Below are 113,128 nucleotides of genomic sequence, written 5' to 3' on the forward strand. Positions count from 1 at the left end.
CACATGTAGAGGTCAGTACAGATAAAAAAAAAAAAAAAATGCATACTGTGCACCTGCAACTGTGACAAATCCACAGCCTGTCCCACCAGCCGGGCCACCCACAACAAAAAAATCAATCAGAGTGGTTCAGCTGTGCTTACAGAAACTCCAAATACCAAACACCACCACAAAACATACAGTCTGTGGTCGCCTCCCCATCTCATCTGTCTCTGTCCGTCTCAGGATCTGTCTCACGATTGGTCAGCGTGGTTCCCATGCTGGCAGCAGTAGGAGGAGCAGGGTCATCAGGGTCAAAGGTAAGGGTTCAACAGCGATTGAGTGGGCTGAGCCTCGGACAGCCACCTGACAGAGAATATGCAATAAGATGCAAAATTATAGTGGAAGAAAGTGAAGGCGAAGATTGGAGAAATAGAGTAAAGAAAGAAGAAGATGTGGTTCATGTAAATGATAAATTAGTTGTTAATTATTATTCTGCTGCTATCATGTATTGATACCAGCTACCATTCTGCGTGTGTGTATCAATGTCTGTGTGCAACCGTGTGTGCATGAGGGGGTGGACATGTGTATATGCATAACTATTGCAGGATTTGCTACAAACCAGAATGACTGAGAGCTTAAGAGAAGATCAACATGTGAAGTCATTTTTGTGCCTCGTGAATCTGCATGAATCACAAAAGTAATCGGTGGAAAATGTTCATTATCCTGAGCAGTAAACCTCTCGGTTAGCTCAGAGAGCAGAATTAGCTCCAGCGATTTTGTGAGAGCCCTGGATTTTATGAAGGCTGTGCATAGTTTTGTACTGAAACTGCAAAGGCCCATATTAATGTAGCTCACACTGTTAACTTGTGTTTATGTCTGCTAATTTAATATTGCAGAATTATCATACATGTCAAAATGAGTATTATACCATGCAGAACAGTGAAAAATAAAACTGGTAAAAGATAGAATTGGCTATGGTGATACACAACCACAGATCCATCCCAAATGTTGCACGAAAGTCAGAAAAAAACAAGGCTGTCAAAAACCTCTCTTTATCCACAGAAATATTATACTAATCCAAGTAGTCCAATACTGCCTGAATGCAGTTTTCAACACATGCAAAGAGCCATTACCACCCCCACTAACCAATTTCCTAGGGGAAACCTGTAGTGTTTACTTATTGTCTGGACTGTTGTTGATACATTTTCAAAATCTGGGGTTGTGGGAAACGTCATGCAATAAACTATGACTTCAGGCAAGACCTGTTCACCCTGAATGGTCAGTGAATCAAAATGTGAAAGGAAGAATGGTCATGACCTACCTGTGGAGGTGAGAGGTGATGAGGAGGGACAGGGCGACGAGGGGGAGCAGGAGCCACGTTCTTCATCTCCGGACTATGACCACTGGATGAATCAGCTGCATCATCATCTGAAGAGAAGGGAAAATATGATGATATCATATAGCATATGTATGTAAGATTATACAGTAACCACCACTATATATATTTTTTTAACTTAATTTCGCTAAAATAATCTTTTAATTCCTTACTGTTTTTATTTTATTATACTGTAGTTTACTGTTTTTTTTTTTGTTTTTTTTTTTACCTATAATATAGGTTTCTCTTGATTTTATAATTTTTTTTAAACTTGTGTGTAAAACCATTTTTGAAAAGTTCTCAAATAAAGACATCTGTGTAATAACCTTAAACACAGGGAATACAGTACTTGATTAATTAAAGTTTTACAAGCGATGAGCCCACATTTGAGGGGATGTATGTCTGGAAAGATCAAGTAAATGAACAAAACAAAACAAAACAAATTCAGACCTTTGCAATCATTAAAAAAATCTAGTCTGAAAGTATCTCTATAAATAAATAAGTCCATAAATTCATCAGAATCACATCACAATCAAGATTTGTGGAAGTCATTTCTGGTTCTGTTTTTAGTCTCATGATTGCACAAAATCTTGCATTATTTATGACTGTTTTGTTGTTGTTTAGAGCTGAAAGATTTATGGATTTCACCCCACCCACCCACAGCTTCACACAGTGTGAATACGGTTATCTTACACACATAAATACACACACACACGCGCACGCGCACACACACACACGCACACACAGATGTGTGAGACGCTTCATTTAACGGGCATACAGCTGGACTTCACTTCAGCTGCTTTAATGCGTTCATATGCAAGTGTGTGTGTGTGTGTGTGTGTGTGTGTGTGTGTGTGTGAATGTGTCTGTGTACGTGTGTGTTGGCAGTGCTCCAGACCCCTCATGGGAGGAACTCAGGTAAATGAGTGGATTAGGACAGGAGGGAGACAGACGGTGCTACCAGCTAAACTCACACATGCACACAAATGCGCACACACACACACACACACACACACACACACACACACACACACACACACACACACACACACACAGGCACACACACACAGACACACACACACTGACACACACACACAGGCACACACCCACAAGTATATCACCCAGAGACATTCTCATACTCACCTGCGCTGTCAGAGAAAAAAAAAACAAAAAATGCTCAGTCACAACATGTTCTGTCTTGGCACACACACACACACACACACACACACACACACACACACACACACACACACACACACACACACCTGCTTGGGCAGAAACCTGATTCTGTGTCTTACAATACACATTGTCCTGCAGTACAATAGACAAAGAGCCTCTTTCAGCCTCTGAGGAATGAGGTGAGTTTGTTAACGCTCACACAAATATTATATCTCATAATCATACACGCCTAAAGAGAGCAGGAAAACACCCATATAAAAATACACATAAACACAAGCATGCACACACAAAACAAAAACATTTTCAACATGCATACAATCTCCAGCAAAAAAAAAAGACTACCAGAAAAGCATGATGTGTTTTTGTTTTTGACTGTATTGATGATTCAGATGATTTACTCCCAGCAGAATGCTTACCAATTAGGCATCTGTCCTTTATTGTGTGCTCGTGTGACAAAGAGCAGCACGGAGCAATATGGGACACTGGATTCATAGCTGTGTAAATATGTGTGTTTGTCTGTCTGTGTGTGTATGTGTGGTCTGTTCCCATCTCTTTCCATCAGACCTGAAAACCTTGTGTCGCATCTGGTGTGAACCTGTTCAGGGAACAGAACTGGATCATATTATTCCTGCTCCACAATAACAAGTGTTGAGTAACATTTCACACATCCGTCTTATTATGGTGTCTGTTACCTCTGTTCTTGTTCTAATAAATTGGAATTATGCAAAAACTGACCTTCTTTTGCTTTGAGCTGGTTTAAATGAGATACAGCAAGGTGATTTGTTTTGTCCTTTTAATTAGACCAGAAGGAACATCTGACAATACCTAACACACTGAAGAGCATGAACATGCGGAGACAATTACTCATGATATTTGATGGTAAATTCAATAGTCAAATGATGATTTTAGAGAATTGAAATAAAATAAAAAATGTTGTTAGAAGCAGCTGCTTGATCCGTAAAGACAAACCACAGGTTTTAAAATGGGTTTAAAAAAAATTGTCATTAATCTTTTGTTACCAACTGTGTATTTTCTCAAGCAATTTGTATCTCCTCTCCACTAAACTAAAGAGGAATTATACTTTTTACTTCACTACATTTATCTGACAGTTATATAGTTGCTAGTTACTTTGTTTTACATACAAAGATCAACTGATTTCAACCTAAACATAAAATATGGTTTTAACAGATTAAACTATTGATATAAAGAAAAGAACAACTTTAAATGACCTCAACCAACCACAAAAGTAAAATGCTATTTACACATCAAAGTCTCAGTAATAATGATTAAATCATAAAATTCCCATTTAAAAAAGGTATTTTTTCTGCCTAATGGGTACTTTTACTTTAAATACATTTTGCTGATGATACATTTTCACTTCAAATTAGGTATCATTTTGAGAGCTGGAGTTTTACTTGTAATTCACACTGTTTTATTGCCCAAGAGAGCGATCTGAATCCTTCTTCTACAACTGACTTAATGGGAACACAGTCCAAGTGAAAATTAAAGGCTGAGTTGATGCACTGTAGAAAATGTTGCTGTTGGAGTCACACTTATCCAAAGTAGGGTACCGATTAATGTTTATTTCCATTATTGATTAGCCTGATAATTATTGTTGCAACTAAGCATTTAATCGTTTAGTCAATTAAAAAAAAAAAGAAAGAAAACTACTCATCACAACTTTAAAAGCTGGCTTTAATCATCTCATCTCATCTGTGTTTTGGACAATCAATTGCCCAAAACACAGATGAGAATGATATAAAACGGAGGAAAGAAAGCAGCGAATCCTTACACCTGAGCTGGAGGCAGCAAATATTTGGCATTTTCGCTTGATAAATAATTTACTGACTCTCAAAATTGTGATTCCAGCACTAACTGAATGTCATACTGTAAATCAGTGAGACTGCAACTTCTATTTGAAAAGCTGATTTGTACGTGCACATGCCTGTTTGTGTGTGTGTGTGTGTGTGTGTGTGTGTGTGTGTGTTTGTGTACTTGTAGATCTGTCTTTGTGACCAATTTTAGCATAGACCCTATGGGGTGAGGACATTTTGATAGGTCCTCACAGCTTTAAAGGGCCATTTGAGGGAGCAAGACTTGATCTTGGGTTTTGGTTAGGGTTAGGGTCAGGCATTCAGTTCAGATGGTTGAGGTTAGGGTTAGGGGATATGGAATGCATTATGTCAGTGAGTGTCCTCACAAAGATATAAGTACAAATGTGTGTGTGTGTGTGTGTGTTGTAAGCAGGTGGCAACACGCAGTCTCCTTCTACATGCCCTTCGGCATGTTTGTCTCTTAGCAACAATCCACATGTCACATGGCAGATTGGCTAGAAATGTGAATACACACACACACACACACAAAGTGCACATTCCTACCTAACCAAAAGAGGACCTTTGGACTATACCAACCAAGTGTGGACCACTATTTCTAGTTATTTAGAAAACAAAAAATAGAGATAGAATGTTTTATTTACTTTTTATTTATGGTCATCTTTCATAATACAATTGCTTGTGTAATTTGGTGACTTGCAACTATGAATGACATCTACCTATCAAGGATGGGGACACCCATGGCCTACAGTGGAACAGTCTGTGCACAGACTGGGACATGAATATATACAAAAGCACCTTGTCTTAGAGCACTTGAGTTTTTGGGTGTGGACAAAATTCACTGAGCCCAATAAGGATCAAATCCATGTCCTCAAAACTTCCAAACACTCCTCTAACACCCTGAGCTAGTAAAAACACATTTGACCAGCATTTTTTAGAGCTTGTGAATGTTTATTTTAGGTGTTGGACTTCAGAATCCAGTGCAGCACCTGAGAACTGAACCCAGGAATTCAAAATGTAAGAGTCAAAATCCCATGAGTTGCCTGATTATTGAACCCACAACCTCAAAACTTCAGCACTGCTCTTACATCCTTAGACTTCAAAATTAACTGAGCCTCATAAAAATCAAACCTGAGAACTTCCAACAGTTCTCTAACATGTTGAGAATTAGAGGGTTTGAGGTGCTTCCCACTGCTGCTGCCCAATGTCAGCCGTTCAAATATAGCATGATTTAAGGCATGACCAACAGTGCACCTCCAAAGTGTCCCCTTTTGGCTCAGGTCCACTGTTGGATAGGTACACAAGCTCACACATATACACAGAGTCAGAGATGAGTGATGAACAGTGTCGCTGTTCATACTCTTGGGGTAGTTTAACCTTTACTGCAATGAATGTGTGTATTTTTATTTATTTATTTGTGTGTGTGTGTGTGTGTTTATAAGAATGCAGGAGTGACATTTGAAGGATGCTGTCACTAAATTGCAGTGGTAGATTGCAGTATCCAGGTCAGTGCTATGGCAAATAAGCTAAAAGTCTCTTCCGTCTCATTGACGTAAAGCACATAAACAGTTCCATTCATGCACGGTGTGCATGCTCAGAGGAGCTGACCTGACAGTTTGACAGAGGGACACAAATAGTCACCACGTACTGCAATGGCTGAAGAGGAGAGCTAATGAAAACATTAAAACAGTGACCCATCATCCCATCTTTTCAAAGGAAATAAATGTATCCTCTTCCCAACCGAATTGTAATTTAGATACTTTTCAAAAATAATACAATAAAAATGGAATTGGATTCAGGTGAAGTGTTTGCTCTGAGGTGACAGGACGGTAAGGGTCCCAAGCAGGTGGAGCAGAGCTATAAATCAGAGCTGTGGTGACCCACCAGAAACGGACTAGCTGCTAAGGGGCTACGTACATCTCTCTCAATAACTCTCTCTTACACTCACATCAGCACACACATATACAGTTTTCTAAGACCATTGTTAGGGATCCTGTGAAAATATTTTTGTGACAATGATCGAAATTTATCAAAGAAAAATGTGGAAATGATTTGATTTGTAACTGCCCTTCTGAGGTCAGGACTTCAGGAGAGCTATGTGCAGAACTGAGGCTAAGCTCTGCTGGATAGCCAGTAATTTCCTCAAAACTGTACGGCTGCCTGGTAGTTAAACTTCAGTGTCTTGTTTTATATTTATACACGTGATTAAGAGAAAAGATTAAACATATGGGTGGGTGTGGCGAATTTAGAGATCTTTAAAGGAGTCTTTGACAGAGCAAACAGCTTCATCACAAAAGTACTGTAAGGAGTAATGTAACATATTATCTGTAATTTAAAAATAATGTAGTTTAAGTAACCAAAAAAGTGTAATTATTTTTTCAATGAGTAATGTGTAATGAGTAATCCATTTAAGTTTTCAAGTAACTTGAATAATATAATATTAATAATATAAATATAATCCCAAATAATCTGATGTTGGTTTTTCATTAACTAGAACTCATTAAGGTACAAAAATAAATGCTCATCTGCACGTCATATAAATAACAGTATATTTCAAAAAACATCAAGCTATTGCTGCAAAGAAGAAACGTGCCTATGGTGGCCACAATAAAAAAGAAAATAAAGGGACTGAGAAAATTCTTGATTTCTTCCGAACTGGGATAAGAACTGTTATTAACTAACCATTGCCATTGTTTTGTGCTGTTGAGACAAAACATTCCAGTTCCAAAAATCCCCGTTTGCACCTGTGGTTCTTTAATCCTTCATAATGTTCAGGCTTTTGCATTCCTGCCTGATCTGTAACAAGCAAAGTATCCATTCCATACATGCCGACACCCAAACCTCAGCATAACTGTATTAAATTCTCTTTCATGCATTCCTCTTGTCTGCCATCTGAAACAAAACCCTACTGACAACACAGCATCTTCCTAATAACAGCAGACAATACTGTATATGTGCTGTTTGTGTGTGTGTGTGTGTGTGTGTGTGTGTGTGTGTGTGTGTGTGTGTGTGTGTGTGTGTGTCACAGAAACATGTTAGTTATGCTTTGATCAGACAGACCTGGATGTAAAGTGGAACTGAATGAATGCATTTTAATGTCTTAAACAAGGAGCATTTACGCTGTCTTGTGCTGCTTCAGAGGGTAACCCCAGGTAGTTCAAATATCTGTGTGTGTTTCTGTTTGTGATATGTAGCTTTGTGTGTCTGCGTGGATGGAGTGATGAAAGGGTGTCAAGGATGCATGATCTGAAGTTTAAAAGTGAACTGACAGCAAAGGTGAATATATATATCTGTGTGTGTGTGTTAGAGTGTGTGAAATAGAGAGTGCTAAAGATGAAGTGAGTTAATGTTCGTGTCTGATATCAGATGCCTGTGGTGTACTGTACAGAACTGTCACTTTAGGCCCCAATTATGCCCAATCTTGTTGCTCCTCAATTTGTATTTACAACAGACAGTCAAACACACACACAAACACACACACACACACACATAAATGATGCAAGGTGACCTTGAAAAGCGTCTGGATATCTGGCGTGTGTGCGTGTAAATGTATCCCTAGCATTTCCAGCTGAATCAGTAATGAGCATTTCATTACTTCAGCCTCAGTTCCCCAGGGATGGAACGCGTGTGCGCACACACACACACACACACACACACACACACACACACACACACACACACACCACAGCACAGGACAGCACAGGACGAGCATGGTAAAAGGTAGCTGTAGATTATACAGTTGGCAATTACTTATCAGAATCAAATAAAAAATTCAAAGAAAGAAAGACAGAGCAGTTGACTATGTACCTCTGCAAATATATTGTGGTAGTATATCTCAATACCTGAACCCCCCTCCCCCCAAAAAAGCAGAGAAATGACAGTATGCTATGTACTGCGACCCTCACAGTAAATCGTGGTGATTTATCTCAACTCCAATGACAATAACTATTTTCTGAACACACTATATATGTTAAACTTTGCAATGGTGTGATTCTGATATCCTGGTGCAGTTTGCCACCACAGTGTACTGCATCTCTTATTCCTCACTGCTGTCATCTTATGGACTTAAAAAAAAACAGTATTACTACATTGGCTGCTGGTCAACTTACTCATTGAGACAACAAGGTATTGACACTAAAATCCTCAATATGTCCCTGATGGGTAATTTGCCATGATGTTTTCAAGCATTTTAGTAACCTTATCCTGATCTATACCAAGTGATAGTGAGGTTTCCTATGTCAGAAGGGGAACATGCAAACTTAGCTGTGAATCTACTAGACACAGCAAATCATTCTGAAGGTTCTACCCACAGACATAGCACAACCCAATTCATCTTCATTTTAAAATAGTGCAACAATTAGGTTTTAACAAAAAGCAAACATCAGAAACATGGATGTAATCAAACCAGAAAAGTGTAAACAGATATGGATAATTGGGATGTCTATGTTATCACTTCATACTAACGGGCTAATCTCCAAAATCTTAATTAAAAACTTGATTTTGGACAGTCGCCTGGACAGATTATCCAGTTGGCATCTCCATCATCTTCTCCACTGTCCCAAAATGGACTGTGGTAACATAGTCTAAAAAGTAATATCTAGGTTTATAGCTAGAGCTTGTTTTCAAACGACTGTAATAATAGTTAATGGTTTGACTTGCAATGAAGCATCTTCCCAAGGTCACACTCACCGAGGTTAAGCATAGCCTCCAGTGGAATCATAAAACCTTTGGAAGAAACACGTAGGAAAACAAAAAGAGCTGAAGACTGCAGGGACTGGGATTGGAGATGGATGAAAGGATGAACACAGCAGAGTGATTGGTTGAAGGTTGTTAATCAGCACAGGCCAGTAGGGGCTGTTGTCTGATATGCGTGTGGCATGTGAATGCTCATTTGAATACATGAGGAATGAAGCTGGGGCTGCAGCTAGAGAAAGCTAGACAAAGCAAGGGCAGAGGGTTTTGTTGAAAAGGTCAAGAACGAGAGTAACAGCATCAGCGCCGCAAACAGCACTAATAAACAGATGATGTCTAATCAGATTTGCATGAACAAACTCACTCAAGTGTAAAGACAAGCAGGGAGTCAGGGAGACAGACAGCCAAACAGCCAAACAGACAGGATGATAGACAGGCAGGCAGGTAATGAGCAGGACATGACAGCCAATATAGCAGATGCTTGATAGAGGTTGTTGGTATGTTGATAGCTTGAGTTCAGGCAGTCATCCATGCACATAGTTATTCAGTAGATATTGTGCAGCAGCACAATTTAATGTAAAGTTCAATTCTGTTATCTCTCTCTGGGTGTGTCAAACAAAACAGAGAACCCTTAACTCTACTGCTTATTAACCATTGCCACATGCTGAACACACACACACACACACACACACAAAGCATGTGAATCCTGTCATTTACGACTTTTCTCTGTGCACCCACTGTTACTCCCTGACATCCTCTCCTCTATCTGCTCTTCCTTATTTCCTTCTTCTCCCCCCTTGATTTTATCTGTTTGTGTGTATGTGTATGTGTGTCGTGCATGTGTATACCAGTTCTAGTCATTAAACCCCAAGCGGTGAGACCTTGGCAAGATAAACGAAACCAATGACAACTGAGTACACAAAGAAAAGGAGCAGGTTAAGGAGAAAAACAAGCCAGACAGAAATCACAACAATCATACAAATTTAATTTCTATGCTATTAATTAGATTTGTCAAATTCATTCTGGTTGAAACATAATTGCTTCCAGGATTGCCTTAACTGGCAAAGTTATTTTCAGTCCAGGAAATGTGACATTCGTACCAGACAAAAGCCAGCGGGAGAAGGTTTGAGACTTTGCTTCCATATTTATTATTATATTATTATATGTTATTGCTACCAAAGACCAAAACCAACACTGTGTTAGTCTGTTCCTCCGTCAGCTCCAATCCCATTCCTTACATGTCAAAACATGTCATGATAATATATATATTTTTTTTTCATTAAAGGTTATTTAAACTCTTAGGCACTGTAGACTTTAGCAAATATTACTCCAAGAGGAGTAAGTAGTGCATCAGTTGGGGGCTAAGTGTGATATATAAATATTTACAACAGCAGGGCAGTAAATGTGGGATAAAAGCAAAATAAACAAAATTAGCTGTGTATAGGTATAAATCTCAGGAGACAGGGTTGCCCAGTTTTTTAAGAGTCTATTGACTGTGAAAAAAGAATTCACATTTGCTTCAGTTTGGGCTTCCAGAGTAAAGCTGCTGTATCAGTAGCATACGGACTGCATTCATAGCATTTTTTTACATCCTAATGTTTTCCAGTGGAAGCATGTACAAAGAGAGTAGTTTCATTTTATAGTACTGATCAATCCGATCCAAAGAATCGCTCTGGGAACTTTTATAGTCACCAGTGCAGATTAGGAGGCTCACCAGACTTTTTATTGTTCTTTCTGGCTCCCTTTAGAGTGCAGTGGATGCTTACAAATGCAGATCAAACTGTCCTCAGGCAGAAGGGCAACATGTTCAAGCACTGGAAAACACTGGCCTTTCCCTTTAAGATGAAATAGCTTCTAAAGGCTTTGTGAATCTGGCCCCAGGGGAAAGGGGGAGAGGCCAGTGGAGCAAGGCAAAGATGATGGAGGGAAGATACATGGAAGCAGGGCAATAAATAGAAAAAATCCCTCAGCAATATATAATATCCTGTAGTATTTTTAGTATTTGGTGCAGGTGTATGATAAGAATCATATACGTACAGCATTTTTAGCGCAAATTAAACTATGCCTAACCAGATTTCAGCGTATTCATGTATGTAACAAAAAGGAGGTAATGAGATTACAGAAAACCCAGTGCAAAAATACGTCATGCTACTTGGCTAAGAGATATGGCACAAAATCTATCACACCTCCTCTCTTCCTCCTCTTCTTCCCATCGCTCCCTCTCTTTTTCCCCCACCCTCACTCTCTTTCTCTTTCTTCATTGTCATCAAATAGGTACCGATGGGAGGGCAGGCCACCTGGTATCCATGGTTACAGGAATTGAGTGGCCCTTGCAAGTACACATTCATACATTCTCCTCTATGCACATTCACACTTAACACATCTTGTACTTGGTAAAGACACAAGGAGTTCCTGAATATGTAACCAAGTACGTGGTGGAAGACAAACCAGCCCATTATCCTATGGTTTGGTGCTTTCCAGACTGGCATTAGTGGTTGTAATGTGACTCATGGATACCTGGAGGTCATAGCATTCCCGCCTCTGCATCCACCACCACATCACAGTTTATAACACAGCAATTATGGTGACACAGCGATCCATTTGTTACAGAGAAGAGAAGAGAAGCTGTGATTACATTTACATTATTGACGTTATAGGACCTGGATATGTCTGGGGAGACAGAGAGATCGGAGAGAGGGCAGTTGAAGAAGGAATTGTGCTGGTTTGAGAAGAGAAAATCAATCAGTTTAATCTTGGTGAATTCCAGAGAAAGGGAGGTCGAGAAATGACTAAATGTGCAAAGAGTGAAAGAGGAAAAAAAAAAAACACTCCCCTGCAAAATAACTCTAACAAACTGAGTTATGTATCTGTTCTCATAAAGTATTGTGAATAAAATACACTTCCTCTGCTTTTGCAAGTAGCTAACCTTCATTATAACACTGATTTCAAAACAACAAATGAGTACAATGTTAGATAAGCTTCTTCACTGCACATCTCCTTAAAAAAAACAGGACAAATAGCGCCAACTTGCGCTCCCCCCTCTTAACTGCTCATATATGAGGATGTTTGGCTTTTCCCTTTGTTTTTGAACTGTGAACGATGTTTGCCAGGTGAGTCTCCCTCTCTGGGTGGAGATCAACTCTCCTTGATGTGGATAATGGACTTAAATCAAATAATAATAGCTTGTGTACTGTCTCAGCATGACTAAATTATCTTCTTACTGTTAAATGGCCCAGATAAAAAAAATAAAATAAAATTGAAAAAACAGGCTTGGCATTGAGGCACTGAAGTTTTACGGTTTGATTTCAGTGCCTCACACCTCACTTCCACCTCTCATCCTGCACTTTTCTTGTCAATCTTCAGTATTCAATGAAGCCCAAATGTCATGAGAATTAATTACAAGACAGGAAGAATACTTTCATATCTGCAGCCCAGGGACAGAAAGAGAGAGCAAGAACTTAAGATCAATCATGTGTGTTTTAAAGATAGTGGGTTGATATCAAGAAAAACATTTTAAGTCAAGAAGCGGCATGCTACTGGATCCGCTTCAGTCAGTAAGACGGAGAACGGGGTCATACATAAAACATAGTGGATTACACGGAAAGACACTGCAGACACAGATGTGCTAACTGCAAAAACAAAAACATACTTAAACCTTACGTATGAAACACGTCAGGAATGCAAACACAAACAAAAGGCCATAAACATTTATTTGTGCGTGCACATCCACACACTCGCAAACCGTGTCTTTCTCACGTACACAGAGCTCTCTTTCTGTGCTCTTCCTTTCCTGTGAAATAATAAGCTCCACATTTCAGCGATTCGGATTTAGAGAAGTGGTTTGTAGGCAGAATTTTAAAGAGACAGAGTCAGAGAGCGTGGATAGGCAGATTTAGTGTCAGATCTATCAAAGAAAACAAAGTGGCCTTCATTTATTCATTTGATGGTGTTTTTTTTTTTATTTAACATTAACTCAAAATGATTTAATATACGGTGTAGGCATAAAGAATAGAAGTACTTAAAAAAATAAATGACTACTACTCTACTCTGTGATTTCTGTAGTCTGGTTCATACTGCATCACTCTTTCAGCCTCAGTGCATGTTCATAAGCATAAAGATGCTGACAAGCGGGGAAACATGAAGAAAATTCCCTTTTGTCATTCTTTATTGTGATTCTTATTCCAAGAATTCATTGCGGCTTGAGAAACACAGTCCCAAAGCGCAGCCACCAGCTTGGTACGTCATAACCAGCAATTTTCTCTGTAAATAGCCAATGTAGCAATTTCAGGTCCAACGGGAGGCATGATTTTCCACAGATCTGACACATCAAAGTTAGTGGAAAGGGTATGAGAAATGTACCTTACTTTTACAGCTGTTAAATTGGAGGGGGGGCGTCGTTAATGTCATGGATTGTGAAATAGAGACAGTTGTCCGTTCGCAACTCTGTCATCAGTGTTTGCATATTTTAAAAATAATCCTGATGTGAATATGAGAGAATGGTTTTGAAAATTAATTATGAGTATGAACCAAAACTGTCAGTTATTATCTCCTGTCATTTGCACTGAAATATTTATAATTCTGAAAATGAAATTGTAACAAGTAAACTGTAACTATGCTTTACGTCACTGTGGGGATATACACTCATGACTCCAGTCAATGAGGAGGACAGTGCGTAATTAATCCCAGAGAATGACCTTTGACCCTGTTACATCCTGCCCTCTGGGGCAGAGATCCCATCGCTCGATGACATCACCAGGGTGTTTTGATCATGTGGGTGACACGATCTCTGGCCATTGGTAATAAAGCAATGATGTGGGGGAAAAAAATGATGTGAAAATTATGACAATCAATCATGTGACGTAAGAACACTTCCTGTTCTCTTATATTTCAGCACATTTTCCATTTCCAAACTACAGAAAGCATCACCAACAAACACTTTTATGACGTTTATGAAGTTATTGATTTGACCTGGAAATAACTGTCGTCATTACTACTACCATAGGCATTCCAGTCACAATTCACTTGAGTGCCATGGAAAGTTCTGTCACCATAAAGGTGGTGGGGGGTCTTCTCATATGTTGACCGGTCAATCAACATATGTGTTTTTCCAGCTAAAGATAGACCATAAAGCTTTCCACAGCGTAGAGAGGAGGGTGCAGCTGCAGCATATGAGCAGCCTTTGAGGACTGTTTGTCCCTCAGGCCTCTGGTTGGAGATGACGCTGATATTCAACGAAATACTGGATCTATTGGCTCTTAATTTGTGGAAACGTGCATGAGTTTGAATGAAGGTCACTACAGTAGGTAAAACAATCAGCATCTTACTCAAAGTAACGGGCTCATGCATGAACACAGCATTATCTACTAACATTAGAAGAATGGTTAGTGAACACTGGTGAACACTGGGTTCTGAAATGTTCTTTAGGTCAAGAACACAAAATACTGTGTTTGGTCAATAATCTCTATGTAGACCAACGTTTTCTCATCAACAATTTTATTTTTAAGCCAAATTTTAACTATATTCACTCTGGAGGATTGCCTCAAGGTTCCTAAGGGTCCCCAGATCTCCCTGTGACACACATGTATTATGTATAAGCATGAGCACTATGAATAAGTCAAGGGATAAATGAATAATTATAGTTTATTTTTCCATTTCTGTTTTTGGAGCGACCTGGTTGTTAGCGCATCCTTTATCCTGGTCGAGGAGGAAAACAAACTGCTGAGACCAGCAGAGAGAGAGACAGAGAGAAAGAGAGAGAGAGAGAATGAAAAATGGAGAAGGGGAGAGAGAGAGGGGAAGAGGGAGAACAGTTGAATCCATCTCTTATTGCTATCTCTCCCTCTGGGCATTTCCCTACTGGCACAAGATATGTGGAGGCGGCAGGATTTTAAAACCTGCACTGTGCCAATGAACAGTGTGTGTGCGTGTGTGCTGTCTTTTATTTATTAGTGTGTGAGTGTACAGTGCAATCTAAACTCCTAACCCCTTCACTTTTTAACAGCCTTTTGCTAAAATCATTTAAATTATTTTTCCTCCTTATAAATCTACACTCAATACCCCATAATGACAAAGCAAAACAAAAGAATTTTAGACTTTTTTGCTAATTTAATTCAAAGAAAAAGCTGAAAAATCCCACTAACATAACTATTCAGAGCCTTTGCTATGACACTTGAAGTGTAGCTCAGGTGCCTCCCATTCCTCTTGATCATCTTTGAGATGGTCCTATACCTTGATTAGAGTCCACCTGTGGTAAATTCAACTGATTGCCCTTGATTTGGAGAGGCAAGCACCTGTCTATATAAGGTCTCACAGCTGATAAACTCAGAGCAAAAACCAAGCAATGAGGTAGAAGGAACTGCCTGAAGAGCTCAGAGACAGGACAGTGTCGAAGCAAAGATCTGGGGAAGGCTGCAAAAAAAATTGAGTTGAAAGTTCTCAGGAGCACAGTGCCCTCCATAATTCTTAAATGGAAGAAATTTGGAACAGCTAGGACTCTTCTTAGAGCTGGCTGCCAGGCTAAACTGAGCAATCAGGGGAAAAGGGCAAAAAAGCTCCTAAAGGACTCTCACACTGTGAGAAACAAGATTCTCTGCTCTGATGAAATCAAGTTTGAAACAATTTGGCCTCAATTCTAAGCGTCATGTCTGGAGAAAACCAGACATCACCTGCCCAATACCATCAGAACGGTGAAGCACGGTGGTGGCAGCGTCGTGCTGTGGGGGTGTTTTTCAGTGGCAGGGACAGGGAGACTGGGGAGGCTTGAGGGAAAACTGCACAGAGCAAAGTGCAGAGATATCCTTAATGAAAACCTGGTCCAGATCGCTCAGGACCTTAGACTGACTCAGACAAGTCAAAGCAGGGGCAGCTTAAGAACAACTCTGTGAATGTCCTTGAGTGGCCCAGCCAGAGCCCTGACTTGAACCCAATCACACATCTCTGGAGAGACCCAGAAAATGGCTGTCAACCTGGGGTATAGAGTGTAAGGGGAAAAAGCTGCAATATCAGAAAATATGCAATTGTGTGTGTGTGTGTGTGTACATGTGTGTATGTGTATGTTTATATATATATACATATATATATATATATGTCATATATCAGAGTCCCTATATTTGCACAAGCCAAAGACAAGCTTACAAGTCTGCATCAACTCATGCGTGTATGTGTGGGTGTATGTTTGCTAATGTTTGTTCCTATTTTTGTATGCTTGTTTGTGTACGTGTGCATGTGTGACTCACCGTTCTCCTCACCAGACGCTTCACAGCCATCTTCATCATCACAGTCGCTTCCACTGCCTCTGTCTGTCTGTGCGCTCCCTCCCTCCTCTTCTTCCCCTCTTCCTCTGGCTCTGCTCACCCACCCAAGCTCCACTAACAGCTCCTAAATAAAACACACACACACACGTAGAAATGTGCATGCACATTACACACACACTTCTAAAACAAAAGTTTACATGTTGTTTAATATTAAGGAATTTTTCTGATCTCAGAATGAGCCATATGAGTGCCAGAGGAGAACACGCTTCAACCCAGAGATCAAAAACATTACAACAACAGCTAATCATAAGGAGGACATGGGTCAAGTAGTAGGCTTACTTGCCTTCTTGCAAGAATTAGATGAGACAGATGACACCACCATGTCTCTGCATTAAATATGAAGCTACAGTCATCAGGTGATTAGTTTAGCTTGGCATAATAACTGGAAACCAGGTGAACAGTTAGCCTTGCTCTGTCCAAAGGTGAAAAATTTCCACCTATTAGCAACTCTAAATCTAATGAACACATTATGTCTGTATGGGCCAAAGCAGTGACTTCCAGGAGTCTTATTGTCATCAGTTTTTCTTGTTTCTTTATGCTCCATAAGAAAGCACAGACACAGTATGAGAGCAGAGTCAGTTTTCTCATCTAACCCACAGCAAAAAAAGCCGATACGTTTATTTCCTAAAATGTCAAACTATTCCTTTAATGATCATGATACCAGAGTTTTCCATCTGTAGGCACCAACGGGTCAAAAGCATGTATGCATGAACAAAAACATACAAAACACTAAAGAACAACCAAAAATTCACAGACACACACAGGTCACAGGGCAGACTAAAGAGTAATTGAGGTCATACTGTCTCCATACTCTCTACTGCTCAATTAAGTCACAGCTTAGATGTTGTGGCATGTTACATAATAGCCATGCTGGATGAACACCTCGTATCTTATACAGCTAAACTATTCAAGGATTGAAAAAACATCCACAACATTCACCTAATTTTTCAAGTTAATCCAGGGTTGTGGAATTTAACAAAAAAGGACAAGATAAACTTTTTGTCCAAGTTTGAAACAGAAAAAAAAAAAAAAAAAAAAACGCCCCAAAATTGGAGTTATTAGGTTTTCACATATACACAACGACAGCAACATATAATTGGTTCATAGCATGATGAATGTGTATTGTAGGGAGTTGAGGTGGGTAATATATAAAATCCAGCTGAGGACAGAGATAAGGCAAACAACCACCAGTTTTATAAAGGAAAAAGATGTATTGTACTGACATTTTATGTTATTTTATTTTACTCTAAGATAACAATTTTATATATACAGAGAGGACGATGCAACAAAGATTGTAAAATCCATATTAATGATTTATATGACCTTAGAAAAAGAAATCTGTCCAGCAAATTACAAACATTGCAAAGGCCAAAGTGAGAGACAATTGTTTTGGATTTTATAATTACAGCCATGTTTTTTAGAACTTAATTGTCCTGCAGGGTAAGAGTAGTTATAACAACACTCCTCCACCTCAGCTGCTTGTTGCTAGACATCCAAAATCCTGTCTGCTTTTCAGTATTTAAACACGGCTTAGCTCTGCCTTGAAAATATAATCTCTTTAAAACATAAACATGTGGTGTAAGCTATTGCAAAATGTGATGCAGTAGGCAAATATGCAAACATGTTTCTTCAGTGTTACTGAGAATGAGCAACAGTAGACAAATGTGTACATATTTATATTGCACTACATGTGTTTGACAGGATCAAGGATTAACAGTGCTATATGGAGGAGAATATGTCATCTAAGCAGTCACCATTATAACACACGTGTGTTAAACAAGTAGAGTTATTTACAGATAATTCAGCTGAACATTACTTTCTTTTATTTAGGCCACGTTATCCAAACCTAAGCATCTGTTGTTCTGCTGCTTCACTATTGAGGAATTTGGGGGAAAAAACAGAACGTGGACCTGAAAGTACAAAGTATTTCACTGACTGCTGTTTTAACTGTCTTAAAAAACCAATCAGAGACACACAGTACCTATTTTTTAAGGTGTAAGTCCCTGAAAAATAGATGCAGGGTGGATGCATAAGGAGGGACATCTGGCGTCCACCGTACAGTAGGTGTGGGGCAGCCGTGGAAACAAGGTTATTATATGACAGCATGTCCGAGGGGACACAGAGACGGACTAGACTCTTTGTGGTGATTCACCATCATATCATCGGACTGCAAATGAGGGCTGAGGGAGGACAAAAATACATTACAGCAATGTTTCCACCAGGGCTGTGTTTTCTTAATCGTGTGGAAAGGCTAGAATTTAAACAGTACTTGGGCCATGTGGCATTGAAGCTCTCCAGTGAAACCGATAGGCCCACAAATGAAATTATTCAAGGGTGGCAGCTCCAGACCGGTCTGTCCTATCTGATTAATAGCAGGAGAGAAACTTGCAGTTTATGGCTGGAGTGGGGACTTAAGGTCTTATCTTTGTTTGCATTTTACAAAAATACAAAACCTGTGCAACTGAGAACTTAAACACCTTAGTCAAAATAACGAGTGATGGAATGACAGCCATAGCAATCACTTCTCTTTGGAGCAACACAACAACTAACACTTGGAAAGTTACCATTGTTTGTTTAAGGTATTTTCTGATGAATGATGGGTAATACCTTTGCCACTTGAATGGAACGTATCAGCCAACACTGATGTAATTTGTTGTTAGTAAAAAGTCAAATATTAACAGTAACTTATTGTTCTACTACTTGGTGTGGTGGACCTCTGTAGCAGGTCTCTGTAGGCTTGGCCACATCATTACATATATACAAACGTATTAACTTATAGCATCTCATTGATCTGTGCTGGGACACAAACTGTGGTCTCCACAATGAAATTAAGCTGTGCTAAACCCCCTGCTTCCTGTAATGGCACTGTATGTTGTCATTAGAAATAAACTGTGTGCTGCATAATCAGTCAATACAAACGTCACTCCTGGGAGTACGGGGCGAGACCAAGATAAACAACAGGAAGAGCAGAATTCTTCTTCTAACGAAGCCATCCTTGGCCATGTTGTAATTTGCTGTCACTTCAGAAAAAAGGTAGATGAGGAGTGTTGAGACCATGACCCTTTCAATACAGGGGCAGCTCTCACTGGGTTGATTAGGCCCTTCCTGATTGGTTGAGAATGTACATACAAAATTTAATTGCGAGGATAAGCGAGTGGCTACAATAATAGAATCCCATTAGAGGGCAAAGCATGTGTGAAACACAACCCACCGCTGCAAAGGTCTAATTAACATGTAATACAAATTGGGACAGTGAAAGATTAGAAGAGACGGAGGGAAAGACAGAGAGAAAAACAGACCGACGAAACAAAATAATTAAAATTCCAAGGATGTTTCATCGTCCATATTTTCTCCCTCCTCTCATCCAAGCAGTGCGAGTGTGCAAATGGCACACATGACAGTCATGAATAATAATTAATAAATATAATATATAATATAATAAATGGCGAGCATTAATGTGTGTGACTCAGATGAACGGCTTCCCCCAGAGAGAGAGCACTGGAGCAGCCAGCATGAAAGAAGCACAGCCCAGGCCTTGGGTTTCCAAAGGTGACTCAAAACTTGTTTAAAGGACACAGGGATTGTTTGTGTGCACAGACTTGCATTCTCTCAGTTTGTCAAATAGATGGAGAGACAGTGCAACCCCAGAACTGAAAATAGTTTGCAATGCAGATGAGCTGTGTTGTATCTGACTTTCTCCTCTGGCTCATGTTGTTGCCTGTTAGCATTACCATAATCAATCCAACAAGTCCAAAAAACACTGATTTAACTTTTCCTATCCTCATAGTGTCACGTTAGAAGATTCACAGACCATTCAATGTTCTTTAAATCCTAAACTAACAGGGCACGTACAGGTTACATTGAATTAATGGGCCAGAGAAAGCAGATCTCATAAATAAATGATTACATGGCGCATGTGTGGTGTGCATTTGTGTATGTGGCAGGAGGGGATGCTGACTTGGCACTTCCTCCATGCAAATGTAACATGATTAATGGACTCACCACCAAAATTAGACAAAGCACAGAAAGAGCTTTAACAGCAAAAAGAGAAAAATAAACCTTAGCATGACCCATCCCATGATTTGGTATGAATATTCCATTAACACCAACAACACTTTATCAACACTTTATCAACAGAATTTATCAGGTTTTCTTGACAGATTATGATTCTTGACCTTACAACTGAGCACTCAATGACTCAATATTGAAAAAAAACTTGCTGCTCCATCAAAACATGTCTTTAGTATCCATTATTTATGTTTTATTGATTTCTTGATTCTCTGTCTTCGTCAATTTAATAATGATAGCTAAAATAAATGTTACTAGAAAAAGTATGAAGATATTCTGTTTTATTTATTCTAACAAATCCCATGAAAAGACCAAAACGAACACTGACTTGATCCCACACTCTGTGTCCAAAGCCTTAAAGCCATAATGTATCCCTCTGTGCCATAGTCATCCATTGTCGTCCAAAAAAAACACATGAAAAAACACATGAATGAGCCACATGAATGAGTGAAATATGAGCACTGTAGTTCATTTTGAAATGATTGCACATGCAGTGCCCTTCTGCAGTAAGTTCTTCCAAGCACAACAGAAAATAAAATAGCCAAACTGGATAAATTGGGAAATACTGGGAGACAGTCTAATGCTTTGTTGGTTTCGGTCTTCCATTAAATTTGCTGATAATAACAAAAATTAAGAACATTACCAGCCTTAACCTTTAATGGCCTGCTGTCATTTTTTTTTTTTTTTTGCTTTTTGTTTGGTCCCTCTCAGAGGACAGTTTTTATTTACCCTTCCTGTTTGTCTGTCTATCAACCTCTCTGACTATCTCTGAACATAGCCACATGGTCTTTAGCACAAATGATGAATCATCGCTGTGAATGACCTTGATGTATAATTTTTATGGATTATATTCATATGATTTTATGAATCATCCATGCAAATCATATCACCATATTACCACGCTGTCCAGAGCTTTGAAAGTGCTGCATAAATCCGGTTTAATTGCTGAATTAATTAATGTATCATTGCATGTTATTATCTACATCTGTTTAGAGTGCTGACATTTAAGTTTATTGGATTAAGCAGTGCTCCACATACAAGGTGATAACAGATGATTGAGAGGCAGATGAAGATGAGGAGACACACACATACACACACACACAATACCCAGACCCCCTGCAGCTAGCTCTAACAAATGTGTATCACACCTACAAATCACACTTTAGAGCAACACCAAGAGGGTGATCTTAATATTTCAGCATAATAATAACAGCAAAAGATCAAACTAACAATAGCATATCATTATTTTAAGCACATATATGAATAATTCCAACCATTAAGGGAAAGTGGAATCATTTCTGCAGAATGCTAACCACCTTCATACGTCATGGTGTCATGGCCAAACTGAGCACAGGAAATATTAATGCTCTTGCTTATTCTGACTATCCAACGCAGTAACCGATCTGCATCTCCAGATCCAAAATACAGGTTTACAGTAGAGGCTACTGAATAGCCTGCATACTGGGATAGATAAATAACCAACTCCGCAACAGATGATTACTTTCATTTTTGATTTATTTGTGCATTTTTTTTTCTCCATTAACTGTTTAGTCTATAAATTATTAGTAAAAAGTAAAAATTTCTTCTATAATTTTCCACAGCTCAGGGTGAATTTATTCAAATGTTTTTGTTTCACACTCCTAAAATCTAAATATATTGAGTTTACCATCTATATAACAAAGAGTTACACATGTCAATGCTCAAACAGGCCTTATTATTTTGAAATAGGTTATTTGGTCATTTTTTTCAATTAGGCTAATAAAAATACAGCTATTTGCAGCTGTTTAAAGATGCTTCCTTTCAAAGACTGACTTCATCATGAGAGCTACCGGGAAGATATGTTAGTTAATACATATGTCAGATATGCAATATAAGATTATGAGATATGTGAAAAGTTCGTGCTGATGCAAAGTTGACATTTGGCCTGATGGTAAAACTACAAAAAAGAAAGAAAGCGCTTGTGTCCGAATCTCAAAATATCTCTGGGGGTAACAAATTAATTCAGTAAATTTCATGACAATCTGCCCATTAGATTTCCTCTGTGTGTGTGTGTGTGTGTTTGTGTGTGTAGTGAGAAGGTGAAATTCTGAACAGATGGTGGCACCAGATGAAAGGTCAGTGGGCCACTAAATTAATCAAAAATCATCATCTGGGGACCATGAATGCATATATAAAATTAAAACAAATTAAATGAACAGTGAAAATCAGGAGTAACGTCAGTTTACCTCACTCACTAGTCATAATTTGAAGTGAGCATGTGTCTTTACCTGTGTTAGCTGCTCCAGTCTCTGTTTAGCCCCCTTCAGGGCAGGATCTGTATTGCGGACAGTCATCTCTGGGTTCTCCCTCTGGGCTTTTAAAGAGCTGCCAACCACACGACCTGCATAACTACAGGAAGACAGAACAAGAGAGAGACATACAGTACTTTCTGCCCCAGTTCTGTGTGTGTGTGTGTGTGCTGCTCTCCTGCCCCAGTTTTCCCACAGTCACTATACTAGTGTGTTCACACTGTGTTCAGACTGGATTTCATGATTGAATTCAACACACACAGACAGACAGACAGACACACACACACACACACAGTAAAATTAGTTTATTTCTGGCAAAAAAACAAAGAAGCACAGACTTAACTATGGTGACATGAGCTCATCTGCTGGCAGCTGATCACAATCTTAATCATCCTGTTTAAGTCACAGAGATTTTATTAAGGACTGATTCACGGTTATTAGTGGTTTTCAACACGGTTGCAAAAAGCTCATTGAATGTAAACTTCCCAGATGTGAAAGCAGATACCAAATGGTAATTTGTTTACATTTATGAGATTTCACTCCAGTGGATTTAAAAGTAAAATGATGTATTATTTACTCCACTGCAGTTACTGATGATCTTTCTAAATTAAAATTCTTCATACAATAGGATTCTAAAATACACAGCTGTAGCTGTAAACCACCCATGGGTATGTGGAGCATTTCCATCTGGCTTCACCTGGAAGATCTGCTGTAAAACATGTACACTGACGAACCAATAACTAAAGTCTCTGAAAGGGAGTATTTTTACTTTACTTTTATTGAGTAACATTAGTTTAAATGCATTTATATTTGTTTTAGTGCTGCATTTCAGTTGTTACTTTTTTCTGCAGTTACTTGAATATCAGGAGTTCATACTAAACCTTTTTTTTTAATGACTGAAGTGGAAAATAAAAGTCATCCCTGAGTGGGATTCTTGATCATCTCACATTTTGATGTTCCTTTCTGTAGTGGGCTTTCAGCAAGTATCACATCATTTTATCTGTGTGGGGGGTTGGAGTGGGTGGATCAAAAGGAAGATGAAGTGAGAGAAAAGCAAAAGAGAAGAAACAGCGATTCATGAGTCATATTTTTCCAAGTTTCCAAGTTACAAACCAGCTTTGCTAGCTAATACAATCAGCCACCGACTCACTAACCACTGTGTCCACACCCTCGAAAACACAAACACACTCTGGCTATGGCAACAAGGGAGAAGGACTGTGGGAACCAGAGAGCAGAGACATGGTGGGTGACTCTATAATGACTTGACTAATCTGAAGAGATGGTGAGGTGGTGAAGATCCCAGCCTCTGGAGCCATGCTTACCCAGCTGGTCTGGAATCAGAGCCCATCAGAAACTTTTGTGCAATGAATTAAGTCTCTAATTAAGTTTCACAAATGTGTGTTTTATTCTCACACGGATCGTGTTTTCATGCATACATTTCTCCTCATAAAAGGTCTTATTCGTTTCAAAGTGTTCAAGTTGGGCTTAGTCTGGTTCTTTCATGTGTTTTTGGCTTCATTAGCCTGACACTGACAATTTATGATAACTGCTCTCACAGAAGTTCTTATGAACTGTCAGAGATATGTTTTCAAATCCAGCTTTGAGCAAATTCATATTATATATGCAGCCAATCACATACAACATCAACAGATGAAGAGCTGCATGTTAAATTTAAGAGATGATGAGACTACAGATCCCCTTGAGGAAAATTAGGTCACTAGAGAAGCAAAAAATAATATGATGCAGTGGGGAAAAGAATATGGCACACAACTATAATAAAAATAATCAACAGAAAGAGAACTGAATAAAAAAATTAAACATTATACTGCTGACACGTTCAACATATTCAGTAGCCTAGAGTGGGTATGGGAAAAAATAATTACTACCAGTTTTGCTCTACTGTTTTATGATGAGATGCATTATTACTGTAATGGTGTTTCTGCTGCCAATGCAGAGAGGATTACTGGAAAAAAAACTGCCTTGTAAATGCAAAACATAATGGCTACAGGAAAAGAACAACTGATGAGGGTCTGTGTTATGTAGTGAGGATGCCCACTCCTCCTTCTGTTGAATTTCACTAAGAGATAACATGGTGGTTTGAATCAGAAGTTCCCAGGATCAGCCAAATGGCCTTGCTACTGCTCACAATAAAAGTGTCAGAATCAGCATTGGCCTGAAACACATCTCTCAAACTCAGATAGGCCAATGTGCTGACACGATAACAAGATGAACAGCAGGACATAAACTTACTTTATGACCTTTTGTGATCATAATTATTGGATCTAAAGAGAAGGGCAAGATGTCCTTTTTGCCGTCCAGCCAAGAAATTACTTTCAATACCATTTAACGAGTTTAGCTCTCTGGTTGTCGAATCTAGGAAAGCAAATGTAGCGGGAAAAAAACTGAAAAAACAAACTTTCCTCTGCTGTCCACAATGAGAGTTGATATTGGAAAGTGCCACTTGGCACACACATGCATACACTATAGTTCAACTTTGGATACTGATTAATTGATATCACCAACACAACAATAAATGGATGCACCACACATGATCAGGCAGTATTGTGCTTTTTTTCCAAATCGCTTCACATTATCTTTGTCCTCAACAAATTCTCCTGGCATCAGAAAACTCACAAAACACAAACAGCCCAAGTAACCTTTATCACACTGTAGCGCAACTATAAATGCACCTTATGGCTTCTCGCTGGAAATGTTGGCACAGTGGGCAAATTTTACACTTGCAGTTTTGACAAGTCTCTTAATAGGCTACACTGAACCAATCACTCATGGAAATGGTCAACTTGCCTCACTGTTCCTGCACAAACATTGTGTCTAAGTTGGTGCAGTGAGTTGATTTGTAAGTGGGTAAGCGGTTTACACATTTTTCTCTAATTCTTTGATCCTAACATGCTCCAGAGGAAGTTAGCCATGCTGCACAAAACAAAGTGAGAAAGCCTGGGTTAAGCCTCAAGTTAGCTGTCTAACCCACTAATCTTACTTCATGGGACAGACCATATCTCATGGATCTCTTTTGTATTGCCTCATAAACAAAAGGAACATTTCAAATACTATTACCATGGAAACAGCTTATATTGGTTATAAAGGTGCACCAGTGAACAGCAAAAGATCATAAGGTGCAGGCTGATCTATGTGTATACAAGGAATGCACCACTGCTCTTACTCTATGTCTGGGATTATAGAGTATGGCTGATAAAAAATGATATGATATTGCATGCACTGACATGCCCAAAACATAATGATTGAGTATTACATATAATAACAGGATACTGGTGCACATGTAGATGCATTAACCTATGTGATAAAAGGCTCAGCAGAACCTCCTGAACTGATTTATAAAATCCAAGCCAATAGAAAGAGGAAAATGTGAGGGCAAAAGAGGAGGTAGAGAAGGACATGACACGAGGAGGGTGAGGGTGGAAGATGAAAAAAAAAAAAGAAATAAAAGCTCAATTGTAAACCACAGTCTGTGCCCCAGGGGGAAATCCCAAGATTCCTCAGACTCCAGCAAAGATTTCAGAGATCAGTCTCACCACCACACATCTAATGAATTTGCTACAGACACAAGATTGTCAACATCTAACAAATATTCTGGCAAATATCATGTTTTCCTTTATCATCATTAAAGCTGGGAATGTGCTCTGCTTCACTGGTAACAATGCAGCCAAGACTGACAGGCAATTGATATGACCTTTATTTATGCAAGGTTGGCTGGACATTCTTGCTCTTTTACCGCAGCACCCTGTTTACAGTCAGACACAAACAAAACAAAATCATCAGAAGGATTAGTCAAATAATTACAGGAAGGTATGAGGCAGTTATTAAGAATTGCTTTGAAGTAACACACAGGAATGAAATGTTTGGATTCTTATGTGGTTTTGCACATTTTAAGACCAGTGTACTAACTCTAAAGCAGAGTCTTCTTCAAGAGCATTAAAATATATATACAAGATAGTAATTTTCCAAGAAGACATTTGTAGTTAAATAAACACCAATAGTTATTATATCTCTCAGTAAAGGAACATCAACTGACCTAATTGTGAAAAATGCAGTGGTGAGAATTGTAATTATCTCCAGTAATGAATCCAAGAGCTTACTGGTAAATGGAATCTAGGGACCTAAAGGTGAATGCAGGAGAATGTACATAAACTACAAGAATATTTTTCTCAGATATTTCTGCAAGTCAGGCTCTTCTTGCAGTTTACAAACAAGTGTTTTCTATATTTAAATGTAAATTTCTCCGAGAGATATTTATTATTCAGATTTATATTCTATGACCTTCTCAATATTAAAACCCAGTTGCAGTGGAGACATGGAAATTACTGTAATATACATCTCTGGATCTTGAGAACAGCAAGAATTTTGTTGTATTTGCATTAAATGTTTTTATGGGTAAAAAATGTATTGCTTGCATATATTGCATTTGACAGTTAAGCATGGAACAACAACATTTATTCATAAATGGTGAACAGATAAGGGCTGGAATTGTCTAAAACAGTAATTAAATAATATAAACTAAGGTAACTGCTGAGATGGGCTTACGATTGGCTGTTAAAAACAAGACTGACATGCGGTTCTCTAAGGGGGTTACCATCAGCTTTTATTGATCAACAATTCAAGGATAGATGACAGGCAGGACAACTCTTGAGGTCACTGCAATTTCCACTGCAAATGCAGAGGGACCATATGAGCCAATTTCCATAACTATGACTTTGCAAGATGTAGTGAAAGATCAATTATTTATGAACCAATCTCTGTAATGATTGATGCGATAGAAGGATGAAGACATGATTTGTTTCACCCTCTAACATCTACAGCCTGGAGGGTTTTAAACAGTTTAAAGCTGAAAAAGGGACACAGACCCAGGGTGGCTGTTTCCAACTCATAGCTGTTTGCAGGATGAGAGATTCTTAAAATACCCTGCCAGCAGCAGCAAAACATCTGTTCAATGTGTAATGTTTAACAGGCATCAGTTTTACTGAGGCTGGAGGTGATGGGGTGGTGGCTTTACTTATTTTCATTTGCTGGCAGTTTTTGATATTGTTAAGTTCAAAATAAAGGAGTAAATTCAAGAAGAATGAGCAAATAAATTCAAGTTCCACAGAAATGTAATAAATGGACATCAGATACTTTGCCTCTTTCATCAAAGTGGTACCAAAAAATACGACACATGGCAGGAATGATAAAGAGAGAATATTCTTTGCAAAGGATACCGAAGCCTGTAATTATCATTTGGCAGATGCACAAATCTTCTTCTTCTTCAGTTTGAGTAATAAATCTCACCTTGTGGATTCTGCTTTATATTCAAGTGGAGAAGAAGGAATCAACAGCATCTGCACATCTAAAGCATTTTCTCATGTCCAGTGCCTGCTGTCCTGCTGAAAGTATTGGAAGCTGTCAGTGATGTGAATGAGCTATTGGCCAGACTACAGAGTGTCGGGCTGCTCTGTCTGTTTGACACCAGATGATAACATTGCAGAATGTGTGCTGCAGATGACACAAAGAGGTGTGACTGTGAGTGACACTTAATAAGATCTGGAGGACGACAGACATAAATCACTGGTACCAATGCTGCTCTGTTGTTGCCCTCGGTTACTGCAGGGTTGCTAACGGTAACACACAAAGAGGTCCTTCTGTCTCATTCCTGCACCAAACCTTTAAAGCATCCGTGGCATGCACGAAAACACACATGCACGCTCGTACGAAGACAGTGAAAATGAAATTACCTGATAGAGATCTGAAGGGAAAGAGGTGTGTAATTTTCACCACCTCAGTTGTAAATCTACATACATTCCTGTGGAGACATTAATATAGCTCTGTCACTATTACACACCCACGCTGTCACTATTAAATTTCATATATATAATATTTTTACTTGAACCTGAAAATAATAAAAAAGTTTGAGGATTCATAAAAAAATTAAAAACAAAAGAAGTTATGTTGTTTAAAATGAAGAGGAAATATTTATGATTCTGCTCTATTCTGCAATCAAGTTTAAGCAAATTCGGAGCTTTGACTTAACTCCTCTGTAGAACAGATCAAATTTCCTTGAGTTGGATCCTCTCCATTGAAGCATGGCTTCAGATGACACTCTGATGACACTCAGATGGATTTGATCTGCTCATCAGAGGCTCGTTCAAGTTACTCAACTTGCAGCCAGTTTTCACCTGTTATAAACAAGGCTGTGCCTCAAGTTTCCAGCAGATCATTGCTCACTACGTAGCTCTGTGATTGTAGGAAAATGGCATTAGAACTAAGTGAAAGTGTCAAAAGATGCTGTTGTACAAAGAGGGGCTTTCTCAGTGTCAAGTCATGGCTAGACTTAAGGTTTCCAAGGAGGCAGTGCACAGAACTCTAAAACGCTTTACAGAAACTGGATCAGTTGTATCCAAAGCACGATCAAACAGAACAAACGTGACCACACCATCAGAAGATCAATACATCAAGCTCAGTTCCCTGAGAGATAGAAAAACTTCATCACAGATACAGAACTTGCTAAATAAAGATCGCAAGACTCCAATTAGGGTAAGTACTGTCAAAAGAAGGCTGTCTTGTACTGGTCTCAGAGGATGAATAGCAGTTTCTAGACCACTTCTCAGGAGGCGAGACAAGGCCAAACACTTCAGGTGGGCTAAGAAATACCAGCATTTCACAGTGGATGACTAGAAAAAAGGTTTGATATGATTCTGCAGTGCATCAAATCAATGAACCGATGAAACATGGTGGTGGGAATATTCAGGTCTGGGGGTTTTATGCCTTCTCTGCAGTTGGACACCTGCACTGAACTGACTACACCCTGACCAAGAAGAACTACCACTCCGTTCTTCAGAGACATGATTTACCCTCCAGTTTATATCTTTGTTGAGAAGGATTCAGACTGCAGCAGGATAATGACCCCAAACACACTTCAAAGCTTTGTAAGAACATCTACACACACACACACACTGGCTTATACCCGTACCACTGGAACCAGATGTGAAAGTGATATACTGTCTGTTGAACAAACTGCACTGCACAGTCTCACTTTCTCAATCCTCCCTATATTCCTCTACATCCAATCTGAACAATTCTTTCTCTTTCTTTTACCAGCACTTCCTGACTCATTGCGTTGGTCATGGCCGATGTACAAGATATTCATGCAAAAAATACACAAAACACAATAAAAAAAATTGGGTGTGGCAGGCCTTCAGTGGTGGAAGCCGACTTACAGTCTGGCTACTTAGGATGGTGATAAGATGCTTCCCTCTTTTGGAGAAACTCTGCTATTACAGCAGTTACCTTAGTTTATATTATTTAATTACTGTTCAATTCAAGCACTGCTATACCAGATAACTCTGTCTAAATAGCTGCATAACACACATCTTAAAAAACACTTAACTATAACTGTTATAAATATACCAGCACTGTTACGCTATATCAATATATTCTCATGCTGTACTATTATCTTGTTCAGAGGCCAGTCAATCAAGAGGTCAAATACATAATCAGAGCTCTACTGCTAATTGTGCACACACACACACACACACACACACACACACACACACACACACACACACACACACACACACACACACAGGAATCATTTCATTTCTACCATTTGCCTCCGTTCTTGATTTCAATCTGACACATTCATAGAGGGAAAAATTGCTGCTGTAAATTAAATGTGGACTGTGACATTGAGCAATAAAGGATGAATAGGAAACTGCTCAGGACAACTGTTACTTTAAATGTCATGATCTGAATTCCTTTTCATATTAGGTAGAACTGTAAGTACTGAGTTTGAATTATGGTTTTTGGGAGAGCTATTGTCTCTATAATATGATGACTCTGGATCATATGTACCAATATGAGACTATTTCTCAAAATAAAATTATTATACATGCCACACGATGTAATTTAAAAGATTATTCTGAAAAATAAAAAAACTTTATCTGAATATTATATATGTGTATATGTGTAATGAACTACTGTCATCTTACTTTGTGCTCTGCTCTGTGAGCTTGAGAGCCCTGCCTGTGTGAGTCTGTGTGTAAGTGGATAGGGTAGAACGGCCTGGAGTGACTGGAGGATAGTCTGCTGCCAGTTGGGTCCTGCGATCACCTTAGTTTATACATGGCTTTGGGCTGTCAGTTTGAGTTGGCAGCTAATAGCAGGATTTACTCACTGGTCTCCAAATTGTTAGGTTGTTCAAGGCTGCTTGTTGGTAGATGTCTTCCAAGAGTCATCAAGTTGTTAAATATTATAAATATGGCAACCACAGATTGTATTTGTAAATTGTATAAGACTGTCTGGAGTTAGTTTAGATAAAATTCCTGCAAGAAGATGTTTAGGATGCCCTTAGGAATAAATGTTTCTACTACATAATTCCAGGCTGTCAAGGCTTGACTTAGAGATGACGGAGGAAATTAGATCTCTGTTGCACTCTTATTTCCCTCGACAGAGGTGTGACCATCTTCATCATCATGCTAGTTCGTAACCCAGAAGAAAGAGGACCTTATAATCTGCTCTCCTCTCCTTTAACATCCACTCTTAAGACTTCCTCGTCATGCTGTGTGTTTTGCCGCCTCTTTCTCTATCACACACACACACACACACTCTCACCAACACAGACATTTGTAAGTGAAGTGGGTCAGAGGGCGGAGGAGATGAATGGCGGTCTGAATAGAAGGATGGAGAGATGAATGGATGGCTGAATTAATGAATGAATGGGTGGATGGATAGATAGAAGAGAGAAGAAGATGTAAAGAGGTCAGAGAGGCACAGACTGGCTGCTCTCCAACACAGGCCAAGTGCAACATCTCTTCTAACCTCAACCACACACTTCACAGTCGATAGTCTGAGCATGTCTGAATATTTTACCTCAAGTCTTGTTCATGTTTAGAAACATCACCTTACTGACATACAAAATTAAAAATAAAGAGGGGATTTCTGATTTGGTGTGGACTGAATGCAAATAGGGAAGGAAACCGACACTGACATTATAAGACCAGTGATGATTCTTGGGGTTTAAGATGCAACATGCACAAAACTGCAAAATGTATAACGGGCAGTTAATTAAATGATACCAGTGACACATGGGAAGTTCACCAACTAGACACTTTTTAACCTGGATTCAGACTTAATAGCTAAGAACAGACCTCAAAAGAAATAAATCAAATAAAAAAATAAAACGGACCTACTTTTCATAAGAAACTGCTTTAGAGCACCAGGCCACCTGATAGATAGATTCTAGATAAACCACAGCTCCTCTCTCAGAGACAACGCTTTGTTTAATACAACTTTTCAGGCAGAAACAGCAGGTCATTAACAATTTAATCACACCTCATTTCTCAATAACTACTCTACTGTGTGGCAGTGTTTTGGCTGAATACGATAAACTGCTTCTTTGGGGTACAAATGCTTCAGCAGCTCACTTCTTTGACTTAAGCCAAAGTGAGCTGAGATAACTTAAGAGACTAAGATACCAACTGAAGCTGTTTGCATTCAACTACAACACTGAAGGTTTAATCATGTGCATTTCCTCATCTATAACAATAATCTAATAATAATAATCTATAATTATATTATATTATAATATATATACATTAAGTATACAGTATATTACAATGTATATAAGTAATTTATTTTATACATGTCTACGATGTTTATTATGGAATGTGTTACTGAGTGTAGAATGTGGGTCCTTCTGAGTTAAGCCATATATTTAAAGGGGGTCCTGCTCCACTTCTCTTACAATATCAACCGACACAAAATGACAAACAAAATGGCAGAAACCATTAAATACAAGGTTTACTGGCCTTCACTGTAGCACTGATAGTGACAAAGCAAAGTGTGTGTGTGTGTGTGTGTGTGTGTGTGTTTGTGTAGGATGTCCTTGCAAGGCTACATGGCCTGTTTCATATGGTCGATAGACCATTAATGGAAAACCTTCTCCATCACAACAAGCAATTCCCTACTGAGATGGATAGAACTTAATGTGTGTGTCTGTGTGTGCGTATGTGTGAGTGTGTGTGTTGGATAAGGCTGTGAGATGTCAGACGAGCACAATCATCCCATATTATGTGTGTATTGCAGAGTCTGTGTTGGTACGTGTTAGTGTGTTAGTTGGTGTGTGTGTGTCTGTGTGTCTGTGTGTAGGGGTGTGTGTGAGTGTGAGTGTGAGTGTGTGTGTGTGTGTGTGAGTGCTCATTTGTCTTGTTACCAGTTTAAGCTGCCAATGTAATCACCATGAGAAAGACTCTGGAAACAAACTCTCTAACCTTCACAAGCCTGTCACCCCCCTGCCCTGGCAACTATTAGGGGCCACACACACACATGCACACACAGACAAACACGCACATACGTGCATGCACACACACACATTCTCATGTGCTGCACTTTTGTACCTTTTTAATCTAAAAATTATTCTATTCATTTCTAGCTCTTAATGCTCAAACAGTTCTGTTTCACATAAATGTAGAAAACAAAAACACACTGGATGGAAGTTGAACTTCTCAACAAAAAATCTGGAGATTTCACATTGATATCAGCTTTAAAGTAACAAAAATATAACTTACACCAGTAAAATGCAGTTGAGTAGATGTAAAATCCCAAGTGGCACTTTATGTCTTTCTCACACAACTACTAGATTGTCATTTGACCACAAATTGTAACTGGATGCTACAGTATATTGGAATAAAGACATCCCCTACTGTACATAAATACTGCTATAATATGCTACAGGGTCTGAGCAACTGGAAGCACAGCGAGACAAGGCTAAATACTGTAGCATCGCTATATTCTGTGACAAATTAACTAAGCACCACCTTGGATTTTACAGGGCCCCCACTGTACTGCACAGGCCTTAAATTTCAGCCCAAGCCTGATCCAGGCCCAACAGCTGAAGAAGTCTTCATGCCCACACCTGGCCCAGCATCCAAAGCTATTATTTTTACAGCTCTTCATTAGAGTTTTCATCGTTTGGAACTTTATGAGCATTAAATGCCAGAAAGTCCTTGTCACTACTCGAGTAGTGGTCTAGGACCACATACTGTGTCTGAGCAACTGTTCTACATGTCTGGAGTACGGTAGGCCCTTCCTGGGAAAATTATTTTGCTACAAAGTAATGAATGCTATTCAACACACATACCTCTCTGCAACGTCTTGGCCACTCCAGCATGTGTGCTGCTCAACCTCCATCTCACTCTCACAAAGCATCTCTGGCAGCTCAGAGAAAAACCACTGGTACCGCTGGATAGAGCCCTCAAACTCCCTGAAAGAGAGAGAAAGAGGGAGAGAGATTAGCACAGCTGAATGCTTGGATTGTTGTAAGGAAGAATAAGACCAATGTATATGTTTTTATTTGTTCCAATTCCACTGCTAGAATTTATGAATTTCCCTTGGGGATGACTAAAGTATCTATCTATCTATCTATCTATATCTATCTCAGGTTTTATTTTCTCAGAGTGACACTTGGAAAATGGCAATATGGCAATATATAAATTCAACATAAAATTTATAAAGAGGTTGTATTACTCAAATTGCAGTTAAAGCAATTAAAAGTTCACTGACTGTTTAGCCGTGACTACCATTACTAATAAATGGACAGGATGGAGTAAATGACTGCTGAAAAACACAGGAACGGGCATTAACAAGTGATTAGTCATTTTGCTTCTTGATTATGGACGAGGGCATGGGATGGTGCTTCTGACAATAATAATTAAAAGTGCAGCTGATGGAGATTAATTTACCTAGACAGTTTCTTCAGGCTTTGACTCTTGTCACCTCTGGAACCTTTAAGAGGAAACAGCCTAGTGGAATACAAATACACACACACACATAAACACACGCACACACACACACACAAAAAAAATCTGAATTGATTTTCTTCTGCTGTGACTCAAGGTTCAAACTAAAAAGAGTCTCTATGCTATCTCCCTGCTCACCGATTTAATTCACCTACAGTGACACATTTCTAACCGTAAATTGCCCCAGATACATTTCATCAGAAGTAACTCACCTCCGGGATTTCCGCTGCAGACGCTGATGAGCAGCAGGGCCCGCCGAGGGAGGTGAAGTCACAGATGACTTCTCTGAGGTTAGTGATGTAGCAGGAGTCACCGTGGTTGTAATATGGGAGGCGGTGGGGTTTGCACTCGACATCAAGGGACCAGCTGCCTGGGGACCGCAGACCTTCTCTACCTGAGGAGGAGACAGTTTGCATGGTGGTATTTTGAAAAGACTCATGATGGGGCTGCCCCTCAAAGAAAAGAAAAGTGATGCACATGGAATATCTCAAACAGCGGTTTAGGTTTGTTTAGACTGACTTGGTTTTTCTTTTTAAGTAGATTCACTGAAATTTGCACTTGGAGAAGCAGAGACTTGATGTTTCAACATCTATTAGTAGCTTTTTAGAACTCTCTGCTCACTTGATAACTATTTTTTCTAACTCTTGATCACAGAATGTGGTGTTTCACTTTTCTAACTGATCCCAGTTGTGCATTTTGTGACATAAATTTCATTTAAGACACAAAAAGTATCATAAGGTCCCAAAATGACATCATGCATGCAACTGCAATCAGAACAGCAAAACTAGACTTGTCTTGTGCATCTACGAAGTAAAATGTGTTTTGTGCTGAAAAGTGTCTTATTGTGCCACAAAATCAAGCAAATATTTCTAAAAAACCCAACATAGTGGGTCTCTATAACACATAATGTTTTATAGAGGGCAGTTAAGACTATCACTTTCAGTGTACAATTATCTATTGACCCTAAATGCTGCATGTAAATCCTGCAAACTGTTAAAGGGTTAGGGGTTAGCCTTTGGTGATGTGTCTAATGAATAAGAAGCTTGATCAAATATTTAATGAAGTGGTATTTTCTTATTAGCCACAATTAGCAGTGTGATTATGCTTGTGTGTGTTTGTTTACCTCTCAGGAATCTACTCTACTAAGTCCACAGTGTTCTCTCAAAGTTGGACAGCTGCTCTATTTCTTCCTCCAACAGTGTGTGCATGCATGCATGTGTTTGTGTGTCGTCTGTTTGTCCAGAGATTAGCCACAGAAACTTTCTCATCACTCAGAACCAAGCTGCATTCTGGGTATGGGTTGTCCCGCCAACCACAGTCTTTGTCTGGCACTGGATCTGTATTCACACACACTCGCACACACACACAGACTGAGGGGAACCCCAGATTCTCTGAAGAATGAGGCTGTTTTTAGCTCATCTAGGTACAAGGCTTTTGTGAGGAAATTCAGCTGCCAAGCTGAAAGAAACCCATGGCCTTCTTCACTCTTTGTCCAAAATTCAAATGACTTTATTATTGGGGCATATGAGTAAGTATGTTTCACTAATCTTTTCCTGGTCCTTGATTCAGTTTTGAGCTCCTTGATGATTGCATTTTACAGGGGTACAATTACTTTGGTATTCAAAACTTTTTTTCAGTAGACTGGCATCAATATCCAGAATCAATTTTATTTTTTTATTTTTTACAGTAACAATTTAAAATGTAGAGGGTGCAAAGCAAGCCACTTGGATATTTCCCCTCCATCCCATCATCCCCTCTGCTTACTGTGGCTGTAATGCGTGGCCCGTGCAGCTGAGCGTGCAGTATGGCATCATTCACATGGTTTCGGACCGCTAGCAGTGCCAACTCCATGCTGTTGTGGTTGCTGCTTGTTGCTAAAGTGGCGGCTAACCGTTGGAGCAATACCACCAAACTCCCCCAGGGGGCACCAAGCTCTGATACACCCACCTAGAATAGATGAGAATGAACAGGAAAAGAAGAGAAATGAGAAAAGAGAATACGGAGTGGGGGAGAAGAAATACAAAGGTGACAGAAGTGAAGAAACTGAGATGTGAACTGTGAGATGTGCATGTACATTTCTGTAATACCCACTTGGTAATATGCAAAACCTTAAAATCAGTCAATCAAAAACAATTGTGCTTGAGAAGACTGGCAGTTTTTTCATGACAGGATAGCCAAGACAATATTTCCCATAAACCAAACTGTTCCTTTCACAGTAAGAATGTATTGCACACTGTGTTTTTTCTTTCTTTTCCTCTACTGAAGAGGATAAACATGTTTTTCCATCACACTTTCTTTGCATCCAAGAAACTTTCAAGCAGGATGAACAGTGCCATCTTCCAGTTTTGTGCTATAAAGAAGCCTCTCTGTTGTGGGCACTGTTAAAGCTGTCCAGCAAATTTCGAAGCAGCCCAGTAAAATGCGTGGAAGACACTGCCAGTTCTCTTGGCAATACTCTTGTTATTTGTCGCTCTGAAACTTAATGTGGGAATGATTTATTGATGATAAAATGCTGTGAATTACTGACTCAGTAATGTGAGAGGTGGCAGCATTACAACAATTTTTCACTTGCCCCTCCAGAGGCAGAGGGAAACACAGACTCCCTGAAGCCTCATATGCATCTAAAACAGTACCGGCTGCAACACACACACTTGACCTGAATAGAATAACATCAGATGAATGTTTAATATATAAAAAACTATTTAATTTAGACGTGGCAGGAGGTTTAAGAACAAGTTAATTTAAAGGGACAGTTCAATATTTTGGGAAATATGCTTATGTTTTCTTGCAGCTCATAATTCTCAGTAAAACCACAAATCGTCCTTTTTTCATTTGTGCATATGGGCACTGGTAGCTGTATCTTTGAGCTTCCAGTTTTTATTCTAAGCTAAGCTAATCAACCCCCAGCTCCATATTTAGCACACAGTCTTTCAAGACAACAAATGAGTGAATTTCCCCAAATCTTTAAATGTAGATTCTAATGGGGTGAAGAGGCTGAGACTTGTACAACACTTTCTAACAACAAGTTCACAGAATTTAATTCTGGATTTTATCACTCTCAGTCTGTACAATATCATTATAATGGGAACTTACTGTAAACAAACATTAAAACAGAAACACATATCCAAACAGTAAATTCAACCACTTACCAGACATCCTCTCATAATGTTAACACACAGTCCCGTGCAGGGCCGTATCAGTGTTAGCCCTCTGCAGTGGGAACAGTACTGCATCCTCACTAACCCTCGGCCACACTCTCTTGATAACGTAGCCTTCTCGGTCACATTCACAACCTCTCCAGCCAGTCTGAGCAGTCGGCTCAATGCCCGACCTGCCCGGAGCGCACGGGACAGGCTGCTGACCAGGAGGCGAGGATGGGGTCCAAACGGGCTGACATCTTGCCGCGTCAACCTTAGGCAATCATCATGAGTGGTGGAGGTGGAGGAATAGGACTGGAATGACATGTGGCCAATCCCAGGGTTGAGCAGACGGCGGTAAACCAAAGGGAAGAGATCATTGTAGAATCGACGCACAGTGTTGTCCAGTGAGGAATCGGAGTCTCCGGAGAGTTGGCGTTTGATGTCGCTGAACAGCTGCAACACAAGGGGGCGACAGTCGGATGCCAGAGCGGAGTAGGCGCTGTCGAACAGAGAGCTGGTCAGGTTAGATGTGAAGGACACGAGCGACTCAAAGGTCTCTGGAGAAAGAGAGAGGACAGAGCGACAAGGATTATATTCTTAGCAGACCATGAGAAATCATGAATATTAAGGAAGGAATATGTAAGTGTTTGCACAGTTATCTACTGTTAGCAGGGATATCCAGTTTCTTCAATGTTTGTCTAATGACCCATCATCATACTGGACTGGGAAATGTCTGAGTACCAAGTATCCCTGAAAGCTAGCTTGCTTGGCCAATCCAAATTAATCCAGTAGAAAAATTAGGGCCTTGCATTGTGAATTAGCAATTGAATGAGCAGCAACTGTCTTCTATGAAACACATGAAGGAAGGCTGCCACTGTTTTATCAGTGAGACATAACAACTCACAACTCACTTATCTAAGCCAAAATTATCACACATGGAATAGCTTTATTTGCAACCATATATTACATTATTATTATTTTACACAAGTACAATTATGAGGTACTTTTACTTGAGTATTCCTGCTGCCTGCATCTTTATACATCTACCACACTACAATAAATACATTTTAAAAAATATATAAAACAACAGTAGTTTACAACCATTTTAGCTTGTCTTATAAAAACAGTGTGCAGTTACGGCTTCTTGTCATGTTTGAGATGTCTGTGAGCTGTTAGCAGTTCCACAGAGACCTCCTCTCTAATCTTGTCACATGGTTTAATTTAATTAAATGTTCAAATGATCCAATATTTCACAAGAAGCAAACCTTAGACAAAAATTCAAAATATGAAAACAGATTTGTGTGTCAGAATTTTGTATTCCCTCTTCCCTCTCCCATTAATCATCTCATGACTCCTAATATTTCTCTTGTGACCCTTTGGAACGGCCCAACCACTAGGATTGGGAACCAATGAAGTAATTACCCACCAATTACCCACCTGTATAAGATGTCGTTAAAACTACTAACTCACCCAACTACAACAGTAAAATTCTGCTTACACAGTGATGCATTAGTATTGACAATACAACAATTTATCAACTACATGGTACAAGTTGCTGCAGAACCAGTACTTTTGAAAAACATTTTTCTAGTAATACCTCTATACTTTGATTTGAATACAGGACTTGAAATGGAGTACTTTTACATTGTTGTATTGTAATTTTTAAAGGATACGAGTACTTCTTCTGCCACTGCTGCAGCATGTAGGACTTAGTGGCATCTTGCGGAGAGGTTACAGATTGCAACCAACTGAATACCCCTCCCCCCTACCTGTGTATGTAGGAGAACCTATGGTGGTCATCAGATAACGTCTCTAAACCCAGTGTTTGACTTGTCCATTCTGGGCTACTGTGGAATCATCACAGTGCAACTGGTCCTTTATAATCGGTCCTTTTAGCAAACATAAAATCTCTGGATATATGGTACATATAACACATATACAGTGTGTTATGTAACTCATAAACAGTAATTCTGCATAAACGTGTTGTGATTTCAAATAGTTGCACAACTGACATAGATCCACGTCATTCCCACGTTACATGTAGCATTTCCATATCTGTGTGTATATTAGCTTTTCTTGTTACACACTCTGTGTCTAACCGACCTTGGACTGACTTTATCCTGCCACATATGGGCCAAAATAGCTCACAACTTAATTCAACACTGAGCTCATTTTCACTAGCCTGTTATCTATAGTCAGGTGATAATGAGAGGCCCAATCTCATGATCCACTGTGTTTCCTATGTCCAACAGGGTCTAATAAAGTGGACAGCACCCTCCCCTTAACAGAGGCTGTGTGCCCGTTTGTGTGAGCATGTGTGTGTGTGGCTATGTTTGAAACTTGCCAAGTAAAAAGGGTGATGTCAATCTGCTGGCATCTTGACACACACAGACCACTGGGAGTAAAAGAGAGAGCGAGAGCGAGAGAAACCAATCTATCTGTGACTTTCACCAAGTCTCTCAGTGAGTCAGCGGGCATGTTTGTGAGTGTGTGTGTTCATGTCATCTTCGTATTTCACTATCACAGCTGCAGCCACCTGACTCTCCAAGTGACAGCATTTTATTAGGGGATTAATTAGATAACTCACAAATGTACTAAACAAGGAAATCATTACATAAACCAACCGCAGCATTTCAGCTGACTGGGTATTAAAAAGCATGCATGTTTTTCCTTATTTAAGGCCTCCAGTGCAGTTTACACAGCAGTGACAGTGTTTTACTTTAATAAATGAAAGAAAGCAAGTGAGCAAGTGGAGAAAGAAAAGTGGCTGGGGAATGAAATTTTCAAGCAGCAGTGATGGGGCTCCTTAGACTAATGCACCGAGTGAGAATGTCTCACTTTTATGTGTTTGCATACCCATGTCCTGGCAATAGCAACTCAAATACAGACGGCATCGAGTGACAAGGCAAAGACCGCTCTGGGGTCATGTGATTGGCTATTTGCCTTATGTGATTGGACAACAGCTGCGACATGGAGAAGAGGGCACAAGGGTCTTACAGTGCCAGGAGAAACACACGCAAGCATGCAGACACATATTCACACACACACACACATACACACACTCACAGACAAAAGTAATCCACAGGGTGTAAATGGAGCCTGAGTACAACCGCTCTGGGCATGTCTCAGTTTCTCTAGTGGGTTATAATCACTGTGCTTTGGAGAGAAGATCCTTTGAGATTTAGCTCAGCTGTTGAGGAACACTGCTGTTGTGCAAATTTCGTTTCATTTCCCAAATCACAAAAAAAGCACACTTTCCACAACAATTGCTTTAGCAGTTCGGGTAGCTTTTGTTGTATTTGTCCATGTTTTGTGATATCTGACACACCTACCACAAAAAAAGCTCCCATGAAAAGTGCGAACAGAAAGGTCTACAGCACATGGTTTCTGATTTATCAATTTATCGATTTATCAATGGCTAGATGTTAATTAGAAAATGTGTATTTTATCAGGGTGAACTGACTCCTTAAATGTTTAAATTGTATTGTTTAAGCCTGGTAAATTTCAAGTAAATGCAGCAAATTCCAGACTTGTTTCCTCTTTCTTGCCGTAGTTTTGGCCATGGCCATGGACCCTCTTTGTGTATGGGAGTTTTGCATTAATTTTACCCATGGATGGTTTGGACATCCATTGGGCATAAATAGCAGCTGAAACTGAGCCTGAGTGCATTCAGATGAGGCAGGGGAGAAGAGAGTGAGAGACAGAGAGACAGAAAAAAGAAAGCATGAGAGGTAAATGTTTGCAGTGTCTGTCTGCTAGGTTTCATCAGCTCTATCCATCTCATAATCTCCACACTACATGGGCATGCACACACACACACACACACACACACACACACACACACACACACACACACACACACACACACACACACACACACACACACACACACACACACACACACGTACACACACACACATTCATGCATGTAAACACATACACACTAGGTCTCTCTCTCTCTCTCTCTCTCTCTCTCTCTCTCTCTCTCTCTCTCACACACACACACATGCTCACAGAGACTGGTGAATAGCGTTGAGAGACAAGTGGACAAGCAGAGTATTCTTCCTCCCATTCAGAGCAGCCGTTAGAGACCGGCTGTTGCCCAGGGCAACAACACTTTGCTGCGGATACGTACTGAATGTAAACATTCTCCGTCCCTCGCTCTCTCATTGGTCAAGAACAAAACCTGATTATTGCAGCGACAGAGACAGACAGACGGAGAAAGAGAGCGGAGAGTTGTAACAAAGTTTTCCGCTGCTCCCTCTGAGAGTTTGCTCTCACAAAGACTCAATCGAACATCAGTTGTTTGTTTGGCTAGCCACTGTGGCGCCTCACAAAATAAACTGGCCTCGCACCACCACCCTGACACAAACTAGCCATTTCATGATGAACACACAAAGTGAGAATGACAGGGGGGCTACAGGCACTTGACAGAGCTGTTAAAACACCAAAATCGTCACTGTTATTAAAGTCACTTTGATTTGGGTCCTTGAATCACCCACAGACATTTCTCTCCAATCATTCAGTCAGAAAAGTCACAAAATAGCGAGAAACAGCCATCACAGTTTTACAGAGTCCAGGATAAATGATAATGACATACTTGTTTCGTCCAATCAACAACCCAGTATCTAAAGATATTAAATTAATGAAGGAAAATGTATATATTTGAGAAAGAGGAACCAAAGAATGCTTGCTTAAAAGATTACGTAAATAGGTAATAAGCTACCAAATTTGCTGATTAACTGATCGACTGTTGTGACAAATGGTTTCAGCACCTGTTAAAAGAGAATACATTCAACTGAGGAACAAAAACACATATCAGTCTTTGTGTACACTGTATACATTGCCCTCCCTCGACACCTTCCCGCTACAATCTTTTTTTGATTTGCTGGGCAAATAGAAAACTTTTTTTTGTCATGTCATCATCTGCCGCTTATCTGGGTCCAGGCCCAGGTTGCGGGGGCGACTGCTGTCCAGTCCCCAATGCACCGAAGTCCTTCGACACCTCCCACAGGTGGTGGGCCCATGGGAGGTGGTGCCATCCGGAGTGGGGCTCAAATGCACAACCCTGATAGATTGAGTCCCATGCTCTACCAACTGAGCTAACCGGGCAGCAACATTTTTTTCAATTCTTATGTTTTTCTCTTCAATAATGTATGGGAGAAACAGCACCACTTCCTTCCTCTATAACTCCCTCTCCTGTACCTTGGTAGGCCTTGGTGTGTCCAGCGATCAGGTACTTGAGTTCGAAGCTGTAAGACTGCATCTTTTGCTGCGTCTCACTGCGAACAGCTGCCATGTAGCTGTCCTCCATCTTACTCGTACAGCAAGTGGGCCCAGGGTTGATACACACTCGGAGCGACTCATCTGAAAGACACAGATGTGGGAGATTGGTTCAGTCTGAGTAATTTCACCTTAGATCTGCAGATATTTCCAGTGACAGAGAGGCTCAAACTCACCCAACACAATGCAAACCTTTTCTTTGATCTTGGTTAAAAATTTTCAAATGTATTCATGTTTCTCAGGATTAATAGAGACAATAACATATCTAATAATTATTTAAGACTTCTCTAGAATAAATGTTCAGAATGAGTTCCAAAATTACATTTGTGTACTTGGGCTTCTCAAAAGACACTCAGAGTTTGAGATTTGTTGTTTTGAGCTTTATGCAAATACTTTTTCCTGTGTATTACGAATAAGTAACTCAGCAAAAATAAACATCTTTTTAATCAGTTCAGTTTGTTAATCCATTTAGGGACCTGCAGTCTAAAAGCATTTAGTGCACAAGGCTTTATGACTTATTAAAAATAATTTTACAATGAGTCTGTTGGGACATGACATGATGACATGCACAGTGGGTGACACTACACCGCTCACACCAGAATATGTGTGTGTGTGTGTGTGTGTCCGTGTGTGTGTGTGTGTGTGTGTGTGCGTGTGCGTGTGTGTGTGTGCATGATGTGCAGGAGTCTGACTTTGGTGACTGCTGTAAGCCAAGCTGTCAAGCAGCTGACTGAGATCAAGGGAGAGAGACAGACAGATGAGAGAAATGGGCCGTCCACCTATGTCTGACCTGACATGCACACACACACACACACACACACACACGCAAACTCACACACACCTGTGTCAGATTTGAGCTATTCATATTAGCACTGGCTGACCATGGGATACATAACTGAGATAGTTGCTATTTATTGGTAATTGTATGTATTGCATTCCTCATTTGCAGTTAGGACAGCAGGTTGGTTGGAAGCCTGACTGCAGCCTGACAACAAGTCGTTTGTGGATCTTGTGCCAAGAATCTTTAGTGTAACTGGTATTTTCAAGCCCAATGATGAAACCTCAGGCTCAACTATCCATCAAGAATTTTCAGTGGATAGTTTAGTAGAAATTCAACAACATTTCCAAAACCACGTTTTTTTTTTTTGTTTGTTTGTTTTTTTTTTGTTTTTTTTTTCCAGTTTAAATCATGAAACAAAAGACGACTGACAGCACAGGGAGTGGTTCATGTGTTCAATCAGGTGCAGGACGTGTTCATGCAGATGTCTTCATCAACAAGAAAACGGTCCATCACCTGTGGAAAACCTAATTATAACGACATTTTTCTGAAGCTGATTCATCCATGGCCCACAGCAGATCAATGAATGCCAGACCAAAAGACCCAGAGACGCTCAAAGCTGGTGAAAAAATGCTACTCGCAACCATCTATAATTAGCCGACAACTCTGCCAAAGATTGCTAAGGTCACCACAGTATATTGCTAACTAGCTGTCAACAATCACAAAGACAAGGCACACTGCCAGTCAGCGCAGTAATAACACTAACATCATAGAAATATAACAACACTTTATTCGGTTACTTTGTCTTACTGCGGTTTTAGGAACAGTTAAATTAATTTAACACTGACCTTTCTCTCTCTTGCAGCTGATTGCATGAATATTTTGCATTATCACTTACTGTAATTATCACAAGGATAGCTTTTAAGTTATGTTGAGGCTGCAAGGACCACCTTCCTCGTTTTTGTTTTTTGGGTGCAGTTTTGTAGAAAAGAAAGATCTCCCACTCAGCAATTAAGAAATGGTTGCACACTTGCAAACAGACTGCAGGTCAGTAATAATGTACAAAGAGACTCACTTAAACTGGAAAAAAAATCCAAAATGGGCATTCATATTTAGAAAACAGAATCATTAACACCGCCACTTATAACTTGGCATGCTTTCAATAGATCTATATGAGCGTTCCATACTATTTAGATTAGTTTTCAACAGAAATAGCCTCTCTCCACTAGGTGCTGGCCTATGCGGCACAGTGATGATCTCTAATATCTGGAATTTGGCCCTGCATTTATAAAGCTATGGGGGTAAACCCTTTGAGGGCTACATGGCACAATCACATCAGTGTTTTTTTTTTCCTATCATACATCTCAGGAGAGATGCTAACTTTAATTTAACACTACTGAGGTTAGTAGTGATCTTATGTATTTCCAGTGGTGAATGAAGTATTTGGATACTTTACTTAGTAAAAATACTCAATTAAAAGTCCTACATTCAAAATCTCTTGCATAAGTAAAAGCACATAGGTATTATCAGTAAAAAATGTACTAGAATTAATGTAAAAGCAGTCACTATGCAGAAGAATGCTCCTACTAGTGTTATGACATTATTTTTTCCGATGCATTAGTATGCATGCACCATTTGATGTAGTGAGATGGGTCAAAATGGAGCAAGTAGCCTTTATTTAATAAAGTGTTCAGTTATTTTATTTATAACATTATGTTGCAGTTAATAAACTCATTATGTGTTTTATATTTAAAATCTTGAACTGCAAATTAATAAAATAGTTATGTAAATAAATGTAGTGGAGTAAAAAGTCAATGTATTTCCCTTAGAAAAGTTTGGAGTCTAAATTAAAAGTAGAAAAAGTAGTTTGGCTACTTCAAAATGTACTTACTGAAGTACGTGCTTCAGTAAGTGTACTTAGTTGTAACCCACCTCCGGTTATTTCATGTTTCTTTTTAAAACTTATATAAAATTTCTAAGATAATACTTCCAAAGGGACTGACTGACCTGTTCCCGGTTTGTCTGGCACCAACTCCACGGGGCCTATTTGGCGCATCATGTAGGCTGTCTTCACCTCATGACAGCTGTCTGCATCGGCTGATCTACAGCCGGTCTCCGGTAGGAAAACAAAATAAAGCAAAATCACCCAAAACAAGTCCACGTTTTGAAAGGCTGCACGGAACATCGCAACATCTCAGTCTGAAGATAGAGACTCTGGATGTTCAGTATGAATTCCTAAGTGTCCCGCACGGTGCAGTGTGGCTGAAAACTTCATCTGCAGCCAAGTGAGTCTGTCTGGAGCCCACTATCAGGCTCAGCGCCCTCCTCCTCTCTCTGACTCTCTCCCTCACTTCAGCTCAATTACTTAATTGACATGTGCACCCACAGTACTTTCTAAATACAGCTCCGTTTGACAACGCGTGGCTGTTATTAAAGAAGTTATTGCAATGTTCACAATAACTTACTGCAGTTAAGAAGCCGATAACACAATGGGAGTTTGTCAGAGCAATCATAAGGAATTAAAGCAATGTACTTACACCCCCCGTTCACACAGGCTATGGGGCTGTACGTTTATTTATTGATTTTTTAATTGCAGTTATATGTCTCATTTTTTTTAAACAGCTGCTGCATCAAATTGGGTCCATTAAACTAAACCATGGGTGAAGTGTTAGAGGAAAACACGGCTTAAAATGGAACATGGGTGCCACCTGCTGGTCACTCTGGGCCATAGCAGCCATTTTGACATTCGTGATAAAATGATTGTGGTCCATGTTGACATGATTGCATTGCATCATTTCTGCAGATTTGTCAGCTGCACATTCAGGCTGCCAATATTCTGATCTACCACTTGCCAAAGATTTTCAACTGGTTTGAAATCTATATAGTGATTGGGGAGGCCACTGAACCTCACTGAACTCATCATGTCATGTTCATGAAACTAGTTTGAGACAACTTTTGCATCCTGGCATCAAATCAAATCAAATCAAATCAAATCAAATGCAGCACGTGAGCATTTTACACAGTTAACACAATAATAGCATAGAATAAAATAGCATAGGAATACAATGAAAATGATCGTGCTGGAAGTAACCATTAGAAGATGGTAAATTGTTACCATAAAGGGATGGACATGGTCAGCAACAATACTCTGAGAGGAGGTGGCATAAAACCATAAAGAGCCCAAAATGAGTCAAGAAACTTTTTGCACACCACTACAGCAGCCAGGACTGTTGATACAAGACAGGATGGGTCCATGGATTAATGCTGTTGATGCCAAATTCTGACCCTTCTATCCTGATTCTGAAGCACTTCAGTATTTTCTTTTCGTGCCAGTTTATAGTCCCATTGGCAACTGAGTGCTACTCTGATAACGCCATATACTAGTGTGTTCCGTTTGAATGACATTGTATTTTCTTTCCCATGGGCAGTGAACGCATCATGATGCGTGTTGCGGCCCCTTTAAATTCAATCTCCCGCGTTCCAAGTTAGGCGGAAATAGAAAGCCTTCTTTTCTCTATTTAAGCGCGCCAACAAAGACTCACACAGGAGGTCTTTCTGTACTTTATTCACTGCACACCAGACCGCCTGTTTAACTCTATCCATCGGTTTTTACCGCCGTCCCGAAAAGATGCCAGAGGAAACGTCCGCCGCGTCCAGCTCTGGGAGGTAAGAGTCGCTCGTCATTTCTCTCTGTAGCCACTAAAGCGTACGCTGGGAAAACACGGCTAGCTAGCTGTTAGCCCCTTAGCTAACGTAGACGACCTAGCGTGTTTAGTATCGGCTGCAAGATATCTAAGATTAGACAAACGTGCAGCCACTGAGTGTCACTGTTAAAGAAGCAGCATGGTTAACAGCACCTGATGGTGGCTGCTGACGCTGCTAACGAACAGCAGTCACCTCAGCTAGTTGGCTAACAATCACACGGCGCTAACAACAATAAGCCGTAGCTAACATCTCCGGACGTAAACTCAGTGAGTCAACAGTCAAACTTTGGGAGTGTCGACCGTGGTTGTACTTCAGGAAACTTGTTATTGACGTTCACTCAACTGAGGTTTGAACTTTTGCAGTGTGGAGGAGAAGCCGTGCTCATCATCGTCAGCTGCAGCAGACAGGTGAGTGTCCGCACGGCAAACAGCGCTGCATCTGCTCACAGTGTTAAACACATAATATGCATGCGTCTTTTTCTTTTCCCCCAAAAAAGTTTTTATTAGTCAAAATAAATTCCATTTCTTCACAGCACAAACTGGTTATTACGATTGACTTTTATATAAGGAAGAAGAAAAAGGAAAAGTAAATAATCCCAAAAAGAGAAACTAGATAAAAACAGCAGATTGAATTCTGTTTTCAAAAGTTTTTGGTTATTTTGCAAATACTCCTGATTTTGATGAAATATGGTTAATGAAAATATGTAAAATCATGAAGGAAAAGAATATTAGTAATCTTTTACTAAGTAAGTGAAATGTTCCCAGTAGTTAAAAATACAGTCTTGGTTTCTATCTAATCTTGGTTTTTACATTCACTCCTGTGTCACAGGTACTGTGAAGTTATTCTGATTTACAATGGAAGAAGCGATGAGTGATTTAGTTTCATAGAAGCACAGTTAACATCAATGTGTGTGTGTGCGTGCCTTTCTTTTTCTGCAGCTCTGTCGACGTCATGGAGGAGGCAAAGAAACTGATTGGCACAGGGAACAGACATCTAGTGATGGGAGATGTCGTCTCTGCTGTCAGCGTTTTCCAGGATGCCTGCAGCATGCTGTGAGTACTTGAGGCTAAAGAGCTATCACTGATTCGTATAAAGTAGCTGGTATCTCTGCAGTATTTACCCATTTTCTGGCTGTTTTCAGAGGCTGTATCAGTCTGGATGTGTGTCTGTGAAATTGAAAGTTTCTTTACCAGCTTGTGTTGTATTGAGCCTGAAGAGCTTATTGAAATGAGTTCAGATCATAACCTCAGCTAGTAATTGCATTCCAGTAGCATGGTTTTGATTAGGTAATATTAAGCTGTACTTTGACCCTCTCAACAAAACATGCTCCAATCAATGCTTGTGTGTTGTCTTTCTGCTAGGGCTGCAAAGTATGGAGACACTGCAGATGAGTGTGGTGAGGCCTTTTTCCTATGTGGGAAGTCCCTACTGGAGCTTGCCAGGTTGGTTAAATTGCTCCCCATAAAAGTAAAATTGTTATACTTGTTATACTAATGTTATACTTTATGCAAAGTGATGTTACTCAAAGACTAATTTAAATTTGATAAAAGTTGATGATACATTGCTTTATGATAATTTTATTTTATTTTATTTTATTATGTTTTATTTTATTTGTGTGGTATTTTCCTGAGCCAGGATTCAGACTAAAGTTCAAGGGTTGAATGTAGAAAGGCAAAGTTCTGACTAGAAAACTGTTAAAGTGGGTTCTGAGTGAAAAGTTTTGCACTTGATACTTTTCACTTCATTTGTAAGCAGTACCTCTCTTCACTTCGTTCTAACTTGATGGTCTTCATTTTTGTGTTTTGTTTTTGTTTAGGATGGAGAACAGTGTCCTTGGTAATGCCCTGGAGGGAGTCCCAGAAGAATCAGAGGAAGAGGAGCAGCCTAGCAACTCAAATATTGAGAGTGCAAACAACCTTGATGGTCAGTATCTTAAACGGTTTTTGAATATCATTCAGGGTTGCCTGTTTAAGGGAACAGGATATGATTTTTATATAGGCTCTGCTTGGCTAAACTTTGTTCAGCTTTTATAATGATTGTCTTTGATTACATTCCCCTACTGAGAAAATAGGTAGCCTAAGTTTCAAGCACCAGCTCACAGAATATGATCTGAAGGACCTCGCTGCCTACATGGTTTACAGTTTAGTGTTTCTAGATCTCATGCACTTAAAACCAGAGTAAAGGGTCAGTGTGGCTGACTTCTATTAGATGACACATCAATAGAGTATCAAACAGCAACACGGCATTGGAATACACACTTCACACAGTGAACATGACCTATCAGGCTAATGTCAGTGTTAGGGAAAAAAAAACAGTTTGGGATGTATATATTCTGACATCTATTAAGAAATCATTTCTCATATGATACTGTGGTGCAGAAAAAACTAGAGATGAGCTACGAATGCAGGTCTATGATGCAATGGCCGCGCAGGAAGAGACTGAAGCAGCCAACATCAAGCTGAAGTCTGAAGATGCAAAGAGTACTGCTGAGATGAAAACAGAAAATGGTGTGTCCCCGGTCAAACGTGTGAATGGGTCAGAGAAAGCCTCAGAATGCCCCGTGAATGGGGAAGAGAAGAGTTCAGTCCAGGAAGCTACAGTGAGTGGAGCTGAGAAGACCCCAGGTGCTCCTGTGAACGGTGTGGGGGAAAGTCCGGCTGGGTCTCCTAGGAAGGAAACTGTAACAGAAAAGGTACAAATTGTTAAAGAGCAGAATGGGCAGGCGAGCGAGGCAAAGCCAGAAGATGGGAAATCCAATCCAGAGGCTGAACATAACAAGGAGGAACCACAGGGCAGTAGGTGTCAGAATACAGAGCACTCTTGGTGTGGATGGGTTGAGCACAAGCTGGGTGTTTCTTGATACAGAATGTTAACAGGTGACGGAGAAAGCACTGGAGCTTACATTCAGTTTCTGCTTAAGTCACTCTACAGAAATGCGAGTATCCAGCTCTGTGTAGTTATACTCATGTTGCTTCCACAGATGATGACGACGACGATGATGATGAGGATGATGACGACGACGATGAGGATGGGGAGAGAAACGGTCAGGATAAGGTGAGGTCCCATGTGAATATATTCCTTTTTATTTTCTTTTTTCGTTTGTTTGTGTGTGTGTTTTTTTTTTTTTTTTTTTTTTTTTAAATGTATGCCTTTCTTTTTAGGAAGAAGAGGAAGTTGGGAATTTGCAGTTGGCCTGGGAGATGCTGGAGGTGGCTAAAGTCATCTATAAAAGGTAAGAACAACACTGCAGGCTGAAGTTAATGGCAAATTAAGAACAAAAACACAGAGTCTAGTACATCGACATTAAAAAAAAAAAAAAAAAAAGATAATGATAAACTGGTTACCTGCATACAAATCCAGATTTCATCTTATTATGTATATATCTTATTAGTATGTATCTTATTTGTATATATTATCATTCGTTCCCACAGAATGGAAGGCAAAGATGAACAGCTGATGGCAGCCCAGGCATATCTGAAACTCGGAGAAGTCAGTGCTGAGTCAGGTACGTTTCAAGCACTTCTTGTGGAGTCTTAGATTGGGCCCCTCACAAAATGTAAACGCTCAGAGATTCTGTTCATCACCTCTCTAATAGTTTGTATGTATCGGTCTATTGAATCATCATTTGATATTTGTTGCCACGCATTCACCACTAGTGTGGCAACTAGTTCCGCTGTTTCTTTGTTTTAAAATGCCACAGTCTAGAAGAACTAAATGTGTTCCCTTTCCCAGGTAACTACCCCCAGGCACTAGAAGACTTCCAGGAGTGTCTTGCCCTGCAGCTGAAGCACTTGCCTCCCCACAGTCGTCTGCTGGCTGAGACCCACTACCACGTCGCCACCACCCTGTGCTACATGGACCAGTACAGCCAGGCCATCCAGCACTACAACAGCTCCATAAAAGTCATCGAGACCCGTCTGGGTAAGGGTTTGTTTGTCTGGAGAACAGTGTTTTCAGAGCTGTGGTCTTGTTGTGCACATAACCTTCAGTGCTAACTCATTTGTAGATAAGAATGAAGGGTTGGCTGGCAGGTGGTTGGAAGAGTGTGGGCATCTCTTTGGAAAATATGTCTGAGCATAAGTTGAACACAATGGCAACAGATTGCGTTGATCCACGTTGCTCTGTTTACTCTTCTGTGTCATGCTTTTGTGTTGATCCCATTGTGTGTGTGCACAGCCATGTTGCAGGAGGTGATAGATGCAGCAGAGGGAGCAGATGGGGCAGCAGAAGAGAAGAATGAGATGGAGGAGCTGAAGCAGCTTCTTCCTGACATCAGGGAAAAGGTGGAGGATGCCAAAGAGAGCCAGAGAACAGCCAGCACCGCCTCCCAGGCCATCCAGCAGACACTAGTGAGTATACAGGATAACAAGGACTGATACAGTGTGCTGGGATTTAAACCAGCACTGTTGTATATTTTGGTGTGCCAGGCTTTGTACTGATGGTGGAATTTACCAGTATACCAACTGTGCATTTATACTACACTGAAATACTCTTCCTTGTCAAATGACACAAAAATCGCCATCTTGGCTCTGGGTAACTGACTGACTTCTTGCAGGGCGGTGCCTCAACCTCATCAGCATTCCTATGTGAAAATGGGGGGCCCTCCTCTTCAGCAGCATTTGCAACAGCCAGCCAGGTAAGGACATTGTATTGGTTCATATGATCTACCCTCACCCCACACCCCCAAACAAAAAACAGTCAAACCAAACTTTTCTGTTTCAGATTCCAGTTAAATCATCTGCCAGCACCTCGTCCTCCAAAGCAGTCTCAGACATCTCCCACCTCGTCAGGAAAAAGGTGAGGCCGACCATCTCTTCTTGCCAGCTTCCATCAATCATCTTGATCACTGTCAATTTTATGACGCATCAGATGTCGAAGTCCAGCCAAAATTTGAATGATTCTACAGCTTTTCTTTGTGTGTGGGTTTGTTTGTTTTTGTTTTTGTTTTTTTTTCCCGCTGGGCAGAATCAAAACTCACATTGATCATGTAATAACTGCTGAAGGAATCAAAACCTTCACGAATGAATCCATACTGGAACTGTAATCTGCACATAAAAACTGACAGTGTACCACTGCCTGTATGTTGTGAGGTCCATGTGCTTGCCTGCTTTGGTTGTAGGGCTGTGGTTAAGCTAATGTGTTGTGGCCTTTGTGTGACCTGTGCAGTGACTGAAGTGTGACTTGTGTTGGTTTCTGTAGTGTAGTTGTGGCATGTGTGTGTGTGTGGGTGACTGCATAGCGGTAGAGCTTTAAACCCAGAAATCGAGCTTTGATTTATGGGCTGGCTTGTGTGCATGATTCATGAAATTATGTTTGTGTTCTTGACATAACTGTAATTGGTGATGGCTGCTCATGTCAGATACGGTTTCCGTTGCGCTGCTGTAAATGTCAACCTGAGAGGCTGTTTGCATTGAATGCAGTTGTGTACAGAAGCCTTCAGTCTTCTCTTCCTCCCCCTTGTCCTGGTCTTATGTTTCTACACAGAGGAAACCAGAGGAGGACAGCCCAGTAAAGGACACTGATGCTAAACAAGCGAAACAGGAAGCCACAGTTAATGGCAGCGGTGACTCTAGTGCCAGCAACGGCAATGGAGTCCAGGAGGGAAAATCACAGGAGGCGAGTGATAGGCTTATGTCTTGTGCACTGATATGTTTGAACAACAGCACTCGAAAGACTGCGTTGTGACAATGCTGCCCGGCCTAAGTGGAAGGGACAGCCTAACAAACAGTCGTTACTGTTTGCCTATGGTTTCTGGTGGCGATCCAGTCATATCTAATGTAATACGGGTTCAGGTTGTCAGTAGTTTTAATGTCTGATGTTAAATTCTGCATGTATGGAGGAAATCTGCCTCTTAAAGCCGCATCAGAACTGCATGAATGCAAACTTGGACGTTGGGAGGAGTTGTTAAACATGATGAAACTGCATGGGATAAAATTTGTCTCTTGGATCTTTTTCTTTTTTTTTTTTTTTTTTTTGGTGCAGCACAAGCCATACTTGATATAAAAAAGACTAGAATTTACAGCTAAACTCACTTCTCCAAACCCCTGGTGAGTGGCTTTCATCTGTATAGAACGAAACAATACTGTTCATTCACAGAGCACCTCTAACTAGTGGCATAGCATCAGCTGTTACTGTTGTTCTAATACAGTCCTTTAATTGTCAGAATGGTCTCCAAACAAATCATCTATTTGCATTACTTGAGGCTCACAACTCTCTGTATAAATTGTCTGTGTGCAGTTTGCAAAAAGGAACAAGTTATTTTTGTAACAAGTTCTGATTGTAGAGAAAACCGCAGTGGTGAGAGCTCTTACAAGAGCCATACACAACCAGCCGGCAATCTGAAAACATGCTGATGAGACCATAGAGATGATTGGCAGGAAGAAAACCGAATCCCTAATATGTGAGTTGCTTTCTGCTGTTATGTTAAGTGTGCATTTTTTTTATATATTTGTTTTCCTTTGTGTCCTGCAGCCTGCCAACCAGTCAGCCTCTGTTGAGTCTTCAGCGTGACGGTCCACGTCTCTTTCCTGATCTTCAATACCAGCACAGCATGCCTGTCCAGCCCCTCTCCACCTTCAACAATTTTGTTTCTGTAAATAAGATCCATTTTCATAGATTTGTCTGTCCAGTTTTGTATACTTGTAGTAAAAAAAAAAATACAAAAAAACAAAAGAATAAAGAATTTGCAGATGTAACTTTGTATCACTGCAATTTTTTCTTTCTTTTTCTTTCTGGGAACTTTCAACTTGATACTGTTGTGACTTGGCCAAAAAAAAAAAAAAAAAACAGCTGTTCCTGTTACAAGAAATGAAACATGCTGATAGTTCAGTGGCCACGCTGCTTTGCCAATTTGAACGCTTTGTCACTTGTATTAAGTTAAACTTGGGTTAATGTGTTTGGTGTATTCCTACATCAAACATAAGTACTTAACATAAATTGAGAATGTCTAGAATTGGGTTTTGCCACAAGAATTAATTTATATTTAGGTTTAGTGTACAATGCTTCAATCCTATTTTTCTGGTTTTCTTAGGATCTTATACTTAAGTGAGCATCTTTGAGGTTTTGACTGTAGGTCCCAGAAAATGACATTTGCAAACATCACCAGGTGCTGGAGGAGCTTGTGGTGGGCATTTGTTACCATTCTCTGACATTTTACAATAATTTGATGCAGGAAATCATTATTTTAATTGATCGGTATTTAGCTGCTGCTGTAAAATATACCATTTTGACACAAATGGGCCCTTTTGGCAAAATGTACAATTAAAATTTAAAATGACATTGTTAAAATCCCTGTGCTCTTTTCCATCAATGTCCTGCTTCACATTCATCTAAGACATGTCTTGCATATTCTATTCTTGAACCTGCATGTTTCAGCTACAACAAAAGGAAAGTAAATGCCTTCACTGTCTTAAAACAATAATTGGAGAGAGGAACCTTCCACTTCCACACAATAATCAAAGTTTGTAAGGGTAGCATTTTAGGTATCTGCTACATCCTCATCGTAGAGATGATGATTTCCACACGGCTTGTCTCTTTCAACTCGGACTGGCTCCATCTGTGGGCGGAGGGTTTCTGTGATTAGTCAGGGTCAGCAGGGAAGAGAGCTCATCCACTCCTGTGGGCTGTGGAGCTGAAACTGGCAGAGCTGCATTTCTGTGGACAGTCACAGGAAGAGAGGACACCTGTGTGGAGATGTGAGATACACCAACATCACATCAAAAAAAAAAAAAAAAAAAAAAAATGTATCCTGTGTATGACTATAAAATCCATTAGCTAGAAATGCTTCGAGTAAATAATAGTTAAATTCACTTTTTTTGTTTGTTTTGTTTAACTGGACTCTAACAAGTCCCATCTTAACTTACCACACCTGGATATTTATAGTGCCTGGTGCTGGTGTGGTTGGGTTTTGCAAGGGTCTGCACCTCTTCATCTCGGCCATTGACCAAACGTACACACAGCTCCATGTTGCCCACCTGAAATTCACAGGAACACTTACAGTCAACCACACAGTGTAATTGACTACCTTGCGTTACCATCTACCTAAACCAAAAAGGCCATATAACATCCACTCAGATTTGTGCCTGAATATAACATCTAATGAATGACTTACATTGTAACTGCACAGTGCTGTGTATAGAGTAACTGCTGCATACAGGGGACCTTAATAACTCTTGGGGGTCTTCATACCTGGGGTATGGAGTTGAGCTGAGCAATGCTTAGTGAAGGTTTAATAGGCAGGCTACGCACTGGCACCCTCCAGTGGCCACTACGGAGCTGCTGGTGTTCAGAAAATAAAAAGTTTTAACATATAATCCAGTATTCATTTAATGGGTCAATTATACATATGTATACACTGTTCATATGAACAAAAATAGCAGATGGTTTTAAGATCATTTTAGACATAGACTTTAGTATGATTATCTCTGATAGATTAAGAGTAAACTCTGCCAGATGGTGCAATCAGTTTCCTAAGTACCCCTGCAGGTGCAGAGGTTTAAACATTTTGTCTTGAATTTCTAAATGTTATTCAAATGCCAGTGGACTGGTTTGAGGTTATTTCACCTCTCATTCAAAAGGCCTCCTCAGTTCTAGCTGACTGGTGGGGACTCCAGGTATTTTCCTTCTCGTGGGGTCGTTATCACCTTGAGAGTCACATGTGAGTCGTTGAGATCACATGTGAGTCGTTAGGGTCACACAAGTCCTGGTGTGAATTGATGTTGAGCTGACTGGGAAGAGATCCCAAAACTCCTCTGTTGAGTTAAAGTCGTTCCAGTTTGACCTAGATGGTTTCTTTATTTTAAACAAGAAACAAACAGAATGACCACTTCATGAGTGCATGGTACAACACAGAAGAACCAGCCACTCAGGTCAGGACTCAGTAGTCCACATACACCTGAAAGACAAAGGACACTCAATCGAGGGCAGCGATGTTCACATTTTGGCCAGAGAAGTGAAGAAATTCCTCAGATAAGTGGTGAAGCTTCAAACCAGAAGTCCATATGCCTTCAAATCAATCCATAGGATATTTGGCCAGAGAAGACGGATGATTTGACTCTCAAGGCCTTAATGACCAAACAAGAAGGTAAATACCTGAACTACCTTACCAGTCAGTTAGTTAGAACTTAAGAAGCCTTTTGGGTGAGAGGTGAAATGTATTCAAGAACCTCAAGCAAGTCCAGCTGCCTTGGTATAATGTTTAGAAATGCTAAGACTTGGATTGAGAATCTTCACATTTTGACTGAAAAAAAAAAAAAATACGATTTAGACCCACAGCCATTATATTGTTTAACTGTACAGTCAAAATAAAACATCCTTAACACCAGGGTATTACAAATTCCAATTAGTGTAGAATCAGTTTCAATATATAATATGCCAATTGAATGTGCAGGTGGACCTGGTTGTATTGATCAAAGAGTTCCAGTTGTGTCCAGCCACAGGACGCCAGTTTGAAGACCTCCTGGTTATAAACATCCAGATCTCTTGCTGCTTGCACCTCCACCACCAGACAGAGGGAGGGAGATGGCTGGATCCTACAGACCAGAAGGTTATTTTAAATGTATGCAAGTAGAAACTACAACATGCAGCTGCATGCTATGGTTTTGTGATAATGAGACCTGACCTCCGCTCAGGAACATTCATACTGAAGTGTTTATACCCCCTTGAAATAATGAATAATAATGTACTGGTTTATGTTATGGGTCAAGGTTGTCTCAATACTTAGATGTGACAGCCAGATAAAAAAGATTTTTGCTGATTTCAGAAGTGTATTCCCTTCTGACCAAAGCAAATTCTTGTGCCATTTTCTGTTAATCAGCAAAGCTCTTCCTCTCTAGGTTGAGCCCCTACCTTGGTACAGGCTGTTTGATTGACAGGAGGGCACAGTTTCCAGGTGGGAGGCTGTGGATGTGAGGCAGGGACTCTCCCGGAAAGCACTGGACAGGGGGCAGCGGAGTCGGTGGTCCCACTTCCAGACCTTCTGAGTAGAGAGCTGCTACCAGACTCAACGCCTTCTGAGAGGCATCAATTCCCAGAACCAGGTCAAAGAAAACCACAAAACCAGCTCTGAAAAGCCAGAGGATGTTAAATTTAAAGATAGGTAAGCAGGATAAAACAGGATAAGACATTTAAATGGCCTGTTGGATATACAGTGTGTGTGTGTGTGTGTGTGTGTACAGTATATATATATAAATATGAGTAAACTGACGCAGGGTCATAGGGGGCTGGACCGAGCAAGTCCAGTGGGTCCATCATGCATCTTCCTGGTGGAGAGGTGAAGGACCTCTCCTGGAGCTGATGGAAAGATAAAGGTTTTTATTCAATCATGACAAACACTGTAAATAAATGATTAAATTCACCTAGAGACTCAAAATGGCCAGACTTCACATACACGTTCGACTGAAATGACAAAGTATGTACCAGTGAAAGAGGTGCATGAATGTGAGTCTTGCTCTGGCGTGGGAGTAGATGGGGAGGTGGAGGAGGAGGCTGTCTGCAGGGCCTGGGAGCTTCTTTGCTTCTCTCCATCTCTGCCTGTAAACTGGCAATCTGCTGGAGATTCTCCCTCTGACTCAGCTCCATCTCAGTCATCACTGCTGCCGCAGAACACACAAGCACAAGATAACTTTCAGCAAACATGTATGACTACTACTGACCCTTATATATTCTTAGCGTACAATGGTATTTGCTCAGGTAAGAGGGCTTTCATGCATTTAATCAACTGAAACATGAAACCCACTGACTTTTCCCCCGGTGTCACCCAGAGGCTGATGTTTGTGGATTTGAGTTAAATGCCTCAACAACTATTGGACGGATTGCCATGAAATTTGGTATAGAAGTTCATGCCCCCATCAGAGTGAATCATAAAAACTTTGGTGATCTATTAGCATTTCATTCAGCATCATTTTCATGTCAAAATATCTGCACAGTGCTGTCCAATGCTTTGGTACATGACCATTTGTTATGTAACAAAACTAAAAACTGCATATAGTCTTGTTAGAAACAGTAAAAATAAGAGCTTTATTATGAAAACTGTCCAACCTTCACAGTCACGGTTTTTCTTTCTGGCCAGCTGGATCCTGAGGATCTCCTCCTCCAGTCTCTGGTTCTCCTGCTCCAAAACCAGCAGTTCCCACCTCGGACCCCACTGAGGAGGCTTCGCTTCTGGATACGAGGATAACAATGATGGGGCTCAGGCCAAAAAGGTAGTTCACCCCAAATTTTATGCCATAAGTCCGCAGTGTGTACCTGTTACATCCTGCCCACCTTTATCCTGCTTTAATCTTGTCAGTGTTTTCCATTTTTCCTGTTATTTTGAAATCACCTGTCTTTTTGTTTCTATAGTAGTTTTACTTCCTGCTCTTGTGTGTGTTTCCCACCTTTGTGATCGCCTGCCCTGCTCCAATTAGTTTCACTTGTTCCTTGTTACCCGTTGCCTTCTTTGTGTATTTAGCCTTTATGCTCCCCTCACTTTGTGAGTTCGCCTGCTTTTGTTTCCTAGTATTCCTTGTATTGAAGACTCCTGTTGACTGTTCTGTTTGCTTGCTTGCCTGCCTGCCTTTCAACTCATCTGTCTGGTTATCCACCCATCTGCCTCTAAGCCTCGTTTTCTCCATTAAAATATCTGTCTTTGTGCGTTGGCATTTGGGTCCTTTCCCTTGTTGTGCCACTGGCAACCCTGACAGTGCCGAGTTTCGGAATAATCATCATTTGTTGCCTCTGGACACAATTCTCCAATTCAGTGTTTATGTTTTTATTCTGTTTTGGGTTCTATCACTGATTGTGTGCAGCTGTGTTGACAGAGACATACAGTGACAAGCACTACGTATTTTCTCTTCGTCATCTTTCTCGTCATTCTTACTCTTCCTCCTGTTCTTTGCTGATGCTGCTGGTTGGTTCTTCTCCAGACTTTGGGCTTCTGCGTGCAGGTCAATCATCTGTGCCATAATGGCTGGATCTGACCCACCTGACTCCATGTATGCTTTTTGCAGGGCTCTGCAACAAAGAGACCTGATTTACCCTCATATAACCAGGCAGCTCAGTCAAACTAATTCATATTCACATGCAAACAACCCTATTTTCTTAGTGACAGCCATACAAAGAAGACATTTGGTTTTGTTTGATCCTTCCAGTTGTTTTTAAACAAACTAAATGCAGGTATGTACGTTATCTGGGTAGAGAGAGGGCCATCTACAGAAGAAATGAGCCCGTAGTTGTCATGATGGATCATTTCTTTCTTGCCTGGATCAGCAGGTACTGAGACCTTTTGTGCACTGAAAAGAACAGAAGAAAACAAAAACACAGTAGATCATCCAAATTAGATCATATTGTGACGTCTATGGTAAGTCTCTCATCCAGAAACCACCCTACAATACAAAATTCAATTTATTCTACCACAAATGTTGCTCTAAGGAACTACCCAGGCATAATAAAATACATAATTGATGCTCTGAGTCATACAGCAGCCAGGAAATGACAGATTTTACGGAACATTCCTCTTGTTGGCAGAGCGCTGCAGAATCAGAACTTTTTCTTTAAATACTACACAGGCATCCAACCTTTAACTAACCCTAATTCTAACCTGAATAATAAAACCAAGTCTTAACCCTTAGCAGTCGTCTCTGCCCGTGGGGACATCCACACACACACACATGCACTTACTGTAATGCACTAAGATGTTCAGCAAGTTGTTGTAGTGTTTCTTCATTCCTCTCCTCCTGCTCTCTGAGCTCGATCAGCAGACTCTCCAGGTGGGCTGCGTTGCTTTGCTCAGACAGGACACTTACCTGATGGGCCAGCTCTGACACAGACACACGCACAGTCTAAGTGCAATCTCTGACACTGAATGAACTGAATGATGAATCCTCAACATAGAATTTCACTCAAAGGCAGAAGGAGATATTTGGCTTCTATAGTCTCTAGTGGTTTATTGCATTTGTTCCTCACCATCTCTTTGCTGCTCCAGCCGCTGGTTGTGAGCATGTATCAGGGCCAGTTGGCGTTCATGGAGCATCGCCATTTCCCTCATCTCCCTCAGCCTCTCACTGTGACCCAGATGACGCCCACTCGCCTAAAGACCATGTTTATAAATGGATAGAGTTTATGCAAAGCATTGCTCCTTAAATTTGTTACACTCTGGAGCAAAGAGATTCATTTCTTCTATCACTTGGAGACCCAGCATCATGAAAATGTGCTCTTTTCATGCCCCCGTCTTCAGCCAGAGTGACCTGTGACTCATTCTGACACCACTGGCTAATGATTTAGTCAGTTATTAAAAAGCTTTCACAATTCAGGGGAAATGTGAGCACTCCTAGTACCTTGATATGCAACAAAGTGTTAATCACATGCCATACATGCTGAATTGTACTGTAAGGGCAAAAATGAAAAAGCTGTATATGGGCCCACCTCAGTATCTGTGGTCCTTTTTGACCAGGTTGGCAGATTTTCTGCAATGGACATCCTTAACTTGTGAAACTGAAAGTCAGAGGAAAGAAATCATGTTGTGTATCTTAATGTATTAAAAATCAATACAAATATTACATAAAATACTTGCATATGTATATTTGTATTTCTATACCCTGCATGCTTCCTTCTTGAAAATTGCTCTTTCAGTGCGTCTTGACTGACATAATCATATTCATACATGAATTTTTAATCAAAGAACATGAAATGCCTGCAGTCCTTATTAAAATGACAGCAAAAATGCTCTTATATACACAAAACTGCTGCACTGAAACCTCTACCCCTCTTGGGTTCTCATGAGTCAGGTTGATTTTCTTGACAACACAACATATACCATTGGACTGTATCTGAAAATGTCTCTTACATAATAAAACAGTACTGGCTCACTGGGAACAGCGCATGGATGGACATGCTTAGTGTGTTTTATGTGTCGACATTGCTGTCGTGCAGAATGAGTTAAGTCTGGTCGGTGCAGTGGTTCAGTTTTACCTCGTCAGTCAGATTTTGTAGAGCAGCACTGTCTGTCTGACTGGTCGCCAGTTTGTCTTCTGCTCTTCCTGACTTTGGCTCAGCGTCGACACTCCTCCACCTGATAGTGCTCCTTCGCTGACCTCTCATCTACACGCACAAACACAAAGAAATGTGAAACGTTTCCATCTTTATCTGGCTCTTGATCGCAAGAACGGAGATGCTGCATAAAATCAGCTCTAGTCACTGCTTCTGTCATCTCTATTTTCTGACTGTATAAATCAAATTCAGCTGTCACGTCGGTTTATGACGCACACTTCGTTTTGTTAAAGATTGAGAGAGAGAGTGTAGTGTATAGAGTTTTACAGAAGTGTACACTATATTTGGGGCTCTGTGAATTAGATTTAGAATTAAAAACAAAAATCCAGGAATTTATGGACAGTTGTTGTGGTCATCCAAAAAAACATGAGAATTTAAGTTGAAAATTGGATTGTCACTGCATATTTATATATTTAATTTACCTTACCTTACTTTATAGTATAGAGACACTTTGGTGCATATCTCATTTCATTTTTATCTAAATTTTCCCTCACCAGAAGCATTTTCTGACCTGTTGGAGAGGCAAGAAGACCCCCTCACAACAATCCCTATCATATTTATGCTAAGTTCACATATTTTCAAGCTACCAACAAATAAAGGTTCGTGTGCATCTACTGTAAGAATCATGAGAACTTTAATTTACTTACATGAATCAAAATCTTTTTTTTTCTTTTTCTAATTCTGTGTAGATACAACTAATTTAACTCTTCTGCTCCGATCATTTACATTGTTCGCATGGTCAGTTCGGTCACTTACCAAAAACCTTTTACCCTGTTGACTTGCTTACCTGAACAAGATCAGGGGTTCTCGTCTGTATAGGGTCCACACCACCACCACCATTGTTTCTCATAACAATTTCAGAGCTGTGTGTTTGCACTGGAAGGCTCCCGACCTCACTCCCGATGCAGAGCAGTGTTTTATGTTTCTCAAGCAGCTCAGTGGAGCGAAACACCATGTTACAGGCTCCACAGGTCAGCTCCTTCTCCATCTGGTATCAAAGCTGGTGTTTTGCAAAGAGCCCAGCTGGGTTGTAGATTGGGAAAAAAAATTACCAGAAGACAATCTGAAATAAAATTAAGATTATCTGTTACTATTACGATTACCTATTAATAACCCTACCTATAAACTGAAATAACACTTTAAAGTTGTCCACAAAAAATATTAGGTCCCAAAAAACTGTTGCAAAGATGATTCTCAGAACAAACACAAACTCCTCTTATTATTTTAGATAACATAAGAGTCAGTTCCTTTGAAGCTTGTCAAACATGTTTGGTTTGTTCCTTAACAACTAGGTTTATGGCTTTTATGTTTCTTGGTAACTGTCACCATGCCAGTGACTTTGTTGTAAGGGTGTGGTGACTTCCTCTGAACATACTGGCTTTTTACCTGTGCTTATTTAATAAAAATGACATTTTATTACAAGTGGTATTTTAACATTTTTAACCCAAACCTTTTCAACCAACACAGCCTAAAGGTGTTTTCAAATATCTGAAAAACAGCTTGGGTATAAACAGAAAATCATAACCCCAAGACACTCTTTGCGGTTTGGGGATTTAGGCTTGGCAAGGATCCTCAAAAAAATAACAAGACTCAGACTTTCTGGGTTTGAAATGCAATCTTGTGTGAAGTGTATGATTTGTATTACCTGCTACTTACTGTATTACTCATCTGGTAATTATTTTATTAAATAGACCTTATACATCAAACCTATATGCAACAGAAGGCCATGTTTTTAGGCTTCACCCAAGGAATGCAGTTGAATAGATTTAAACACGTCTGTTTGTGATGTGTGTTTTTTGTTTTTATGCATATGTTATTAACCCATTATGTTCCTGTCAGACACAGACCGTTGGTGCACACATGGTGCTTCTTTTTTAAGCTGTACATGAAATAAAAAGCAGAACCGTTATGGAAGAGGTTTCCTTACATCAGAGGGAATTTAAGTAGAAAAGAGAAACAACAGTCCCACGGCATACATAAAAATGCTTTTGCATTAGTTTTGGTTTATAGTAAATGGTGAATGCTGTCAAGTGCTGATAATATGGAGTTTTGGAGCTGCAATACCAGTCTTTAGACACACAGCAGCTTTCAGTCAGTCCAGTCAGTATTTGTGAGCATGTTCTATCCATCCTAAACCTAAAATCTCTGTCAGACCTCAGACCTTATGATTATTAACAATAATCATATTTGCTATCAGCTGAGTACAGTACATTTCCAGCTGAACACTATTGCTACTATATTGTATTATTCATAATGGCCAAGTAATTCTTGCAGCTCTGGATTCCAGTGATAGAGTTCCCTTGGTTACTCCGCTCCAACCACATTAAGCTGACACTGCCCATATGTTTTCTTCTGTCCATTTGAATATTTATGACATGCCTTTTTTTTCTCTCTCTTTCTTAAATGCAGAGACTGCCTGATGTTTCTCGAGTGAGCACTCTGAGAGGCTGACTGCAGCTGTGCAGTGGACATCTGACTTCACCAGAAAAGGCCTGGAGACGCGGTGAGTACATTCAGACAACTCGATATGAGACACAAACAATCTCCCATTAATGACAGAAAAAAAAAACAATAAACCCGGATGATGAAACTCACCAGACAATAGAAACAATCAGTGTTACTGTGTTTTAAATGTACAGCTTTTAGATAACAGAAATAGGTCATGGAAAATGTACAGGTTTTTAGTTCAGGACTCCACAAGGACAGTTTCTATCAGGTCAGTTCCTTTGAGAGGAGCTCCTCACGTCCACTTGCCTTGTAGAGACTCTAAAGGTAAACTTGTGTCGACCCTAGTCCTGACACATGCCATTTGCATACCAATTTTTTATCTGTCTCTACTTCAGCCAAGCTTAGTTCAGTTTTAAATGCACGCCCACCTTCTGTTTCTTTCTTTTTTCTCCTGACCTTTTACTTCTTTCTCTTCCTCTGTTCAGTGGAAATAGTGCCCCCTGCTGGCAGCTGTGTGTACAATCAGCTTTGTTGTCATTCTGTCGGTTGTGGCAACATCAGCACTGCAGTAATGACATATTTGTCTCTTATGAAACTATAGAGATGCACTTTGTTCATAAAATTTCAGTGCAATTATTGAGTAAGGAGAGAGCAGGACTGCTATGAGTGAATGTGCAGTAGGACAGCGCTTTAGCCTGTGCTAACCAATCTGTGTGTCTGCACAGGAGCTTGGCAGAACTGTGGATAAGGTGCGAGCATATGGACCTCATGGACAGACAGATGTGGATTTTGATCTAGGACTGGTTTGAGAACTTTCAGTGAACGTTTTGGTGCTTTTTTCCTGATGAAAACATTTTCATACCTTTGTAACTGCTGTGAATCCAAAGAACAAACACAGCACATTTCAAGTCTGCACAGGAGATGCGTTTCAGAGTTTGGTTGGATTAACACCTTAAACTGTAGACTTCCAGGAGTATTTAGTCTTGACAGTGCTCAGGCTTTGGTGCCATAAACTCTTCTATCCTGAATAAAACTAAAGGAGTTTATGCTCTACAGTTACAGATTAAATGGAGGGACTTTTCCTTTTCATCTGAAACAGACACTCCCACCTTCATCAGTGAGTCAGATGCTGCTTTGAACGAGTGTTGAATCACCTGCATTAACATCTCTGAGTGACTGTCACATCAAAGAAATTCAGTCGTTATCTCATCAGCAAAATGTGATTTTAGGTGATGTTTGTATTTCAGTAAGATGAAATTTATTGTTTGTATGTTTTGGATTATACAGTCAGTGAACCAGTGTTCTGAGAGGATAATGTGTAGGAAGAATATAGAGGTTTAGCAAATTCTGTGTAGCTTTAAGTTCCATTATATTAATGTGATATGACAACCAGGGCTGCAGCTATCACTGAGGTCGTGTCATTGCTATCTTCTGTGGGTATTCAGGGTATTTGTTTTTCAAAAGATATGGCGAATTTACACTAAAACCTATAAGGATGAGTAATGTATAGGCTGATTCCACTATTTTAGAGCTAATATGTTTACATTTGAGTACTTTTAATCCTAAAAAGTTAAATTTAATTCTAAATAATTTGACATCCATTTGATGTTTTGTACTGTAACAAATCAAGTGGAGCGCTACCTAAGTAACAATTTTAGGGCAACATATCGCTGTGTTTCCATTTGATCAGTAGTGGAAGTGGAGGGGTATTAACACACAGAGGGAAACCCCTTTATTCACTTGACTCAGACTGCTGAAGCCTCATGTTAGCTTCAGATAAAGTTTGTAATACATGTGCTGGACGAGAACTCTGCATTTGGTCCCCCATCACTCACGCTGGAAGCGCATTAAAGGTGGGAACTGTAGATATCCAGTTTGAACAGGAGGAATGCAATGAGCAAAACCTGTTTCGGTGTGCATATGGACACCTGACTGTTTTAAGAAAACTCTCAACATGTCCTCTAACCAGCTCCCGATGCTGTATATGCAGAAGCTGTTCAGGCTGTTCAGAAGCAACAAAAGCCTCCATAATAATGAGACAGACTGCTGCTGCTGCTGCTGAGAGCTGAAATATTCAACATCCATCCACATCTCTGACAGAGAGAGAGAGAGAGAGAGAGAGAGAGAGAGAGAGAGAGCGAGAGAGTTGAGGACTTGAACTCCTTTTTCTCTCCCACATCTCTCCTCCCGCTCTGCAACATGCACTCACACTCACACATGCCAGTCTGTTGCTAAGCAACTGTAAAATAAAGCAGCAGGCTCTGGAGTCAGATAGAGAGAGAGAGAGGAGAGAGAGAGGAGAGAGAGAGAGAGAGAGAGAGAGAGTTCACAAGTACTGCAATCCAGCACTGTTTGTTTGGCTCTGTGCATGATCCCACCACAGCTCTCGGTACCCATCTGTGGATCTGCGAGGACTTGTGACTTCTGGTTCTCCGTCGGCCGGCCAATCAGCGTCGGCTAGGGGACGGGCCCCAGCGGTTCCCTAGGTTACCTGTGTGATTGACGTCCAGCCTCCTGCAGCGGAGCGCGCGGCGGTGTATCACTGATGCTCCTGCTTCCCCCCCGGAGACTGTGGAGAAATCTGGAAGAGAGGAGAGAAAACACAAGAGCAAGAGGGATGCTAATTGTTTAAAGTCCTTCGCTCTCTTCCTGCTCGCTTTACTGGAAAGATGAAAGCTGGAGCGCTGGAAGAAGCCGGCTGAAGGGAGAGGAAAGGAAGGATTCCTGAAGAAGGGGGATTTGTTGGTAAGAGAGCCCCGCACCACTTTTCTCTGTCTGTCTGGGCTTTACTAGTCACCTGTCCCTGCCAGCACTGAATTATATGCTAACAGGCTGGTTTCTCTAGGCTGTATGTTCTGTTTGTGTGTGTGTGTGTGTGTGTGTGTGTGGTGAGACAGAGAGGAGAGAGAGAGAGAGAGAGAGAGAGAGAGAGAGAGAGAGAGAGAGAGAGAGACAGATTCTCTGCATGCTGCGTGGCTGTAGAGGGGGTTTGATGTTACTGTATGAAACCTACATTACACCAGATGCCTGTTTTACAGTATCAGTTATGCAAAAGCTTTAGCTGAGTCAAGAGCTGCTGCTCTTTATTGGAATATAGGAGCCGGAATGAATTAAAATGACTCTGTATGTATGAGCTGTATCAATCATTTCATGGCTACAGTCACAGCTGAGGCCAGGATTTCTAGGCTTGTCTCTACTGTATCTGCATAGGAGGAGGAGTATTAATTACATAACGCTCCATCTATACTCCTGTATCAGGGCTGTGCAGTGTCCCACTAGTCCAGAAAAATGACTACGGCCTGTCTGTTTTCTACTGTAACCTAGAAAGACACAGAGTCTGTTTCTAGTGGGATAGTCTCAACTTCAAGGGACTCTTCATGTGGAGGAATCCATCTGTTTGATTCTGTATATGTCTGTGTAACACCCTGATCTTAATTGGAGGATCTACAGCACTTCATTGGTGGTTAACAAGTAGGCAGATGAAAAAAAAAAAAATCATAACTTTTGATCCCTTCTGTAAAGTGACACAGGTCATGCATTAGGTTCAAATAACTCTGAGTGCTTGGCAGGCGTGCTGGCCCTCTGTGTCACCAGGATTCCCTAAAACCTCCATTAGTGACCTCAGGTCAGGCGACAGCCGGCTCTTTGAGCCCTCAGGACTCTGCTCTGCACCATCCGGGTCTTGGCTTTCTGCTCGGCTGCTTCTCCCTTTAAGAGTCCTCTGCCCCACCACCTGCGGACACCTCAAACACTTGAGGCTGTCTTAGATAAGGTGTGAAAACTTTCATCTGTATGACATTTTTCTTCTTTCTGTAGCTCGCTTTTTTTTCTTCCTGTTGGATTTTGTAAGATTGGGCTGGACTACAGAGAGCATGTTATAGTGACTTTTCTGTTCCAGTATCCAAAAAATTGATTCAATGACTACAATATTTTGACACTCGGGGAACTCTGTAGTGAACAAAATGTATTAAATGGAGTTTGGCTCATGAGTTAAGATCTCCCTGCTGTCAGATAAAAGCTACAAAAGCTACAGATGCGTAATGGAAGGGTCTTTTCATTTCATACATTTGTGAATTCATAAATGCAAAAAGATTTTTTCTGCCTCCTGAATAAGATCACAGATTTAGAAAGTCATTGACATTTAATCCAAGATATAATTCATTTTAGATTATTCTTGCGCCACTTGATTGTCAGTGCACCCATTGTACATAAATACAATCAACAAAGACATGTAGAGTGGAAACAGTCAATTAATCTAATAGTCAATTGACAGAAAATTAACTGTAAACTATTGTGATTGTTCTTTGTCAGATTTTTAACTAAATATCTTTGGGTTTGGGGTTGTTTCAAACAAGCAATCCAAACACATCATATTGAGCTCTTGAAAATTATAATGGGTGTTTGTTAGTATTTTATAGAGCAAACAATTGATTTATTGCAAAAACAATAAATGATAATTATTATAATCGTTGGTTGCAAGCCTACGGACATAAAACAGCTCTGTATCTTTACAGTCAAGATACAAGATGTTTGCCCTAGTTTGGGTTCTTTGTATTTATGACAACAACCTCTTTAAATACTAAATTATATATAACCTGTTAAACAAAATCAACTTTAACAAGTCATACAGTCATTATTAATGAATGAAGCATGTGGTTTACCCATTAAGTTGATCCTGCTCACATTTTTTGACAGAAATAATCTAACCAGTGCTTGTAAAAAAAACAAAACAATAAAAAAACAAAAAAAAAAAAAAGAAATGCTCCAAGTAGTCCATCAACAGCTTAAGTAAAGTTGAGGGAACTAGTCATTTGTGTTACAATACAACCACCTACAACAAAAACTACAGCTGAACTAGAAGTCATTTTTGCACTGTACTGTCATTGACAACACACAAATGACATAATCTGGGTTTTTTCAAGGCTGATAATTTTTTAGACTAGGTTTGACAAAACTAAACAAATAATAAAAGAGAAGGCTTTTGAATCAGCACTTGGACATAATGTAGGGAGATACAATTTACAGAAAATCTAAAAGAACAGTTAAATGTATAAATAAAATGTGAAATGTTATTTTTCAAAAACCGTTTGGTTGGAATTTAAAATCAAGACCTCTAGTGTTTCTGTATCAAGGATACAGTCCTGACTGGGCTAAAACATAAAATACTTTTAAACAATTGAGTTTATCAGGAGCCTAAGTTATAATTGATTTAAATGTTTATATATAATTTTAAAAAATGTGTTATATACAGTAGATAGTCAACATCTGGAACTGACGTGTATAATGTATTGATGAAGAGAAGGTTTTGCTTCTTCTACTCATTATCGCATCCTCCTCCTGAATGGAGACATTTTTATTCCAACCATCTTGATGTTAACTGACTCACTCTGCTCCTGCTTACTAACATGGGAGCCTTATGGGTTTTTCAAATTCATCACAGGCTACCTATAGCAATGGTGTGAACGCGGTATATCTTATGAAGCTGTTATCTTTGTGACTACAGGTCTGATATCAGTCCGCACGGTGAACTCAGATCCTCACTGCAGATATAAATCAACAGTACAAATCTATCAGCTAACAGCTCAGATGGAGGCTGCAGGTTTCCTGTTTGCTATCAGAGAGATTCCATAGCTTTACATTACAGTAGCTACAGTTTGAGGTGTTTAGGTCTCTAGAGCTACTGCCTGTCTGCCTGCCTGCGTAGGAGGAAACATCTCTTCTTCACAGCTCTGTCTACTGCAGATATAAAGCTTTGGGATTCGTTCCTGCTCCATTAGATTGTATGCAGACCAGTGGCAGGGAGGATGACTGAGAGAGAAAGTGGGGATGAAGCAGGCCAGGAACCAGATGTTTTATCCTGCAGCATCACAAGTAAATGGCATTCACCTTTAGCCCACGGTGTGACCGGGATGCCCCACAATTTCTTCTTCTAGTCAAGTCGACAGCAACATCAGTAGTCCTGTTATTACAGTCTGAGCCCTGGTAAGCCTCAAATCTTGCTGACTGGTAAAGGTTTGACTGAAATCAATCATGTTTTAGCAAATTTGGTTGGATCACGGAATGACAGTGTATCAGTGACAGCTTGTAAGTGGCAATGTGTCAGAAGGAGGTGCAAAACTGTAATTTAAGCCAACGATTGGTAACTCTTTACTTTACGGGTCCTGCATTTTCCAGCTGATTTCCTGAAAACGTTCCTCATGAGTTCCTACAAATTAGCTGGTATTTTGCCGCTAATTGCAAGGGTATTTCCAGGAAAGGCATATGCAGTTGTTACCACCAACTCCTGAAGGAAATATCTGGCTCTTTAGCTCTTAAATGCTCCATCATGGTCACCAGCTAGTCTCTAACTGTGTGTCTGATGTTTGAGGATGAGCAGGTAGTGTACAGAGGGTTTATTTGGAGGGCTTTGCTGAAAACAGCTCCCCACTATAACAAAAAATGATGCCATGAAAGCAGTGAGAGTGAACAAAAAAAAAGAAAAAAAAAAAAAAAACAACAACCCCAAAGTTGTGGTCCAGACAGCTAAACAACGAGCTGAAAGCTGAGGTGAGCTACTGATTCAGGTGATCATTCTCTGTAGCTTCTTCACTATGAGTGACACCTTTCACATTGTCAGGATACATTGTTAATTCAACAAATATTGATTATAGACATGCAAAGGGTATCAAAGGGAATAAGCACAATTCCCAAAATGTTGAACTATTCCTTTAATCTAAATCAAACCACAAACTTAAAAATCCCACCACTCCCAGTCTAACCACTCAAATAGGTCCTGACAAAGATAATACAAACACACACACACACACACACACACACACACACACACACACACACACACACACACACACACACACACACACACACACACACATACACACAGCCATACTGTAGGCCTACATACTTTTTGAATCTGCTCCAAGTGGCTGCTCCCAAGTGTGGTGACTTTCATTTGTGACCCTGCCTCTATGACCCAGTCCAAGTTCATGATCAGACCACAGTACACACATTTAGCCAGTAGAACTCTATCCTTCGTTAGTGCAGCAGTATTCTCCAATTACAACTGCATTCCTGGTGGGATGTATTATAGATACAGAAAGCCCGTAAAGAGACAGATCTCTTAATTGGCCAAAAATGTGTTAGACACAGCGGGTGAGCCCCTGAATATGGCTGAGCTTTTCTATCCTAGGGCAAGAAAAGGGTTTGTGGATGACAAAATCCTCGGTGGAGCCAAATATCTCTGAGGAGAGACCTTGGTTTTTGTTAAGTCAAAGGCATCTTGACTTGCTGTTATGGTCTTGCCACTCACCTAAAGTTATTTGGCCAGTGTGGAGTCCTTAGTGTAAAACATTTGTACATTGATGTCATATACAAATAGTTTTCAAGGTATTTTTTTAACTTTGCTGGATTCACCGGTGGTTCCTGGTTTATGAACTTGAGTTGTGTTGCTGAGTGCAGTTCCAGCTCCCAAAACTTTATCTGGGACATCCCAAACTTTCCATGTGGATCTGATTTTACAGGGTTAAAAAAAAAAACTGATTTACTGTGAAAACCACAGATTTTGTCCCTAATCTGGGTCAACAATCAATACAGTCAATAAATCTTAAACCGGAAATATGAAAAGATGAACAAATCACATCTTAAAGCACCAGCCAGTGCATTTAAATGTAAAATATGTGTCCATGAATGAGTAGTGTATGTGTTAATGTGGTTTTAGACCAGTGAAACTCTAGAGCACACTCAGATGAGTCAGATGAGGGGTTTTTACTGGTGTTGGATGACGCTGACACAGTGATCAGGAGAGGTGCATCATGGGGAGTTGCTTATGCATCATTTTATACACCTACATGTGTATAAAATGATGCACAAGACGCTGAGGATATTTATGTGAGGGGAAAACAAGCCGTTGTAGCTTTAATATTGGAATAAGTAGAAACAGAAAATACTGTATGTGACATTGTCAAATTGTGTTTTATTTCAAGAAATTTAGCTCAAAAATCAGTAGTTTGAGAAGATAAACTGATGTGGTGTGGATTCTCTGTCAACAGGCAGATTTCTGTACCTTTGGTGTGAATGGTTTTGATTCTGTGTCCAGCTGGTGTTACTGTGTGTATATATTTATATCCATATGATTATCCTGACTGGTTTCAAGGTTATGCTCTCTTTCTGAGAGCTCGACACCCTCTCTTTCTGGCCTCGATGACACCCCTGTGGCCCAAACTCTATTACACTCATACAACACTGTGAGGCTCAATTTTAACATCCTACAAACAAATGTAGTTGCTAAGCAATATCATCCAAGACTCTACGTGGAGGCTGCAACTGTATCTGTTGCCTGGTAACATTTCCTTATTGAATGTCCTTATGCTTCAGCCGTTTAATTGCTAATGAGATATCCTTGTGTCATGCTGACCTGTGTCAATAGAGTACGAAGCAGTTTCTAGTATTTGGACTTACTAAGCTGAGGGGAGTTTGATTTTGGTCCTTTATTTCTATTGACGTCCTTGGTGGTCGAAGTTGTGCGTACATTTTGATTCAGTTTAATTACATCTGTGCATCAAATACACAAGGTCCCAACATCACCTGATTTGAGAAAACTTTATACTGAGATCACTGCAGCAGCAAGATGAGAAAGACAAACAAGAATATGAGCAGCGTTTTTACAGGTTATGAAACAGGCAACAGGCCGGGTTTAAATATTATCAGCAGCTCACCTTGGTGCTTGCTACCTTGATACTTCATATTGTGTATCCAGTATTACAAATCTTACATGACTGCAACTGACAGCTGACATCCTCCCACAGATCTATAAATAAAAGTCATCACTCCAGCAACCAAGCAGCACCGTTAATTATATTGTGCAACATGTCTAAAATCCTCATTAGTCACAGGGAGGAATCATAATGTCCTCCCTTCTTTCTAAGAAAACAGTTTTCCTAGAAAGAAGAACCTCTTTTACTCTGACTGACAGGTAGGATCAGGGACTATTTCTTCCAAAGGTGGAGGAATATGATGCATGTCTCTACACAGCCATGGCACACAGGTGTTTTCACTTCTGACGACTCACAACTGATTGTACCTTTTCACTGGGCTGTATGGGTGTGTGCAAATCAAACAAGCCACATTTGGTACGTCTCATGCATGAGACGTACAAAGTGATCTTTCAAAAATCAAGACACTAGTTTAACAACACTTATGATGCCAGTAAAAATAGAAATGTATTATCATATATAATTAAAAGAAATGGAATGGAAAATTATCTCAATTTATCTCAAGATTAATCTCAATTTTGTGTTCAATAGGCCTTTTTACATTTCGACATGTCACAGGTGGAAAAGCGCCAGTGTAAATAATGAACTTAATGACGGCTGATTTCTATTTAGCAGCTTTGGTTTCAGGGTCACGGTCCCATTGTCATGGGTAAGTGGGACATATATAAATAGAAAGGAGCCATCATTACTGTTATTTGTGACACCTGTGTTTTTCCTACTCTGACAAATCAGAATGTCTGATGCATCAGTATTAACAATCTAATAATGTAAGAATCATACATTTTACTTCACAAAGACTACTTTTACTTTTGATACTTGAAGTACATTTTTCTGATAACACTTTTGTACTTTTACCTGTAGTAGAGCATTGATAGAATGCTGTGTTGGCACTTTTAGCAAGGTAAAGGATCTGAGTACTTCTTCCATCTCTGCTCACACTTAGTTTCAGCAGTAGGAGTTGGTAAACAACCTTCTTGGCTTTGCTGTGCTGAATATAATAATGATAATACATGAGAGGCATAAACTGAGGTCAGAGCTTCATCTGACATCTCACTGACTCTGCTCTTGTACCTGTAAAGGTGGGACAGTTTACACGTGTATGGCTGTTTTAGGTTTATGGAGATTGATGACACCTGTTAATGTCCAGTGTCAGGTACATCCTGAAGAATAAAAGAAAACATCTGTAAGCCCATCAAATTAAAGCAGGTCCTGTTACGACTGGGACACCCTGACCTATACAGACAGACGGACAACTTAAAAAAAACAGAAATTTAAGACAGACAGAGAGAAAAACTGCTAGAAAGTTGATGTTTTTTGTTTGTGAATGAACTCAGACTAAGTGCAGATGAAATATTTCCTAAGTGGTGTGGTTTGTGTGTGTGTGTGTCACTGCATGTGTATGTGTGTTTGCTTGTCTTGTCTGTATAGTTACTGTATGGTTGCATCATTCTCAGTAGGATTATGAAACAGTGTGAAATGTGCAGTGAGAGGAAAGAAAGAGAGTGAGACAAAAGAGGAAAAAAGACTGAGAGAGACAGATGAGAGACACAAACCTTGGCAGGTTTCCTCTAAATTTTGTGACATATTAATGGCAACAATAAAAGGCATTTGATTCATCTGTCACAAATCAAGATAACAGAATGAATAAATGATAACACAGCTAAAGAGACTGCACTGAAGTAGAGAGAGACTCACTCAGATGATGAGCTTTGAACTGTTTCCATTATTGACCAAGCATGTTAACCTGTGATCAACTAACAATAGCCTATAATCGATGTCTCTGATTGTCCTGCAGCTTTACATAACCGTGTGTCAGACTCAACAATTTTGTCTAGAATAATGAATCACTTTATTCAAAGGGCTGAGAATCCATGTTTTTAATGTTATAACTTCTTTGATATTCAGAGACAAAAGTCACATTTTTTTTTATACTATTTATTTATTCAAAAGCACTGAATCAGCCTACAGTCTTTCCTTTGGCTCTCTGACTTTTTTTTCCCCTCAGTCTCTTGTGAGCAAATTTCTACTTGGTTGTTCTCCACTACAGGACCATTCTGGGACCAATTGCCACCATTATCCCTGCACCTGTTCCCACCAGAAAAATGCTTTATGCTTATATTTCAAACTGTTTTTTTTGTGCCAGTGTAGGCCAGTGTAGGTATGGGCAAATTACCTGGACTGAGTATAACCGATGTTTGCAGCTGCAGGCAGACTTTTCCTTCATTCTCCTTCCTTATGAGAGCAAGGGAGGGTGGCCACGGGTGGTACGACCCCTCAAAACCTGACTGAGAAGATGACATGTATTTGATTTATTAGTGTCACAGATGGATAACTGAATGAGCTGACTGTATGAAGTGACAGTTAACTAAATGACCACAGAGAGAACTACTACAAAGACATGTAAAATGACTAGAAAAAAATGCCAAACATGGGGGGCGCATTTATATATCTGTTTTCAGGGTCTGTTGTCTCATACTCCATCCATGGCTATGGGCTATTTGGTGTCATAAATGTCAGCTATTTGTTCATATAATTTTAATTCAGAATATTTGACATTTTCAATTTGGCATTCATTTATTACCCTGAATAAACATGTCACTATTAATAATGTAGAGTTTATTATGGCTAAAAACCAGGGCTGTAAATTTTAGTCTCAACACATTTTTATTAATTTTAACCCCCCTCCCCTCAGCTCAAAGGTTTCTGAATCTGTCCCTGCTCTCTATGCCAGCTTTGGCTTTTGTAGATGGCTGACAAGGTGCTCACCTCATTTCATTAGCCTGACTCATGTTATGATTAATTTGCTGCATTGCGCTGTAGGGCATATATAGTAAAAACAGACTATGGAACAAAGGCTGTCATGTTTGCAGCCTTGCAGTTTCTTTGTTTCTATCATCACCTGTCACAGCAACAAACAAAACAGAAGTCCACCCACAAACATAAACTGAAATGTCTTCTTTGCTTTTGTGATCAAATCTGAGTAAATGGAAAGCTAAACGCAGGAGGTTGCTCCTCTTTAAACTCTGCAGATAAATAAATTCTTTTTTTTATGTTGTGGACACTACAGGTTTTGATTCCACAGGCTTGTTGCCCTTATTGCTTATCATTTTAAAGAGTACAAAATTGAATTATAAAAGAAAATGACAGAACAAAACATAATTCATATTGGAGATTAGAGAAACAAAAAGCTTAATATATGAACTCTAAAATATTGTTTGTTTTATATGACTGATGAAAATAGTTTCCTCTACCTCGCAGCAAAAATCAAGGAAAGTAAACTATACCAACAGATACCCACATCCTGTTCAGTTGCTTTCATAGCACAGCAACAAAAAAGAAAAAAGCTTGCAGATCTACACTTTTATTTGGCTGTGATTTTGATCAGTTAACTCCTCGTTCCTTCTGTTGACACTCAAACGCTGTCTGTTAAGAATCAATACACTTTAGATCAGGACAAGCCATCAAAACACTTCACTGAAGATCTAAAAATATATCTGCAGGGGTGGAAGTCCACCTGACGAGTGTGCCTCTGCATCAAATATCATCTGCCAACTAAAAACACAAAACCCACTTATAATGACTGCAGTTTACAGACAAAACGGAGCAATTGTAAATGACTGATCAGCATGATCATGATCATGGTCAAAATCTCTTTAGAGCAGACTGGTCCTTGTGTATCGTTCCATGTGTCCCATGATTAATTTTTCCATTATCACTGTAACAAATATAGTATCAGACAATGTATCAGGGTGAAAAAGAATAAGAGTCCACAGACATGCTAACAGGTCTAGGATGCTGCACAGGGCACAGTGGGTCTTTGGGCTAAATGCTAACACACTGATATCAATCAGGTATAATGTTCATAATATTAGTTCAGCCTTTTAGCATCCTAACCACTAACCACAAAACACAAAATACCAAAGTAAAGCCAAAGTATTGATCAAAACAAAAAAAAAAAAAAAAAAGATCTGATGATGGCACTACAGGAATGACAGTCGATCCAACAGCTGTTGAGACATTTCACTCAAAACTACAAATCTGAACCTCAATGTAACACCTTAGGAAAAGTCAGGATGTCACCAAAATCAGTAGGATTCAAATATTTATTTGAATATTTGTACAACATTTCACAGCAGTCCATCATAAAGTTGTTGAGATATTTCAGTCAAGACCAAAGCTGTGGACCCACTGACAGGCCAATGTTAGCATCCCTAAAGTGACACCACTAACACAGCAAAAACCTGGTGTGTTTTTCCTTTACTTTAATGCTTAGTTTGAATTTGAGTTTTAGTTGAAGCAGTTGGGACATTAGGAACTCTATACAAGTTATGTCTTTAAATCCAAAGCTTTTAAGACTATTTTAGGTTTCAGCTTCTTGTAAGCTTTATTTCAGATACAGTTGTATTAAATAATTTGTGAAACCTGGAGAAATTCTGACTCCTCTCCTCTCTGTTCCTATCTCCTCTTTCCTTTCCTCACTTCCCATCTCATTTCCTTTCCTTTTGCATCCTCTGGCTTCTCTCCTCTCCTCTCCTCTCCTCTCCTCTCCTCTCCTCTCCTCTCTCCTCCTCTATGATTAGCTGCAGATCTGTAGGTTACCATAGCACCCGGGAGAGAAAAAGTCAACCCACACAGAGTCTCCTGCCTACCACTCATTCTCTTCCTCTCTTTCGTTCTAGTCTGCCATTGTGTCTTCCCTCCTCTTTACTCTCCCTGTCTACCTCGTCTCTCTTGCTGTCCTTCCTGTTTCCTGCTGTTCTCCTCAGAATGATACCGTTATCGTTTTTTAACGTTCTTTACATCTTTTTTTCTTTTGTACATCTGTGTTCACCTGAGTGTGTGTATGTGTGTGCGTGTGCAGGTTTGTCCACATAGATGCTTAGTTATGAATATGCAGATATGTTCTGCCCAACATGACAACTCAGCTTCACTGTCCACCCACACACACAGGATGCCCATGGACACACACACACAGATCCACAGGAGAGAGTGGGCTCTGATTGAGGCCCTTCAGACTCTCCAGAGTTGCTGATGGCAGTCAGCTAGCATAGGCCACTAATGTGTGTGATGTCTTCTGTCTTCTTTATTTGTTTGTTTGTTTTCTTTCTATCTCTTTGAATGGCCTAACGCTTTTCAAAGTGTCTGTAACTGCTTCTGTTTAAATGCTAACAGAGCATTCATTGGAAATTTGTTTGTGAGTGTGTGTATTTGAGAGAGAGAGGTAGAGAGGTAGAGAGGTACAGAGAGAGAGAGAGAGAGTGAGTCATCAGAGAGCCTCCCCAACCATTAGCCAATTAGATGGGGTGGTTTGGGGTTGCCAGTAAACGACAGCCTGCGGTTATTACATGCAAAGACCGGTTTATGTGGACAACATTATATATGCCTGTAAATGTGAGTGTGCATGCATGAAACACATACTGTACATAGAAATTCAAGTTAAGTTGATTTTATTCACAGTGTATAGCTCAAAACCACAAATTTGTCTCAGATGGTTTTGCAGCCTGAACAACATAGAACAGCCCTCTGTTCGTATAGCCTTGGTCTGAATAAATGAAAAGTCCACAAAATTGGAAGAAAAGGAAGAAACCTTAGGATGGAACAGAGGAGGTATCTCTCTTTTTGGATGGGCATAAAGTCACTGCCCTCCAAAACAACAGCTTTGAGTATTTTTTCATCTGATGCCCCTTTAGACAGGACAGGAATGTTCATCAGCCTCTAAGCTCTAAGAAAAGCTTAGTGGCACTGACAGCCATTAAAAAACCTGATTTCTGTCAAGGATATGGTTGGAGATTTGTTTAGACACAAATATTACTGGGGTTATGGCTGAGAGATTGTTGACAAGGTTAAAACAAAACAATGTTGGGTCCAGTACCAATATCCCCCTTGCTGTACTCACAGATTTTGTTGCATGCTCCTGTCCGGTCCGCGAGGGTTCAGCGTTGTCCCACTGTGAAAGCAAAGCATTTGGGGGCTGTGCTGCTGACTTTTTGAGCCCTTTCTGCTCTCTGCAGATTTTGCTTAGGGAAATAACCCACAATGCTCAGCGCTGTGACATTAAAATGGCAGTGACAGCAGAACTGCTTATCTTACAAAAGAAAATTAGACCAGCCTTACACTTTACCGTCCACAGAAATGCCTCTGTCTGGCTTAGATGATTTAACAAAGTGCGGTCCCATTTCTCGTACAGTGTTTTCAGCCCTCGCGTCCTTGTGCAGTCAGACACTGTGAAGGCTGTGTGCTTAGGGACATTAGACCCGGGCCTTGATGTTAAGCAGGGTGTAACAATGTGTTTCCAAGTCTCCAAAGTTTTGCTGTGTCATAATAACATCATGCCTCTGAAAAGCAATAGTAAGAATTCACATTGTTACATGAGGTGTTAGTCAGGTAAACCTCAAGAGACTGCAGGTTGTTTGAGGAATTTGAATGTTCTGTAGTCAACAAATACTGTCATTTTTTCTGAAGGGGACAGTAAAGTAAATAAAGTTTAAAGCACAATATTAGGAAGATATTAAGTGTAATAAAGGGGATACTTGTCTCCACGAAATTCCACACCACAAAACATGGAGTGATTGGATCTAGGGGGCAAAAAAGTGGGTGGAGGGGGGGATAAAGAGGATTAGAGGAAGGACATGAGGTAAAACAGAGGAGAACAGTCTGCTCTGGCAGTCCGTCCATTGCAGTTTCCAGTGATCTTTCAGAATACCATCTGCTGTCTGCTCCATTCACTGTTTACTGTATAAATAATCAATGTGGTCTGATGATCAGCAGCATGGTTCACCATGCTGTTCGAATTCTGAATTTGGCAAACTCTGTCAACCCCAAAATTTAAATAAAAGTCATTATGCACATAGCACAGATTTCATAGTTAAAGCAGCTATGACTGATATTTTACAACAACATTTCAAATGACAGTGGAAAACAATGTGAAAGGGGTCACTCATAGTAATGAACCTACACTGAGTGTTTAGCTGTAAAATTACTATTTTGGTTCACTCTCACTGCTCTCATGGCATTGTTTTCAGCCTGCTTATCACCACAGTTAGTTGCATTAGGAAGGTTAGACCTGACGGATTCACATTTCACATTTGATGAGAAACACAAAATATAAATATTACAGTGACTTTATTTCTCACAGAAAACTCCACAAGATACTTTTCATTTGTTTATTTTTCTTTATCATATTTTCTTTCTTTCTTTATTCTTTTCATTTTGAAACCTAATTAAATGCAGCGACACATCCTGCACAGAGGCATTTTTATGGGCTTCTATAAATGCTTAATAAAATTACACAAAGTAACTGCCAAAAAGACCCTTAGCAGTGGTTTATGTTGTTGGCGTTTTCACAGCAAACATAAAACTGGTAGTGAGGTGGCGTGGGCTGTCCTCGGTCAGAAAAGTTAATGGAGTTTTGCTCAGCTGCTCAGCACAAACAAGGCAACAGGTGTGGGCATGCAGAGAGAAAATAATGTGCAGTCAAATTGAGCAACTGAGTTGAGAGCACAGTCACTTCCTTAATGATGTGGTTAAAGTCCTGTGCACATATGGAATTTGTGTGGTAGGAGTAAGGTGTCAATGGTCACAGATTGCAGCAGGTTACAAAAGCATCTTGTGAACAAGCAGCTGAAAAGAACCGTGAGTTGTTTGTTTGTACAGCCATGAGTCATGTTGAGAGAACTTTATTCAAATCAAACACAGTTGTGAATTTATATGTTAATGAGCTGTTAGGAACTGATCGTGGAGAAGCATAAAAGATTTGATCATTATGATGGATTAAAGGCTTTAAACACTCTCTGAATGTGTGTGACTGTGCGTGCTTTGTCCTCCGCTGTGGGGGTTTGCACACAATCAGGCTGCCCTGGCCTCCCGTCAGAAAACTGACTTCCTATTCTGTGAAAAAGCAGGAGGAGAGCCTTGACAGCTGTATGCGTGCTTGTGTGTGTGTTTGTGTGCGTGTGTGTGCAGCAGGTGGAGCCCTGGTTCCAGTGTTGGATGTCACATTGACACTGATGCATCCGTGTGCCTCCACTTGTAGTGGTAGTAGAGACACAAACCTGTTCATTGCGGGGACTTTACCCATTTGGGAACAGAAATCTGGTCCTGACAAAGTTAGCCATTTGTTTTACGGTTAAAACCTGTCTTTTGGATAGGGTCAGATAAACATGTAGGAACAAAGTTGGAATCAGGCTTGTATTGGTTAAGATTAAAACAGGGTTAGGTTTAGGGAGTGAATGTAAAGCAATACGATGTCCTTACAGGTTGCTGTGTTTGTGTTTGAAGTTGTCAGGAGGATTGCAGAGAAAGAAAGAGACTGGGGAAGTGTTTTCATATTTTTGACTTGCTGACAGTTTGGGCAATCTCTCGGCCATATAGAACTCAGTGATTCATAATGTTATCTGTGAAATTACAAATAAAATGGCAAAAGATGTTAAAAAAAATCAAAAACTCTGTTGGTTTCATCCGATCAGTAAATGAAAACGAGGGGTTTGTCAGACATATTTTTATTTATTGTGTCTTTTTTTGTCTGTTTTCTATGCATTGATCCTTTAATCTAAGACCGTTTTCTTTTTCAGGAGACAAAAGCAACTCTAACTCTTGAACATTTCTCGTATAGTCTGTGTGAATTCTGATGTGTTCATTTATTGTTGACGTATGAAACAAGTGAGCGTGTAGTCACTGACTACAGATCTGTGAACTGAACTGAACAAAGTGATTCATGATTTCCACGTCCATTTTCGCTCCACCTTTAAGTGCAGCTGTTTAGATCAGATATAAACACTTACGATTTCCGACATGGTCGGACAGGGTATGTGACGCACTACTTCTGTGAGACCATAACACTGAAGGACTCACTATACACAGACTTAAAAACACTTGCTAGCCAAGCGACTACAAATAAACCATAATTCAGCACTCAGCAACCTAATTTTCATTAAAAATATTCTAAAGATTTGGGCTAATGTCCAATAAATGGGTCAATTTTGTCAGTAAATAAACAAATAAAAAATTAAATAACTATTTAAGTCACAAAATAATAATACTGTTTTGATATTGGATAGATAGATCGATAGATAGATAGATAGATAGATCTCCATCCTCTCCTCCACGCTCAGCTCATTAGTTTCCATGGTAACAGCGTATTGCTGAGCTGGTTGTCAGGCTGCCCACTCAGCCTGCACAGCTCTCAAACACACACATGTACATGCAAGCTGAAGACACACTATATACACACTTATACACATGCTCTCATTCTTTCATAGATACTCTCATACACACACATTTGCAGTACAGCTGCACTGACTCAAACACAAACAATACAACTCACATGACACAGTTACATATAGAGAAATGCGCATGCACACTATATATATATACACACACACACACACACACACAGAGCTCAGCACTCAAACAAGTGCTTTGATTTTTTGAGGCTTTTATACCATGAGTAGAATCTCCTCATCATCACTCCATCTGCTTCAGCTCTGAGCATTGTGAAGGTGTATGTCTCGGTATTGCCCCAAAGCAGAGATAAAAGGCCTCTTTTTACGTCTTTAGGAATAGTTAAATCAGTGATCAGATGCTTGCAGACATTTCCCCAGCCCAGACAGATAGAGGTGCAAACACATGTACATATTCCTGTTAATTTGTTTCTTGTAAGGATAGAGGCACAAGAACACACACATGCACAAAACTCCTTCAGATGTGGTGTGTATGGGGTAGCTTGCCCACTCAGAGCGCTGCAGCGACAAAGACAGAAACAGAAATACCAAAGTAGGTTAGAGCAGAGCATTCTGGGATAGCAGGATACCCCCTGGGCTTCTGCAAGAGGCTCTCTTTCTTTCTTCCTCTCGCTGCTTCTAGCTCTGACTCTTTTCTTTCTTCTCACTTTTTTCCTGCACGTTTTTCCTTCCTGCTCTATTTCTTTCTTTTGCCTTCTTTCTCTTCATTGAGTGTTCAGCTTTAATCGGTCCAAAATCTTATGATCTGTTAAGTGCTTCTTACCTTGTAGCTTGAGCCTTCATGAGTCCCCTGCTGTATCTCATTCCAATGGGTGTGCTAAGACTCATTAGAGTTTCTTGTTCCTCCTTCCGCCACTATGTGGCGTCAAGACAAACAATCATCAAAGCCTTGCCCAGTTTTTTATGCTCCTTTTTTTATGCAGCTTTCTGTTGTTATTTATTACTATTTATTATCCAAACTACCTCTGCAATAACATGCAAATATATAATCCCTCTAAGTCCAGTTTACACTTACCCTGTCTGCACTTTATCCACTTTGCATAACTTTTGTATATATTGTGTATTACTCCATTTTTTTAAAGTTTTTTTTTTTTTTCCACCTCATGCTGCTCATTTTGTATTTGCCCCTGGGGGCAAATAAAGTTTTCTGATTCTGAATCTGAATTGATGTTGAATCAGTATGTAATCCCTTATGTTTTATGATCAGGTACTTTTTATCAGTTCAAATCAACTTATTTAGTTTTGTTTTCCTCCCTCAGAAAAAAGAGCATGAATGTTGAAATTGAACTACCAGCCTCAAAACAGTCCCAGGTGGTTAAACCTAACCGCCTCTAAATTTGAACTAATTTTGACCTAACTTTTTTCAACACTACACCGAAACTTAGGAATTTAAGGGCTCAAATTAAACCAATTTTAATCAAATGCCTAAATGCATGTCCATAAATGTGGCTTACACATTTAACTGAAGGAGCTTTATTCTTTGCAACGTATTGTTTTTTGGGTACAATAGCTTTCAATATACAGTCCACAGTTTCATCCATTCCTCTGTAAAACACATGGGGTAGGAAAGAACCCGTTTTTTAGCTCAATACCCAGCGTTCTTTCATCCTGGCAAAATTCACCCCAGAGCCACTGGTACTTCCTGTTCACCCAGTCCTCTCCGCTCACCTGCCCACCCACCAATTCCCTCCCACCACCTCTCATTTCTCAAAATAAACATATATCAATCATTTTCATGTTGCAGATTACTCTCGTGGAACAAATCACATTAGTGATAAGTACTGAGACTGTATAATTACTACAATGTCCATAACTTCTCCACCCACCACTGTAACTGTCTCTCAGGTAAGCCAATCTTGAGCCAATCTTCTTTGACTGCATTCAACTAAACTGACCAACTCTCTGTAAACTGTACATTCTGTGATCTCAACATAAAACTGCAGAGTAGACTGTAGTGTAGATTCCTGTAATTATTGATTGCCACCTGTCATGAGATGGAGGTTCCTTCTTGAACCAGTTTAGCGTTATTGCTTTTTTGTCAGCTGCCAGCAGTTTATGGCATCAATATTTATATTTCTTATCTCTAATTTCTTCAGGCAGTACCTCCAGTATGACAGTAACTGCTCTCCTGGGAGAAGGAAATCAAATAGTTTGTTGAGTAATTAAAATATTCCACTTTAAAATTTTACCTAGGACAGGGAGTATTCAGAATCAAGGAGCTTTATTTTAACAATATTCACCAGCAGTTGGTAGGTGCTTTATCTCTAGTAACAGAAATGTGTTTTGGGCAAACCCTTTAAACCAGTAATCAATCAGATGACAAAACACTGTTAACACAAGGTCCATTTATTTGCTTGTTCTGGAGCTTTTGGCTGTATCACGCTGCCTTCAACAGTGGATGGGAATTGTCACAGACGTGTAGCTGTTAAGACTTTAAAGATGGTGGCTGATCAAGTGAAACTCTTGATTCAGGATGAAATATCTCCACAACTATAGAATGAATTGGCATGATGCTTGGTACATTAGGACATTGAAGTGTCACCATTATGTTGAAATTTGTTAGCGTGCTGAACAGTTAGAATATTGTTCTAAGGAGTAGCATGGCATCTGCGTTCATAGTATGCTGTACATATGTAGCTGAACATAAAGATTACAGACAGTCTTGAGTTCAGTGTACAGTTCAAAAGGAAACACTCCTTTGTCCTATGACCTTCTTCTGATGACCTTGATTGTTTAAATATTCCCCATATTGATCAGGCTTGTTGATTTGTTGTGTTTATTTGTTATTTCAGAAAGTGGTTATTGTGAGGTCCTGTTTGACACTGGCTTTTTGTAATGGTAAAAGGTAGATGGTCAGGGCTGCTCTGTCTAATTAGAGCAGTCTGTTTTTCTTCTCTTTAATCTTTTTCTCTGCCATCATTAGCATGCATCAACACATCAACATTTCACAGCAGTTTATTAAAGAAAAAATCCACCTGCCATTTCTTGGTGACACACGCTTCAAAAAGAGGAGTTAATTAACTCTGGTAGAGTTTGTAACCCGGCCATAAACATTTAATCATCCATTGATTCATACATTCACTTAGTTGGGTTCACTCGCTGATTCATCAAGTTAATTTCATTCATCTGCTTCTTTCTTCCTCTTTTTCTGTCTTTGTTTTGGTCAGCATATTGTAGGGAAGAGGAGATGAAAACAAAGTGACAGAGAGAAAGGAAAGATGGATGGAGTAGAGGGATGAGAAGCTTGCTGGCTGGCAGATCTGTTAGAAAATCTACTGTGTAGTTGAAGAGTTGCTGGCTTGATCCCCAGTGCCTGACTGTGCCCACTACAATGCTTTGAATTACAATGAAACTCCTGAGGGATATTTTCTTTCTAATCACTGAAGCAGGCTTAATTATTAACAGGTTTGTTATTTGTGTAAGCCATTAATAAATAAAACACTTCCGTTTCTGAATGTAAAGCAACCTGTCAATATAAGTCTTTAATGGTTCAGGTTTTTGCCTCAGTTTGGTGCACAAAGAACACTGCCATTTTTTTCACCTTTCACTGTTTTTTTTAAGTTTTTTAAGTTTAGGTCACAAATCCCATAGAAAACAGGTCTTTTTCAGAGACTGAGAAATTGGTTAACTTACAGCTTTCCTGCAGCAATGGAAATAAATTAAGCCTTGAAAATTAAAGCTAAAATAAAAACAATTCCTACAGGTGACCCAACTACAAACCCTCTGCGCTCTTACACTCCGATGCATTATTAGGATAATATTGCACTGCAGGAAGCAGTGCCCTGTATTGCCATCAGAATAGTGAGAAAAAGGCAAATAATTAAGGAAGATTTTCCGACAGCAAGATAATGACCCAAAACATTAGAAGAAAACCTAGACTTGGCTTTGCATGATTAAAGACCAGCACAGTCTTCAGACTTAAACCCTATGGAGCTGGTTTGGGATGAAAGGGACAGAACACAAAAGCAAAGCAAATAAACTACAAGTGTAACATGTTGGTGGGAACTTCTGCAACGGTGTTGGAACAAACTTTCTGAACAATGTTTGATTTCCATTGCAGAAAGGACACCACAAGTGTGTCTGGCTGCTGAATGACTCATTTTTAATGACTCAAAATTTAGATTAATTCTTCTGAACAACAGGAATCTGTGATTCCTTGTTTTTAAAATCTCATGTTGGTTCTGTTTTATTTTCAGAAACTCTGAGATGTTATATAACGGTTTTAAAAATGGTGGTGTTCTAAAACCTTTGATTGGTAGTGTGTGTGTGTGTGTGTGTGTGTGTGTGTTCTTAGAAAGGCAAGAAGAAGAGATCTGAGGAAAGGAGGGAGAAAAGGAAAGGGAAGTGAAGAGTAGAGGAGACAGAAGAGGAAAGGAGGAGTGGAAAGGAAAGCAAAGAAAATGACACAAGGAAAGGAAACAAAAAGAGAGAATAGAAAAGAAAAGGGCAGGCAAGTAAAGAAAGGAGAGGAGAGGAGGAATCACAGGGAGTATGGGACCATTGTGAGTTTCACCGCCTTGGGCGACACTCTCCATGCATCCCTCCTCACGTGGCTTTTGCCCTCCCTCCTCCTCCTCTTCCTCCCTTTCTACCACCACCCAGTCTCCTCCTCTCTTCACTCCCCCTCTCCTCCTTCCTCAAGTCCCTCCCATTCTAAGGCAGGAGCATGCAGATGATGGGACGTATGGATTGCTTTCCCTCGGTGTTCCCTCCTCTTCCCATCTCATCTCTCCAGTAATACATGGGCAGAATGCATGTGGCTTTTTGCACATGTAGGCCTTACATTTGTGTGTGTGTGTGTGTGTGTGTGTGTGTGTGTCAGGGTCTTAATGTAGATCGTGTTGTCATTTTGTGTGTGTGCTCTTTCTCTGTGTGAGCGTCCCAGAAAAGGCAGACCTCAGGGAGTTGTGCTCCACTTTCACTCCTTTATTAATTCACCCTTAGCTCCCACTCTGTTTGCCAGGATGGACGGGCTGGAGAAAGGGAGGACAAACAGATGGAGGTGAATGAATTCAAGGGAGGGTCGAGACAGACAGGTTTCTCTAGCTCTTGCACTCAAAAATTACAGTATATTAAGTAGAAATTTCATTTGCTCTGAACATTTTATTTATTTTAAAAGGAATCCATTTTTACCACTCCACAAATCCTTGAGAAATTGCAGCTATTCATCCAACAGGAGGCACTGGCTTTGTTTTTTTGTTTTTTTTTCACAGATAAGAACAGGGTGAAGCAGCCAATAGACTGTGGGTGGGCAGGGGAGTCAGCATTCAGTATTTAGAGAGAAAAAAGACTTTGTCTGTGTGAGCTTTTTGAAACTGAGGGGAGGACCACGGAGCAATTTCCTTCCGTTCTGTTGTCTGTTCATCCATTTGTTTTGTGTAAAATCTCAGACACAGCTTCAGAAATTTCAATGACACCTGAAAATAAAAGCTGTAGCTCATTTCAGTTTTATAGAGTTTTACAGCAAATTTCAACTCATTGTTACGTCGTCCGTCCCACAGCTTTGCTGTTTTTGTTCACTCTCACTGTTCTCGTAGCGTTGTTTTCAGTAGCGGCAGGCAGCTGTTGTCTGAGAATAAAAAAGCTTTTAAAATCCACTGTACACTGTCTGTTCAGTCCCAAATGGCAGAGAGATACAGGCAGCAATTAGATAGTGAACATAGTGAAGCATTTATCTGCTAAAGAGCCAGAAATGTCACTCAGTTGGAGTTGGTAGAGACCGAGAAAAAAGATAGTGAACATTGGATGTACAGGTAAGTAACTGTTAGCAGGTTCCCCACATTCACTTAAAAGCTGATGATACCTACAGTAACATGCATGTGAGAGACTCCAGGGATTGTAAAATAATGCTAAAAATCACAAGTGATACCTGCATGAATTATTAGAAAAGTTTTAGTTGGAATCTGAAGCCCACAGACCACAAGCTGAGAGCCGTAGCTTGACAAATAGTGACAACAAAAGGACATGGATGGTAACAGAGATACCAAAAAAAGAGTGAGCATATATATGATGCAATTCAATAATAGAAAGCTGCTTTTGTTTTGAAGTAGGAAGAATGACAAGCTTGGAATTGTATAGTGGAAAGGAGAAGCTATGTAGTCCACAGATAAAGCAGAGAATATAGTGTCTCTATACAATACAGTATATTTATATACACACTATTTGCATTTGTGTGTGCTGGTGTCCAAACTAACTCTCTCCCTCTCTCTCTAATCATAATCATACATTCGACACAGGCCTTTGTCTCCATAACGAACCTCACAATGACTCACACAGCGTTGCCATGGTGACGAGCATCCCCACATTATTGGATGTCATTTGGATTACTTGGACAGACAAACTGACACACATGCAGGCTGCTGCTACTGTTATCTCATTGTTGGTTCAGCTTACTGTTCATTTTGCCACCAACAAAAAAATGAACTCTGCATTGCTGCTGCAATGATTATATTTACTTTGTTGTTCTGTAGATATTTACTCTGGGGGTGATGGATGAGGGATGGATGAGGAAGGATGATGTACAAGTTTGTGTTGAAGGTATAATCTGTCATGGAGGTCTTCTCACCATGTGTGAAGGGAAATAAACAGTCCAGTTTTAATTTATTTGAACTCGTAAAGAGATACAGAAGACTCAGTTATTCAAACCATCCTTGGAAGTGGTCATAGATTAGTTACATTGACTTAAAGTGCAGAAACAACAGATGAAGCTTTTATTTGCAGTGATCAGTGTCAGAGATACAAATAAAAGAAAAAATGTATGGCCTAATGTTCTAGTGTTAAGACAGAGTGTCGATTAAAGAAATCACATGATGCAGAGGCAGAGAGTCATCAGCATTTATAACCCTTCATTTCACTCTTTACTGAAGACTGCTATTGTTTTCCATCAGTGCCAAAACAGTCACTTTGTTATTACACAGATGTGACAAAACATCAACCCAACATTGTCATGCAGAGATTTTATGCCTGTTTTAGCTGAACTGATTGTGTAAATGGAGAAGAGAGACAAGTATGTTTTTTTTTTTTATGTTAAGTGACAAGGGATAAAGGGTTTGGAGTCAGCACAAAGCTTTTATTGTTAGGAGATTACTAAATTATAATATGCTCAGTTTTTAACAGTTAATATTGTGACAGATCCTAGGGTTTCTTTTCTTGTTTCTGTTTGCTGCAATCAATCAATAGTTTTTTTTTATATTCTTGTTAAAAATACATACGTCACAATATGTCATCAGGTTGTTTATACATGTTCTTTGACAAGCAAATGCTGCCTCCGGGTAGTGAAAATGGTGATGGTGGTACAGGCTTGGAAATGGCTTGGAAGTGACTTCTGGTTAACATGTAGTCTTTAATGGGCCAAGTTTCACTCACTGTTTCATACTCAATGTGTTGTCTGACAACAGAAAAATGAGTAAATGACAGCTTTGTTATCCATGCAGATCTAATTTTTTCTGCCGCTATTTTTTTTTTTTCTCATCAGCGGGTATTTAAGTCACTTGCGAGTTTCCATTGCACTTTGTTGTATTTTGTTTTTATCTCTCTTTGACAGTTACAGGGACAGTAACTGAGGAAGGCAGGGCTTAGCAAACAGTTGACTCAGAAACATAATTTTCCTTTTTTTTGTCCACACAGGAAACCTATATGAAGACGACACAAAAAGTTTCAACAAGACGAGTGCTACTGACTGCTTAACGAACGACAGACAGGAACATGTTCAGCAGAGCGTGGAACCCATAAGGCCTTGCAAGGGGCCCAGTGGGCAAGCTTACAAGGAGGCAGAGATGAAGCTGACTAACCACAGGCCGTCCCCCGGGGATATTAGCTCCACCCACCACTGATCTCCAGGGTGACTGACAGCTGGACCACCGCCTCATACACCCGCATCTGAACCATCATTGGCCCACAGTACAGGTAGGAGACAAGGAGAGAAGATGTGCTTTTGCATTTCAAGTTCTCAGAGTTGTTTGTCAGTATGAACAGCTTTTCTAATTATCACCCTGACTGTCAAGCTGGAGGGAGGGAGACAAACAGGTGAGCTAAGGGGTGAGGAGGATGAAGTGTGAGAGGTAGGAATTGGGATGGAGGGGTTAAAAAGAATCAGGTTAGCAAGGCCAGAATGACAGTGACATTAGAGTTATAAAGGAAAGAAGAGGAGATATAATGAAAAGTGAGAAGCAGTTATCTGAAGAATAAAAAAAGGAGTTTAAGACAGAAATTAAAATACTGCTACTTTCTCACCTTAGCACCTAACCAATCACTGCTTGAACTAGGTGTAATTGTCGCACTGCCTGTTTTGGAAAGTTAAAAAAAAATTTCAATTGTGATGTTTAAAAGGTCTGAGGGGAGGGGGATTTAGATGCTCCAACAAGCACTTAATCTGAGACATAATGAGGCTCCTCTGCACTCATTATGCATTTGGATGCAAAGCTATATGGCGAGCTAAACACACTTTCAATAAAAACTGAGCTGGGGCCTAGATTAACTGTCAGACTAATAATAACCTTTATTTGTTTGGCACTTTTCAAAATAATGTCACAAAGTGTCACAAACACAAACCAAAAGAAAATATAACAATAATGACTGTTATTGTACAAAGGAAAAGCGGAAGTTAACAGTGACATGACAGGGAAAAATCAAAGAAATGCTAATGTATAAAAAATGATAGAAATGAGTTAGTTAGTAGAGATTTAAGGGAATTGAATAAATTAATTATTGTTACGTACACAGAGTTCACAAAGGTAAAGGTTTTTACACGTCAGGTACACCGGAAATAAATGAGAAGACACAGCTCATTTTCGGAGGAGAATTTAATGCTCATAAAAAGCTCATAAAAAGCTTTGTGGCCTAATTTAAGATGTCCGTGGGACAGTTTGAGGAGCTGTTGGTACAGATGGCAGTGCACTTGAGAAGACAGAGAAGCAATTTCAGGGAGTCGATTGACCCTGAACTGTGTTGTGCCTGAGGTAAAATATGTGTTGACCACTGCTTTGGTAAATAAATCCATATGTTTAGCTCACCGGTGAGCATTTGCAAACAGCGGGACATCTTGAATTGCCTTTAAAATCATTGTCATTGTAGTTTTTGGCTGTGTGCAAATCACCTCTTTATTCACTGCTGTCTATGTAATGCTTAAAAATGGTTATTTTTGGATCTTAAAAAATGCAGAAGCATTGCACTGTGGGATTGTTACCTGGACTGTATATACAGTTCAGTGCACTGTTAGATAAAATGCCATGGACGCTACTATTTTTGTTCCTCAGGTGGTATAAGTATGTTCTTTTTTAAAGAGTTGTCAATCTGCCAATTAGATTTTCTTGTGATTTTTCTTTTTGCGTGCAGTGTAAATTGTTGGCCTGATAAGGGCACTGGATTTTAATAGTTCATTCATCATATGCAAACTACAAATTTCCAGGACAAAGTTCATTTAAATCTGTTACTTCTCAATAGCTCGTCTATAAAGTAGTTTATGTGACCAGAGGGTGGCATTACCATAAAGGGAGTGTCCAAAACTGAAAAGGTTCATTCTCTTGGAAGCATGAAGGTCACTTGCAAATTTCAAGTCAATGTGACAGTTAGATTTAAATATAACTTGTGTACAAGTGGAGATTATGGAGGTGCATGAGAAAACGTCAGCAGGGCAGACCAAAATAATTTGGATTCATCCACTGGGGACTTCCACATCCTTCAGAGCAGTTTGCTGTCATAGCTAAACAGAAGGCAAGAATCTTTCTCAAAGTTTTTTGTACTGCTGAACTACAGAGTCTTATTTAGCTTTAAAGTACGGTGTGCTTTCATGAATTTTTTGGTTTTCGACAAGGAGTTCAACTCACTAAAACACCCCTGTGTGTGTGTGTGTGTGTGTGTGTGTGTGCGTGTGTGTGTGTGTGCGTGTGCGTGTGTGTGTGTTCTGAGTGGGTGTTTGTGTGGGTGTACATGGGCCATGTTAAGTGTAGCAGCCTCATTGTGTTTTTTTTCCCTCTGTCCTTCCTTTCTCCTCCTCTCTCTCTCTTTCTCTCTCTTTCTATCTGCTGTTGCCATGGAAACCAGTCCTACTCATCCCCATATCCCCGTTCGCTGAGTCAGGAAAAGGAGGGTGTAGTTTGACTGGGGTGGTCCTATCAGAATCAGTAGATGGCATCTCAGACACATCTACCGATCAGCATCGAGCTGCTCAGAGCAGTTCGGAGAGGCTGAGTCACATTTGGTTTTCGGGATCGACCCAGTGAAATCACTCTGAAAGATTTCTTTAAGGGAAAGACCTCTCCTCACTGATATCTCATTTGGCCATGTTCTGTAGCTCCTGTGTGCTTTCGTTTAATGCAGTTATCATGTAGGCTATGCCAGGATGCAGTGGAGTTTATTTTGACCTCTTTTTCTTTTTTAAAGAGTCTAAGATGAAAGACGAAGCGGGCACTTGAACTTCCAGGAAAGCTGCTGCTTTCTTGGGAAAAGTGCGTCTTTAGCGGTGATCTCATACTACACCTGGGGCCATCGCTGAAAAGTCCAACCAACAAAATCATTACAAATGTTATAACAATCGTGCTTTTCTTCTCATCGTACATCACTCTTCTTTTTATCCGGATTAACATCAAATTAAAGGAATAGTTCATAGAGTGTATTTTGATATCAAAACGACATTTGGATCAAAGTCGAGATTGTGCAAATGCTGCAGAGAGGAGTGAGAATAAAGGTGTCCAGATAAACTTTATGCTCACCGATCTTTATGCTCAATGTATTCCGACCAGCCAGGCAGAATCAGCTGTATCTGCAGGCTATGATATAATTGGCTCCAGTGCTGGTTTTTGTTTATCTTGCCACAAAAATATACACACACATACAACCACCTCATCTCATGGGAACTATGTTTTTCTCACACCCCACAGACTCAGTGGGGGACTCACCGACATGACTGAGCTGTAATTAATGAAATACAAAGGGTGGAGTGTGCTCTGAATGGCATGATTCACATGCACACATTTAAAAAAATATATGAAATGAGACTTTTATTTGATATGTGCAAGGTTATAATTGCAACATTTCAGATTTGTGCAATTGGGTTGCAATGCACCTTTAAAGAGTTCTTTTGTGAGTGGAATTTGCCATAACGACTCCTCTGTGATTGCATTTTGTTCTCCACAGAAGAGGACGGTAGAGCAGCAGTGAACAGTTGGGCAAGTCCATAGTAATTGAGGCATTTGCAAATGAATCCCATGGGACTGAATCTCCAGTCTGAGCTGAACTGAATACAGTTAATGGCTTTTGTGAACAACTCCTGTGTGACTCACTCCTGGGGCCACATGATAGGAACATCCGAATGAGAAAAATCTTATCTTAATCCCACTTAAGAAAGCAATTTAGAGTTTTTCCAGTTCAGGAGTGTTGTTGAATGCACTATGTCTGTTGCCAATCAATCATATTTTTTTTTTTTGAGAATCTGAAAATCACCCTCAATCTGCAGCAGAGATGTGAAATAATTTGATCTAATAGCATGATTCATGAATGACACTGGGTTTTAGATGGATGGAACCGATGAAATGGTCATTTTAAGGCTGGAACATGCTTTTCTTGGCTTTACATACTCTGGGCAGACAGGCACAGAGGCCATTCTAAGCTGTGTGAATGGGCCTTAATGACAGACATACTTTGTTTGTGTAATATTGTTTTCCATAGGTGTTGTTTCACCTATGAACTTCCAAGCTTATTATTTTTGTATGTTGTAATCTCATGAAACACTTAATACAGTAGGTGTTGATGTGTTGATGTGATGAATGGCCATGTTTGATGTGGCTCACACATATGGTTGTAATTTGATTAGGGTGAGAACATGGGTAAGGCGTAGCCTTTATTCTTAAACTCTGATTAAGATAATGTGATTATGTGCTTAGTCAAAGCATAATCACAGTAACATGTTGTTGTTGAGTGACAGTGACATGAAAAAACACTTGCAGGGAGAGGAGCAAAAGCCAAAAATAGATAAATAAATAAATTTAAAAAAGCATCTCCTGGGACTACAAAAGCACAGACCAGAGCTCATGCATGGAAATAGAAAAACAGGTGCAGAGAAGTGCATTAACATGGAAGAGAGGGTGTGAAAGTAGCTATGGCCAGGGCTAGGACACAGGGCTGCCTCCTCTTCTTGGCTGTACTGGAATCATTTTAGGGAGTTCCCTCTTTGGCCAGATTACAGGCAACATGTTCCAGTTGGAATTATGAGCTTCTCCAGTGATAAAGTAGAGTCTTCCAACCAAATTTAAATGTGGAAACCACCCAAACAGGGAAGCTATCTTTCAGTTCAGCTGACTTTATTTTGCCAGGATAATTCACTCAGCTAAAACTGTGAGTATATTCAAACTGTAAGTACAGTCTGTTGATTGTCAGTTGCCTTCAGTCTCCTCTTTAGCAGGTAAAATGCATGCTCAGTAGGGTTTGTCTGGAGATTAACTTGGCCAGTCTAAAACCTTCCACTTCCTTCCCCTGATGAACTCCTTGGTTGTTTTGGCAGTGTCTTTTGCTGCATGATGAGGGATCTCAGCCATGCAAGCCCAGACATTACCCCCACCGTGTTTCCCAGATGAGCTTGTGTGTTTGGGATCATGAGCTGATCGTTTTTTTCTCCACACTTTAGCCTTTCCATCACTTTGGTAACGGTTAATCTTTGTCTCATCTGTCCATAAAACTTTGTCTCTGTACTTTTTTTTGGCAAATTCCAATCTGGCCTTCCTATCCTTATTGTTAATGAGTGGTTTGCATCTTCTGGTGTAGCCTCTGTACTTCAGTTTCTGAAGCCTTCTGCGAACAGTGGATTGTGATGCCTTCACTGCTGCCCTCTGGAGGTTGTTTTTTTCAGGGGTTTTCTTTACAGCTCTCACAATGTCTCTGTCATCAGCTGCTGCTGTTTTCCTTGGTCTACCGGTTCAGTGTCTGTTGTTCAATACACCAGTGGTTTCTTTCTTCTTCAGGACATTCCAAATGGTTGTTCTGGCTTTAATCAATGTTCTGAGTGATTTTCCATCTTCTCTCAGCTTCAAGATTGCTTGCTTTTCTCCCATAGACAGCTCTCCGGTCTTCACGTTGGTAACACCTTTTAAACAGACTTTAATGAAGTTTAATAAAGTCTGCACAGGCAAAACCCAAAGCCGAAACTGAGATCAGACATTCAGTGGTATGTATTGTTTGAATAATTGATGTAACAGGACTCAGCTGGGCAACAAAACACACCACACAAACAAACAAACATTAACATTAAATGTTTTTTAATTGAATTGAACTGAATATGTAACATGGTCTAGAATCTAGAAAGAAGTCTATTCATCTTTCTTCTCCATCCATCTTCATCTCCATTTGCTCCCTGGCTGTCCTCTCTTCCTCTTTTCAGGTATGCTTTCTTCCTCGGTGATGGCAGGAACAGTCGCCATAGCAACAGAGAGCGAGAAAAAGAGTGAGAAGGAAAAGAAAAGAAAGGAAAAGAGAGAGAGATTGCAAAAGGAGAGAGAGGAAGGAGACGGGAGGGGAAACTTTAAGGCACTTCATCCGTCTCTGCCTCACAGCGTCTGTCTTTCCCTCTACATCTGTGTTTTCTCTTTTTTTTTCTTCGCATAGATTGGTTTCCTAGAGCTTCTCCTGGAGCTTTCATCTGTTCCTTCTATCCATCCCTCCAGCTTTATCTCTAATCCTTCATCTATCCTTCTGTGTCCTGGAGTTAAGGGGCCAATTATACCTTCTGGGTCTGAGAAACATGGTTTATGATACATACAACCACACTTTCCCCTGTGTGTGTGTGTGTGTGTGTGTGTGTGTGTTTGTGTGTGTGTGTGTGTGTGTGTGTGGGTATGTGAGCAATACTCCTCCTCTATTGTAAAGCAAAGGATGGATTCTTGCTTGAGGTAAAAACTGCTTGTTAGCTACATTATTTACTTGTTGTTGAGGACATTGTGGGTTGATTTAAAGCGGGGAATCAAAGTCACACAGGGTGTCTCATGACTTGAAGGCTGTGTCATTATTATGTGGCTTTCACTCTGCTTTTTGTACGGCAGTTTTAAGTTTTCTCAGATGCAAATGGGATGCTATCAATTTCATTCCAAAACTAAAATAACTAACAGGGATGAAGGTGTTAAGAGTCAGTGGACATCCACATCGTTGAAATGGAAACGATAAAATGTTTATGTACTCCTGTGGTGTAGGGTATGCGCTATGTGTGTGTGTGTGTGTGTGTGCGTGTGCGTGTGTGTGTGTGTCTCAGTTTTAATCTCATTCATATATTCATCAGCAGGCAGAAGTGCTGACGCAAGTGAGAAGGAGAGGAGGCATGGAAGTGAGAGGCAGAATGTGCGAGATAAAGTGTGAGGAGGAGAAAGAAATCCAGAAATTCAACCCATCTATTCATCCTTTTATCTATCCCTCCAGAGTGCCAATGGTGATATTTAATATATACATCAAACATACAGAAGGAGGAGAAGGAGGCATAGTAAATGAATAGACTGGCAATCAAGCAGACAATACTGTGTATCTGTTGTGTCTATCTGTGTTTACTCTAGTGCTGACAACACAAAGAAATAAAGGAAGGAAAGGAAAGTGTAGAAAAATGAGAGAAGACAGAACTGTGGCAAATAAGGCAGAAAAACTGAAATGATGAAAACTACTATGGGAAGTTATGAGACAGAAATCTAAAAAGAAGGAAAGAAACTAGAGACAGAGAAGGATGACAAGACAAATTTCCTGACCTTTGACCATATCATTCTTTGCCCCTAATCCATCAAGGGCATGACCCTGCTGTGCAGAGCTGGCTGAATCTGTAAAGGGCTGTTATACCAGGATAACAAGATGATGTTGGATAGTTAGCAAACATGACATGTGGACATTACATGTGATGGGTGTGTGTAAGGTTTAATGTGTGGGGTTTTTGTGCCAGGAAAGCAATTTAAACATAATTACCATTCATTCTGTGTGCTAAAGTAGTTCATGGACAAATCGGGGTATCTTTATTTACTGTGTTTTGTAAAGTGTTTTGTAAACTGTCAAGTCACAATAGTATGAATAATGTATTCCGATAAACCTGGGACAGAAGAAGAACAGCAGCAGCAGTCATTTCAGGAAGTGCACCAATATGATGTGTGTTTACACTGAAGTGACAAAGCCCTCTAATGGCTGTAGAAATCATGATGGGAACAAGGCAGGAAGTCGTGACGTCTTAATCAAGCAAGTCCATGTAGGGAGGAGGTTGGTGTGGATGGCTGGTTCAACAAAACATCCGACTTTAATGTGGGAGACAGCTGTTCATTTCCTTTTCTTTCCTGCAGATTGTTCCACAACTTTTAACCGTGTGTTTATTATAACCAAAACTTTGCCACAGAATTGCGATGTTATAAAACTGATTTATTTGTTGTTGTTGTCCTGCCAATGGGTTTGTCAGATCACTTATAGGTGTTATTCTAGAGGGCGTAGACAGTATATTTTGTCATTTCATTTGGACTACTTGTAGATTTGCTATTTGTGACACCTTGCAGTTTACAGAGTGAAATGTAGTGTTTATTTAACCTACCACTAAGTACAACTCTAAAACTTATTTATAACTTATTTATATCTTATCTAAACTTTGAGAAAGAAAAGCTTATTTTTTCCATAAATCATAGCTGTATAATTGTTGATACCATATATATTTAAAGAACACATATACCTCTAAAACAATGCAGTTGATAACTTGATATTCATTTTCATTATTATCATTATTAATTCCTATAATGTGACACTATCTGCATCATCCTTTGTCTGCTTTAACTGAATGGGTATAAAATGTAGGTTCTACTTAGTTTATTTTCTTGAATGGTCTTGACCGCTGTTGTTGCTGTTGCTCAGTGAATTCTCTGGCAATTCTTGTTTTCCAAGCTACAAATCATGTCTTTAATAGATATTATGGAGTTTTATTTACATTCAGTTAGCAGTGTAGCTTTTAAAAATGGAAAATGGTCTCTATTCATAGAAATATGTAGTTAAAATAAAAGTAAAGATCTATCCTTACAGCTCAAACCTGGAGGGACATGTTGGAACTGCATTGTTTCCTGGAAGTGATCTTGTTTAAAAATCCTGGAACAAAAATCCCAACCACCCATGAGAATTACAGGGACGAGGAGTACAGATTTGGACCGAGTGACTGCACCCACCTGCAGCTCAGTGTTGGAAAGACTAAAGCTGCCGTCCTTTGTCACCATCCAGCATGAGGAGGTGGAGATTCAGAGGCCCTGTTTTATCAGCTGATTGTAGCTAGGGCACTTTTCTGCAGAGTGGTGTGCTGGGAAGGTAGCATTAAAGCTACCTAAAGTAGGCCATTGCTGTTTTGGGAGTAACGGTATTTCAGACTTGGCCCAACTGGACCTGAGATTGTTTTCACACAGGGTTTAAGTACATCTGGTGTGAAAAATACTGTTGCTGAGGTGACAGATCTTCCTCAGAATGGTGGTCTATGGTTTGTTTGGACTGATGTCTGGAGTTTACTTTACAGGAAAAGTCTCTACATTCAAATTTTAATTAGGTAAAACTACAAAAGTATTAGCATCAAAATATATACTCAAGACACCAAAAGTAAGAGTAGCCATTATGCAAAGCATTGTATATTATTTAATTTTATCATTTTTGAAGCATTAATATTTACATTGCTTTGATTTTTAATTACTTTAAATGCTGCTGTAGCTTCTGAATTTCACCCAGGGATCAATTCTTATCTTTATGACAATGATCTTGCATATAGTTGTTAGTCTTTGGACCAAAGTCTTGGACAGAGAAGACGTCACCATCCTAAGCAGGGCAATCAGTGAAACACACTGTTTAATATTATGCAAAATACAACATGTTAAGATGATTTGCTATTGAGAAATTTATTGACAGTGTGTTTGTTTTGTGCCAAAAATAAAAAAAGTGTCTTGTTGAAAATGACACAGATTCTCTTTTTGCATGTAATTCCACTAGTTAGCTCTGCAGCTCCAGTTCTACTCTTGTCTTAATCCTTAATCATCTTAAATACAAGAACCAAGTCGCTACGCTTTACTTCACTCCAGTTACCTAGCAACACCCATTCACAAAATGCCATATAAGGCATAATGCAGTATGGAGGCTGAATGTACTCTCAGATTCAGAGAGAGAGAGAGGCAGAGCGAGATGACATTAGAAAGACGTGGTTTTTCACAGAGTAAACAACCAACGATGAACAAGGGTAATATACTGTTCGGTTCTTTGTAGTAGATGTTTTATAAAAGTAAAACCGAGGATTTCTGGTTGCTCGGCAGGCTTCAGTTTATTACACTTATAACTGCAAAATTGCCAGTTTGGCTCATGAACTCCTCATTTTCTATGCTAGGCAGCACAATAACAAGATTTGTGTCCCTCTAACACATCTTCAATCCAGTCAGCCTACATCCTTGCAAAGATCCACAGTCAGTGAGTCAAGTCACTTCAAGTCCTACATAAGCTGGAGCTGCTTTTGCATCCCACTCTACACACTACACAGTACAGCATCTTTGTCATGCACTATTTCAGCTTACCATGTTGTTTAAATACCAGCTCCCACCTATCATGTAATCCCATGTGTTTCCAGTCTCTCCTCGCTATATATGTCTGTTGTCAGTCAGTCATTCGGCCTGCTGGTCAGCCAGCCAACCAGCCAACCAGCCAGCCAATTAGTCATCTCAGTGGGAGCAGACTAAATCTTGGTCTGTTCCCACACCTAATACCTAACAGATATTAAGGCTTACACTACAGACAGTAATGGGCACTGTTCTCAAGACAGCTTTGTAAACTTCAGAAAAAAAAAAAAAAAATCAAACAGTGATTCATGAAACTGCGTTTCCATAGCAACCATGGTCATTTCATATTGGCAGGAAGGAGACAGTGGGACAAAGCTGCCTACTGTTCTGTTCCGCTCTTGTCTTCTCCAGAGTAACCTAATCAGTTATTGTTGTGTTCTTAGATCATTGTGGCTTCAGACTTGTTAAGGACAAGAAACACTGTCAGATTATACAGACACTTAAAATTTATTGTTGATCCTACATGCATCCATTTCAAATGTGAACAGATGTCTTGAAGGAAATAAACATTTTCTAAGTGGAATGGTCTTACACTACACTACAGCTGTCTCAAACTTTGTTGCTATATTTAGGGGCTTTATTCCTCAAAGAAAATTCTGACAAAAGTTTTCTTTTTTTTCCCACCATGGGGAACAATGTTACTTCTGTATGTTAGTTTCCAAAGCAGCAGGAAAATGAGTTGGAGACAGAAGGAATTCAGTTACACAAATAGAGCTGCCCTCAGGTATTTTATATCGGTGCTTGTTCATGTGCCTCATGCAAGGAAATCGGCTTTTCTCCTTTTCTTTTAAGGGCTATCAGAGAGCCCACAGAGATCATCATGCAGTGTGTGCGTGCGTGCGTGTGTGTGTGTGGCACTGCCCCTCGCTGCTGTGATTGGAGTTAAGTTAGTGTCTCCATAAATCACTTTATGATCTCATATCACTTATTCATGCTTCCATGAATTATAGAAACCTCAGTGAATTGTTCACCTATATGCATCATCTTACGGTTCATGTGCGCATTTCTGTGTACTGTATAAATGCAGTGTTATGTAGTTTCTGTTTGATTTTTAATGTTCCATTTTATGCAGTTACTGAACTGCATAAAACTGCATATTGTGTTCTGTTTTGTTCTGCTCAGCTCTTCTCTTGTGTGCTGTGGTATCTTATATTATACCACGGATAAATGTTGTGTTGTTTGATACTCCTTGTGGTCTTCTCGGTGAAACCTGTGGTACTCGAATTTGGTCTGTAGAATGCATTTTTATGTCTTGTAGTGTGTTAACTTGTGTTAACGTCTCATTACATGTCTTCAAACATCTACAGACACGTGTCAAGTAGCTGAGTTTGTCACAAAGCAGATATATATATATATATATATATATATATATATATATATATATATATATATATATATATATATATATATATACATATGACAACAGTGGAGCTCTGTTTAGACACACATCTTTTATAATTACATTCATTCATGCTTGTTTTGCTCTTGAATATTTCTGAGATGGTTTTGCTCTGTTTGGACCCGGTGCTGGAAATGACTTGAACTCGACCCAGGCGGCTTTGATTACTGCTAAGTGTTTGAAATCCAAACCTCATAAAGTGACATTGCAAGGTTTTGAGGTTATTGATCCTTCAGTGTCTTATTTATTTATTTATGTATTACATCTCCCCGCAACATTTTGTTGCCAAGTGAGTTTGGCTAAAGATCCTCTTGTTGGCTGGAATTGTATTTGTTGCTTGGCAACATTAACTTAGTGAACATCTTAACAGGAAGCTACTATTGCGGCTTCAGTGATTTAATGACAGAACTCATTTTGTTGGCTCCGCACCAGACTGTCAGTTCGCTGCATGACATCCTGCTACCTGCAGGGTACCATCTCATACTCATATTGTCTCTCTGGGATGCAATGGAGTGTGTGTGTGTGTGCGCTTTAATGATACTATTCGCTAAACAACCGTCCTCCCCTGAGACACACACAAACATTCTTACCTCTGCTTACCATGACCGTCATTGTCAGTGACAAAGATAGAAGGGTACACACAGACCTGGGGTCCTGTGCAGAATTTACCTAAATCTGCTTAAAGTTTGGACTCTGCAGTGTTAGCTGACAGTTTTGTGGCCATTGTTGTTACTGTATCTGCGGAGCTGGGAATCCTGCCCAGGTGATATTCTGAGCGTCATTGTTATATTTTCAGCTAAAACTCACAGAATATGTGTGAGGCGTTGAAGGAGATGAAATCTCTTGCCCAAAATAGGCCATCTCTCTGAATGTACAGCAGTGCGACCTATGTCTTATAGCAGATCCATGCTTGGCTCTGAAAACCAGAACTGCCCAAAATAGGACCTGTGGGCAAAATCAGCTGAATCTGAGCTGCCTGAAAATAGGACCTGTGGGCAAAGCCTGGTTCTCATGAAAAAAGTTTGGCCCACCAAAGTGTTACACAGAGTCTAAAATGTGCTGTTTCTCATGTGTTGTTTAAATTTGACAACGTCTCATCTGAGTTTCTTGAGAAAAGGTACCAATGAAATGAACCTTGAGTTTTTCACTATCTTAATTTTAAGCACCAACCGTTTAATAAACCTCCCCCAACCAGTGAGTAGTGAGTGATGTCTCTATCCCACCATTTTCTGTTCTCACAAATGCAGTGGGAGCTGTTAAATTATTTATCAAAGAAACATGGCGATTGAAGAGTTATTATAATTTTATTTTTTCACAGTTTAAACAGTTGTATGTACCTATCTATGTAGACAGATGACCTCTCCATCCTTAATTCCTCTAATATCTGATTGTTTGACTATTTCTCCAGCCTATTTATATTCTTGAACAAATCGGAGCTGTAAGAAGAGAAAAGGACTGTGCAACTAATCATGGTGTTTGACAATATTACAGTAATATTACATAGTTAATTACAGGATATGTTCTGAAATAGACGTGGACATTCTGCAGGCTAAAACCAAAAGAGAAAGTCAAATGCCTCTTAAAGGGGATGCAGGAGAGTTGAAGAGGAGGTGTAGAGGGAGAGACATAAGGCAAAGACACTACGTGAGGTGATCTGGACAAAAATCGTACTCTTTCTCAAAGTCATAACTCATGTTGATATCATTCAGCATTCCAAGTGTGACTTACACTGCCTGAGGATATCATTTTCTCTGATGTCCATCCAGAATAAACATCAATTAATCTGCTTAGAAAGAAAGAAAAAAAAAAACATTTCAGAACTTGACTGAGAATAATCACATTTTCAAGTTGTCTTCAGCACCAAAGTAATTCATTGATAGTATTGCCTGTACATCCATGGGTACATTGCAAACAAGAACTGATAAGAATTAATTTAGCATAATCTTTAAGTTGCCTTTTTGCCAAAATGTAAGCAAATACTTGTACAACAGTAAACCAAAAAAAAAAGAAAAAAAAAGAACTGGGCTCAAAAGAGAATACCCGTACAAACCTGTAGCTGACATTCCAACAACCATTTGATGAGTTTTGTGGAGCCTTGCTCTCCTAATGGTTTTAATTTTTTCTTGTCTTGATATTTGTTCCCAAATAGGCCTATATGTTGGCATTAGAGTTTCACACAAATCAAACACACCCTTTAGCACCCGTGAAACTGATCAGCTAAGTTTTGAGTGTGAAACTCTTGATAAATAACAGGATGTTTTTTTCACAACTAACTTTGATCGTTGCTTATTTAGTCATAAACATTTAATATACACCACATTGTATACTTGATCTAGTATTTGTAACGAAGCCATTGAGCAAAGCACAAGCATGAGCAGTCAGTCATAAATAGACAACATGAAGCTCAGTAAAGCCCTGCTCATATTGATTTTAAATCACTGTAAAGCATGGCCTCTTGTGGCTCACTGCTTTTGTAAAACAGTGGTAATGTAATACCCCACTGTAATCAAACAGAGGGCAAGTGCAAGAGAGCACAGCTGAATGTAGGAAAACCACAAGGAATTCAACTGTGATTTATGGCAAATGTTCACGGATTCCTTTACATTTTATTCAATGGAACGACTCTAATATGTCTGAACAGGATAACCAGTTTTCAGCTTTAGCTCTCAGAAACAGAATATACAACAGACAGCCATGTTCTGCTGTACATTTACACACAAGCTTTGAAAAGATGCTGCTTATCATCTTTTTGACAAATACTAGAATTTTTAAAATATTTTTCTCCATTTGAGCTGTCATTCATTTTCCAACAGTAGACCACTTTATCGTAGGATAACTTGTTTTGATGTCATGTTTTGATGAAGCCCAAGGCCATTTAAATGTGGCTACTGCTGTAGCCAGGCAGCAAATGCAATCCCAGGTGTTAAACAAGACTTTGTCTTTAATATTGTATTTTGTTTTTCTCATAAAGTTTCATTCCTGAAAGTGAAAACTGAAAGCTCCAAAGCTGAAGTTGATGTTTTCTCCTTCTGTGGACCTGACAAGCCTCAAGGTGACCCAGGAAACCGGGAAAGCTTGAGAGAGAGAGAGACACACACACACACACACACACACACACACACACACACACACACACACACACAGAGAGAGAGAGAGAGAGAGAGAGAGAGAGAGAGAGAGAGAGAGAGAGAGAGAGAGAGAGAGAGAGATGACTTGATGACTGACAGAGTGACTGTCTGGCCAGCTTCCTGTTTTCTCACAGACTGTTGTTAAACTCAGTCAATCTTGGAGAATCCCAGTGCTGCCATCTGGGATTAACTGGAGCTTTGTTTGGCACTGCCAACTGGCACAGATGGTATAAGGATACTATGTCATTTGTTGAGATTTGAGTACAGTAGAATGAAGTAGAGCTGAAGGTTGTCTGTTATCTTTAGTTATCAGTGGTCAGTTTAAGCCATGACAGGAACCACACCTTGTTTGCTTGGCCAGAAGAGGTCAAGGGGAGTTATAAATCTATATTTCATATTCCAGATACCAACTCTATCAGTCTAATTGTGCTTCTGTCGCTGTCACGACCTCCCACACGATTGCTCCACGCTGGGCAGTCCTTCTCCTGCAGTACAATTCATTGTCTGTGTGGATTTAGATCGCCCTTTTGGAAAGCAGCTATCTATTTATTTTACTGGAAAGCACTGGGAGGATCCTACTGTCACAGTATGAAATCAATGATTGTTTTCTTTTTTATTATATTTTATTTTTGATTTTGGCCTTTGTTTGGGTAGATCTGCTGAGTATAAATGCTCTTTTGAAGGAAGCTGCCCAGTGCAACCAGTGTGATGTGTTGGCTTCTGCGCAGCTTCACTGAAGCATCTGTGTAAGGTTAAGTGTTGTTTTCAAGGTCTCCTCAGCAGTGGTCAAGAGGGAAAAGCGACCACTGTCACCTTCCCCACACAAATTTATCCTGGTGTTTCTGCTTCTCTAGTCTCAGCTATGTCTCCCTGAGAACTATCCGTAATGGATGATTATGCATCTCAGAATTTACGCCAAGTGCCAAAGCTCAGGGCCAAAGCAGGAAGCAGTGTGGCCTTCAGGTACCAGGACAGAAAGTAAGGGTGTAGTGGTCAAGGTGGTGAAGTGGTGATTAGCACATTTGAGTTTGTTTCCCCTTTTATTAACCACTTATAAAATAAAATTATCAAGCTTTATTTATGAAGCTTTATGAGAATCAGCTCATTGGTTATTTGTGCAGCACAGCTTCACTGCTGACTCTCACTCTTCTCATAGCAATGTTTTCGACTGCAGCAGGCAGCTGTTTTTACAGATAAAAACTCTAAAAACCCAGTGTACACCACCTGCTCAGCACCAAAACATCAGACAAAGTCAGACACTACCAGGTAAACACAATAGAACATTTAGCTGCTAAAAGATATTTATCTCAGAAATTGGTAGAGACCAAAAACAGAGATAAAAGAGAGTGAATATTGGACTTAACATTTTGAATGCTAATGTGAATGCTAATGTTGCTCTGTAACTTCTGGATCTGTAAATAAGCAACTGTTTACTAACAAGTTTACTATATCAGCTGAGGGGGTGATGATATGTTGGTACCATATTGTAGAAAGTGAGAAAAGTAAATTATTATTGGCACTGGACAGAAGCCAGAGTTTTGCAAAAATTGTTAAGTACTGGTGTTCTAGGGTTGCATATCTTTGCTAATAAACCTGAAACATGTAGCTTACATGAAAGACTGCAGGCGAGTGCACATCAGATTGAACCTTTGAGCTGAGGAGATAAACCGCTGCAGTCAGATGAAAGTGGTGTAGTTGATTAACATGAAGTTCAACTAATAATTCAGTCTTGTCACACTTATTTACCAAGACTAAACAAACCAGGACCCGTCTGTTAAGTTGATTTATCCCCTAACTCACTGATATTAGAAGACTAATAGAATTTAGAATTTAACTGGCCTCATTCTTCCTGTGGGTGGGCTGATCTGCTTCAAAACAGCATCCCACTCAGCAGGCTACTGACTATGAGCAGCAGTTTGCCACTCTCTTGAGTAAGGCTGCTCACATAACACCTATAATGTCCATCACAAAACCAACAGGGGTCCACTGCCGTTCTGCCCAGCTATCACCTGCAGCAAGTTAATGTCTCATTTCAAAAATGTAACAACGTGATGAAATTTGGATTTTTCAACAACTGTTTATCTGAATGTCATGTTTAACCTCTGGATTAATGTTATGCATTCTTAGCAAACATCTAAATTTCCTGCAGACAGATGCAAGCATTTAGTTTGTAGTGCTAATATGAGCGATGACAAGTTAATGTGGAGGTTCACAATGTTTATTGGTGACTGAATCAGTCCTCACTGTCAGCAGCAGTCCTGTGAATTCAAATAATGAGCCAGAGAGCTAAAACTTCTATGACACTGTGATCATCGTTTTTGATAGATGGCACCTTTACCTTTCACATTCAGATTTAATTTTGGATACTACAGTGTTGGTCAGGAGGAGGAGGAGGAGGAGGAGGGACACATTTATCCCGGGCATAAGGCCAAGTACTTTAGAGTCTTTGGCAGAGAGGACAGTTTCTGATAATGCCGGTGATGTTTTCGAAAACACCTGTTACTGCTACTATGATTGCTTAGCTATGAGGATTGTTTTGTGTAATGAAAAGTTTGGCTGGATTACCTGGATTACTGAGTAGTCGGACTTATAGAGTAACTGCTGCATTTCACAGTAGTGATCTAAACATCCATTCAAGGCATCTTCCCAATTAATTACATACTCACTAAAAAGACAAACTAAGTGTCATCGTAGGAGAATAGACACCAGCCAGAGACATTATTCTCAACCAGGTAATCTCACAAAGTTGCTGTAATTCATGATTTTTAACTAATTTGTAAAGCATTACTAAATGATGTGTTAACAACAGCTAAAGGCATTATGTACAGCTTATTAACCCTTCATCAATGCTGCCTTATGTAAAGTCATATTTATAATGCTTTTTATATAGAGTTGAATGCAAACATTTGGGCATATGGCACATTTTGTTGATTTTATTTTTTTAAGTTAAAGAAATGGATATAACCCTTGCAACAGACAGACATTAAAATGAACCTTTCTTCAAATGTTAATGCACTGTTATTTTTCATTTTGAGAGAAAGAAAAAATAGTAATTGTCGTATGTGCAAAGTTTTGGCACCCTACTAAGTCAGTACTTAGTAACCCCACCTTTGGCAGATATCACAGTGTGCAAACACTTTTTGTAGCAGATAATTGTTTTTCTGTTTTTGTTTTAGGAATTTACGCCTACTCTTCCTACACATAACTTCCATTTTTGAGAAATATGTGTATATTACAAGATCTACCCACAGATTTTCAGGTCAGGGGACTGTGAGCTCTGTTCCTCCTAAGCTTCATCTTACGTTTCTGGAACTGTTCCTGTTGTAGGAGCCACTTTCATGACTGACTGCAGGACATCTGCATGCAGAAATGACTGATTTTTAGTGGAATCAATTCTTCCTTCTATCTGTGCAATGTTTCTTGTGCCACTGGCTGCCGCACAACCACAAAGTAGAATATTTCCACCCCAATACTTAACAGCTGACAAACACCAGGTTAGTGATTACTGATTGAGTGGGGCCACAGTTTTTTTTAAGTTCATGAAATAAAATATAACAGTTCATGAACATTTGAAGAAATGCTTGTTTTCGTGTCTGTTTGCTGCAGGGGTTGTATTTACTTGTTTATTCTCTCTTCAAAATATGTATTGTGGCCAGGGGAGTAAACTTACATACAACTGTACGCTATGTGTTTAGAATTACAACATTGTCACACATCCAACACTCATAAACACACTGAAACCATCTCAGTTAAAATTATCTTTTGGCTGTTTTTGTTCACAAAAGAATCGTTTTTTTTCCTCTCAGGGACAGGCAGAGGCAGCATGGCAACAGTCTCAGGGACAAGCTCCACTTCGTTTGTGTGTGTGTGTGTGTGTGTGAGTGTGTCTGTCTGTCTGTGTGCGTACGGTGACACAATGAGATAAAAAAGACGACTTCCATTCTCTCTCTCTCTCTCTCTCTCTCTCTCTCTCTCTCTCTCTCTCTCACACACACACACACACACACACACACACACACACACACACACACAAGTCCAGGCACAATTAGGCGTACAACACACAAACACGCACGTTCATGCGCACGCGCAACGCACCTACTCTGGCGTCCTCTTTCCATCTTCATCCATCTCCCTCTCTCTTTCCCTCTCTCTCCACGGGGGATAGATGGGAGGAGACGCTCCTGCTGAATGTGTTTTCCCTGCAGCGGGGTTCACGGTAACGGAGAAGAGGAAGAAGAAGGGCACCGTTCATCTCTGTCGGTCACGGATCCGTTGCACGGGTGTGATTTTCATAACCGCACACTGACCTTTCTCCTCTCCGGCGTGCCTGCATCTTGGCTTTTTCTTTTTTCTTTTTTTTTTTTTCTTTTTTCTTTTCTCTTTTTTTTTTACTACACATGGAGGCGGAGCGAGGCATATTGTAACGAAATCTACCGAGGAGATCTGACCGAAAACAGTGTGTGTGTATGTGTGTGTAACCTACTTGGATTTAAACGTTACCGTATGATCCTGAAATGAATCACACTACTACCGAGGTAGGTGTGCTCACATCCTCCGTTTTCAGGCCCCGGGGGTACTAAGGATGCGGCTGGTAGCGCGGGTACCTGTCCTGGTTTCACACCGGCTCGGTTCGTCCCGGTAGACTGATCCTGCTGCGGTGTCCACAGGGGCCACCAGAGTGTTTTTTTTTAAAAAACGGATCCGCCACCAGCAGCCTGACAAATGGATAACTACTCGACTTTACAACGTAAGGCAACACGGGTAGACACAAAACCTGCTGCAGTATTTGTCATTCACTCTGTCTGTGTAAATGATGGGCATCCCTTCATGAGTAATCACATTAATATCCATAGAGGGACCTTATTGCACAAAATACCATTTTTACAGGCAATCCAAAATGTCCTGTAAATCCTGTCGAATGTATTAAACGCTTATAAATATTATAGGGTTAATATAAGACTTCCATGATTTCTTTATGTTTTAAGACCAAATAATTTTTTTTCATTGGTATCACTGGTATCATTCCACCAGTGTAATTATTTAAAATTTGCATCAGCAAGACTCTGTGTATCTTATATGATTATTTAAAGCTTATTTTTTATTCCACTTCATTTTCTGTCAAAATGGTCCCTTCATCCTTTCATAGAGGCTCATCCACGGCCTTTAAGCTCTGTGATGAGCTAATGAAACAGCCATGACTGCAGGAAGAGGGTGGGGGGGTGCAGTGTGTATATGTGTGTGTGTGTGGATGATATATGATGCAGTGTCATATACCCTCCTGTCTTGACATGTAGCCCCCAGCAGTTCTGCCATGATATAGCTTCATACTTTCATATGACATATTATCACACACACACACACACACACACACATACACATGTGTTAAATCCACCAGCCTGAGGTATTATAGTTATTAGCCTATCTATGCCCATTATTTAGCTGTATCAGTTTGTCATGCTTGTTACAGGCTTGTAATGACAAAGGGTTGTTAACCATACGGCTAAATGGTTTATTGCAGCTGTTATACATCTGTATGTGGCTGAAGTTTTATTTTTCTTTTTTTCCATATCATAATTTTTCTAGTTATATGGTGCAATTGCATGTCCAGTCTTTTCACTTACTGTATGATGGGCTATGTCTTTCTGACTTGCAGAGAGCTAAAGCAACATGCAAGAAAGAGCTTCTTCTAATCAAAGGGAATATTTAATCATAATCTTCAGTGGAACAGATTTCAAGGCCTCTCTGTTTGTGTTGCTCCTGAGATGGGGTTTATTAATCCATTTTCGTTTTTCAGCAGGACTTTGTGGTTGTTGCTGGTTCATTTTGTATCATTTTGCAAACAGGCCATTATGTGTGTTCAGTGTGGGTTTCTTTCCTTAGCTACATATAGAACAGCTGTCTATAATCTGTGTATATACAGAATATACTACATGTAACTATAGAATAATCTGTCTAATTTCCAAGACATATGCGTTGCCATCTTGAAGTATGTTCAAGTGGCAGTGATGGCATGTAACCAAGTACCTTCTGAGTTACATGTGCTTTACTGAAGTATTTCCATTTTAGGCTACAGTACTTTATTTCACATTTAGAGGGAAATATGGTACATTTTCCTCCATTACATTGGGAAGTGGCTTCAGTACTTATTTTGCAGATTAATTTTCAAACAAAACACAACTTCTAAATTAGGATGCACTGAAAAATAATATCCAGCATTTTAGTCTGAAATTGAGTTCTTTAAGTTTCATGTCCTTTTTTATTAAGCGGAAAATGAATCTGCCCGTGTTGTAGGACTATTTCTACTTGTTTTCAGCAAAAACCAATTGGTTCTAAAAATTCTAGTTCAATGACAGTGTCTCATTCATTCTTGTTTCAAGATGCAGATACTCATATCTAGACCATGCAATATTTTTTCCACTGATTGAAATATTCTTACTACACTGCAAAATAGAGTTTTTAGGACTCAAGTATTAACAGAAAGGTCTTCATGCAGATTAAACATCTCAGGCATCACAAATCTTTAAAATCAGTTCCACATGGACCATCTACAACAAGAACTCACACATTGCTGCACCAGTAATAAATGTTACACCTTGAAAGGGTACTTTCAAAGTACTTTTGATACTATAAGTTCATCTTGCTGAAAAAACTTATGTTTATACTTAAGACTTTGAATGCAGGATTTTTACTTATAAGGGAGCTCTCTTTGGTTCAAGTTATCTGTGGTCTCTTTAGGAAGCTGTTAGGAGGATTTGGTAAGGAGCTACCAAATACTCTATAGTTCTAGCTTCTTAAATGTGAGGATTTCCTGCTTTATTCATCACCTTATGTTACAGTAAACTGCGTATCTTTGGGTTTTAAACTGTTGGTCAGATTAAACAAACGAAGATGAAGATGTTATGTTGGGCTTCAGGGAATTCTGACAGTGATTTTGCAGTATTTTATGACACTTGATATAAAAGCTGAATAATCTATTAATCAATAGATGTGTTAATAATACTGATATGTATAATCAGTCTTTAGCCAACTGTACTGAATCCTGTGAGGATCTGTTTTCCATTTTACCCTCATACTTTTCCATTATAGTCTAACTATAGATGTACTGAGCAGTGTAAGTCCTTTAATGTCAGTCTAAATTAAGCACCCACAGTGTTTAGTGTAATGTAAGAGGCCTTAGATCCGAGACACGATAAATGCATTAACATTTCCTCTTCAAAGAACAAACTTGCAAGCAGCTAGAGGAGGACGGTTGGCTCAGACTCTCTCTGCTGCTCCACTACAGCTCTGACAGGACTGCTGCTGCTCCTGCTGCTGTTGATGCTGCTGGTTGCTTAGTGACTGTATCCATGGAACCGGCTCCCATCGTCATGGTGATGGGCCAAGGGAAAGAGACCCAGTGAGGGAAGGGGGACAGAGATACCAGTACATCTGCAGTGTGGATTGTGATGAGGAGAATGAATTGTGATATTATCGAGGATGATGATTATGATGATTATGATTGTGAAATGTTGGCATTGTCATGTGGTGATGGCAGTGATGTTGCTGAGTAACTATAAGCACTGCCTACTTTTGAGCATAAACTACACACACTACAATTTTGCTGCATTTTCTCAAATCCATGTAAGGGAGCTTTTGCAGGATTTTAGAGAGGCAGAGGAGAGTAGAGGAGGGAGGAAGGAGAAACAGACAGAAACATTATCCTCTTCGTCACGGCACGTTCTGTACTGTAGGTTCACACAGGCTGCATGAAACTGTTCCAAATTGGTCTCTCAGAGGATAAATTTATCTCATCCATTTTACTCATTTAACTGGTTTAATGTGATTTTATTTTTTTTTCTTCACTGTGAATATAGATTTAAATGGGGGCATCCGTTGTGTCCCTTCTCCAGTCTCAGTGACAGTGTTTCCATGGTTGCATCATGCACATTGTTCTCTCCAGCGACATAATTTTTTTGGTTCGAATTGCAGATTGTGGACAAATTTTCTGTACAGTCTAACAGGAAAATGAAAGGAAATATAGAATTTTATTCAGTATTCCCAGTGCTAGTTTTTGCTTTTGAAGGTCACTTTACATTTTATATTCCTTTAAGTAGAAAAAGTCAGATCTTGCGTGAGGCAATCATAGGACTCTATTTGTGTGCTGTTGTAGAAAGAGAGCAACGTGTCCGGGCACAAAAACTAATGGGTGCACATTTTTGTAGATAAACACGAGCATAAGTAAGTAGGAATTTAAATACACAAGTGCTTGCACAAGACATCTGAAGGTATCACTTGGTCTCTGGAAAGGGCATTTGTTTTTGTTAGTTGCACCCCTGCGTCAACTGTTTTTTGAGGCAGTTCTGTGGACATTTTGTTACTTTTTTGTTGGTCAGATAAAACAAGACATTTAAAGACATGACCTTGGGTTCTTGGGACTTGTGCTGTTTTTTTCTTTTTTTTTTTAAACTAGTTTCTGACATTTTATAGTCTGTTTAAAAAAAGGATCAACAGACCAGAATGGATATTGAAAATAGTCCTTAGTTGCAGCCCTATCTCAGATATAATTTACCCTAACAGTTTGCATATTAACTCTGATTTATTCTGCTTAGGTTGCCTCATAGAAAAACTTAGCGTGAGCACATTTTAACAAGGCAGAAAACAAACCACAAATGTTTTTTTCTGCACAGTTGTACCAGTCTTTTAAGAAGCCTGAGCCAATTTCCTATTGACTTTGTCATTATTATTGTTGAAACATACTTCCATTGTTTTCAGTAATTGCAAAAAGTGCAATATGCCCGTTGCAGCAGTATTATTTGATTCCTTGGGGCTTCAAGATGCACAGCTGTGGCTCACCAGGCAGCATCTGTCTTGTGATACAGTGAAGGGGACAGGTCGTGGAGCTTCTGGTATTTCTCTGTCTCAACAAAAAGTCTGTCTTCATCCATTGTGACAGCAACAGAAACACTTATGAGGATGGCCTGTCACGACAAGGACAAAGTCAAGCCAGGATATAGCGGCTGGGATGTGCCAAGTTTGGAGTATGTTCTGAAATAATGCAACTTTTCAGACCATGTTTGTGCCTCACGGCTTGTTCATATAGAATATAAAATAATAATAATAATAATAATAATAGCTGTTT

At 39.8% G+C, this 113,128-nt stretch overlaps 3 protein-coding genes across 6 annotated transcripts; 1 reads left to right on the forward strand and 2 right to left on the reverse strand.

The window, feature by feature from the left end:
• Positions 1-240: 240 nt before the first annotated feature.
• On the reverse strand, positions 241-45,916 carry LOC121183622 (glypican-5-like). The gene is made up of 11 exons (XM_041040771.1): positions 45,739-45,916; positions 42,876-43,037; positions 37,680-38,227; positions 36,295-36,477; positions 34,743-34,924; positions 34,474-34,533; positions 33,873-33,995; positions 22,706-22,826; positions 16,293-16,434; positions 1,301-1,407; positions 241-342 (listed from the first exon to the last, which is right to left on the reverse strand). The coding sequence occupies exons 1-11, from the start codon at positions 45,914-45,916 to the stop codon at positions 241-243; spliced, it is 1,908 nt and encodes a 635-aa protein (XP_040896705.1).
• Positions 45,917-47,210: 1,294 nt separating this feature from the next.
• LOC121183915 (nuclear autoantigenic sperm protein (histone-binding)) lies at positions 47,211-54,723 on the forward strand. 4 transcript variants are annotated; one of them, XM_041041225.1, is made up of 15 exons: positions 47,211-47,397; positions 47,799-47,843; positions 48,375-48,488; positions 48,798-48,878; positions 49,253-49,359; positions 49,815-50,231; positions 50,357-50,490; positions 50,598-50,668; positions 50,868-50,941; positions 51,169-51,357; positions 51,613-51,785; positions 51,992-52,072; positions 52,159-52,233; positions 52,921-53,052; positions 53,908-54,723. In XM_041041225.1, the coding sequence occupies exons 1-15, from the start codon at positions 47,360-47,362 to the stop codon at positions 53,944-53,946; spliced, it is 1,770 nt and encodes a 589-aa protein (XP_040897159.1). In that variant the 5' UTR covers positions 47,211-47,359; the 3' UTR covers positions 53,947-54,723. The 4 variants fall into 4 exon arrangements, with proteins under 4 accessions (XP_040897159.1, XP_040897160.1, XP_040897162.1 ...); XM_041041226.1 differs by having other exon boundaries at positions 50,417-50,490; XM_041041228.1 differs by lacking the exon at positions 52,921-53,052.
• A 248-nt stretch (positions 54,724-54,971) lies between these two features.
• ccdc17 (coiled-coil domain containing 17) lies at positions 54,972-62,449 on the reverse strand. The gene is made up of 15 exons (XM_041040930.1): positions 62,249-62,449; positions 61,384-61,512; positions 60,838-60,906; positions 60,379-60,502; positions 60,094-60,232; positions 59,598-59,705; positions 59,294-59,427; positions 58,474-58,596; positions 57,853-58,028; positions 57,641-57,726; positions 57,283-57,498; positions 56,831-56,966; positions 55,624-55,710; positions 55,299-55,409; positions 54,972-55,118 (listed from the first exon to the last, which is right to left on the reverse strand). Exons 1-15 carry the CDS (start codon positions 62,447-62,449, stop codon positions 54,972-54,974), a joined length of 1,986 nt encoding a protein of 661 aa, XP_040896864.1.
• Between the last annotated feature and the right edge of the window lie 50,679 nt (positions 62,450-113,128).

Source organism: Toxotes jaculatrix, chromosome 6, assembly GCF_017976425.1.
Source record: "Toxotes jaculatrix isolate fToxJac2 chromosome 6, fToxJac2.pri, whole genome shotgun sequence".
NCBI lineage: Eukaryota > Metazoa > Chordata > Actinopteri > Toxotidae > Toxotes > Toxotes jaculatrix.

Coding starts and splice junctions, on each gene's coding strand:
- LOC121183622 (XM_041040771.1), bottom strand. CDS start 45,916: ATGTTCCGTGCAGCCTTTCAAAACGTGGACTTGTTTTGGGTGATTTTG. Junction 36,478..37,679: donor ACATTATGAGAGGATGTCTG/GTAAGTGGTTGA, acceptor CATCTATTCTAG/GTGGGTGTATCAGAGCTTGG. Junction 343..1,300: donor ATCACCTCTCACCTCCACAG/GTAGGTCATGAC, acceptor ATTCTCTGTCAG/GTGGCTGTCCGAGGCTCAGC.
- LOC121183915 (XM_041041225.1), top strand. CDS start 47,360: ATGCCAGAGGAAACGTCCGCCGCGTCCAGCTCTGGGAG. Junction 49,360..49,814: donor GAGTGCAAACAACCTTGATG/GTCAGTATCTTA, acceptor ACTGTGGTGCAG/AAAAAACTAGAGATGAGCTA. Junction 53,053..53,907: donor AGGAGGGAAAATCACAGGAG/GCGAGTGATAGG, acceptor TGTGTCCTGCAG/CCTGCCAACCAGTCAGCCTC.
- ccdc17 (XM_041040930.1), bottom strand. CDS start 62,449: ATGGAGAAGGAGCTGACCTGTGGAGCCTGTAACATGGTGTTTCGCTCC. Junction 60,233..60,378: donor GCTGGAGCAGCAAAGAGATG/GTGAGGAACAAA, acceptor TGTCTGTGTCAG/AGCTGGCCCATCAGGTAAGT. Junction 57,727..57,852: donor TTCATGCACCTCTTTCACTG/GTACATACTTTG, acceptor TCTTTCCATCAG/CTCCAGGAGAGGTCCTTCAC.